General features: G+C 41.4%; 1 protein-coding gene across 2 annotated transcripts; it reads left to right on the forward strand.

Moving 5' to 3' along the window:
* Positions 1–61,483: 61,483 nt before the first annotated feature.
* Positions 61,484–120,603, forward strand: SHISAL1 (shisa like 1; the record flags this gene model as incomplete). 2 transcript variants are annotated; one of them, XM_081331380.1, is made up of 4 exons in its annotated part: positions 61,484–61,579; positions 64,385–64,598; positions 88,192–88,497; positions 120,039–120,603. In XM_081331380.1, coding segments are annotated over exons 1-4 (588 nt in total). In that variant the 5' UTR covers positions 61,484–61,512. The 2 variants fall into 2 exon arrangements, with proteins under 2 accessions (XP_081187506.1, XP_081187505.1); XM_081331379.1 differs by lacking the exon at positions 120,039–120,603 and having other exon boundaries at positions 88,192–88,501.
* Positions 120,604–142,952: the final 22,349 nt, after the last annotated feature.

The following is a 142,952-nucleotide window of genomic DNA, read 5'->3' on the forward strand; positions in this document are numbered from 1 at the left end:
CATTTTGTACTCCAAGGCCAAACTTGCCTGTTATTCCGGTTATCTTTTGGCTTCCTACTTTAGCATTCCAATCCCCCATGACGATAAGGACATCATTTTTTGGTGTTAGTTCTATAAGGTGCTGTAGGGTTTCATAGAACCGGTCAATTTCATCTTCTTCAGCACCGGTGGTTGGGACATAGACTTGGACTACTGTGATATTGAATGGTTTGCCTTGGATTCGAACTGAGATCATTCTGTCATTTTGGGGATTGTATCCCAGTATTGCTTTTCCTACTCTTTTATTGACTATGAAGGCTACTCCATTTCTTCTGAAGGATTCTTGCCCACAGTAGTATACCTGATGGTCATCTGAATTAAATTCACCCATTCCTGTCCATTTTAGTTCGCTGATACCTAAGATGTCGATGTTCAGTCTTGTCATCTCTTGTTTGACCACGTCCAGCTTTCCTTGATTCATGGATCTTACATTCCAGGTTCCTATGGAGAAAAAATCTTTACAGCATCGGACTTTCCTTTCACCACCAGATACATCCACAGCTGAGTGTCCTTTCGGCTTTGGCCCAGTCGCTTCATTCTTTCTGGCGCTACTAGTACTAGCCCTACTAGTACTAGCCCTATATGGCTTCAGCTTCGTTCTTCTGGGAGAAGTGTGTGGTAGTGGCTGTTTGTTCTTCTTTTTTAAACTGTCAGAGGGGGTGTGTTCTGAGGGTGGAGGTGTGCTCTGATTGGGTGGGGGGTTAGCTGTGTTCTGATTGGGTGGGAGTGTGTTTTGAATGGGGGCTGTGTTCTGATTGGATGTGTTTTGAGTGGATGGGCTGGTCTCAGCTGCCAGCCTTAGACCTGAACTGGTGAGTTGTGCTGCTTTTCTTCGGCTCCGTGTTTGTGGTGGTGCCATGTTTTTATAGTGGGTGTCAGTTTGCTTATTGTGTGGTTTGGAGGGGTTTAAAGTGGCTGATGTTGCAGCTGTAGTTAGGTTTCTGTTTTGTGGTTGTGTGTTGTTATCGTTGTGGGTTCGGATTTGCTTTTTGAATGGTTGTGTGGTGGTGATGTCATGTGATGTTATCATGGGTTTGGGTCTGGTATCATTCTTGGTGGTTGGGACTCGTCTGTCAATCAAGGCGGGTTTCCAAATGGCTGGTAGGCGAGAGGTATCATCTCGTTTGTTCATGCTGTGGGGGCGTTTTTCTATCTCAATGGCTTCTCTGATTATTCTGTTGTTAAAATGTTCAATTTTGGCGATAGTTTTGGTTTTCTTAAAATCAATTTCATGTCCCGTGGCTTTAAAGTGTTGGAACAGGGATGAAGTTTGTTCTCCCTTTCTGAGTGAGTTCCTGTGCTCTTCAATGCGTGCACTTATTCTTCTGTTGGTCTGTCCGATGTATGTGGTGGGGCAGGTGGGGCATGGGATTTCGTATACTCCTTGGTTTTCTAACCCAATTATGTCTTTGGGGTTTCTTAGGATGGTGGATATTTTTCTGTCTATGTAGAATGCTGTTTTGATGTTGTGTTTTTGGAGGATCTTGCTGATTCTGTCTGTGGTCCCTTTTAAGTATGGGAGGAGGGCTTTGCCATTTTCTTGTTCTATCTATCTATCTATCTATCTATCTATCATCTATCTATCTATACATCTCTCTCTCTCTCTCTCTCTCTCTCTATCTATCTATCTATCTAGAGAGAGAGAGAGAGAGAGAGACAGAGAGAGAGAGAATGTAGAGATATATATAGATATATATATAGATATATATAGTGATATGTATAGATATATATATAGATATATAGATAGATATATAGATAGATATAGATATAGATATATATGTATAGATATATATGTATAGATATATATGTATAGATGTGTGTGTGTGTGTGTGTGTGTGTGTAAACTCTTCACAGGTTACAATTTTTGGAGTAGGGAACCCCAAATGGCAGATGTTCCACACTAAACCACAGAGACAGGGATGTGTAGTTGGGTGTGTATGTGTCTGCAGGATGGAGAATGTGGCGTTGGGACCCAAGCTCCATCTCTACATGCAGGTATAAAAGGAATGGGGCTTTGACTGTAATGCTGTATGTGCCACCTTGCAGATTTTGACAGCACTTGCTTCATAAACATAAACACCCAGCGTAAAATGGACTGTACAGGTTGAGCAAGCACAGTACCAAGGCACACCATTTCAAGTAGGAAAGACAAGCACATTTTGGGGATTTTTTAATTTCCTGCCCTGAAGGGTGGAGGCTGACCTAAACGCCCAATTCTAAGCGTTTTAGCTTAGCACAAACACAGCCAAACACTCTTTATGAAAATAAAATTAGGTTCTAGGCTTCCTTGAGCCTCTTGCAGTGTAATAAATGAATGGAAAGAAAAGCAGCGAACTGGGTGTTCATAAAGTGACATAAGAATTTCTCCAATAAATTTGCTTTTATTAAGCATCATAGCTTCTTACAAGATCCTTAAACCTCTCCAAAGGAAGTCAAGTTGGAATGCTGGTTAGAATTCTCCAAAGACATATAGCTAATCTGAAGAGCAATTGTTTAAAAAACAAGCAGTGAAGGCAAAGGAGAAAAAGAATGATTATTCATCACAACTATTTTAATGATTATTATATTTAGAATGTATCCAAGTTAATATTTCACATCAAAGAATTTGAGCTGCCAGCCAGTTTTGGCAGGTATCATGTTGTTTCTTGGCCAAATGTAATCATAATGCAATCGTTCAGACTTTTACACACTCCAAAGTGGCATTTAAGATATATATATATATGCAAAGAATGAGGTTGGGTGGGCTGGGTGAAAGCGCGCATGTTTATACGTTTGTAGAGAATCAAAGCAGCATGGAGGCACTTTGGAAGAATCCGGATGCAGCCTAACCCTGAAGGGCCTTGAAAAGAAACGCTCTGATAGAAAAAAGGCAAATTGGGACTTTGGGGGCTCTTTCCTGCCCTTTAAAAAAGGTTTCCCCCCCCCCCCGCACATGTGTGCTAGTCATTTCCAACTCTAGGGGCCGGTGCTCATCTCCGTTTCAAAGCCGAAGAGCCAGCGCTTGTCCGAGGACATCTCCGTGGTCATGTGGCCGGCATGACTAGACGCCAAAGGTGCACGGAATGCTGTTACCTTCCCACCGTAGTGGTCCCTATTTTTCTACTTGCATTTTTATGTGCTTTCTGAACTGCTAGGTTGGCAGAAGCTGGGACGAGTAACAGGCGCTCACTCTGTTACACGGCACTTGGGATTCGACCCGCCAAACTGCCGACCTTCCGATAGACAAGCTCAGATCTCAATGTTTCAACCGAGCTGGCACAAAACTGTCGCTAACTAAACTTGGACGGGCCAGCGGGCACCCAAGTCTCAGGCGCGCAGGGGGTTTTTCTCTCGCTACTAATGGCAAAGCCGGGTCGAGACTGCGATGCCTGGATGAGCGCTGCCTCCCAACTGCACGGAACGGATGCGGGACGACCCTGCTCGGCGCCTTGAACCGTCCAGTTCGGCTGCGGGAGCGACCGGGCTGCTCCGCTCTTCAGACTAAATCTCCGTCCCCCAGCGGCGAGAAGCCGGCGGGACTAACTTCGGAGTAAAGCACATCTGGCGCCGGGCTCCAGAGGACGGACGGCTAAGCGCGCCTTTCTGCAAGGCTAATCGCCACGCCACAAGCCCCTCGAGAGGGCTTCCCCTCCGGCGCAGCCTCGCAACCGTCCGCTTTCGGGGACGCCGTTTCGGAAAGTAAGTCCCGCTGAGGTCCGACCCCCCCCCCCCCAGAGCTGGTGGGAGGATAGGGGAGTAACGGAAGAACGGAGCCACACTATTAGAACGCGTCACGGAATACTAAAGAGTTGGAAGGGATCCGGGAGGTCATCTAGTCCGACCCCCCCCGCCCCCCGCCTTAGGCAGGAGACCCCTAGATACCATTTCGGACAAGTGCCTCTTTCTCCAAAGCCTCCAGTGATGGGAGCAGCCCCAAACTTCTGAAGGCGAGCCGTTCCCTCGGATGATTTGTTGGCGCTGTCAGGGAAAAACAAAAAAGTCTGCTTATTTCTAGGTCGAATCTCGCCTTCCATCCATTGTTCCTTGCCCTCCTCGCAAGAGGGGCTGTGGGGGGGGGGAGAAGGGAGGAGGCACCGGCCTCCCACCAAGCGCCTGGACCGAGCATCCCTTTAACCTCTCTCGGGCGGCAGCGGAGACCGCCCGCTTCCTCGGGCTGCCGCGCCGCGCCGCTGCTCTTCCTCCTCCTCCTCCTCCTCCTCCTCCTTCTCTCCACCCCTCCGGCTCGGTCGGGCGCAAAGGGAGGGGCAGGGGGTGTCGCTCTGCCGGCGCGAGGAGGCGCCCCCCCCCCTCGATCCGCCCTCGGCCAGAGCTGGCTGAAAAGCAGGCGGGCGCGGGCGAGTCAGTCGCGCTCCTTTAGCCGGCGGTGGGGATGTCGCTGCTGGCTAGCCCCGCCGCTTCCCACAGGGGGACCCGATTGCCGTTCAGGTGGGTGAGCCTTCCTTCTTTTGGCCGCCGCCGTCGCAGCTTCTGAGCTGCCCCTTCCCTCCCTCGGCCGGGCGGGGCTTCTGGCGCGCGCCTTGAGTTAGGGAAGAGCCCCCCCCTCCACACACACACACACACACACAAACACACACTCCGCCCGCCATCTCCCGGGCTGCTGCTGCTGCGCCGAGAAGCTCACGCGGTCTCCATTGTCGAGGAGAGGGGGAAACCCGGCTTCTACGTCGGCCGCTCCCTCGGGCGAAGAAAGCGGCGGCGGGGGGGGAAAGGGCAGCTTCCCGGCGCCGCCCTTTCCCTCGCTCCCCTCCCGGCTCAGCCTACCTCGCAGGGGTGTGGTGGTTGGTGTTGTTTTTTTTTGCGAGGGGGGGGACGGGGAATCGGGGATGCCGCGAGAGGGAGGACAAATGCGCCCACACACACACACACACACACACACACACACACACACACCCGTGAACCCCCTACTGCCAAAACAAGGAGCGCCTTCCGTTAGGGAACGGAGTAAATCTTTTGCTGTTCAAGTCTTCGTTGCGTCGTCGTCCTAAAAAAAATGTTTATTTTTTTTTTTTGCCGGGGATCGTGCCTCACTTTGGGGGGGGGAGTGTTCGGGCAGCCAGTCGGACGCTTTCCCCCCCCCCCTCCCCAGAGGAGGAGCTCCGGCGCTGCCCAGAGACGCCTCGGAAATCCGCGGGACGGGCGGCGAGGGAAGGGCGGCGGCGGCGGGGGCTCCGGGCGGGCGAGCGAGGAGGGGGCGTCAGGGGCTCTGCCCCGCCCCCCCCTCCGATTCCGCGGCGCTCGCTTGCCGGGGCTCCGACTGGGAAGGGGGTTCTCTCCGGGCAGGCGGCTACGGAGAAGGAGCGGTAGGGGATGGAAACTCTACACACACACACACACACCCACACCCACACACACACACACACACACACACAGTCCCCCAGGCAGCGGCTGCAGCTTCAAGCCGTGGAAACCGGAGCCGGCGTCTCAAGAGACCAGAGTTGAAAGTCCCGCGGAGCCTCCCCTCGCTCTCCCGTTCCTTCCGGGGGAAAGTTGGGGCGGGGATCCCTCTAGAGGCTGGCAAGAAGGTTAACTGGGCGATGGGGGCGCGGTGGGGGCGGGGCGGGGTCGCTTCGACCCCAGTCGCTGTGTGTAGATCCTCCATCGGGAGGTTCAACGTGTGACAAAACACCCGATGCTAGTGCCAGTTTGTGCCTCCGGGTGGCTTTAATATCTATCTATCTGTCTGTCTGTCTGTCTGTCTGTCTATCTATCTATCTATCTATCTATCTATCTATCTATCTATCTATCTATCTATCTATCTATCTATCTATCTATCATCTATCTATCTGTCTGTCTGTCTATCTATCATCTATCTATCTATCTATCTATCTATCTCTATCTATCATCTATCTATCTGTCTGTCTGTCTGTCTATCTATCATCTATCTGTCTGTCTGTCTGTCTATCATCTATCTATCTATCTATCTCTATCTATCTATCATCTATCTATCTGTCTGTCTGTCTGTCTATCATCTATCTATCTATCTATCTATCTATCTCTATCTATCATCTGTCTGTCTGTCTATCTATCATCTATCTATCTATCTATCTATCTATCTATCTATCTATCTATCTATCTATCTCTATCTATCTATCATCTATCTGTCTGTCTGTCTGTCTATCTATCATCTATCTATCTATCTATCTATCTATCTATCTATCTATCTATCTCTATCTATCTATCATCTATCTATCTGTCTGTCTGTCTATCATCTATCTATCTATCTATCTATCTATCTATCTATCTCTATCTATCTATCATCTATCTATCTGTCTGTCTGTCTGTCTATCATCTATCTATCTATCTATCTATCTATCTATCTCTATCTATCATCTGTCTGTCTGTCTATCTATCATCTATCTATCTATCTATCTATCTATCTATCTATCTATCTATCTATCTATCTATTTATCTATCTATCTATCTATCTATCTATCTATCTATCTCTATCTATCTATCATCTATCTGTCTGTCTGTCTGTCTATCTATCATCTATCTATCTATCTATCTATCTATCTATCTATCTATCTATCTCTATCTATCATCTATCTGTCTGTCTGTCTGTCTGTCTGTCTGTCTGTCTGTCTATCATCTATTTATCTATCTAGAGAGAGAGAGATGAATTTGGTACAGGTAGTCATCGAGTTAACGACCACCAGGGAGCCCGACGTTTGTGTTGCTAAGTGAAACATTTGCTGAGTGAGTTTTGCCCCATTTTATGACTTGCCTTGCCACAGTGGTGGAGTGAATCGGTGCATTTATCGAATTAGTAGCATGGCTGTTCAGTGGGTCTGGATTTCCCCCTTGACTTCGCTTGTCAGAAAGTCACGAAAGGTGATCAAGTGACCGTGGGAACACTGCGACCGGCATAAATCTCAACCACTTGCCAAGCATCTGGATTTTGATCGTGTGACCATCAGGGGATGCTGCAATGGTCGTAGGTGTGAAAAAGGGTCATAGCTCACTTTGTTTCAGTGCCGCTCTAACTTTGAACGGTCGCTGAATGAACTGTTGTAAGTTGAGGACTACCTGTAGTTCAGTTAAGCTCACGCAGTTTAGTCTGAAAAGGTGTGGCCAGATGGCCTGTGACTACGGTACACAATAGAGCACTACTCTAACAGGTACCTTACAAAGTTGTGGTCAACTCGAAAATTTATTTATTTATTTTTATTTTAATTCCATTTATATCCCGCCCTTCTCCGAAGACTCAGGGCGGCTTACAAGCTTAGCAGTAGCCTTCATTCTATGTATATGCCTGCTTATTAGGGCTTTCACACACACCCCAGCAGCATTATTACAAAGTCAGCTTAATTGCCCCCAACAATCTGGGTCCTCATTTTACCTACCTCGGAAGGATGGAAGGCTGAGTCAACCTTGAGCCTGGTGGGATACGAACCTGCACTAATTGCAGGCAGCTGGTGTTACTTAAGGAGGCATTAGCCCACTGCTCCACCAAGGCTCTGTATAAAATAACAGTATAGCAAAATAACAAGAGTTGAAACAGACCTTGGAGGTCTTCTAGTCCAGGGGTGTCAAACTCAATTTCATTGATGACCGCATCAGCATTGCGGTTGCCCTCAAGGGGCCGGGTGGGTGTGGCCTGGGTGGGCGTGGCCTACTGGGTGGGCATGGCTAGAGTGCGTATGGCCTACTGGGTGGGCGTGGCCAGCTCTACATCGTTCGCATCAAGGGTGCCTATGGGTGCCTGGGCAGGAGTGGGACAGATCTGAGGGTCTCTGGCAGAAGGAGGGTCTCTGGGCCAGGGCCAAGGCAGTGGGGGCCGTTCCCTCACTGTTTCCAGGGTGGCTTCGCGGGCCACATGAAACCACTTCACGGGCCGGATCCGGGCCCCGGGCCTTGAGTTTGACATGTCTGTTCTAGTCCAACCCCAGGCTCAAGAAGGAAGCCTATACCATTCTGGACAAAGGGCTGTCCAATCTCTTCTTAAAAACCTCCAGTGATGAAGCACCCACAACTTCCCAAAGTAAGGTTTTCCACTGATAAATTGTTATCACAGTCAGGAAATTTTTCCTTAGTTCTTTCTAGATTGGATCTTTCCTTGATAAGTTTCCATCCCTTAACTTCTTGTCCTGCCCAATCTTTCTCAACCTTGGCAACTCCAAGATAGGTGGACTTCAACTCCCAGAATTCCCCAGCTAGAAATGGGGAAAAGAAATTGTAAATAGGACCGTCTATATTTGTGTATGTGTGTTTGAGTGAGTGAGAGAGAGAGAGAGAGAGAGAGAAAATGAGTATGTATATTAGGGTTAGGGTAATATGTAATTTATAGGGACGCGGTGGCTCAGTGGGTTAGGACGCTGAGCTTGTCGATCAGAAGGTCGGCAGTTTGGCAGGTTGAATCCCGAGTGCCGCGTAACAGAGTGAGCGCCTGTTACTCGTCCCAGCTTCTGCCAACCTAGCAGTTTGAAAGCACATAAAAAATGCAAGTAGAAAAATAGGGACCACTACGGTGGGAAGGTAACAGCGTTCTGTGTGCCTTTGCCATCTAGTCATGCCGGCCACATGACCACGGAGACGTCCTCGGACAAGCGTTGGCTCTTCGGCTTTGAAACGGAGATGAGCACCAGCTCCTAGAGTTGGAAACGACTAGCACGCACATGTGGGGGAACCTTTACCTTTACCTAATATGTAATTTGGGCAGCAGGCTTTCCTGGAGGTTGACAATTCTGCATTGAAGTTCCTAGCAGAGGGGTGGACTAGAAGTCCTCCAAGGTCCCTTCCAACTATTATTCTGTTTATTCTGTTAAGTTAGCGCAAGTATGCAGAGTCTGATTCCTTGATTTTTTTTGCAGCCCCTGTAGTGAGAGTGACTGCAGAAAGCCTCTGTAATTTCTTCTATGTAGCCAAGTACTGTAATGGGTTTTGCAGAAGTCTGTGGTTCTGCATAAACCTTGTATTACATTTTTCTGGAGATTTTTTTCCTTTGCAATCCTGGCCAGATCTAATCTGTATTTGATCTTCATTATTCATTTGGTACCTCTTTCGCCATCCTATTGACTAATGGAGAATTAGCTCTGAATTCCTTAATATATGTTTATCTCAAAGATGGACTATTCCAGAGCTTTCTTTAGTCCCTCTCCTGTTTCCCCAGAACATCTGTGGAGTCAACAGGGATAGATTTTCCCAACAGGACAATGGTAAACTGACACCCAAGGTGGGGGTTTCAATTTACTACTTCACTTATCACATATCTAAAAACACCGAAGAATACAATTAAACCCACTCCCCCAGCAACAATTCTGTGGGAATTTCCTTTGCAGACAAATCATGTTTCTTTTAGTTCAAAGATAGATGAATGATGAGGGCTGGGGGAAAAGATAAGCAATGAGGAGGCAGCCAATGACTGATGATTTCCAGGCTCAGAATCTAAATGGTACCATATCTTATTAGTATTTCCATTAGGAAATTCCCAGGGTTCATGGATATCCACAGGGTATGGTCAGAAAAGTCAAGATGACTGCAGCTGAAGCTCTCTCCGTTTTTTATGTGCATTACGCACTATACCCGTGGTGGCGAAACTATGGCACGTGTGCCATAGGTGGCACACAGAGCCCTCTGTGGGCACCCGCACCGTCGCCTCCACTGCCCTGTGCAAAAAAAAAAAGGTTCAATCAATCAATCAGTTTCAACTTCTCGCGGGGAAAAAAAAGATCTTGCAAAGTTAGAATTGATTTAATTTTTTAGTCCCACCCAGTCTGCCGTTACCACCGCAGCCACGCCAACGCAATGGGCCACACCCACCCAATGGCCCATGCCCACCCAGCACCCGACGATACATAAGTGGATTTTGGGTTGCAGTTTGGGCACTTTGTTGTGATTCAGGGTCAGCCTGTGGTTTCGGCAGTTGGGTCGGACGACTCAGAGGAGGAGGAGGGGGGTGTTGAAGAGCTTGTTGATGAGAGCCCTCAGCCAGGCCCCTCCCACCTGGTCACGACGGAGACCCAGCTGTGTGAGCCTGACAGTGTGGATGAAGATGACCCACAGCTGGCCCTGTTCAAGGACGCCCGACGCAGGAGGCAGTCAATCAGGAGTAAACAGAGGAAGGCAATGGGGCACCTCGGAAGGAGGCAGAGAGAAGCCACGCCCTAAACTGTATAAAAGGGGAATGCGTGGGAGGGCTGGTTTGCTGAAGGCAACCGCTTGAAAAGCTCCTGTTTCTTGGTTCGTGTCTTGTTTGTTTTTGTATCAATAAATTTGGCAGGCTTAATTCCAGCCTCTTGCCTTTTTGTAAAAGGGGTTGTCCCTGCCTTTTCTGCAGGGCCGGTAGCAGGCTGGTACAGAACACACTTGGTCTCTAAAAGGATCGCCATTGCTGCAGTATACCATTGTGGCCACCATTTTGACTTTTTTGACCATACAAGTTCACCCTTGCTAAGAGTTGGAGGCTGGATTAGGAAGCTGAAAAAATCCATTTTCAGTGGCAAATAACCTGTAACTGTTGCCAAGAACATACGGAGTTGCTCGATTTGGTGTAGAAATAGAGGAGACCCCCTTTAAGTCTGTCCACAATGGAATTGTCCGTTTTATTCAGTTGCCCTGAATCATTTATTATTTAAGTCACGACTATTTAAATCATTGTTTCTCAACCTTGGCGACTTTAAGATGGGTGAACTTCAACTCTCAGAATCTGGCTGGGGAATTCTGGGAGTTGATGTCCACCCATCTTAATGTTGCCAAGGTTGAGGAACAACCTCGGTAGGACAGGAAGTAACAGACGGAAAATTATCAAGGAGAGATCCAACCTAGAAACAGTGAGGAATTTCCTGTCAGTGAGGATAATTAAGCAGTGCTGCTTTTAGACGTAGTGGGTGCTCCCTCACTGGAGGTTTCTGAGAAGAGGTTGGACAGCCATTTGTCCAGAATGGTGTAGGGTCTCCAGCTTGAGCAGGGGGTTGGACTAGAAGACCTCCAAAGTTCCTTCCAACTCTGGTATTCTGTTTTAGAGGTTAACAATATTTCAGAGTTGCAGATGTCCTGTGCTAAATACATGAATTCTCCACCCTACCCTTTCGGAGAGAGCAACTCTTGTGTGGTGTTGAGGGTGGATTGTTGGAATGGCTCTGTAGTTGTTGTTTTGCCCTTTCTCAAAGCTAGAGAGAAGGAGAGTTGCTGTTATCAAAGTCCATCCATCTCCTCAGCCTAAAGAAGTCAGGAGCCCAGGCGATCTGGGCCACCCAGGCTGCTCTCCAAAATGCATGTATTAGGACAGGAATTCTTTGGCATGTGCTTCCAATAAGCTCTGCAGTTAAGCAGATGGATTTGAACTTGGTAGCCCCAGTCCAGCACAAATATTTGTTCTCCTCAGTAGGGCTTCTTAGAGCCATTGGGAGGAGCACCAACGTTTTAGCAGGAGAGGGGTTGTGGGGATATTTACCACTCTCACCTAACGCAGCCTCCCCATGGGAAAATAAGCATTAGATCAGGGCTTTTCAACCAGTGGTATGGGTACCAACTGTGGTACATTGGCACCTGCCAGGTGGTACGCGGCCATTCTAGAAAAGTAGCGGGGGACGGGAATGAGCTGAATCGGTGACAGTACCGCACAAGCCTGAGGGAGAGATGGCTGGAGCTGCAGGGCTGTCAGGGCTCAGCGGAAGCGCCAGGATCAGCACTTCTTCGGGGCTGTCAGGGCTCAGCAGGAGTGCCAGGATCAGCACCAGACTCCAGCTGGAGCTCGGCACTGATCCCAGCACTTCTGCTGAGCCCAGAAGAAGCGCCGATCAGCTGGAATGTTGCAGCATCTCCAGGGTCTTGTGATTTACATTCAGATGCTGGGCAACTGATTCACATTTATGATGGTCACAGTGTCCCAGGGTCATGTGAAGTGACCAAAACCTGCTGCAATCACTCAGCAGAGGGGGGAGGAATAAAAACCAAACAGCCCCCACCCCACCTGCGCTGCCAATCCTCAACAGAAATGCTCACAACAATGAAAACCTCAGACAGGAGGAAGAGCGTGGCCTGGCGGGCAGACAGGTGTCTTGCTAGGCTGTGGCTTGGGGGGCACTTTTTTCAGTGCCATTGTAACTTTGAACAGTCACTAAGCGAACTGTTGTAAGTCGAGGACTACCTGTACTTCATCACTTTTTTCCTTTTTTTTTTTTTTGGTCCTCAAGTTTTTGACACCTTTCTAGGCGGCTGGTGGTACTCGGATGTTACCATATCCTAAAAGTGGTACGATGGGTGAAAAGGCTGAAAAGCCCTGCATTAGATTTCTCTCTCGTTAAGGCAGGTTTAGCCAAATGCTTAGCCGTTCTAAGTAGTCCACGATGACAGGGCACCTGGGCTATCCCCCTGCTCCCGTGTGGCCTCTTGGATGGGCTGTTTCTGAACCCAGATATACAGCGTTTTTCTGAAAGATGACTAAACCCAGGCTCAGAGGTTACTGAGGAGAGAAGCCAGTCAGAGGAGGGCTGCCCCCAGCAGATTTCCCACGAGAGACTGGTAACTAAGGAGGCCAGCTCAAGCCTCAGGCTCATTAGCATCTAGAACAGGGGTGTCCAACTGCCGGCCCATGGGCCAGAAGCATCACACGGAAGCTGCGCCCACCCCAGCTCCGGCAAGGTAAAAAAAGTCACAATAGGTCGCGACACGTCACGTTTGACACCCCTGTTCTAGAAGTAGCCATTGGTCAGCCAAGAAGAGCTTGCCCACCGAAGCAGATCTTTGGAATCACGTGTGAGTAAGCCTCTGAATCTTTAATCTGCTGTAAGTACACCTTCCTAAGGCCACAGACATTGCTGCTTTTAGGACTTCATTTACAAGAAAGCATGCTGCCGGCTCCTCTTTCTCCAGGGTAGTGTCCCTCTGCAAACGTAGAGGCATCACTGCTCCTGGATTCAAGAGAAGTACACGCACACGTAACCTGTCAGCAACTCATGCTGCCAATCCCACCTTTCCTCGGTGCTGGACCACAGCTGCAGAACCATCTGTGCAATTGTAGGAAAAGATACCGCAACTTATATTGCTAACCAGGGTTACGTCGAGATCCACCTCCACCCCTCTCAAAGGCCTTGAAGTTGCAACCTAGTAATCTTAGAAGAAGAACATTGGAAGTTGTTATTTAGAGGCTTCTAGGACCGGGCCAGTTCTTCTGACAAAGAGATTGGACAACATGGAGCCTGTTCTCTGGTTGAAAGAGGAAAAGGGGGGGGCAAGAAATTAGTGAAGGTGGTTTATTCCCTCCTCCCTGAACATTTTTAAAGAGCTCTTGTTTTGTTTTTTAAAAATAATAATACATTTATACAGTCGTCCATCTTAGGCGAAGTGATTCTGGGCTGTTAAATCTTCCAAGCAGAAGAAGAGGGAAAAATAGGTAGCTCCACAAACTGAAAAGGATGGAAGCGAGCCAGTGTCTTGTTGTTTTCTACCTTCCAGAAGGCAAGGTTGGCAAAATTATTTGCTACCTCAAAACCTCTTGTCTTCTTGACTGCTCTGCGTATAGTTGACTTATGAGTCAACGTTTGCCATTCTTAATCATTGGTGTCTTGGAGAGCTCATTAGTGTTTCCATGACAATGTGACCCTAAGATTGTTCTGGTTATCACTCTGCCTGTGCTTGATATTTATAGTCACACCGATGAATGGGGTGCCATGATTATCTAGCTGAGGAGGACTTGCTTTCTCCCCTGCCCTGATTTCTTTACTGTATCTAATATGGAAAAGTGAGAGACCATCTGCCATTGACTGTTGTCTACATTAGCGTTTCTTGTGTTCTCTGGGGAATTTCTGGCAATTGAAGTCCATAGATCTTAAAAACACCAAAGCTGAGAAACAATGGTCTATATGTTTTTGGTTTTGGTGGATTGATATGCCAGGCAGGAAGAGTTCCAACGGGAACTGGAGAGATTTTAAACTTCATGGCTGAATATTTTGCATTTGTTTTAAGTCATTTAAATTTAGTCTGTACATTTACTCGGAGTATCTTAAGGCATGTACTTTCATTAATAGCTGATTGCATTAAATTGTATAAAATCTTTTGTCTGCATTTCTAAGAATTCTTTCTTTAGTTGGATGTTAAACTAAATAAGGGGGAAAGAACAGCATTTTTAGGAATTAGATACCTACCTAATCTTTGGCATACATGCAATCATATTTCAACTTTTCGTAAAAAAAATGTCAGGATGGGAGTTATGGGGTTGATCACATCTGGGGGACAGATGTTGGGGAAAGTTAATTTATGTGTCATATTTAATTATAGTTCTATCATTACATCCAGTTTGTGTTGTACAGTACCAACCAGGCATAGAACTGGAAGCAAAGTGTTACTCTGGACTGCCATACTGCCTCTTACTCATTTCTCATCGCTCTGTATTTTGTAAAGAGGGAATTTAATGTTAAATCTGCTTCTAGCAAGTTTTAAACTGTTAAATGACGAGGTAGAAGGAGTGACTTAAAATGAAAATTCAGGTTTCTTGTGCTTAGTAAATGAGTTCTGAAGAGTAACTGCGCCGATTGCATTGCCTGTCCTGATTTTTAATTTTTCTGCTTTCTTGCTCCATTGTAGATTCTCTTTCAATTGCAGTGAGCAGGGCAGATTGGATCTGACATCCAAGTGCAGTTGCTGAGCAGTAACAAAAGAGGAGGCTTTAGGATGAAGACAGAGTAACAAGACTAAACAGACATGTTGATTAGAAGGTGAAAAATCTAAGTTGGGGTGCACCTAGCGTCTGTTGGAAAACCTTGAAGTAGCTATGTCTTTTTCTGGTCTCCTGTGCCTGCTTCTATAGCTGATGCACCTGATCCCAGGAACAGATACGCATTCCCTCAGGATGTTCTCCACAGTGATCCATGAGCTCCATTACATTTGGCCTTTTGAACCCAGGGGACTGCACAGCCCTAACTGGTAAGGAAGCATCTTCTCCTTTAACTGGGAAAGAGGACAATAAAAGTGGGTAAAACAAAAAATGTAGATGGTATTAATCCACACCAGGGGGGTAAGGGCTTATCACAAGCTGGTCCCCCTTGAGTCAAGCTCCTATCCTAGAGGCTGAAAAGGAACCATTTGTGCAGTTTTCTTCAACAGCACTGAATTGGCTTGTCTCTGCCTTCTACCGGGACGTTGATATATATATTTTTTAACTTCCTACTATAGGAAAGGGTGAGATTTCTTGAGTTCTTTCATCTGAGTCAGACCTTTGTTAGCTTTTTCAAGATTGGGAGAGCATTTTGAGCTCTGCTTTTATGCCCTGTGAACTTGCTTTGATTTTAAGCGGTATAATATGCATTTTCTCTGAGCATTCTTTTGTGATAACACAAGGACGCTGGTAACAAGCTGTCCTGTGCTTGTTAGGATGAGCCCTCAGGGACTAAAAATTCTTACGTATTATATATTTTTAATGGTCTGACAGGTTTAGTGTTCAAGGTTGACTCGACTCAGTGGTCAGCGAGATAGATTTGGAATGTTACCAGTGAGGCATGAAGAGCGAGTAGTATATTTCATTCACACGCAGGAATATACACTTTGAGAGCAGTAATCTCTGGGAACAGAGATTCATTTAGCCGATTGTGTTTGATAAAATCAGTCTCCATGATTTTTTCCTCACTCTACGGAATATGATTGGTCACTTTGACAACTAAATGTTGAATGAGACAGAAATTTTGCTTATTATTTTGGGTGTTGTTTTTTTTGTGAGTGAGATTTTAAAACAGTGCTAAACAGCAGGTAATTTTTTGCCAGTCTAGCTCTTTGTCAGGAAAGCTCTAATTTGTTTTTGATATCAGGGAGGAAAGTGGATCTGTTGCAGACTCATCTTGCCTTTTAAGAATCAAAATTTCAGTGATGATATTATTGAGTAATAATTCAGTTTGTTGATTAGCATGCTGTATCTTAGCTGAATAGTAGCAACATGTGTTGATGCAACAATTTTGCTAAGATAGTTTACAGACTGAACCAGCAAGCCGCGATGATCTAAATTTAATGTGCCATTATGTACTGTCCAAACGGAAGTAATTTGCATAGGGAATAATTTGCATAGTATATGCTAATTAATTAAATTAATTTAGAACTGCTTTGGCATTCTTTTGCTGTGACCTTACACTTGAAGTAATTGGAAGACAGATGTCCATAGTAAAGCCAAATACCAACATTTGCAAATGTTGGTAACCATCTTCACAGCTTCACCCCACACAGATTTCTTTTATGATTTATCATGGGCCTGAAACATCTTCTCATCTTGTCTTCCAACCTATAAAAGCTCTGAATAGCTATTTGCAAGCCTGATTTAGGCTCTATACCAACTACAATGAATAATTTGAAAAGCAGTTTTATCTTTAGTTTTTTGTTCATCATGCAACATTCATGAAATTTTATGCATGTATTACAGAGGTTCAAAAGCAACTGGTATATCATCTGTAGAGATGTTTTTAGACAACCCCTTTGCAGCAAATGCAATGCTCACATTTTGTCTGATTAGTTGAGATCTTGCAAACAGTTCCCAAATAGTCAAAATTAGTCAATCCTGAGGTGCTAGTCTAGCTTTAGCTTTAACAGTGCTAAAGAAAGAAAATATTCCAAATTGCTAAACAGAACACATTTGCTAATAAGTTCATTAGATGAGTTTGCAAAGAACCACTTTTTAGAACATAGCTGCATTCAAATATAAAACCAATTGAAGTGTTAATTTGCATTACAAAAGATTATTGCCTGTTAGATAGAAGGAAGGGATCTTTTGACTAGATGAAAAAATGTTTTAGAAAATCAGTTTGGATTTCCCTACTACCCTCACTGCTTTCCTTCAGAGCCTAGCTCATTTGTACCTTGTCTAACCTGACCAACATTAAAGCCCAGTTGTGTTTGTGGCTAGCTGGCCAGGAGATTTCATTAGCTCACTAAGTAGCATGTGCTTCTCCTTCTTGCAGAAAAGTCTTGAGTGCTGTCTAATAAACCACCTCTTAGGATCTAGGAACATGTAACCCAACTTTTCCTTGGAAGAGAGATCCTAATGGTGGAAAGATTTATTTATAATCTACAATTGGCTTTTTTTTTAAAAAAAAAACTAATTTCCATACAAATTATTGTATTTTAAATGTTCAACAGTGCTTTATCTAATTGCACAGGAAGTAAATTGGAGTGTCCTGTCTTTGAGGTGGCTGAAATCTTGATCCCTCCCTCTCATAACACACATAACACAAAGCCCACTCTGATTGTGTGTCCTGTTGTTTTGTAACCTTCTGCCCCAAATTCTTCTTCTGTTGTTTCAGTAACAATTTCATGCACATTTAGGAGCAGATTCCATTGGACGCTGTAGGAATTATTTCTCTGTAAACACATACAGGTTGGTATGTTGGTTAGATTTCCTCACTGTGTGGGTTTATTCATATAAATCAGGGGTGCCAAGCTGCTGGCCCATGGGACGGATGCATCATAGCAAAACCACGCCCACCCCATGGCTGTCAATGGCAAAAAAGTCATGATACATTGCGACACATCACGTGACGTTGCGAGTTTGACATCCCTGATATGAATGAACGAATCCTTGTAGAAATGGTGCAGAAGGGTAGATTCTGTGCATTTGTTGTTTTCATAATACATGAGCAAGAGTTTTATCTGAAGTATCTTAGTAATTATGTATTTTAATTGTATGATTTCCAACTCTGTTCCACAGAGAACTTGATGGGATTTTGTGAGAAACTTAAAAGCAAAAAGTAAATTTTTAAAGAAAAAATCTTTGGGACAGGCAAGGGGTGTGCATAACATTTTTTTCTAAGGGAAAGCAATCACATCCTGGTCATTGAACAGGGATTGGTCAAGTTTTAATTTTATTCTATTTTATTACTAATTTTGTAGCACTAGAGCTTTGCCACCTGATCAGGGTCCCTGGAATATACCTTCTGAAATACATATATACATTATTTTAACCAGTGGGTTCTGCCCCCTAAAAAAAAGTTTGAAAATCTGATACTAGCAAAGGTAAAGGTTCCCCTGCACATGCGTGTTAGTTGTTTCCAACTCTAGGGGCCGGTGCTCATCTCCGTTTCAAAGCCGAAGAGCCAGCACTTGTCCGAGGACGTCTCCGTGGTCAGGTGGCCGGCATGACTGGACTCCAAAGGCACATGGAACGGTGTTACCTTCCCACTGTAGTGGTCCCTATTTTTCTACTTGCATTTTTACGTGCTTTCGAACTGCTAGGTTGGCAGAAGCTGGGACGAGTAACAGGCGCTTACTCTGTTACGCGGCACTCAGGATTCGACCCGCCAAACTGCCGACCTTCTGATCGACAAGCTCAACGTCCTAACCCACTGAGCCACCGCGTCCCTCTGATACTAGTACTATCAGCATAATTTAGTATGTTGCATAGAGGGCCACTAGAAGAGGCATTCTGATGCTAAATCACATTTTTAAGTTAGATTTAGATAGTAGTCAATGAAATAAATGTTGAGGATATCGTATTTGTAAACCTTTGGCTTGTTTATATCTAACCGGTATTGAATTGTCTGGAATAAATTATATGCAACTGGAGTCAGAAATGAAAATTACCCTGTATAGCTTAGCTAGGGCATGTAGAGATATAGACAACTTGCAAGAAAATGCTGGTTTCCTCACTTCAGTCTGGTCGTGATTCACATGTTAGGCCCTGCAGGAATTTGTATTCCAAGACTTCTGTTAAACACCCCCAGTGTCTTGTATGAAAGGATGAAGATTTCAAGAAACCACAATTAAACATAGCATCTCCTTGTATGCAACTATATAGAACAGAGGTGTCAAACTCGCAACGTCACGTGACGTGTCACGATGTATTGCAACTTTTTTCCCATTGCCGGCAATGGGGTGGGCACGGTTTCGCTATGATGCATCCGGCCCATGGGCCGGCAGTTTGACACCCCTGATATAGAAGCTAAGATAAAGGGTTTCTTGGGATCTGGACAGACTCGAACACTAGGCACTATCTAACAAAATGAAATTCAATGGTGAAAAAGTAAGGTTCTACATTTAGGCAGGAAAAATCAAATGCAGAGGTATAGTATAGGTGGTACCTTGCTCAATAGTAGTAACTGTGAGAGGGATCTCGGAGTCTTAGTAGACAATCACTTCAATATGAGCCAGCAGTGTGCTGCAGCTGCCAAAAAAGCCAACACAGTGCTAGGCTGCATTAACAGAGGGATAGAATCAAGAGCAAGTGAAGTACTAATACCACTTTACAATGCCTTGGTAAGGCCACACCTGGAATACTGCATCCAGTTTTGGTCACCACGATGTAAAAAAGATGTCGAGACTCTAGAAAGGGTACAGAGAAGAGCAACAAAGATGATTAGAGGACAGGAGGCTAAAACATATAGGGAACGGTTGCTGGAATTGGGTATGTGTAGTTTAACGAAGAGAAGAGTGAGGGGTGACATGATAGCAGTGTTCCAATATCTCAGGGGCTGCCACAAAGAAGAGGGAGTCAAGCTATTCTCCAAAGCGCCTGAAGGCAGGACAAGAAGCAATGGATGGAAACTAGTCAAGGAGAGAAGCAACCTAGAACTAAGGAGAAATTTAGAACAATTAACCAGTGGAACAGCCTGCCTCCAGAAGCGGTGAATGCTCCAACACTGGAAGTTTTTAAGAAGAGACTGGACAGCCATTTGTCTGAAATGGTATAGGGTTTCCTGCCTGAGCAGGGAGTTGGACTAGATGACCTCCAAGGTCCCTTCCAACTTTTTTATTATTATTATTATTATTATTATTATTATTATTATTATTATTATTATTATTATTATCATCATCATCATCATCATCATCATCATCATCATTATTATTATTATTATTATTATTATTATTATTATTATTATTATTATTATTATTATTATTATTATTAAGGGCTGGTCATGGTTTCCTCAGTTGTATTGCTGCTTGCATCCTGGAGGGAATGAAAAAGCAACAGGAGGACTGCAGATTTTTTACTGCAATGTGTGCATTTTGGTAATCTGATCAAATGAATGCAGACAATCCTTAATTGTCTGAAAATCATGGTATAATAAAAATTGATAACTAAGGAGGGGAGTTTTCTTATTAAAGGGCATTGTCATGGTTCAGATGAATGAGACAAATCAAACAAATTGCAGGCATATTATTTATCTAAAAAGTCTTAGTAATGAAATGAAACATCGGCACTCATGGAGGGATGCCAGAATCTGAAATCTCCTCCCCCCCAAACCCATCATAACACACACACAATCCCCACCCTTATCTACACGTCATAAATCACATTATCCAATTAGTTTTACATATGAGGTCTCACCTCCCATTCTGTACACTGGCTTTTCTAATCTTCTCAAAATAGTCGTTAGAAAATTCCCTCCCTTCAAGATTCAGAGGGAAGCAGTTTAAACAAAAGGCTGTCTCTTATATTGTCAGTGCAAAAACATGTCAGTGTTTGCAGCATTGACAGGCATACTTCACATGAGTTTCTGCAAGGTGTGTTAAAAATATTGAAGAAAATTAGGATGGTGCAATCAAAGCTCCATTTTTTCTAATGTGTATCACACCCCTATACGACACATATGATTGCGCTGGCACAGCCACCCTCTGAAGGCACCCTCTGCAGATCCCCTTGCTTCATAATATATTTTAGTTGTGTCATCCTTGTAACCTATTGATAAAATACTCCCCAATTCTTATTGTAAATGAGCAGGGGGCACTTATCAAAGCTCTTTGTGATGCAGTTATTTAAAGGGATGTGACATTTTATGTTTCCCTAGTGACATTTTTTGGAAGTCATCCCATTAGCAAGACAAATTTAATTCTTCCAAGGCCATTTCTAATAAGAAAGTTGCACGAATAATATGCCTCAGTAATTCACTTTATTATAACTCCTTGAACTTCATGTGCAAATTAGTATAGGCAACCAAGTAAATAATTATTTAACCACCTTTTTAAATTACATTTTGGAATAATAAAATCCAGCTATCAGTGCCTTTTTGAGTTAGTGCTAGGAAGAAATGATTATATCTTACCATGAAATAGAAGATCTGACTTATTTATTATGAAGAGAGATATTCAATAACAGATGCCAGAACTGAACGTGCCAAAAGAAAAGTTAACTTCAGCTTCATTGATTTTTTGCTCACAGATTAGCCTGACACCGAAAGAGTAGAGACATATCAAGGAAATGTTCATTGTGTCTTTCATAAATGTAGTTGTAAAGATGTGAACACAGACAATATAATTCATCAATGCTTTCTTGTCAGTTCTGGAAGAGCACTGTTAGGCATTGGCTGAGGTCATAAAATGAAACAAACCATATTTCCAATGTCCTGTTACGTGTAAATCTCATGATGGGTGTTCTTTAACCTTGAGATCTTGTTATGAAAACAGCCAGCAAGGTTGGTTTGGAAAAGTAATCCCATTTGTCCAGCTGAACCAGAACTGCCAATGCAACAAATGGAATACATTACAGAATATACTTGAAAATGCTTGAGGACCATTTTGCTGTCTCTCACAAGCATTTCCCATTCTTTCGAAGGAAATTCCAAATCGGTTAATTTCATCCAGGATTTTCAGAGGTTTCAGCCCAAAAAGTGTTAATATTTCCAGCCTTGTTTTTCACAGAGGCCAGGATCAGAAACCATGATTTGGTCTAATGCAGGGGTCTTCAAACTTGGCCCTTTTATGACTTGTGGACTTCAACTCCCAGAATTCCTCAGCCAGCGTATCTAATGATCTAATGTATCTAGATAAGCCTTTACCTTCTTCCTCATTTCACAGGAAGTGATCCAAAAGTTCTACTTCTGAAATGAATCCTTGATGACCATACCATCCAAATGCCAGGCTGTTTTTTGTTTGAACTGTAGTTAGTGAGGAAAAATCAAAATGAAACCATAGGTTTAGAGTCCATAATTTAAAATACAGGTAATCCTCGACTTACAACTATTCATTTAGCAAATGTTTGAAGTTACAACAGCACTGGGAAAAGTGATTTACAACGGGTCTTCACACTTAAGACCTTTGTAGCATCCCCAATCACATGGTCAAAATTTGGACATTAGTTGCAGTGTCAGGGATAATGTGATGGCCATTTACAACCTTCTCACGTGGCTTCTGACAAAGTAGATAACTGCCTATATATTCAGATGCTACCTTAATAGCTCTTAGGTCAGGGGTCTTCAAGCTTGGCCCTTTTTATGACTTGTGGACTTCAACTCCCAGAATTCCTCAGCCAGGCACACTGGCTGAGGAATTCTGGGAGTTGAAGGCCACAAGTCATAAAAGGGCCAAGTTTGAAGACCCCTGTCTTAGGTCCTTGGTTAGTACTCAAACTGTTAGGTTTTTACCAGTCCCAGACTGTGAATTGAATTGAATTGAATTGAATTGAAGATTAAGATGATGATGATGATGATAATCTGTCAAACATTCACATCTGCCTATCCCAGGTCCTTGGTAAGAACTCGATAGGTAGACAAAAATGGCAAACCCAGTCAGAAAATGTGGCTGCCTGACATGAATAATGATGATGATGATGATGATATTAATATTAATAATAATAATGATGATGATGATGATGATGATGATGTTAAAAGGGACCTTGGAGGTCATCTAGTCCAACCCCCTGCTCAGGCAGGAAACCTATTTCAGACAAATGGCTGTCCAGTCTCTTCTTAAAAACTTCCAGTGTTGGAGCATTCACAGCTTCTGGAGGCAGGTTGTTTCACTGGTTAATTGTTCTAACTGTCAGGAAGTTTCTCCTTAGTTCTTGTCCTGCCTTTGGGCGCTTTGGAGAATAGCTTGAGTCCCTCCTCTTTGTGGCAGCCCCTGAGATATTGGAACACTGCTATCATGTGTCCCCCCCCCCTCGTCCTTCTCTTCATTAAACTAGACATAACCAATACCAGCTGCCATTCCTTATATGTTTTAGCTTCCAGTCCCCTAATCATCTTTGTTGCTCTTCTCTGTACTCTTTCTACAGTCTCAATAATTTTGGACAATAAGTTGGTGCAATTTCCGGTCTGACTTTTAGTTCTTCTAAGCATTGAACAACAGGATCCCTTCTGCGTTGGAGGCATTTGGACCTTGGGTGCTCATTAGCCTCATGTAAGCATGGAAAAATCAGAGCCTCCACTGTGAGTGAGAATTTTGAAAGTTTCTCTAGAGACAGCTGAGCTGTTTATTTCTGATTATTTTTATTCCTTTGACAACTTACCTTCCTTTTTCCTGCCTCTCCCAGCCTTTAGGTAAAATTACCTGTTAAAGAGGAAGGTGAACAGTGGAAATAAACAACAGGTCCTACCTCTAAGGAAGTCTTTTGGATTTTCATTTACACATGGTTTTCACCTTAATCATGAATAATTTAGGGATCATTTGATCTCCTCTCTCCGTTCAGACCATTTTAATGGAAATCTGTATTTTCATAGTTGGAAATGGCTGCTATTATGCTTGTAAGTGGCATAATTTTTCCAATGTTCCCCATCTTCTATTTACCTCAACCTTGCAAAGCCCAGTCAATTTGAGAGCCTTATCACTGCTTGCATCTCATGCTCAAAATACGAACATTTCTGATTCCTGATCCTCTCCCACAGGGAGCTGCTGGCCTTCATGGTGACTTATGGATTAATTTATTGCTTTTTGGAATTTTGAATTTATGGTGCTACTCCATCATTTCAATACACCTACCTTCTTTATGGGGATTCTATCTGTCCATTTTTTTACAGCTGTAGATTATTGCTAGAAACAGGATTACCGGTACTTTTATCTGGCCTGATCCTTCTTGCCAAGAAAAAAATGTATCCCTTATGATTTGGTCCCATTTTGTCAGTACCTCCCTCCTTTGAATTAATCTCCATCAGGCTCTTTATCTGTATTCTTGAGCCCCAGAAAAGAACATTATTTTCACTTATTCATTGTCAGCTGCAAATTCACTAAGCGTGCTGATTGGCATCACCTTTGTCTTCTAACATTAATCCAGGTTTTTCACTTTCCGTTTTTATTTTGTAATGAGATCTTCTAAATCTTCTATTGTAATTTACTTTCAACTAATGAAATAAATTATTTTGAACTCTAGTTCTGGTTCCCCGTCTCCTCAGAACTTGACAATACAATATACTAGCTATACATTAACCCAGAAAAAGATCCATTCTTGGGCATTTCTGGACGGAGGGAGGCAAGCGATATTGTAAACATCACAACATCCTTTGCGGATTCCATAAATGCAGCATTCACAGCATAATAGGCTACTATGGTGACATCATGCTGTGGTTTCCCGTGTGCACCTATGTGCCTGTCTTCCTTGTTCTCTTATTCTAATTTTCAAATTCCATTCTTAGGGTACCTGTTTCACAGTAAAGATTCCCCAGAAGAATGATGGGTGGGTCTGGGTGATGGTTAGTCTTAATATATGCCACATTGAGGCATAATCTGCACAAAGGCCTTGTTGCAATCAATGAAGCAAAGACCGGCCTTCTTAACTAACAATTAAATAATATGAACATGTTCATATTGTAATCCAAAATAATAAATGCCGGCTGGGAAATTTTAGAAACTCAAGTCCACACATCTTATAGTTGCTGAGGTTGAGAAACCCTGGACTAAGCTAATTCAATGGTATGTACAAAATTTTCTTGCCAGACAAACCTACGTGTATTTATTGAGAAGTGAGTCCAGCTGTGTTCAGTGTATTTGGAAATTGAAAACTCTTGTCACTGAAGAGTAATTATCTTTATTTAAATGACTTTGACAACAGCTGTTATTGGGAATCTGTGAACTGTGTTTTGCTTTTCTAGTGTTCTGTCTTAATGAAATTCTCCGTGCCTAAGATTTTACCCAAATGTTGGGCATAAGCTGTTGTAGTGGGACTTGGACATAATTTAATTCTTTTTTAATATTTGTATTTATTGTATTTTATTGTTGTTAGCTGCCCTGAGTCCTTCGGGAGATAGGGCGGCATACAAGTCTCAGAATAAAGATTTCCGGACCAGTTGAGATATATGTGCACGTGATTTTTACACCATCCGAAGTATAGTTTTGAACAACCCATCTGAGACAAAAGTGGGATCTGGAGAACAGAAGAAAAAGGACCCACATAATTTATTTCTCATTTGCTCAGGGTTGCTGCTTGGCTCATCCAGCCACCGGCCTGTCCCTATGCCAGGGGTAGGCAACCTTGGCTCTTTTATGACTCATGGACTTCAACTCCCAGAATTCCTGAGCCAGCTATGCTTCAGAAAAACTCAGCTATGCTGGCTCAGGAATTCTGGGAGTTGAAGTCCATGAGTCATAAAAGAGCCAAGGTTGCCTACCCCTGCCCTATGCTTCCCTTCCTAAGGAAAAAGAGTCCCATTGTAAATCTTTGAGCTATCCTTAATTCTACAGATATTCATTGGCAGGAATTGCCCAGCTGTGGGAATCAGGATCACCTTCCTCCAAGCAAAAATGTGTTTCCCACTTGTAAAGTTGGGTTTGTATGGTTTGTAAGTTGCATTGTGGATTTTCCATGAATCAAAAAATTCAACCATCTTGATAAAAACCTGTAAAGATAAAAACAATCCTTAATTTGAAGCCCATATGCGGTAGCAATAAAGGAGACTATTTCAGAGTTGAAATGAGGGGTCCTTAGTGTGCTCTGAGCTTGGTTGTTTTCTTACGGATGTTTCATTACCCAAACCAGGTAATATTATCAATGCTGGTCACTGCAAGAAGTCACTGCACTTCTGCAAGCAAACAACCAAGCTTAGAGAGCACCCAAGGACTCCTCAATTCAGTAACTTAATTTTTTTGGTGACTCTTTCATACGGATTCTATTGTACGAAAGAAGAACTGTGTTAATGGACATTTAAAATGGTTAGCGTTTAGAACAAAAGCAAACTTGTTGAAGTTATCTGTGGGTTGTGTTGGTGTATGTATGTGTAATTTACATTAATCCATGGTGGCTCAGTGGCTTCAGACGCTGAGCTTGTCGATCAGAAGGTCGGCAGTTTGGCGGATTGAATCCCAAGTGCCGCATAACAGAGTGAGCGCCTGTTACTCGTCCCAGCTTCTGCCAACCTAGCAGTTCGAAAGCACGTAAAAATGCAAGTAGAAAAATAGGGACCACTACGGTGGGAAGGTAACAGCGTTCTGTGCGCCTTTGGCATCTAGTCATGCCGGCCACATGACCACAGAGACGTCCTCGGACAAGCGCTGGCTCTTCGGCTTTGAAACGGAGATGAGCACCGGCCCCTAGAGTCGGAAACGACTAGCACGCATGTGCGGGGGAACCTTTACCTTTACCTTACAGTGTAAAATGTTATGGATGTTTTTAACCTAAACATTGTGCCGCTATTGGTAACAATAGCAAATACAGGATTTAGTTATAGGATTTTGTATTCCCTATTCAACAACCTTGGAAATCAACAAAAACTGTTAAATCAGTTTAGAAGAAATATCTGAATAGGCCTCCAAACTGCCAATACTCATGAAATCTCACAGATGTACCACTTTCAGTTTTCTTTTCAGCCACTTCAGAATTTTGGGGAGGTACAAATAAAATTATTTAAGGGTTAACTTGTATTAACTCCAGCCTCAGCAAACAGGTCTCACTGTGACAGACGAGTAATAATTGGGACATTCTCTTTCCCTCCCATTGTGTTGCCTTTTCTTTTTCATTGCTGGCTTAGAATTCTGAGAGTTGTAATCCAGCATGTTCATGTTTAAGGAGATTGGCAAGTTCTGTCCATGGAGATTCTCAAGTCACCCAGGTCATGGTTGTCCCAAAGATGCTTTTTCACGAGGCAACTGGACTTGCTTGTTTTTTTTCTTTGAAGATGTTTTGTTTCTTATTCAAGAAGCTTCTTCAGCTCTGATTAGATGGTGAGGAATGGAAGTATTTATACTCCTTGCAGACAGCTGGCCATTTGCATTCTTTTGAAGAGTCGTTGATGCTGAAAGGAACTGCTGAAAGGTCTGTGCCTCCATTTTACAACACAGTCCTTTCAGCATTTCCATGAAGGCTCCACACCCATTTGCACTACTCAGGTGACCCTGAAGACACAGATAAACCTCCAGGTGGCTTCAACAATTCTCTAAAAGAATGTGAATGACCAGCTGTCTGCAAGGAGTATAAAATTCTTCCATTCCCCACCATCTAGTCAGAGCTGAAGAAGCTTCTTGGATGAGCAGTGAAACATCTTCAAGGAAAAACATTCCTGTTGCCTCTTGAAAAAGCATCTTTGGGTTGGCAAGTCCTGTTACTAGACAGCTTGTCCAGGAAGATTCCATTCATATGCTGAATGCCCTATTCCAAATATGAAATCTGGTGGCTGAGAAAACTAGAACCATTGATCAGTTGAATAGGATGCAGCTACTGCAGACGTGCAGTCAGGAACATTGGCAGGGGAATAAAAATATCAGGATGATCCTGAACTCCCGGGAACCCCTCCTCCTGCAGACACCCCTATGTGTGGTACTTGCTATCTGTGTCATCCTTGTGTTGCTTCTTAACAGCTATCACAGGAAACAACACAATTGGACTGCTTTGAGGGATCATCATATCCCTCCAGACTTTTTTATTGAAAAGTTTTATAAAAATTACAATATTATCCCCCCAACCCACCCTTGACCCCCCTCCCCCCACTTCCCACAGCTGATTACAGGGTTACAGATATATAATAATCATAATCTAACTAACATTAACCAACTATATAAATAACCAAATACATAATACACTTTAACTCCCTATAACATAAATACAAGCAAACTAAAATATCCAAATTATTAAACAATACTAATACTAAATATAATAATAATATCATATAATTAAAAATAATAATAATAATAATAATAATAATAATAATAATAATAATAATAATAATAATAATAATAATAATAATAATAATAATAGAAAAAGGAAATAAACTAACAATCTAAAATTTACTCATAAGCTAAATGGAACTTTTTAGTCCCATATTTATTCTGGATATAATCTATCCATCTTCTCCAAACCGAAATGTACCTTTCTTGTGAATGATCCTTCAAATAAGCAGAAGTCTTAGCCATTTCTGCTAAGTTTGACACTTTAAGCATCCATTCTTCTATGGAAGGCAAGCAATCCTTCTTCCAATATTGCCCTGCCAATAACCTTACAGCTGTTATCAAATTCAACATTAAATTAATTTCTTTAGTATCACAATCTGTAATAACACCCAATAAAAATAATTGTGGAGTGAACTTTATCTTTCTCTTAAAAATCTTTTGAATGTTCCACCAAATTTTAATCCAAAAAGCTTTTATATTTCTACAAGTCCACCAAATATGAAAGTATCCCTCCAGACTTTTAAACTTCTAAGTCTAATTTCATCCAGCAATGTGCCCTGGTTGCAAACTGCAATTTTAAAACTGCTAAGATACTGGTTCCCATTTCAGATTCATTTGAAACTACTCATCCTTACCCAAAGCTGCAAAAAATTTTCACAAGTAAAATGGACTTTCTTGTTTTTCTTTGAAGACATTTTGCTTCTCATCCAAGAAGCTTCTTCAGCTCTGACTGGATGGTGGGGAATGGAAGGATTTATATACTTCTTGCAGAAAGCTGGTCATTTGCATTATTTTAGAGAATTGTTGATGCCACCTGGAGGCCTATTTGTGTTATCAGGGTTACCTGAGTAGTGCAAATGGGTGTGCAGCCTTCTTGGAACTGTTGAAAGGACTGTGTTGTACACTGAGGATAGATGATGTCGTATCCCTCACCCTCTATTGAGAGGTAAAGGTAAAGGTTCCCCCGCACATGCATGCTAGTCGTTTCCGACTCTAGGGGGCGGTGCTCATCTCCGTTTCAAAGCCAAAGAGCCAGTGCTTGTCCGAGGACGTTTCCGTGGTCATGTGGCCGGCATGACTAGACGCCAAAGGCGCACGGAATGCTGTTACCTTTCCACCGTAGTGCTCCCTATTTTTCTACTTGCATTTTTACGTGCTTTCGAACTGCTAGGTTGGCAGAAGCTGGGACGAGTAACAGGCACTCACTCTGTTACGTGGCACTCGGGATTCGACCCGCCAAACTGCCGACCTTCAATTTTGAGATAGATGGCCTCTTTGACTAAACAGTCAGCCTCTTGAGATACTGTGTTTTTCAAGCGTGTGCTGATATTTCTGAAATGATTTTGTGTTAGATGATGTTCTGATAGTGCAGGAAAGAAAAGCTGTGGTTGATAATTAAAGAATAACACACCGCATGCACAAATTGCATGTGTAGACTTTTTTCTGCAAAGGGTAAAACTGACAACTCTTTTCCTTCGTTTAAAAATATAATACTGATGTGAGATTTGAGATATCAAAGGAGAATGAAAGAAACTATCGAGCAAAAGGATTATTGAAAAAAATCACAAGAGAATAAAGGGCATGATGTTCGTTAAGTGTATGAGTTGAGTGGAACGATCTTCAACTTCACTTTTTAAAAACATTTTGTGGATTCACAGCAAGCCCTCAGTCCCTCCGAGATGTGTCCGTTTAAACTCCCAGAATTCTCAGCTGTGGCCACATGAGGTAAAGAGTTCTGGGAGTTGAAGTCTTATCATTGTCCACAATGGGCAAGACTAACCCTGAAGTTTCAATTTCTGCAGTGTCCCCTGCAAGTTTTATTATAAGTCTGTTTGGGATTTGATTATTAAAGAGTTTGTGTATAAAGATGCATTTTGTGTACATGTAATCCTCAGGATTCCACAAGTTTGCCATTAAAGAAGGCCTGATGAGCTCAACTCCTGCTTCTTTCATGAATACATCCTGTTCTTTTCTTGGCTGCATTAAGAGAGCAGTTTACCACTGCCGCCTTCTAGCATGTTCTTTTGACTTAGCAAGATGGGATTTCCTAGTGGTCTCCCATCCATGTTTTGGCCAGGCCTGACCTTGCTAAGTTTCCAAGCCCAGTCAAGGTTATTGAGGCATGACTATTTGCTAATGCAACCCTTTGGGTACTTTTTCATGAACCAAATAAAATTCACAGCAAGAAAAAAATCTTTTTTGTCATTTTAATTAATTTGTAAGGACTTTTAGTTCATAGCTGTCTATGGATGAAAAAGAGATAATTTTCCTCCCGAAGGGATTCATAGCCGAAAGATTCTACAGGATTGGAAATGGTAGATAAATATTATATGTTGTCTGAATCTTATGACTAATAAATGGCAAGACTTATTTATTTTGCTCTGGTCAGATAATCAGAAACTGGAATTCAGTCTAGCTTGCAAAACCAGTTGCATTTGTTTCAGCAAACTGACCAAATTACAGGAATAAATCATTTTGATGGCAAATAATTAAACGTGTGAATAAGTAACCTGTGTGCTTTAAATGGTTTGTGGATAGTTTTGCTTCCATTTAGGAAATAGATTGATGAAACCCCCACTCTTAGCTGTGTATGGAAAGATTTGCTGCTAGATGTCCCTAAGGCTTTATTCTACCCACAGCATAAACACCATTAGTACTCCAAAAGCTCCTTAGTTCCTCCTTAGTTCCTCCTTAGTAGCATGTTACATTCAACTCATCCACCACTATATTGTCAGTCCATGTGTCCATTTCATTCCATGAGGTACAAAGGCAGGACCGGGAGTTTTCTTGGTAAAAAAAAAAATACAGGAGTGGTGTATCCTATGGGAAAGAAAATGCAAAGACAGAATTACAGTAGGAGCAAGGCACATAAGAAGCAATTATCAATGCAAAAGAATAGGAGTTTTATGATCTGTTTCGATTGGAAATTGACAGAATATGCAAACTGTTTGCAATTGGAGACTGCAGTGCCGCAGTTGGAAACCTCAAAGAGGAAAATGAAGTTGGATCGTCTGGCTTAAGAAATCAAAATGACACAGTAGGGTAATTTATCAGTTTCTGCCACTGTTTCTTCATAGCTAACACAGTCCTCAAACAACCAAAATATGCCTGCACACATGAACATCACCAGATGGACTATGTTATTGCTAAGATGAGCTGTGGGGGGGGAGGGGCTGAATGACAGCATCAAAAGATAGAGTGCTCATTGTGGAACCGATCAAGAACTGCTCACATCCAAGTTCCAAATTAAGCAAAAGAAGAAGAAAGCCAGACAGTTATGATGTTGAACATATACCCACCGGTTTTAAGGAGAGCGTCAAGAATGGCTTTGAACCCTATTGATTAGAGAACTAGAGAAATTGTGCCATGAACTCAAAGGGGCCATTAAGGATAAATATGAAAAGAAACTGCCAAAAATAAAGAAAGAGAAGAAAACAAAGTGGATATCACTAGAAATTGCCAAGAATTTAAAAAAACCCTAACCCAAACGCACTAAAGAGCCTTGGTGGAGCAGTGGGCTAATGCCTCCTTAAGTAACACCAGCTGCCTGCAATTAGTGCAGGTTCGCATCCCACCAGGCTCAAGGTTGACTTAGCCTTCCATCCTTCCGAGGTAGGTAAAATGAGGACCCAGATTGTTGGGGGCAATTAAGCTGAGTTTGTAATAATGCCGCTTGGGGGTGTGTGAAAGCCCTAATAAGCAGGCATATACATAGAATGAAGGCTACTGCTAAGCTTGTAAGCCGCCCTGAGTCTTCGGAGAAGGGCGGGATATAAATGGAATTAAAATAAAAAAAAATAAAAAATAAAGACAAAAACCTCAGAAAAGAACAAAGAGTTTCAGCGAGCGGCTAGAAGAGACAAGAGGCAGTACTACAACATCTGTAAAGACACTGAAGATGGAAACAGAGATGAAAAAAACAAGGAAAGTCCTTTCAAAAGATGTCTGAACCCAAAGAGGTTTCAACCTCGAATTGTTACGTTAAAAGGACGTCAACAGGCAGATTATAACCAATTCAAAAGAGATCTAAGGAAGGTGGAAGGAGTATGTTGAAATACTAGATAGTAGAGATGTCAACATCCAAGATATCTTAAAAAGTGTTTTTTTTAGTTATAAGAGTCTCTAGGACTAGAAGGTGATGTTTTATTAGCACTCTGGTCATTATGAAGCTGAAAGTCTACTACAGGAAAAGTTGGAATGCCTACAGAAGTATGGCAAGCCACAAGGTTCAAACCAAGGTACTGTATGTCAGTGAATCTGGAAAAATGACATACAATTAGAACGCCCAATAGATTGTTTCTTTTCATATTTATCCATAATTAAGTTCATTCCATAATTTCTCTGGTTCTCTTAGCAATACAATCTACATTCCAAAACAAAAACAACAAAAAAAGATTTGTAATACAGTGTGCAGTAAATCTATGGCAAATAAATCATGTTCCCACATTGGAGTATTTGATAGCCACACAGACCACTCCCACCTATATGTGTACATGGGACCATGTGCACTATTTCAGTCAGTAAAGATAGCGCTCAGCTTATGATTATAATTGAACCTGAAATATAGGAGATAAAATTTAATGTAATATAGATAAAACCATAATTAAATCACCATAATATGGAGCCATAGTACTGCAGTGGGATAGAAGCTAACCATCTAACTGCTGGTGTGGCAGCAATGAGATCATTCCAGGTGCCTTGAAATTTCTTCAGGAGACATTCTTGAATTATATGTGTTATAGTTTGTTCCCGGAGCACCACAGTCGCATTGTGGATTCTCAGCAATTCCCTACTTGGAGCTTTATCTTAGTTCTGGCGTAGCCTGTCCTGAGTCTGTTCAGTTGGCTCCATATTTTTCAGGGCAACTGCATTCCTGGATTTGTTTTTGTTGGATCTGCTTGATCTGTTTGGTTATGGTCAGTGCTTTTTTTGTAAAAGAAAAAGGTACCGGAATTCACACATGTCATACAACCCGCCTTGCCTACTCTACAAGGTTCCATCCAAAAAAGGTGCCAGAACTCTGTTCTGAGCGTTCTATGAGAAAAAAAAGCCCTGGTTATGGTTATTAAAGATCACCCGTGGTAGTGGGCTAGAATGCAGTATTGCAGGCTAATTCTGCCGACTGCCAGCAGTTCAATTGTGACCCGCTCAAGGTCGATTCAGCCTTCTGTCCTTCCGAGGTAGGTAAAATGTGGACTCAGATTTTGTGGGGCAATATGCTGACTCTGTAAAACGCTTAGAGAGGGCTGTAAAACATTGTGAAGCGGTATATAAGTCTAAGTGCTAGTGCTATGTTATCCCAGATTGGTTTCCTGGTGAGAGAGAGTCTAAAAATTTATATATTGGAAGATCTCTAGGAGTCGATGGGACGTTTTGGATTGTCTGTTGTTGTTGCCTGAGATTAGGAAGGGCAGTGTTAGAAAGAACATGGAGCTGTGGAGCAGTGTGCATTTAAGCGTTCCAGATACTACTCTCATTGTGTCATTAAAGTGAACATTAATCTTGCTGGTATCACAACTTCTTCCCCATATAGGTTCAAAGCATTTGGCAACAGAGTATACTGATGGTTATGCCATTATACACAATGTTTTTGCTGGTGCTCTCCCCAGCCTGTTGCTGCAAATTTGTAAATCAAGAACTACCTGTATTTCAATTAATAAAGACATTTTCTTGAAAAAGACAGGCAGTAGCTCATCAATTGCATTTAATGAACCAAAATCAGATGATGAGGCCAAGTTTTCCTTCTAGTTTCTTTTGTAAATTTGCTCTGTTTGTGTTCATAATAGACTATTTAAGAAGAGGCTAGAGTAGACAGTCAGATGCCTGAGATGGTATGGGTTCTCCTGCTTGAGTAGGGGGCTGGACTAGAAGACCTCCAAGGTCCCTTCTAGATTCTATTCTATTCTATTCTATTCTATTCTATTCTATTCTATTCTATTCTATTCTATTCTATTCTATTCTATTCTATTCTATTCTATTCTATTTTCCAATATCCTATCCTATCCTATCCTATCCTATTCTATTCTATTCTGTTCTGTTCTATTCTATTCTATTCTATTCTATTCTATTCTATTCTATTCTATTCTATTCTATTCTATTCTATTCTATTCTATTCTATTCTATTCTATTTTTGAGGCATCCAGCAGAGATAATGGCATACAAACTGTTGCCTCTTTTTTCAGACTCCTTATTAATCCAAATTTTGTGGTGGAAAAGTCTCCAACTTTGCATGTATTTTCATGCTTTCATTTGCAATGTTATGGATAACGATATGAAATGTTTCTGTTGTTGTTTAGCATAAATTCCATAAGAAACAGAGTGTTGTGTCTAATCTCATTATATGTCTTTGCTATTGCAGAAGAACACTATTTAATAGGAATTGTTTATTTCCTAGTTTTTTAGAAGAATGGTTTGCAGTTCTGTCTTGGTAATTTTGATACCTTAAATCTAACTAAATCTAAATACTTTTAATTGCAAGCATGAATTTCTAATGAAATGATGATCGATTCTGGCTTTAGCTCCAGATTAGCTTTCCTTGTTTCTGTAAGAGAGCCATTTTATCAAGCAAGTCTTCTTCCTACAAAGCTAAAAAAAATCTGTTTACCACAAAAGGAAGATTTTATCTGGTCAGATGCATTTGTCTTGCAGAATCTTGCCAATAAGAAACTTAACATTTTAAAAAGGTCAGGGAAACGCAGCTGAGCCCAAGCTCTTGTCATATATGTGCTTCAAGCTACTGGCATTTTCTTTATATATTTTTGTCACTTAAAATGTACTTTATTTTAAAATGTACTTTATTTCAAAACTGTATTCAACACTTATTTAAAATTGTAGCTTGTTGAATGTTCAAATAGTTCATCTGATTTGTTCTGGATTTTTTTTTTTTAATATAAATCCTTAATGCATTCCTCAAATAATAAGATATGAAAGCTGTCTTTTCAGATGGGAAATGCATTGGTAAAATCCTGCAGAGGATGTTGGGAAGAAAAAGGTATAGAAGTAGAGCTTTCTTTGGATCTGATATATCCAAATGGCCCATAATAGAGTTTTCCTGGAAATAGGTATTTCATGGCAACAGTAGATTGCTGCTGAATTTTTCCAGGATTTCTTTACTTCTCATTCTGAGAAGTATTAACTAGGCCCAACCCCACTTTAACTTTTTGAGATCATTTAAGGCAGACATGTCAAACTCACGACATCACGTGACGTCATGAGACGTATTGGGACTGTTTTGCCATTGCTGGGCGTGGCTTCCAGATGACGCGTCCGATCCGAAGGCCAGCAGTTTGACACCCCTGATTTAAGGCATTATGATTTTGGTCTTCTTCTGGGATTTTTTGTTTGTTGCAATACCCAATCTAGCCAATGACTCTGGTATTTCCTGGTGGTCTCTCTTCCAGATACTAACCACCTTCCAATCAGCAGGCCATAAAAAGATCCACCTGCTGAAATGGCCACCAAGAGAAGTGGCAAGAAATGGAATAACACTCAGCTAGTAAGGAATGTCTTTCTTTGAAAGAGGCACCCTTGTTGGTATTTTCTATTAATTTTGAAGGTGGAAGAATTAGCCACTAGATCAGGGGTCTTCAAACTTGGCCCTTTTGTGACTTGTGGACTTCAACTCCCAGAATTCCTCAGCCAGGCACTCTGGCTGGGGAATTCTGGGAGTTGAAGTCCACAAATCATAAAAAGGCCAACTTTGAAGACCCCTGCACTAGATTAAAGAAGAAGGGAAGGTTTGCTTCCACATGAATTTCCCCCTCTCTGTTATCAGCTGTGATGAGTTAATAGCAATGTAGATGGAGACTAATGCAGAGGTCTGGGTTTAATCAGTCTGCTTAGGTAGGGGAAGTTAAAAACTGCAAGATGGTGGATGCAATGTGTCCTTGTGTATGCCTCTGCATTAGCCACATGGGCCAAAGGAGCAGGGCTTTTATCACAAGGCCACACCCAGCGTCTTCCAGACTTCCCATTAAGCTGACAATATAAGAAGATGTGCCTTGTAGGAAATCCTCAGAGGGGAAAAAAACATGACTTTTATTTTTCTGGCCAACTGCATGTCATAGGAAGTGTTTAAAAGTTGCCACTTCAATGTCTTGCAGATTTTTATCCTCCTATGGATGCCCCTCCGAGTCTACTGTAACTATGGGATATATTTGTTTTTTTCATCAGCAACAGACGATACATAGTCCTCTGCTGTCTCTGCATTGCACATTAAGTGGTCTCTAAAAGGTTTCAGTTCGGTTTTCTAGGTACTGTGGAATGAGAATCGTGTGCTACAATCGTCCAGGGAATATGACTAGGCAGATAAAATGGGAGATGTTTCTGTTGTGTACTGGGTTCGTTGCTTGAGAGAAGAGACGAGGCGAGTGAATTTGGCCTAGTCCCGCCTGGAGGCAGCCAATGGCGGTGCTGGAAACGGGTTGTCTGAGGAGCTGGGAGCCGTTAGCCAGCTCCCTGCTTAAGCAACCTTCCAGCATTCAAACCCACGTGGTACACTCAGTAAAACAAAGCCCAATACATTACAGTTTCCTTCCTGAAGACAGTTGTTGAGCCCCCAGAAATCATCCAGGCTTGTCTGTCTGTCAGAACACACAGAACACAACTTGTAATTGTTTTCATTTGAAGTGCTCCCTCTGGTAAGATTTTACAATTGAATAGTTGTTGCAGACATGCCAACCCTTTTCATAAAGGCAAGAACAATAATACCACTGGCAAAGGGTAGCAACTTACTTGTGGCTCTCTGACGGCTTTAGGGCTGGACTCCCTCTCAGTTGATCTTCTCTGGAGTTGCTTTAGTTTCCTAGAGGTGGTTACACCTTCCATATTCCCCTGTATAGTTTAGTGAATACCGAATAAAAGGGAAATATGACTTATTCTCTTGATTGTAACACTATGATCGTGACATTATAGTGATCTGGTCTACCTACTGGGGCTAACAGCATGTGTGAATCTTTTTCCATCCTATATGAATAGAATAGAATAGAATAGAATAGAATAGATATTGGAAAGAATAGAATAGAATAGAATAGAATAGAATAGAATAGAATAGAATAGAATAGAATAGAATAGAATAGAATAGAATAGAATAGAATAGAATAGAATAGAATAGAATAGAATAGAATAGAATAGAATAGAATATAGAGGAATGGAATGGAATGGAATGGAATGGAATGGAATGGAATAGGATAGGATAGAATAGAATAGAATAGAATAGAATAGAATAGAATAGAATAGAATAGAATAGAATAGAATAGAATAGAATAGAATAGCATAGCATAGCATAGCATAGCATAGCATAGCATAGCATAGCATAGCATAGAATAGAATATAGAGGAATGGAATGGAATGGAATGGAATGGAATGAAATGGAATAGAATAGAATAGAATAGAATAGAATAGAATAGAATAGAATAGAATAGAATAGAATAGAATAGAATAGAATAGAATAGAATAGAATAGAATAGAATAGGACAGGACCTTGGAGGTCTTCTAGTCCAGCCCCCTGCTCAAGCAGGAGAACCTATACCATCTCAGACAGGTAATTGTCCAGTCTCTTCTTGAAAATTTTCAGTGATGGAAATTAATCTGCATTTTTACCAGTAGAAAATAGGACATTAACACGCTTCCTTCTTTCCTGTGGAGACACCTGTAGGCTCCAGTCTCTGATTCAGAAGCACCCCAGAGTCAGAATTCTTTGTGTTGGGAGTTTCCATTGAGACCAATGACACTCAAGACTGATTCATTGTTCTAAGGGAGAGGCCAGCTCGGCAAGCTTTTCACCATCAAGGGTTTTTGTTTTGATTTGCAATGGAATTGGGAGGAGAATAAAAAGAAGTTTATGGAAAATGGACGCATTCCCTCCAGGTTGGCTTCAGTGCATTAGCTTAAAGAAACAGGCTGAGCTGCCCCTCTTCCCAAAGTCTTTTTTCATGAACTCTTGATCCCTTAATTTCCTCTCCACTTGCCCTTTAAACTTGACCCACCAACCACATTGGGGTGGGATGGGGAATCAAAAGCTTCTGGCTTTGGGTTTTGAAGTCGGGGTTTGCCCACAAAGCAGATTGTTCAGCCCCAGCTGAGGCATACTTGGAAAGATTGATTGGCAAGCAACCTTTGAAATCAGACAGCAAATCAGAGCTGATTGCAAGAAACTCAAACAGATTGTGGTCTGAGATAGATTGCCAACAATTTTTATTTTAACTTTGTGGGACTGACCTCTTGAAGCCATAACTGTGTTCATGTAGGAGGACTGACAGAGCTAGTGGGAAGGAGTAAAAAGAGGGATCATCCTAGAACTGCTAAGTAACTACAAGTGAACTAATTCCATCTCCCTTGGACCTCAGTTGACTCTTATCTGACTATAACCAGGTGCAAACCCTTAGTTGAAAATATTCCTATGCATAGGCTTTTAGCAATAAATCAGTTAAATTAATCCAGAGTCTATCAACTTTGCTGTGAGGGTAAAGGGCATGATTCATTATCGTGCTAGTTGGGGAATTCTGGGACTTGAAGTCCACATGTCTTAAAAGTTGTTGAGGTTGAGAAACACTGGTCTTTTGCTTTGGATTGTGGCATGAGAGTTTACAGTGCAGATTCTGAGACAGGTCCTCATGAATATTCACTCATTTTTCTCTACATCCCTGCCCAGGCCTTTGTGATGCTACAGTAATCCTGTTCTTTCTCTTCAGGCATGTCTTCTTTGAAAGCATGTTCTTTTTTTCTCTCTCTCTTTCCTATGATTTTTCCCACCTATAGTTTTGGGTTCATTTAATCCAAAACTAATCTGTCACTACACAGAAGTTATAGTTTGTCTTGTATGGCAAAGAAACACAAGTTTAAATTCATGGTATCTGCTTTTCCGGTGGTGTGCAGTAATTAGTTTTGCTTTGTTTTGTTTTTTTGCTTTTTGCTTTTGGTTCTGAAGTCAGTGGGGAAAAAATAAGCCAGTTTGGAAGCTTCACATTTTAACTCTAGACATATTTTTTTCCCCTTGGTGCAGCTTGTCAAAGGCTTGCCCTCCCAATCCTATTTCATCCTTCGTGACACTTTGAGGATTTTTTGGAAGCTCTGTGCCTTGTCCACACAGATGATTTAATTTATTTTTTTTAAAAAAATGAGGAAAAGAAATGCAAATCACCAGACTTAAAGTCTGTGTATCCTAGAGATAAATTTCTTTTGATGGTGGATATTTAGGTGAATGTACAAAAAAAAAGCTGGAATCAAGGGCCTCCTGGGAAGAGGTGTCAAAAACACCAAGATGGGGGCTGTGACCACATGATTGGTACTCTCACTTTTTTCTAGGAGTTCATCATCTGTGTGGCATTAGTGAAAAGGGACTTTCATTGTACACGGGGATACCATCCAAATCTTGTGGACTCCCACCATCCGAACCTATGTGGATCACACTTTGCCATGAAAAAAAAAAACAGTCCTAAAGGCACATGTGAATTATGGTTTGTCACACCGTCAACCAGATGTTCAAACTGGATTTGGCATTTTTATCCACTATCCTATCCTAAGCACCTAGGATAGGTAGATTCTGATGTTTAATGATATTGAAAGTATGTCATAGATGTAAGACTGTTCCCAGTAAAGCTGCCTTTTGCAATTGACTGATGATTTTGTCAATGCTGATGGTGTTCAAGGGGTGCTCCAGTTGTTTTGGGATTGCACCCAGGGCACCTTATTAAATTTATTTGATGCCCATCTCGCAGTTCGAGGAGACTCTGAGTAGCTTTACGGTGAGATAAAATATACAAATCTCCAGGCAATTATAAATCTAAAAACAGGTTAAAATGACCAAAAAATTAAAACTAAAAAAACAGGCTTGGAATGGAGACATTCTGTTAGTGCACCAAACCACTTTCAGCCAACAATAACTCCATCGGGACCCAGTGCCAGCTGGCATAACCAGGTTTTAAGCCTTTTCCTGAAGGCTAAAAGGGAGGAAAAGGGTATTACCTCCTTTGACAAAATATTCCAAAGGGCAGAGGGCATAGCAGAAAAATCTCTTCTGGATCCCCCCAGCTGAAATTCCTTGGCTGATGGGATCCCAATAGGTCCCTTCGGTCAGCACAAGTGGGGCAGGCCAATCCAATGGAGGAAAGACAGTTCCACAGATATCCTGAATCCATGCCATAAATGGCTTTAAAGGTAACAGCCAGCATCTTGAATTGCACCCGGAAGCAGATCAACAACCAGTTAGCTTGTGTAACAGTGTTGTTATATGTGCCACCCTAGGGGCCTCCAAAACTACCTGTACTGCTCTGTTCTGGAACAATTACAGCTTTCGGATATTCTTCAAGGGTAGCCCCACGTCAGCATATTGCAATAATCCAAGCGGGAGCTGCTCAGGGTGTGAGGGACTGAGCGCAGGTTCTCATCATCCAGAAAAGTGTGTGCAGTTGGTGCACCACACAAAGTTGTGCAAAGGCTCTCCTAGCCATGACTGACACCTGCTTTTCAAGCAGGAATTGCAGGTCTAGGAGAACGCCCAAACTGTGCATCGTGGCTATCTGGGGTAATGCCAGCCCATTCTGCACTAAAGATGATAAGCCTCTGGATCCCAAGGTCCAAAGCCATTCCATCTTACCAGGTTTCAGCTGAAGCCTGTTGTTCCCCCATCCGGGTCCCCACAGCCTCTAGACCAGGGGTAGGCAACCTTGGCTCTTTTAGGACTCATGGACTTCAACTCCCAGAATTCCTGAGCCAGCGTGGCTCAGCTTGGAAACCTCTCCCTTTCCCCTCAGCATGGCTGGCTCAGGAATTCTGGGAGTTGAAGTCCATGAGTCATAAAAGAGCCAAGGTTGCCTGCCCCTGCTCTAGACCCTGCAAAAGGGCAGCCATAGCATCACTTGAGTCACCAGGGATGGAGATGTAAAGCTGAGTGTCATTGGCATATTTAATAATATCTTATCTCGTGGTATTGGATGATCTCCCCCAGTACTTTCATGTAGATGTTAAAAAGGAGGGGAGAGCTTAGAGGCCCTGGAGCACTCTGAAAAGGAGCAGCCATGGGCTCTTGCCCCCCCTATTAGTACCAATTGAAACCGGCTGCGGAGAAAGGAATTGAACCAGCACAACAAGGCATCACCCAGTCCCGAATCTCACAGCTAGTCCAAAAGAACACCACAGTCAGCTGCCAAGGGGTCCAGGAGAACAAGATGGATGCACTGACTATCCTCCTGTCCTCCTCTCGCTAGAGATCATCAACAAGCACAACCAATGCCATTTCTGATGCATAACCAGGCCTGAAACGTGACTGAAAGGTAGATAATTTTGTGAGCAATGTAGCCTGTTTCTCCTGCTCGTCCAAAACCATTGAAACCTAACAAGAGTGTTTCTCAACCTTGGCAACTTGAAGATGTATGGACTTAAATTCCCAGGCTGGTTGGAGAATTCTTGGGAGCTGAAGTCCACAGACCTTAAAGTTGAGAAGCCCTGATCTTAACTGATGGGAACAGGTCTGTCGGTATACTACCCAAAATGTGATTTTCGGTCAAATAATCTTAGTTCTTAAATATCATCTAGCAAAAACAATATTTGCAAAGCTCTGCTTTTTACATTTGATGTCTTATGGGATGCATTAAATCCAATCTAGCCAATGACTCTGGTATTTCCTGACAGTCAACAGAATTAGCCTGCAATACTGCATTCGCTAACCACTGCGCCCACCATAATAAGACAAGAACTAACAGACTCTCCATGGCAAATCCTTGCTTATCTGTGTATTTTATATCTTCTGCGAATGTGGTATGCTTCCAAAGTGCAACTTCAGGAGATCAGCACAGGTACAAGGATTCACACACAGGGCTGCCACCCCAGAGTGCTGGGGCTTTATGTAGAAACATGATGCTCCTGGTCAGTGGCAATAGCCCTCAGACTGATGGAGCGTAGGATAAGCAGGCCAGTCTAATTATTGATTCCAGGGTTGCCTATAAATTGAAAGGAGAACCAGGTTTTTGAAAGCTGAGGGGACAGTGGCAAAAATTTCCAGACCATTGCTGCAGCAAATAGCCATATTCCTGTTTGCAGTGGTGGGTGTTTGTTTCACAACCTTAAAGTAATTTGAGTATAATATGTGGGTCTGGGGTCCATTAGTGTGGTGCCCCAGGAGGAGGTTAATTTCTCTGGATAAACAAAAAGTGACACTAAGAGCCTTACCCTTTGCTGGCTAATGCACTGCCCAAAGTGTGTTTGTGGTATAAATAAACCAGGCTATAGATGCAAATAGGCTAGAAAATGTTTCTCTAATCCTCACTTCTTTAGCTCCCCTACAATGCACCAGCCTTTTATAATTATATTTAATAATTTGTGCTTGAAGTTAGGAGCTTAATGAGATGAGGGGTTGTTTTTTTCTCCATAAGGCTACTTCCTAAATGTATTTTACCAAAATGATATTTTGTTATACTCTTGAGAAAAAGGCAGCACACATGAGTGCCTTTACTCATAACAATCCTGCAGAGTAGAGCAGGGGGACCCAACTCCTGGTCCATGGACCAGTACCGGGCTGTGGCATGCTAGCAACCAGTCCGTGCAAACAAGGAAATCCCCATCTATGGGATGCAGGCAGTACGCAAAACCATGCCCTCTCCGGTCTGCAGAAAAACCTCTCTCCATAGAAGTGGTCCCTGGTGCCCAAAAGGTTGCCTGCCCCACTTTACATTCGGGGGGGGGGCTGTGTGGAGAGACTTTCCTTCTTTAAATTTCTGAAAGTCTACCTCTGTGAAGATCTTACCTGGAAAGTTAATACAACCCAGGTTGTAGAGAGCGTCCTTTCGCACTGTATTGTGGTTTGGTATGCTGGTCTGAGAGCCGCGGATAGGAAGGCATTACAGAGGGTGGTGAGCACAGCACAAGACATTGTGGGCTGTCCCCTGACACCACTGGATGACCTTGCCAGGGCTCGCTGCCTTGGAAGAATGAGGAAAATTCTCAGGGATGACTCACACCCTGGTCAGTACCTCTTTACTCTCCTACCATTGGGTAGGAGATACAGGAGTATAGCCAGCCACACCAACAGGCTGAAGAACAGCTTTTATCCATGGGCTGTTAGGCTCTTGAACGGGAAATAATTTTATAATTTTATGTATGACTGACTTGCAAGGCCAGTGTGTTGTGCAGTTAGCTCACATGTTGTAACAAGATGGTGGGTTTGTTGTCACTGTGAGTTGTGGTGGTGGTGGTGATGGGGCACGAAGGGAGGCTCAGCAATCTCAATGTATACATGGTTGCACTTTGACAATAAAGGTTCATTCATTCATTGGGGACCTCTGTAGTAGAGTATATAACTGACCTATAGTTCTGGGAAAAGTGTGTATAGTCAAGGCTATGGTCTTCCCAGTTGCAATGTATGGCAGTGAAAGTTGGACCATAAGAAAGGCTGAGCGCCAAAGAATTGAAGCCTTTGAACTATGGTACTGGAGAAGACTCCTGCGAGTCCCTTGGACTGCAAGGTGATCAAACTGGTCGGTCCTAGAGGAGATCAACCCTGACTACTCTTTAGAAGGCCAGATCCTGAAGTTGAAACTCAAATACTTTGGCCACCTAATGAGAAGGAAGGACTCACTGGAGAAGAGCCTAATGCTGGGAAAGGTTGAGGGCAAGAGAAGAAGGGGACGACTGAGAATGAGGTGGCTGGATGGAGTCACTGAAGCAGTAGGCGTGAGCCTAAATGGACTCCAGCAGATGGTAGAGGACAGGAAGGCCTAGAGGAACGTTGTCCATAGGGTCGCGATGGGTCAGACACGACTTTGCAGCTAACAACATAGTTCTGGGAATCAGACAGGGAGCTCTGCAGGTCCAATAGGGACTGGTCCAGCCGCTTTTTCTTAGCCCTGGAAAGGAGGCAGTGGCAGACCACTCCTAAAAGAAATCCTGCCAAGAAAACCTCAGGGACTTGTCCAAGGCAGTCGGTTGCTATGAGTCAACACTGACTCGAAAGCACCCCAAAAATAAAATAAGATACACACATCCGTAGGCTTTCTTTCTCCTTGAAACAGCAATTCATGCCGTACCATAATTGAAGAGAATAAAATTCATGCCTGGGTCATATTTACTTTATGAGTGACGGGTGATTCATTCCATGCTCCCATTTGCAAGTCCTAAGATGCTTACTGTCAGCAAAGATGAATGTAGGGAAATGTAAGTGGATTCAGGATATAAGGAGAAAAATAAAAGTCTTTTTTTAAAAAAGAATGTTTTCCTTTTTTTTTTTTTGCAACATAAACCGCTGTTGTCAGTGCAAGGGTGATTTTCACCATGACATTTGCAATTCATTAGTTTGTTGTTCCATTTCAATTACTCTCGGCTTCTCTTTATCTGGGCTTTATGGGGCACATTTTATGATGGAAAGTTCAGTGTTGAATATGAAACGCTTACATTCAAATGTTCAGATCAGGATTACATAGTTTTCAAGAGTAAAATATTCTGGTCTTTTCTTGGCTGTAACTTAACAATAGCCCCTGCCCTGATGAACAGCTTATAGCTATCCAGCCCGGAAAGCTTCAGCCAAAAGTGCAGCTTAGGTATTTCTGTAACCCCCACCCCACCCCAATTTATTTTATGTCAAAAACTATTATGATAGCAGTTATATGCCTAAGGACATCAAGGACACGTTATTTGCAAGATAGGTTTAATTTAAATCAAATTGCAAGGGTGGATAAAACACAACTGTCTGAAGGTTAAATCCAAATTATGTTTAGCTTTTTGGATGAATTTCTCATGGTGGTTAATGTCACCAAGGATAAAGCTTATGGGTGTTTTTTTTTAAGGTTGAATCAACTCAACATCTGGTAATTTCATGGGTTCATCCTTCAAATTTTATTATTTGTTTATTACATTTGTATCCTGCTGTAATTCAATGAAGGACTCTCAGCGGTTACATGCAATGTAAACATCTACAGTAAAAAAAAGTGGAAATTTAAAAGTAGAATTATGAAATAAGAATAAACAGTACCAATCTCAAAGAATTTCAAGCTGTTTGTGGAAGATGGGGAGAAAGCCAACTTAATCACAGCAGTTAAAAAAAAACAAAAAACACAGCCCTTGTCAGCAATTGTATCCTCTGGAAAGATCATGTAAATTGGGCTGATTCCAGTTCTGAATCTGACCTGCTGCTAACCATTTAAACCTTTAAAGCAGTATTTCTCGAGTTCCAAGGAAGTAGTGGTGAACTAAAGATAATTCCATGAGAAGGGGAGCGAACGACCATTGCAAAGAGGGGAGAGAATGAATCAGTTCCCGAATTCCTCTCTGGATGAAGGAGAGGACTTGGGAACATCCACAGGGCTCCACACAGGTGTTCCCTGTGACAAGACTACAAAACAGCAATCTCTGCCGACCTCTGAAAGTGAGGAGAAAAACCATGGGACACTGGGTTGATCCACTTCCTTTCTTAAATCACTTTTATCAGAAGTGGCTTGTAAATTGTGTTTTGGATATTAAGAGCTTCAGAAGGACAGGTTTTATTATACTGGATGATTTTCATTAAAAAGAAAAGCAGTAAAATTGTGATTAGAATGTTGGTCTTAGAAAGCCTTTTCTTCTAGTATCGTGTCCTGCATTGGTGACGCCCTGTTGTCGAATCAGCCTCACTATTTGCTTCTGAACGTTTTGCAGATGGAAGTTCAAACCCCATGTTACCTAGTTCTTCCTCTAAGCTAAGTCCAGCATCCAGAAAGTTTTTCAAGGTGAGCAGATAACAGGGGCAAAACGTGCTTGATGGGCAAGGAAGAGGAGATTCTATAACTGTGGTGGCGAACCTATGGCACGAGTGCCACTGGTGGCACGTAGAGCCCTCTTTGTGGGCACGCACGCCATCACCCCAGTCCTAGGCCTTCAGCTGGGTTTTATAAAACTTTTTTGCTTTAAGCCTCTGCCGCCATGTGCAAAAAAAGAGGTTCATTCAATCAATCAATTTCAACTTCTCGCGGGGGGAAAAAAGATCTCACAAAGTTGGAATTGATTGATTGAACTTTTTAATTCCCACCCAGTCTGCCGTTACCACCACAGCCACGCCCACCCAATGGGTCACACCCACTCAATGGGCCACACCCACCCAACAATACATGAGTGGGTTTTGGGTTGCAATTTGGGCACTCATTCTCTAAAAGGTTCGCCATCACTGAACTATAACCTGAGAGTTCCAGCTTTATGAAGAGTGGAGAGATCACCACCACCACCCCTCCATGAGTATTGAGAAAGAGATTGACTGCATAACTTGTAGATGAAAGCACATACTTACTTTAATTCCAGGTAGTCAACTAATCAAAAGCCTGAGTACAGATTAATTGGGGCACTGTTTCTCAATCTTAGCAATTTTAAGAAGTGTGGACTTCAACGCCCACAATTCTAGGAGTTGAAGTCTGCACATCTTAAAGTTTCTGAAGTTGGGTAGCATTAGTTTAGAGCTCGATTAATTATAATAAAAGCAGACAGACTCAACATATTTTGTTGCTGTGGCATAGATGAGTGACATTCTGCTTGTCTCTCTCAAAAAGTAGATTGATGTTTTTCCTTCTGCTAATTTGGTTTTCTGCTTATTATTAATCACAACCTTTTGCCCCGAAGGTGGTTAATCCATATGAACTGTTAATCTGAATACCTGTCATTTGCTAATACCACTGCTCCCTGAAAAAGTAGATATCAATTAGCCAACTAAGATTTAATAAAGAATGAAAATAAGACAACAATCAGTTTGAATGTGAGATCTGCAGTGGAAAGCCAGAGGGCTGTGAGATTCAAAGTGGCATTTCAGAAGCAACAAGATTCAATCCTGGGATCTAATGCAGAAACATCAAAGACATCTGCAGTTACTTCATTGTTCTGCGCAGAATGGGATGCGTTTAGGAGAGTAAGGCTGCAAATTTTCAGTTCAAACACCAAAGGGTTCATTGCAAAAAAAATAAATAAAATAAAATCCCATATGACTTCTTTTCAAGCAGAAATAGCAGGGGTGAGCACAACACAACTCAGCAGGCTCCCTGTGTTTACAGTAGAACTTCAGAGAGGTTGTGCCAAATCTTTGTAAAACGTGTCCTATCCCACTTAAAAATAAGCCCTCTTTAAACAATGGTTAAAAAGTCAGCTCTGTTTAAAGATCAAGTGGACCATTACTTTCTGAAAACTTGATTTTCTAGTCTTGTTGACAATCATGCCTCTTTGGGGAAAGATTCCAAAGTCTGCCAACAACTTCTTGCATCTTGTAACTCCCATGGTTTTCAAAATCCAGATCTTTAAATACAAATGTCTAATCTTCATCCCTTTGATCATTTCCTTTCTTGGCAGCCAAGCCTGGCATGATTTCTTTCTTCTTGGCAAGCCAACCCCTTACGGGAATAATGCAGGACATCCATTTGCAAATCCAGTGTAATATACATTCCCAGGATCTTGGATCATGATAAAAATCTGTGTACCTAAAAACCAAGAGAAGGGACGCGGTGGCTCAGTGGGTTAGGACGCTGAGCTTGTCGATCGGAAGGTCGGCAGTTTGACGGGTCGAATCCTGAGTGCCGCGTAACAGAGTGAGCGCCTGTTACTCGTCCCAGCTTCTGCCAACCTAGCAGTTCGAAAGCACGTAAAAATGCAAGTAGAAAAATAGGGACCGCTACGGTGGGAAGGTAACAGCGTTCCGTGCGCCTTTGGCGTCCAGTCATGCCGGCCACATGACCACGGAGACGTCCTCGGACAAGCGCTGGCTCTTCGGCTTTGAAACGGAGATGAGCACCGGCCCCTAGAGTCGGAAACGACTAGCACGCATGTGCGGGGGAACCTTTACCTTTACCTTTACTAAAAACCAAGAGAAGCTTTGATTGTACCATTGGGGCATCTTCACCTTTTTTTACCACATTCTGCATGTCAATTCAGAGCTCTCGAAAAATTAAAGTCTTGGAGCTGTGGCTGTGGCTCTGTTAGGAATTTGATAGAATTAAAGAGCAAAACTCAAAAGACAGAACATGTGTCCCTCCCCAAAGCAAGAAGAAGCAGTAGTCTGATAGGCAGAGTTCTTCAGAAGTGATCAAAAGGTTGATTTCCCATTGTGGAGATTCCAACTTTGGAAGAAAAACTTCAGCAGTATTTCACACTTAAAAAAACCAGAAAACCCAAAAGTGCTTTTTCAAGAAGCCACTGGACTTTCTTGTTTTTCTTTGAAGATATTTCGCTTCTCATACAAGAAGCTTCTTCAGCTCTGGCTGGATGGTGGGGAATGGAAGGATTTATACTCCTTTCAGACAGCTGGTCATTTGCATTCTTTTAGAGCAGACATGTCAAACACAAGGCCCAGGGGCCGGATCCGGCCCGCAAAGTGGTTACATGCGGCCCGCAAAGCCATCTTGGAAACAGGGAATGGCCCCCACTGCCTTGGCCCTGGCCCAGAGACCCTCAGATCTGTCCCACTCCTGCCCAGGCCTCCATAGGCACCCTTAATGCGAACGATGCAGAGCTGGCCATGCCCACCCAGTAGGCCATACGCACTCTAGCCACGCCCACCCAGTAGGCCACGCCCACCCAGGCCACACCCACCCAGCCCCCTGAGGGCAACCGCAATGCTGATGCGGCCCTCAATGAAATTGAGTTTGACACCCCTGTTTTAGAGAGTCATTGAGGCCACCTGGAGGCTTATCTGTGTCGTCAGGGTCACCTGGGTAGTGCAAATGGATGTGCAGCCTTCTTGAAACTGTTGAAAGGACTGTGTTGTAGACTGGAGATAGATGACGTCGTATCCCTCTCTGTTGAGAGAGGGCTGTTCAATTTTGACATAGACGGCCTCTTTGACGCCTCTTTCAAGCCAGCGGTCCTCTCTGTCCAAAATGTGGACTTTTGCTATCTTTAAAAGAGTGGCCTTTCTCTTTTAAATGCAAATGGACTGCTGAATTGTATCCTGATGGGTTTGTTCTCCTAGATTGTGCCATGCATTTATGAAGTGGTTGTTTTATTTCCCCAACATACTGATCTGCTCATGGTTCACTGCATTTTACTGCATATACCTTGTTGCTCAGTTTGGGTCTGGGTGTTTTATCCTTGGGGTAGACAAACTTCTGCCTTTGTGTATTCTTGGGTTTAAAGTGTGCACGTATGTTGTGTTGGCTGAAGATCCTCCTGAACTTTTCCGATATTCCTGCAACATATGAAATGACTACATTGCTTCGTTTATTGTTTTCTTCTTTGTCTGTTATGGAGGCGCTCCTACTGGGTCTTTTTGGCAATTTGAAAATCTCCATAGACATTAAAAGGCCAGAAAGTATCGAGATGTCCACCAAATCTGCATTGTGTCCTCAAGACTCTTCTTGAGATATTGGACTCAATTCAACACTTTGAATCACCTTGGAAATTTGATTTGGAGATTCATTTCAGGGTTGATAGACTCAGGTCGCTTTCAACTCAATCCCCCCTTTGAAGCTTCATAGAGCCTTAGTTGCTGAAATCAGAAGCTGAATGATCTGCAGCTACATTAATTGCTGCTGTAATGAGAGTTGTCCAAGCTTCTCTCTCAGTTCATATCAGAAGGACTCTGCCCACACCGTTTCCAGCTTAATAACTTTTATGAAAAGGCAGATACTTTCTTGAGCTGTGGCTCAATTCATCAGATGCATAGAAGTCCTACATCAGTCATCTTCTTTTTAGTTGCGAAGTTGTGTCTGACCCATCGCAACCCCATGGACAAAGTTCCTCCAGGCCTTCCTGTCCTCTACCATCTTCTGGAGTCCATTTAAGCTCACGCCTACTGCTTCAGTGACTCTATCCAGCCACCTCATTCTCTGTCATCCCGTTCTTCTCTTGCCCTCAACCTTTCCCAGCATTAGGCTCTTCTCCAGTGAGTCCTTCCTTCTCGTTAGGTGGCCAAAGTCAGTCTAGTCTCTGCCTTTTCATCAAATGTGTTAATCAGAAAAAGTGCAACCAGACCCTTCTGATCCTTTGACCAACCTAGATTTAACATGGCTCTCCTCCTCTAATGTCCCCATTCATATGAAGTTCCAAATGAAGGGAGCGCTCCCTCTTTATTTTCCCACCAAAAATGCTGCATGTTCTCTCACCATCTCCACAACGAGGACTTTCTGATTTTCCAAGGATTTGGAAGCTTGTTCCTCCTACCCTAGAATTGGATGTGAGCATTGGGGGTCTCTAATTCTAAGATGGCGGCACCTGGAATGGCTGCGGCTGCATTGGCTCTTGAAGGCGAATAGTTTTGGGAGGGATAGTAAGGGCTATAGGCCACATGATCAGGAAGATTTTAATGTGTTTGAGCAACATGGTGGAACTGGGGTAACATACGACATACGACCAACAATCTTTGCTGGCATGGCGAGTTTCTAGTTGTTTTGGAACTGTTGGTAAGACCGTTAAAAGTCGTTGGCGCTGTTTGAATTTGTTCTACCAGCAGCAAGATCTGACTGCTGGCCTAGTGATGGATTGTATTGCAAATCAGGGCTGTTTCCAGAGGAGGCAGAGGAGGAGAGGACCTGGAGCTTATGGAGCAAAGGAACTGGATGAGGCTGTTGGCAGGCCCAGAGGAAGAGAGAGAGGCTTTTGGAGGAGTTGGTGGTGGCAGCAGCGTGCTCCAGGGGCGAAAAGAAGCAAGGCCTCTTTAAGGAAAAGGTGGAAGAGTCAGGATCAGAAAGAAGACGAGGTTGTCAGAATACAAGCTAACTTGAGGGCTAATCCACATGGAGCCCCATTTCCATCTGTCCTGTTTGCCATCGTTCACTCCCTAGAGACTAAAATGGACAATGTGAAATTTGAGCGGGCCACGAACAAGGAGTATATACTGGAGGTGGTGACCCTTTGAGAGCTGTATGCAACGAAATTTCATTTTGATGTACGCCGATTGGTGTACATTCAAAGTGACAATAAAGTTATCATCATCATCTAGTCCGATCTTCGGATCAATGGAGGCATCCTCATTGAAATATCCCTGACTGGTAGCTTTTAACCCTCTGCTTGAACACCTCCAAAGAAAAGGAGCCCATAATTTCTCTGGGTTTTGGTAGCTAAAATATTCCACTGGAACCTGCTTTCCTTTGTCTTTGGTTCATTATTCCATGTCTAGAACTTGGAAATGATCAAGAAGAGGTCTGGAGTTTTCGTGTTGAAAGCCTAGGTCTCTTTAAGGCAGACATGTCAAACACAAGGCCCGGGGGCCGGATCCGGCCCACGAAGTGGTTTCATGTGGCCCGTGAAGCCATCCTGGAAACATTGAGGGAACGGCCCCCTCTGCCTCGGCCCTGGCCCAGAGACCCTCCTTCTGCCAGAGACCCTCAGATCTCTCCCACTCCTGCCCAGGCCCCCATAGGCACCCTTGATGCAAACAATGTAGAGCTGGTCATGCCCACCCAGTAGGCAACACCCACTCCAGCCACGCCCACCCAGTAAGCCACGCCCACCCTGGCCACACCCACCCGGCCCCCTGAGGGCAACCGCAATGCTGATGCGGCCCTCAATGAAATTGAGTTTGACACCCCTGCTTTAAGGTATAAGACTTAGCAACCTGATCATCCCGGCTCCTCTTTTCCAAAGCTGTTCTGGGTTCTTTGAATCCATCTTAAAGTGCAATTTCAAGTGTATGGCATTTTGGGGGAAACAAAGTGCTATTACCTTCCTCTCCCTATCGCCTTTTCTCAAACAGAACCATATCTAACCTTTCAATCTTTTGTAGTTCCTCCATCGTCCTAGTTGCTTTTCTCTAACCCTGATCCAGCTTCACCAAATCCTTAAACCAGAGTTTATAAGATGTGTGGACTTCAAGTCCAGAATTCCCCAGCCAGCACGTAGAAAGCAAAAGGGAAGGAGTATTTTCTGTAATATAGCAATTGTCTTTTTTTATTGAAAAGTTTTAACATACAGTTTTTCTTTAACAGTCCCCCCTCCTCCTCCCCTCTCCCTCCCTCCCTACCCCTCCCCCCCTCCCCCCCCGACTTCCCAGAGCTAAATACAAGGTATAGAAAAGAAAAACAATCATAAACAACCATATACTAACAACCATAAACTCTAAAATCCATCACTCTCTAGCTTATACAGGATAATACAAATCTTAATGATATTAAATATATATAGAAAAGAAAAAAGAAAGGAAAAAAGGAAATAAAGAAAGAAAAAGCGAAGGAAGACTTATTCAAATGCTACATGAAACTTCTTAACCCTATATTTGTTCTGGATGTACTCAACCCATTTTCTCCATTCCATAATATAACGTTCTTGCGAGTGATCTTTCAAGTAAGCCGAGATCTTTGCCATCTCTGCCAGGTCGAAAACCTTTAAAGTCCATTCTTCTATAGTCGGCAGTTCCTCTTTCTTCCAATACTGACCTATTAAAAGTCTTGCTGCCGTAATTAAATTCAACATCAGCTTAGTGTCCACAACCGTAGTATCTGTAATTATTCCCAACAAGAAGAATTGCGGACAAAACTTTATCCTTTGCTTGAAAATCTTCTGCATATTCCACCAAATTTTTATCCAGAAGGCCTTAACCTTTTTACAAGTCCACCATACATGAAAATATGTTGCATCTTCATCACCACACCTCCAACATTTTGGTTGATAATTCGGATACATGCTTGCAAGCTTTTTAGGATCTAAATGCCATCTATAAAGCATTTTATAAAAGTTCTCTCTTAGATTTTGAGCTTGTGTAAATTTTACATTCCTCACCCAAATCTTTTCCCACGTGTCCATTGTAATAACTTCTTGAATATTTTGGGCCCATTTTATCATACAATCCTTAACAAGTTCTGTTTCTGAGTCAATCTCTATCAATGCAAGATATATCCGTTTAATATGTGCTGGACCCTGATTTCTGATTTGCTTTATCAGATTTTCATCAGTCATTGTAAAACCATTTTTCTGATCTTCTTTCCACCTGGCCCGTAGCTGAGTATATTGAAACCAATTCTGAACAATCTTCTCATCTCGCAAGAGACTATATGGTTTCAAACACCAGACATTTCTTTCCAAGTTTAGAATCTCCTTGTACGTAGTCACATCATGTTTGAAACCAGCATGTATATTTTCTATTGCGTGTTTTGGAATTGCCCACAATGGTATCTTGCAGTCTAGCTTATGTCTGTACTTCTTCCAAACTCTCAGCAATGCCTGTCTTAGAATATGCACTCTAAACACATTGTCTACCTTCTTGTCATACAACAAATATGCATGCCAGCCAAACAACAAATCGTGGCCCTCAAGATTTAATAACCTCTCTTGTGTCAAATTAATCCAATCACTTATTCCTACTAATGCAGCAGCTTCATAGTATAGTTTAAGATTAGGCATTTTAAGACCACCTCTCTCACGAGTATCCTGCATAATCTTAAGTTTAACTCGTGGCCTTTTCCCTGCCCAAACAAATTTATTGATACCTCGCTGCCATTCCTCCAAATTAGAATCTTTCTTAAGAATCGGTATATTTGAAATAAAAATAGAAATTTAGGCAGGACGTTCATTTTCACTGCTGCGATCCGTCCCAACAAGGACAATTGCAATTTTTCCCAACTCTCCAATTCTTTTTGAATATTCCCCCATAGTTTTTCATAATTATTTTTATATAACTTCGTATTAGAGGGCGACAAAAGCACCCCCAAATATTTAACCCTTTTAACAATCTCAAATCCAGTTAATCCTTCTAAGAGAGCCTTTTGCGAAACTGTCATATTTTTGGCCAGAATTTTGGTTTTCTGTATATTAACTTTAAATCCAGAAACCTTCCCGTATTGTGTTATTATCTCCATCAGGTCCACAACAGAGTTCTCTGGCTGGGTCACTGTAACAACCAGATCATCTGCGAATGCTCTCAATCTATAATCCTGATCTCTAATTTGTATACCCTTAATTTTTTCCGAATTCCGTATTTTAACCAATAATATCTCTAATGTTAACACAAATAACAAGGGCGATAACGGACACCCTTGCCTTGTGCCCTTCTCAATATTACATACTTCTGTCAAACTATTATTAACTATAATTCGGGCAGTTTGTTTTTGATATAGTGCCCTAATCGGTTGTAAAAATTTTTCCCCAAAATCCATTTTGTCTAAAACTTTCATCAAAAATTGCCAATTCAATTGATCAAAAGCTTTTTCAGCATCTAGAAAGATTAGCGCCACAGGGATCTGGTTGTTCCTTTCCAAAAACTCTAACACATCAACTATATGCCTCACATTATTTTTCATTTGCCTACCACTAATAAACCCCGTTTGGTCCCCATGAATCACCTGTTGCAGAACCCTCATCAATCTATTAGCCAACACCTTAGCAAAAATCTTGTAATCTGTATTTAAAAGCGATATCGGTCTATAATTTTTAACTTGAGTAGCATCTTGGTCTTCCTTCGGAATCAAGGAAATAAAAGCTGTTCTCCAAGACGGTGGCACCTTTCCCCCCCCTCTGGATTGTCTGGAACAGTTCCTTTAACGGTTTCATCATCTCTAATTGTAAATTTTTATAATAAGCCGCAGACAAACCATCCGTACCTGGTGCTTTATCCATCTTCAATTCCTTAATTGCTGTAAAAATTTCTTCTTCTGTAATTAATTGATTAATCCCCTCTTTTTGTACTTGCGTAAGAACCGGGATGCTAGCATTCTCCAAATATATATCAATGTCTTTTTCATTAATCTTCTCCTTAGCATATAATTTAGAATAAAAATCCACAAAAGCATCCTTGATAAGGTCCTGTTGAAACACAACCCTTCCTTTATGCTCAATTTTGTCTATATTAGAAGCCCTTTGCTTTTTCCTCAATCTATAAGCTAACCATCTACCTGGTTTGTTGGCGTTGCAAAAGGTATTATGCCTGGCAAATCGCAAATTGGTTGCCACTTGGTCAGCCATTAATTTATCAAATTGTCCTCTTAACAGTTTAATAGCCTCCTTAATCTTCACATCCTCTGAATTCAAAATCAAAGCCTTTTCTTTTTCCTTTATTTCATTCTCCAGTTCTTTCCTCCTAGCTTCCACAGCACGTCTATGTTTATTATTCATATATATCAACACCCCTCTCATATAGGCCTTACTAGCATCCCAAACCATGTCCATAGAGGTACCCTTATTCATATTCATTTCAAAAAAATCCTTCATCCGCTGTTTGCATTCTTCCACATTTCTCTGATTTCTAAACAAATTCTCATTTACGCGCCACGAGCGCCTATCTTTATTCTCCTTACCAATCTCTAGCCAGACTGGGATGTGATCAGAAATAGTTCTTGCACAAATCTTCACCTTCTTAGTCCTTAAAAAGAAATCATTAGTCAACAAAATAAAATCGATCCTAGAAAAAGATTGATGTCTGTCAGAAAAAAAAGTATAATCCTTTTCCTGCAAATGTCTCTCGCGCCAAATATCTCGCAGTTCCAAGTCATCCTTCATTTCAAAAAAGGATTTAGGCAGTCTAGCATGACTTGGGACGCGCTTAAAAGCTCCAGCCTTGTCCATCTGTACATCCAAAACACCATTCCAGTCCCCCATAAAAATAAAAGATTTATAATCCAACTGGGTAAGCTTTGTATGAAGTAAACTAAAAAAGTCAGCTTGTTGTTGATTAGGAGCATATAATCCAACTAAAAGCGTCTTTTTACCTTCTAGCAGCAGCTCTATCATAACGTATCTTCCATGCTTATCTGCTTCAATTAAGTCTGCTGTTAAAGCACTTTTAACATAAACAACCACTCCATTTTTCTTATTCATTGCAGAAGCAACAAATTGCGTACCCAACCTTGAGTTCGATAAATACTTTTGATCCACAACCCTAATATGCGTTTCTTGCAAACATATAACATCTATCTTGAATTGTTTTAAATATTGAAAAACTTTCTTCCTCTTCTGTGGTGAATTTAGTCCATTAACGTTCCAAGTTAAAAATTTAGTTGTCATGCATATCATCCCAAAGCTCTTGAAGCACTGCTTTGATAGGACTATCTTTTTTAGGCCGTGCTCCTCCCACTGCTTGGCTGTAAGTACGTTGTGGAAGTTCCATAAACTTCTGCTGATCTTGTTCTTTTATTTTTTTTGATCGTTTTAAAGCAGCACGCGTCACCCTCTGCTCTCTAGGATCATCCAAAAAAGTTGTAGCTTGATCTCCTCCAGCACCGTTCTCCTCTGTCTGTCCATCTTCAGCCTCTTGATATTCTCCTTCTCCAGATCTCTTTGCAGCTTCCAGAAGTGATAATGAGGTTGCTTTTAAAACGTTATTGTAAAAATCACGCGCCTGCATCACAGTAACCAGACGGTACCTTTTACCTTCATGCATCACCATCAACCCGACTGGGATCTCCCATCTGAACCTTATATCTCGTTGCTTGAGCTCTTGCACAAGAAATGTAAAATCCTTCCTTCTCCTTAAAATCTTTGGAGGAATTTCTTTTAGAACCAAAACTTCTTGATCAGCAATCACAACTTTAGCATCATAGGCAGCTTGTATAACTTCATCTCTAATTTCCCTCTTTACAAAATAGACCACCACATCTCTAGGCAGCTTTCTCTGTCTAGCAATCCATGAATTCACACGAAACACTTTATCCATGCCTCCCTTTATTTCAGATGCTGGCTGATTCAATACCACTTCCAGAGCCTCAGAAATCAGCTGCTTTAGATCTTCCTTAATATTCTCTTTTAAGCCTCTGATTCTAACAGCAAACTGCATCTGATAATATTGGGCAAGACTCAATTCTCTGTCCATTTTGTCTCTTAAATCTTCATTCTCCAATACTTTTGCTTCTAATATGGCATTCTTTTGAGTCAAATCTTCCACTTTTTCATCCAGATCTTCCACACATTCAGCCACTTTATGCACTGAAGACAAAATGTCTACCTTCATCACACTGAACTTCTGTTCCATCCTCTCTTCCATTCTCTCCTCCAATTTCTCCAATTTCTCCTCCATCTGTGCAAATTTATCACCCATTGATTCCAGAATTACCTGGGCATGTTTTTCAAGAGCATCTTGTAAATCCTTCGGTGTCAATACATCAGGAGGACGCAACGCCTGCAATGATGATTGTTGCACCGGAGAAGTTCCACCACTCCGAAGAGTTTTTGGGGGAGGTTTAGCCGCCATCTTTTACTTTCACTTGTGACGCACTTTCACTTTAAGTTTAAAAAGTCCATCAAGCTCGAGAGTAAAATATAATAATCCTCTTCACCTTTTCCTCTTGTACCGCTCTGCCTGCTCCTTTTATTCCATAGTCCTTCCTTCAGGCAGGGGTGGTCGCAAACGCCTGGCTCTGCTCCAAGAAATCCGGAGCAGAGACGCTGACCAGCTGGGAGCAACCCAGGCTACGGGGGAGTTCAATCCTTCAGCCGCCCAAGCTACAAGCTCAGGCGGCCCCGGAGAACTCGACCCCTACCTGGGGCCTCACCCCCTCCTCTTCTCCCGAGGAGGGGGCTTCAAATTCACCCGAACAGCTGATCGGCGCTGTTTCGGGTGGAAATTACTCAGCTGAGCCGCGGGCAGCCCGGGAAGGCTGTCTCCGGCGCCGCGCAGCCACCGGAAGTCTCTATAGCAATTGTCTTTTGTATTGTGATTGTTTATATCAAGCAGCCTATGTTAAACAGCTTAATAAGGTTAAAGTAACACGGACGTGGTGGCTCAGTGGGTTAAGACGCTGAGCTTGTCGATCAGAAGGTCGTCGGTTTGGCGGGTGAAATCCCGAGTGCCGCGTAACAGAGTGAGCGCCTGTTACTCGTCCCAGCTTCTGCCAACTTAGCAGTTCGAAAGCACGTAAAAATGCAAGCAGAAAAATAGGGACCACTACGGTGGGAAGGTAACAGCGTTCCATGCACCTTTGGCGTCTAGTCATGCCGGCCACATGACCACGGAGACGTCCTCAGACAAGCGCTGGCTCTTCGGCTTTGAAACGGAGATGAGCACCGGCCCCTAGAGTTGGAAACGACTAGCACGCATGTGCGGGGGAACCTTTACCTTTACCTTTAACACTGATTATATTTGTATGAGCTGTGGTGGTGCAGTGGTTAGAATGCAGTAATCCAGGCTATTCCTGCTGACTCCCGGCTGTCAGCAGTTTGGCAGTTCAAGTCTCACCAGCTCAAGATTGACTCAGCCTTCCATCCTTCCGAGGTCGGTAAAATGGGGACCCAGATTGTTGGGGGCAATATGTTGACTCTGTAAACCACTTAGGGAAGGCTGTAAAGCACTGTGAAGTGGTATACAAGTCTAAGTGCTACTGCTATTCTACTCTTGCTTCTTGTTTTATAGAGGTTCTGCACAGTTATCTCTTTGATAATTCTTTTATCTTCCTAATCACCCAATGCGGTAGGGTAGCAAAGGGGAGGAAAGTTGACTGAAAGTTCCCCATGAATTTTCATGGCTGACTGAGCAGTGAATTTTCCTCTGCCTACGTAGCTCTGCCCACATGGCTGTGCCAAAAGTAACGGCTTCACCAACGTGGCACTTGATTATTTGTTGGACTGTATCCTGAGATATCAACAATTTGAAGATGTAAGCTTGGAAATGCTTGATTTCCAATTTTGTTGGCAATAAGATAGCAATTGTAGTTGGGGCACCACTGCAAGGGTTATTGAGTTAATGATGGGTGCTTACTTCTATTAATAGAAATAGATGCTTAGTACTATATTTATTTTCTATTTGTATAAATACATAATTAGGAGTGCATTTTATGGATTATTAGGAAAGCAAATTCTCCATAAAAGGAGAATCAGCTCTGTTTTCCAGTAAGCCTTCAAGGATAAATTCCCAACTCTGCAGATTTCTCATCCAGTGTTTATAGAAAATGAAGCAACTAGATCAGACTTAGGGGTGACTGAATGGACGTAGGCCTTACGTTAGGAGCTTTGTGAAATGGCCAAGAGCTCCCTTTGATATTTTCTTAAATGTTTTAAAAACCTGTTGTGCTTAATACCAGCCGGAAGCCTTTCAACATAATCATAATAGTAATGTTGGAAGGGACCTTGGAGGTCATCTAGTCCAACCCCCTGCTCAGGCAGGAAACCCTATACCATTTCAGACAAATGGCTGTCCAGTCTCTTCTTAAAACTTCCAGAGTTGGAGCATTCACAGCTTCTGGAGGCAGATTGTTCCACTGCTTAATTGTTCTAACTGTCAGGAAGTTTCTCCTTAGTTCTAGGTTGCTTCTCTCCTTGATTAGTTTCCATCAGTTGAGTGATCTTATCTGTTTCTCTGAGGGAACATAGATTGGCTTTGGAGATTGGACTTATTGTATTCAATTAATCAGCAATTGATAAGAGATGTATCCTGTAAAGAAAAAAAGGATATTTGATCCAGGATCAATTAGGATTAATATTTGGGATGATTTGGGATTGAAGCCATGGTAAATTTTCTACAAGTTGACTGTAATCACAGTTTGTTAACAGAGGGTTTTGGAATTTCAAACTTCCCTTTCTTTTATTCACAGTTTTATTACCTTTATACTTTTACATAATGTATTCATTACTATTGTTTTTTCTGTTAACTATTTTATTATAAATATAGCTTATAGATGACAGGTTAACAATTTGTAAAAAGATTTAGTGGTTTACTAATTTAAAATTCTTTTGGCCTATTTCACAAAGGATGGGAAACCAGCATTGCTGTATTATATTAATCAGTATTCAGCTAGGGAGAATGTTATTTGTATCCATGTTAGTCTTTTTTTAAGACACTTTTTCTTTTTAGTATCTTTTTTGCTGTTTTTTAATTCTTTTGTCCTTCAAAATATTTTGGTGTTTTGTATTTTAACCTTCCTTGAATAAACTAAATTTTTGAAGAGAAAAAAAAGAGGCACAATTCAATCAAATAGTCATCTCTTGATTTTTTTTGTACCTTCCCCCATCCATGGGCATTCTGTTTAATTGCAAACCACTTCCATATTTTTGCTAAGAAAACTATTTATTAAATCAGATGAGCCTTACTTGAAAGACGTATTTTGTACATTCTTTATATGAGCATCCATGGGGGCAGGACAAAAAGAAACAAATCACATAGTTATCATCAGTAAACTACACAGTTGATGCAAATTCTATAATTACATCATTTGTTTAATCCTGTTATGTCTCAAACATCTTTCGGCTGTCATTGTGACTTGTTAGAGAGGTGATTGCTTTTTTGAGTGTGTTTTAGCAATACCAATAGCAATAGCAGTTAGACTTATATACCGCTTCATAGTGCTAAGTCGTTTTACAGAGTCAGCATATTGCCCCCAACAATCTGGGTCCTCATTTTACTGATCTTGGAAGGATGGAAGGCTGAGTCAACCTTGAGCCAATCAAGATTGAACTCCTGGCAGCGGGAAGAGTTTTAAAGTAAAGAAGTTGGATGAAATAGTTAAACATACCCCCATCTCTCCCTGTATGTGTTTCATGATACATCATACGTCATACGTAATCCCAATTTTAAGGGACCTGAAAACATTTTGGGCACCAAAATGTTTAGATTTTCTTTGCTTTTTAAAGAAAGAGCAAAGGAGATAGAAAAAGGTAAAACTGCAGGATAAGTCTAAATTCCAAAAGGGAAACATAGGAGGCAGGGAGAAAAATTACTAAAGGAAAATGAAAGACACACACATACTAAGCAAAAAAAAAAGTGATTTGACCAGAATTACCATTTCCAATTCCTCAAATTTGGCCATTGTAACTTGACTTTAGAGACCTGTCAGTTGATTTATATTTACTTCTAGGAACCATCATCTGTGTTGGGACAAGATAAAAAGAAGTTATGGGGTTTTTTGAGCTAGTCTTTTCCAGTATTGCAACTGAAAGAAATTGTAGATTGAGTTTTGGGTACTAGTTAAATAATGCTCAGTAAATCCAGAAAGACTCAGAAATTCTCTTTCACACATCAGTCTAGAAACTTAATAGCTGAAGTGCAAACAATTCTGCCATATAAACATTCTGTGAAGGTTCTGACTGATGAACCCAACCAAGCAAACACCCTCAAGACATTCCAATCTCTTAATGTAAAACTTTATTGAGTACATCATTTTGGCACGTATGAAAGCAAAACCAGCTCTGACAAACCCCAGGCCAAATCCCTATAGTAAAAGCATAGAATTCCATCCCTGAATAGGTCACATTGCCCAATTATATTGTTATGAGAAAATGTCTCTGAGTCAGGTCAGACACCTGATGAATCGTCCTTGATTCTCATGGTCTTCTTTATCTTTGTAGCCCGCATTCCATTTCCCCATCTTCCCTGCAAGTTTGTTGGCAAGCTAAGAAGTAATCATTGCTGCAGCAGCAAAGCGAGCTTCACGTTTGACACATTCCCTTACCACTTATAGATTCTTTGTAGTACTTATGAACTAAGTACTACAAAAGCAAAAAAGGTTATACCGTCAGAGGTTCTGCATACTTTGGTTGAGTATACTTCAGTCTTGAAAAGCCAGAGGATGATGAGCCTTAAAGCTTCATCCCCCTTTTTCATGGCATTACAGTAGAAGTCCCCAACCTTTTGGGCACCAGGGACCGGTTCCATGGAGAAAGGTTTTTCCATGGACCAGAAAGGGTGTGGTTCTGTGTGCTGCCTGCATCCCATGGATGGGGCTTTCCTTGTTTGTAGGGACCGGTTGCTGGCATGCCATGGCCCGGTACCAGTCCATGGGTTGGGGACCCCTGCATTACAGGTTGAAGGTGAAGTTTTTAAAGCCTTTTGGTTAGTTAAATAGATCAGTGTGTGTGTGTGTGTGTGTGTGTGTGTGTGTGTGTGTGTGTGTATGTCCCCCTCTTCTAACTTCACAATTTTGTCTGGTTCATTAGGTAATTCTCAAACAGCTCAATGAAAAGAAAACAATGACAAGTTGTGGTCGGCAATCCTTACATACACTGATGATTGTATTCTGTTCGCTCTTGTCAGCAGGTAAGTCAGACTTTTTAATTTATCAGTGGCTTTTGTTTTGATTTGCCTGAAATCGGTGGCTTTTATTTTGATTTGCCTGAAATAAAATTAATGTCCTTTTTGTATGAGCTTTTCATGGGTCAGTACAGATTTAATAAAAGACCACAGAAGAAAGTGACACTTGTTTTTCTTACAAAAGCTGCTTTCACCATCTGGCTGTTTTCTTCCTGTTTGTTTTTAAATAACAATAGAGCTGATATGTCTTGGGGAAAGGCAAGTAAACCATCCTAGAAATAGTTTATTTAATATGGGTGCATATTATTTCCTGCTGTTCATTCGTTTAATAGAGCAACACCAGTAAAAAACAACCTATCGGCAGATATTTCAAGACCTCTGAATACCTTCAGGAGAAAGAACTTTAAAATGCAGAGCTTGGGGAACACAGGGTGAAAAGAGTTTTTAAGAAGAGTTTGATCTACACCTCAGATAAGGTGGTGTAGAAGAAGAATGGCATTTCCAGGTTGACATGGACTTTGTGATTATACCTAGGACTATGGGTCCAGAAAGGTCAACATGGCCATAGCAATTGTCTACCCCATGGGGGGGAAAAACTAGGTGGGGTTTTGATTATATGGCTGTGGCCATGATCGTGACTCTCTTTTCCCTCCTCCTTAAGGACACTACAACTGGGACAGATCAGGATATAATGACTGATTCTCCTGTTTCTGAAAAGGTCCTAACCTACTAATTGTCTAGAGGTGTCTCCCACCCTAGTTAAAATAAGCAACCATTTTTACCTCCACAAAGGTGGACTTCGATTTAATTGTCCCCTATGTGAACCACAGCAACTACAACCACAGGCTCCTAAAGGACTCTCACAAGGCAATATTGATCGAGGGCAGATTGCAATAGTTGTTTGGGTTTTGTATCCTTTTGTTCTCTTCAATATCACAGACACCTTCGTATTTGATGCATCATTAGCCACAGACAGTCAGGAGGATGCTTGGTCTAAGAAAACTCCTTTGTTGTATTGATTTCAACAGGGAAATTAAAGGGCTTTGTTTACCGGAAAAATCAATAGGACTTAACCATTTGAGCCTAATCATTCCGTGAAATGGAGAATCTCATTTCACATGTAAGGCTATAGCTTTGGGGGGCAAAATGAAACCATGTCTTTGGTTGGAAGAAAACGTTAAGCCTGTAGATCCATGAAATTAAGATGCCTCCGGCTGATTGGAGATAAAGGACTACACCAGTGTTTTTCAATCTCAGCGACTTGTAAGATGTGTGGCTTTTTTTAGCTTCCAGAATTCCCCATCTGGCATATTTCCCAGTGAGCAGTCAGCATAGAGCAGACATGTCAAACTCGCAGCGTCACGTGACGTCGAGAGACATATCGGGACTGTTTTGCCATTGCCGGGAATGAGCTGGGCGTGGCTTCCAGATGACACGTCTGGCCTGCGGGCCGGCAGTTTGACACCCCTGGCATAGAGGGTGGCATAGAACCCAACATACTGGCTGGGAATTCTGGGAACTGAAGTCCACACATCTTAAAGTTGCCAAGGTTGAAAAACACTGGATTATACTGTAAAGAATTAAAAAGGGTATTCAGACAATGTCAGTTCCAATGAGAAGGAAAAACTTTTTGATCGAAACTAACCTAAGCTATAATCCTGTTGCAACAGTTTGGGGAAATATAGGGGTTGTTTGGGGGGGGATTGCCCCAAGTTCACAGCTGTGGCATTAAGAAAGCCCAGGATCTACCTGAGATTACAGAAGTGTGTGTGCATATGATGAAGGGAAGAGATCTTGGAGAATGAAGGGAAGAGATGCAGTTTGGGGTAGCATCAGATAAGAGCAGGCGGAGCCCCAGTCACTTTAATGGTCAGAGAAAGAAACTTAGGAAGCAGCCACCAAGTAGTTAAAAGTGGCAATGGGAATTTTAAACTTGCAGATTTGCCAGATTGTTAGTGTGTTGTTATTATTATTATTATTATTATTATTATTATTATTATTATTATTATTATTATTATTATTATTATTATTATTATTATTATCATGATAATGATGATGATGATGCTTTGCATGTACACTGAGTGCTCCTGTCCTGGAGACAAATTCCTTGTGTGTCAAATCACAAAGAGGAGGGAGTCAAGCTATTCTCCAAAGCGCCTGAAGGCAGGACAAGAAGCAACGGATGGAAACTAATCAAGGAGAGAAGCAATCTAGAACTAAGGAGAAACTTCCTGACAGTTAGAACAATTAATCAGTGGAACAACCTGCCTCCAGAAGCTGTGAATGCTCCAACACTGGAAGTTTTTAAGAAGTTTTTAAGACAGCCATTTGTCCGAAATGATATAGGGCTTCCTGCCCGAGCAGGGGGTTGGACTAGATGACCTCCAAGGTCCCTTCCAACTTCTTCTTCTTCTTCTTCTTCTTCTTATTATTATTATTATTATTATTATTATTATTATTATTATTATTATTATTATTATTATTATTATTATTATTATTATTCCAAATAAAGTTCAATTCAATTCAGTTCAATTAAGTAGAATTAATTCATCTAATTGTGTCTCCGGCCTGGTTTACCTGGGAGGGCTGACATCCATCCTGCAAGTATCCTAAGTTTCTTTCTCTGACCATTAAGCCACTTTGTCTAATAGTTTCCCTAGGTAGCATCGCTTCTTCCTCGTCCCCTAAGGTCATCTGTATATTATGCTATTAACAAAAATGCCTATCTGCTTCGCAGTGCTGCAAAAAAGCTAACTATTATTCTTTTCTATTGCCAATGAGTTACAGAGAGATTTACACCTTGCCTTACAGCTTTCTCTGCACATTTTCGAGTCTGTGAGCCATATACCGATTACAAAGGTCGTTCCCACTTTGGATTCCATTGTCCCCGACTTTCGGACAATAAATCATACATCTTTTGCTGCCACCATAACAACACCGTGTTTAAATATTGCTGTAATGAAACAGAGTTTCAGACTGTTATGCAAATGAACTTAACAGGCAGTGCAGATGGATACATGCATAAGTAAGTAAATATCATAAACTAAAATTACCTTTTTTTTCCTGTAATCAAAATCTGATTTTTCGGTGTTCAAAGTTTTACTGAGTCATAAAAGCAGGTAGCAGAAATGTGTTTTAACTGCGTGTGTACCTAAAAATAAAAGAGGTAAATAACACTGGAAAATGAGGAGGAGAAGGAATTGCCATTTTTCTGCAGAGCAGAAATGTTATACTTGGCTAATTGCTATTTTAAACTTGTGCAGGCTTTGCATATTAATTACTTCTAATCATCTGCACTTAAACGGTAAGGTGCACTTGATTGTGTAATCCCTGGAGCATGCCCTCTTCATAAATTTTATTTTTATATTTTTACTTTAAATCCCATGGACTGTTTTTATTGCTTCCCTCCTCCCTTATATTCCATTTTATTTTTGGAAATCCCTTTTATAAACTCTGATTAAAAGACGGTGAAGAAAGCAGTTGAATTTCCCAGCAGGTCTGTATATGAAGCAGTTTTCACCACAGCCCCTGAATTTGCTTCTTAGTGCCTACACTCAGAGTTGAGAAACAGCAAAGTAGAGTCTAGTTGGATAATGGGAACTTCCCCATCAGTGTGTTATTAGTAGAGCTATGTACATGGAGTTTCAATTGTGTCTCATGGCTGCCATCTTGACATTTTTGACCCTCTCCCCTGGAGACACTTAAGTCAATTGGATGCTTCCATTTTCTCTTTCAGCCGAGAGTCATTTCTTTTATTTGCACCGATAATTGGATTACTTTGGGGGTAAATTCTGTTCAGAATCGAACATGGCAATGTGATGTTGGCGTATCTGGACAACACACACAATATTAACCAATTCTGGTCTGTGATATAATAAAAAATTGATTGAAACAAAGTTTGTTAAGAGTCGGGTGAGGGTCAGTTGAAAATCGAAGTGAATGTTTCTAGTTTCTAGTTGTGTGGAGAAGGAAGTAAAATGAAAGAAAGATGCACACCTAAAGGAGATAGATATAACATTAAACCATGGCTTATGATCTAGGTCTCTCGATTGCATCTTCTCCCAGCTCAAGTATTGATCTATATTTGCGGTGTTTGGGGGCTAAAATACATAGAATGATGATCAATTGATCACCTGATTGATCTCACACTCCAACCCTTGAGATTTCTGCTTATTTTGTTTAAATGTCAGGCGGGCTGATGTGAATCAGAATATTTGTTAGTCCCTCCCTGTAAGCACTTGCATAGATTGGAAGGTCTGTTGTTGTTACAACAAGAATGTTCTTTGGCTTCATAGGGCTAATAAAATAAAATAAAATAATACATGGGGAATCCCGATACTTTTCAAAGGAGGTCTCACATCCCAGATCAAATTCAGCCAGCTTCTACTTATGCTGGAATTGACATTCTGCTGATCTTTATGGAGATGCAGAAGAACAAGACCTCAGTGTAAGTCCTGGGCAGATATAACTTAAAGACTATCTCTCTTTGGAAGCTGGTGGGAAGCAGACAATGATTAGATCTGTGAATGCTCAGGCTGAAGGAAAAATCTTCCTCAAAGCTTCTCTCCATCTCTTACACCTCTCTGATGTTACCTTCAAAATCTAAAAGAGCTACAGTACATGTTGAGTGCTTAGCTGGAAAAGCTTTAGATCTTCATGCCATCTGATGTTGCCTTTCCGTTTTAACCCAGTTTATCTCACTTTTGCAGTGGTTGCTGGCAACTGAACAGAAAACAAAGCAGGCCTTAAGCTGTTTAAGATTCACTCTGGGTGGGGGGGGGGTGAGGTCAAAAATCAAAGATGGAGGCTGCAATTATGCAATCAGACCCCACTGCTCTTTAACATGCACTTTAAAAACAGGCAGGGGGGAAAAATGAAGGTCTGGATGTCTTTGAAGATTCTCAGTCATCCAGATCACGGTTGTCCCAAAGGTGCTTTTTCAGGAGGCAACGGGATTTTCTTGTTTTTCTTGGTCAGAGCTGAAGAAGCTTCTTGGATGAGAAGCGAAATAGACACAGAAAACCTCCAAGTGGCATCAATGACTCTAAAAGAATGCAAATGACCAGCTGTCTGCAAGGAATATAAATCCTTCCATTCCCCACCATTCAGTCAGAGCTGAAGAAGCTTCTTAGATGAGGAACAAAATGTCTTCAAAGAAAAACAAGGAAGTCCAGTTGCCTCCTGAAAAAAGCACCTTTGGGTCAAGATCTTGATTTTGCTTCCCTGCCCCCACAGATGCCCCTCCATCCAGCCTTCTAAGAGTTTGGTGGTTTCTTTTCTTACTATTTTTCTTACTAAAAGTTAGCATTACATTAGCTTAGAAGCCTTGGCTAATCTTTTGCATCTTTCCCAAACTCTCTCTCAGTGCAGCTGACCTCACAAGGTTGCTACTATGTGGGGAGAAAGGAGGAGGAGGCAGTCTATGCACCACCTTGAAACTGTTCAAAATTAAGACGAAATATACATGTAGTCCTCAACCTACGACCACAATTGCACCCAATGTTTCTGTTGCTAAGTGAGACATTTGTGGAGTGAATTTTCTCCCATTTAAAGACCTTTCTTGCCACAATTGTTAAGTAAATCACTACAATTGTTAAATTAGTAACACAGATGTTAAGTGAATCTGGCTTCTCCATTGACTTTGCTTGCCAGAAGGCCGCAAAAGGGAATCACATGTCCCTGGGTCACTGCAACTGTCGCAAATATGAATCAGTTCCCAAGTCTCTGAATTTTGATCACATGACCATGGGGGTGCTGCAACGGTCATAAGTGTGAAAAATGGTCACTATTTTCAGTGCCATTGTAACTTCAGAACTGTTGTAAGTCAAGGATTAGCTGCACCTCCATGGAGTGACATTTGAGGTCATTTCGCAAATCTTCTCCAGCAGAGAAATAAATGTGGAACAGGTTTCCTGAAGTTAGAAATAAATGGTTAAATTTTTCATTTTTAAATTTCAACTAAGTTTCGGTTGAGCTGAAACAAGAACAGGAAAGTTTACATTTTTTTTTCAAAAAATGCACTTCATTAAATTTCTGCAAAGAATAAAATATTAACAAGAATTAGGAAAAAATAGGGGTAAAGTGCAAGAGAGGGAAAGAAAATAAAAAGTAATTTTGGACGTTGTTCGATATAGTTTCAAAATACATTAACCTTTTGATCTGAAATTCAGTAATACATAGCATTTATATCATCATAAACAATTCTAATCATCAAATCCTAGAATTAATATAGTATTCTCTCTGTCTCAAGTAAAAACTCCAAAAGTGGTTTCCACATAGAAACAAAGCTAGTTGTTCTTTTCTTTCATCAAAGTATTTAGTTTCGCCAGCCAATTCCATCAATTCACCATCATACATAGCATCTGATTATTTGGATTACATGGCTGAAATAATTAGGTTTATTTTTATTTTTAAACCCCACATGATAACTGAGAAGCAAGGAACATGAAAAAAATATATTGGAGAGTCTTTTTGAAAGTAGCGTGCCATGCATAGAATGTCTTTTTGCCCCAGAAATGTCCTACGGAAATTTAACTGGGTTGTAATAAAAATTCTCTTGATTTGCTATCATTGCATGAATTGCATGCCTTATTTTCAATGTGGAATTGCATCTTTCCAAACTGGATTGAGGGAGGAGATGGGAGAGAGAGAAAAAATCCATATCATATACATTATGTATCAACTGTTCAAGTGGACGCCAGAAATATACATATAAATTATACATAATTTATATGTATATTTCTGGTGTCCACTTGAACATCTGTGATTGTTGCTGTGCACTTAAAAAGGTTTGTCCTCCTTTCAATCCTGGAGGGAAAAGCTCTAACACAAGATCTGGGATTTTTTTTTAACCTCCATTCTCTCAGGGCATGCTGGAGTTAGGATAAGTGCATGTGGCCAAGATCCATTCATCCCTGTTTAGGTTTAGATATAAGCACACACTTGCTTAAAAAGTCAAGAAGTTTTTCTATTAATCAACAGAACATCACAGTGAGAAAGATTAATCAATGGAACAGCTTGCGTCCTGGAATGTGGGTGTTCCATCACTGGAAGTTTTCAAGAGAAGATTGGACAATAAGGTGTCGGGGACGATATAAAGCAGTGATGGCGAACTTTACAGTGCCCAAACTGCAACCCAAAACCCACTTATGTATCGACAGGTGTCGGGTAGGCATGGCCCAATGGGTGGGTGTGGCCCATTGTCTGCGCGTGACCCATTGGGTGGGTATGGCCAATTGTGTGGGTGTGGCCCATTAGGTGGGCATGGCTGCAATGGTAACGGCAGACTGGGTGGGACTAAAAAGTTCAATCAATCAATTCCAACTTTGCGAGATTTTTTTCCCCGTGAGAAGTTCAAATTGATTGATTGAACCTTTTGGGGGGGCACACGGTGGCGGAGGCCTAAAGCAAAAAGGTTTTATAAAACCCAGCTGAAGGCCTAGGACTGGGGCGATGGCGCGCGTGCCCATAGAGAAGGCTCTGCATGCCACCTGTGGCACGCGTGCCATAGGTTCGCCACCACAGGAATATGGTCTCCTACCTTGGACCTTTCAGCCCTGTAATTCTATATTGCATAAAGCCAGAAGGAATCTGGTGGTACCCCTTCCTTTTTTTTTCTCTTACTCTCAGATAATTTTATTATATTTTGCAAAGAATACACATAAAAAACCGCTAGCAAGAGAAAAGATAAAGAATAAAAAGAGAATAGGGATAGAAGTGCAAAAAAATATATTTTAAAAAGAGGAAAATAAAAATATGTACAAAGAATGACCTCTAACTTCTTCCAACTTCTTACATTGAACTCATAGTTTCACATTGCAAAAAAATTCCCATTTTCCTAAAAAAAAGGGGGGAAATGAAAAAAATCCTTTTAAAATTTTAACAAACGTGGTAAAATGGTATAAAACCATGACACACGCAAATAAGTCATGGGTTTTGTTGGCTGGGAGGGGTGGGTAATTCTGGGAATTAAAGTTGCCAAGGTTGAAAAACATTGGATTAAACCTTTTCTCCACTTTGAGGAATCCTCGCTGTGAGTTCTCACCAAACTTCAAAGAGTAGGAAACTGTTTGAAAACAGTAGGAAAAGAATTGCTTTGAAAGCCTATTTGCAGAATCTCTGTAAGAAAATGATTTAAATTGAGATGCAATTTTCAAGGCTATAGTTCCTCCTACTATTATTGTGTGTGCATTTCTTAGCAAATTGGAGTTGACTTTGGTGACTTAACTTCCATTACGCATTTTATCTTCCTTGAAGGAACAAATAAGAGCAGGTGAAATGCCTGCCTTTTGAAGCAATGAAAAGTGTCAGGGATGTTCTTTTGGTCTGTTAATTTCAAGTATTAATGTTACAATAAATCATCATTAAGGACCCATGAGCAGCCACCAAGAGGTGAATTATAGAAGATTTATATGCATTTCCACGGTCATTTCTCCTGATATTTCTCCTAATAGAGTATGTGTATTTCGCAGTGCCCTTTCCTTAATATAATGCATTTTATTGAATTGAATTGTATCCTTCTTTGGGTATATTTTAAAAATAATAGCAATAAATGTTATGAACAAATACACCTTATGCATCATTATCTTTATTTATTTGGGGGGTCCGGTTATTCACATTTTAATCTCTACTTTTGTATGCTCTGTATTAGTGTTGAAACTGCACATTTTACGTTCTTTTTCTATCCTTCTCAATTTGGGAAGTAGCAAATGAGAACGTTTCTGTGAAAAGCACAAATGGAACAACCCATACCCATTTTTTCTCATTTTCACAGTATATCAGCACAGCCTCTTTCATTTACCGCCTTCCATCTTTTTGCAATACTTGTTTCACTTCATTGGTGCTAATCGATTGGAACAGCTGTGGAGCAAACTCAGAGGATATCAAAAAACTCTAGTTATAGCTATGGCCAAAAGACTGAAGGCTTTGCCAGTTTTTAGAATATGCTTCAAAGAACTTTGAAAGGAGACAGGGCTTCTGTCTCACAGTTGCAGCTACAATTCTTGAGTGTTTTATCCTCCCTCCCACAGATGTTTCTGAAGAGGTGGCATTTTTCCACAACCCCCCACCTCTCCTCAGGAAAAGAACAACATCACAATTCTGACTGGATGTTATGAGGTCACTGCAGTGGTGGGATTCAAATGTGTGAACAACTGGTTCTCTGTGTGGATGCTGCTTCTGGAAGTCCATTCTGGGCCTGGGCAACAAAAAATTAGCTACTGGTTCAGCCAAAGTGGTGTGAACCGGCTGAATCCCACCACTGGGTCACTACATGGCAAAATCTCAATCTGGACTGTGTCATCGGGGACAACTTAAGCCGAACAAGCAGACTCTTCAAATGGCATCACTGTGCTTTAAAGCAGGGGTCCTCAACCTTGGCAACTTTAAGACTTGTGGACTTCAACTCCCAGAATTCTGGGAGTTGAAGTCCACAAGTCTTAAAGTTCCCAAAGTTGAGGACCCCTGCTTTAAAGCACTTCAAGCTGGGAGTCTGGGTTGGTCATGTGAATCCAACCAGAGGCCAGTAGTCCATTCTCTGTCTCAAGGTCATCTTTTCACCATCCCATGTCTCCTTTGCCCTACTTGGTTTAGTAGCCAAAACTTCTTGCTTGCAAATTCATGCACTTATAAATGAAAGATAATCTCTTGTGATGTTGGCCATCAAAGTAGCATGACATCCACTTACATCCATCCAGGTTTTTTTTTCTGTCTGTGTCTGTGTGTGGAGAGAAAGAGAAAGAGAAATTGGTTTTAACAAATCAGAAACTTAATTAAAACGTGATGTAGCTTCCCCCAGGCTCCCTCATCAGCCCCCAGCACAGGTTTTTTGTTGTTGTTTTGTTGTTGTTTGTTTGTTTTCTTTGGTTACTGTACATAGGGAAGGTTAGAGATCCAACGAAAATACAAGAGGAAGGAAAGAAATAGGCTCAACTTCAGGGAAAAAAACTTTCTGATTATGCAAAGTGTTGGCCAGTGAAACAACTGCCAGTTGAAGTGATGACAGGTCTTCAAACAGAGGCTGAATGGCCATCTGTAGGTGGGGGGGGGTTATTTATGTATTTATTTTTTACTCAAATTGATTTGCCATCGAACTTGCAGTTCAAGGTGACTGAATGGTAGAGAGAGGGATTCCTGCAGTGGGCAGAGGTTGGGACCAGATGACCACTAAGGTCTCTTCCAATTCTGACTTGTATGCGGTATAGGATGAATAAAAAAATAGACTGGGAAATTCTTTTAATGTTCTCTGTTTTCCCAGCTAGGTCCATCTGCATCAAAATTCTTCAAGACAAAGCCACACTGTGTGGATAATAGGTGTGTTTTTTTTCTTCTTCTATTCTGGCAATTTGGTTTCTCTGCTAATGCCTCTTCTCTGCTCTCCGCTCCTATGGGCATCAGCAAAGCCAGGAATAGTTTTATGGTTGAGCTGAAACCAGAGAACAATTTCAGGCTGATCCTGAGGTTCACCTGATTTGAGTTTGTTTCTAGCTTACTGACCACCAGCTGAGATTGATTGTGTAGTTTGCTTGCATTAACCTGTTTCTTGGGTGTGAAGGAGCTAATGATAGGGTGAGAAGAATCCTCCCAATTCTGGCTTCATTGTTTTAAGCAGAGTTAAATGGCATGAAAGTACACCGGAGGGAAATGTGATTTGCACCAGAAGTAATTTGCTTAACACAACAAACATTTTATATATAAGGCAGGAGCTACTTAACCTCTAAAGCCCTAAGAAGATTTATATCTTGGGTAACAGAGGGATTCCCTGACTCATGATGAACTTGCCCAGATTTAAGATATTTTAAGCTATTCTCCTACTTGTAATATCTATCAAATAGCTAGGGTACAATTGCTCAAAGGAAGGATGTTATCTTTATACAGTCCTTCTTAAATAAGGCTTCAATTATATGTTATTAAGGGAAATGTTAATATTTAAATCATTAGTAATATAACACAAAGGTGTTCAATTATTATGAATGTGTTTTTTATTATTAATAAAAACTCTGATGTATTTTTATCTATCCAATAGTAAATATTTAAACAACCAATATTACCTTAACAAATTAAAATAGCTAACAAATCATTAATATTTTTAATAATATTCCTTATGTTTATTGGTTTAAAAGTTGTGCTCATAATTACTGGGTTCTATCCAGTGAAATTGGTTGTGTAGATTTTTATAAATGACCACCCTGAGATCCAATCTATGGCTCAAGTAGAATTCTTGGAATATAAACCCAATACAAATACTTGAATTTGGACACTTATAAATGTTCACTGCTCACATGGTCAGGAGTTGATGCCTTTTTAAAAAGAACAGGAGTTTCTGGCATGTGGCCCACTCTGGAAAGTTGACTTGTTGAATCAGATAGGGTCCTTCTGAGGTCAATTTGTCCTGTTTGATGTAATCAGCAAGTATCAAACATAAGTCAAGTGAGATTAGCTAATGAAACAAGAAACACTATAGGGCTCAATAGCAACAGCACAGGAGTTCCAATACACAGCATACCATAGGGGTCTTCAAACTTGGCCCTTTTATGACTTGTGGACTTCAACTCCCAGAATTCCTGAGCCAGCCAGTTTGAAGACACCTGGCATACAATCACAGGGTCATAGAGGAGACTTCATGAGTTTGTTGATTTTATCTGTTGAAATAATCCAAGGTGGCAAACATATCCAACACATCTTCCTCTTCCAATTTTCCCCACAACAACCCTGTGAGGTGAGTTGGCCTGAGAGAGCTTTCATGGCTAAGGTGGGACTTGAACTCACATTCTCCTGCTTCCTAGTCCAGTGCCTTAACCACTAGACCACACTTGGAGTTATACACAATGATACAAGAAGCTACCATGGTAAAGACCAGTGAAAGCTCATGTAGTTTAAATGTTAACAAATTGCATTCCTTGAAATGCAAATAGTGTTAAATGTATTCAATGGAGAAATTTAAATCAATACTTTCTGGTGGCCATTTTGGTGGAAAACAACTCTTGATCACTGTTGTCCAAGAGTTGTACTGTGGATTTGGGAGACAGCTTGGAAATTCTAAAGAGTGAAAAAGTACCTAAAAATAGCAAATAACTAAACGGAAGCAGTCAGTCCAAAATTCCATGTCATAGCATAGGGTCTTCAAACCTGGTCCTTTTATGACTTGTGGACTTCAAGTCCCTTAGAATTCCTTAGCCAGGGCCAAGTTTGAAGACCCCTGTCATAGCAAATCACAGCACTGAGGTATCCTTGGCTGATCACCAGAGAGGTAGTCAAGCTAAGTAATGTGGACCTGGGTAGAAGTACAATGGGAGACCATCAGAATGTATTAGAGTATGAGATGGTGGCTCAGTGGGTTAAATGTATCAGTGGGTTAGGGCGCTGAGCTTGTCGATCAGAAGGTCGGCAGTTTGGCGGGTCGAATCCCGAGTGCCGCGTAACAGAGTGAGCGCCTGTTACTCGTCCCAGCTTCTGCCAACCTAGCAGTTCGAAAGCACGTAAAAATGCAAGTAGAAAAATAGGGACCACTATGGTGGGAAGGTAACAGCGTTCTGTGCGCCTTTGGTGTCTAGTCATGCCGGCCACATGACCACGGAGATGTCCTCGGACAAGCGCTGGCTCTTCGGCTTTGAAACGGAGATGAGCACCGGCCCCTAGAGTCGGAAACGACTAGCACGCATGTGCGGGGGAACCTTTACCTTTACCTTTTATGAGATGGATTGGGAAATTGTCTCTTGGAGAAGACAGTGGAAAACTATTTCCATTATTGTTGTAAGAAATCCCAAACAAGCAAATCCTAAATGGATGTGGCCCAAAGGCGCTATGAATCAGACCAAATATTGTAGTCAAAAAACTAAGATGGTTGTGACAGTGTGACGGAAGCTGTTCCTGCAACATACATGTGACACAATAAAAAACATGACTTTTTTTTAACCACACCACACACAGGCTCCTTGCTCAACTCTACATAAAATTGTATTAATCATGGAGTATCTCCAGATATTTTACAGAGTGATTCCAGAACATTTCTTTGTAAACCTGGGTTGAAAGCAGCTGAAATCCAGCAGGCAGCCAAAATGACCTGTTTAAGGGAGAGTAAAAAAATCTTGGTTGCAACACAAATAAAAAAGACACAGGGTTTCAATCACATGGGTGCAGCTGCCATCTTGAGTCTTTTTTATACCCCTTCCTCATACACTCCTTTGTTTTATTGATCACACCAATGCTTAGTTCAAGAGATTAAACTTAAAGGCTGAAGGTAGCAGAGTTAACAACATCTAAAATGAAGGCATTTTGTCTTATGATCACATCCTTTTTATATATATATATAAAACGTGTTATATTTAAATTCAGATAAAATACATTTTTGTATTTAAACTTACCCAAGCAGATGTTGTTTTTGAGGAACAGATGGAGAAGCCCACATAATGGCTTCATTGAACAAATTGCTATTTTAAAATTGAGTGTTCACTTTTCAGTACATAATTTTTAATGAACCAAAGTAAGCACTTTATGGACAAGGGGTTATGTAGAGAGGCAATACAGTTATGAGAAGAGCTGATTTGCCACTCTGGATTCTTGTAAGTCTACAAGTGACTTTTAGCAAATCAGGAGTGAATACAGGTAATCTTTATTACCCCAGCTGGGATCAGAACTTCCATTTCTAAGTGAGCTATGACTGATTTTTACCATTATTCTGCCATGATCGTCAAGTGAATCGAGCTTCTTCCATTGACTGTTTGCAGAAGCCAACTGGGAAGATTGCAAATGGCGATCATGTGACCCAGGACACTGCATCTGTTGTAAATACATGCCATTGCCAGGCACCAAAATTTTTATCATATGACTGCACGGACACAGTGATGGTCATGGCTTGGTGGAGCAGTGGGCTGATGCCTCCTTAAGTAACACCAGCTGCCTGCAATTAGTGCAGGTTCGCATCCCACCAGGCTCAAGGTTGACTCAGCCTTCCATCCTTCTGAGGTAGGTAAAATGAGGACCCAGATTGTTGGGGGCAATTAAGCTGACTTTGTAATAATGCCGCTTGGGGGGGGGCGAAAGCCCTAATAAGCAGGCATATACATAGAATGAAGGCTATTGCTAAGCACATTGGTTTGTGCTTTAAATTGTAAGCCACCCTGAGTCTTCGGAGAAGGGCGAGATATAAATGGGATTAAAATAATAATAAAAAATAAAAATAAAATAATTGCAAGGACAGATAAATTTGTAGGTCTTTTTTCCCCCTCTGCTATCGTAACAGAGAGAGCGCCTGTTACTCGTCCCAGCTTCTGCCCACCTAGCAGTTCGAAAGCACGTAAAAATGCAAGTAGAAAAATAGGGACCACTATGGTGGGAAGGTAACAGCGTTCCGTGCGCCTTTGGCGTCTAGTCATGCCAGCCACATGACCACGGAGACGTCCTCGGACAAACTCTGGCTCTTCGGCTATGAAATGGAGATGAGCACCGGCCCCTAGAGTTGGAAACGACTAGCACGCATGTGCGGGGGAACCTTTACCTTTACCTTTACCTATCATAACTTTGAACAGCTCTTAAATGCATGGTCGTAAGTTGAGGATTACCTGTATTCCTTTCTGTGTATTTCAGAGTCACACAGTAGCTTGTAGGCCAAAGCAGATAATTTCATGAGCAACTCTCATCTTTTTGAGGGTTTATTTGCCCCCTTTCCATCACCTGAAATGCTCATACACAAAAGCCATTCATTTAATCATTTCCCCCAGTCTTTTTCCACCCACCAAATAAAAATACAAAGAGATTCTTGGTGTATATGATCCATTGTCATTATTTTGATTCAGGTAACAGCCCTTCTGCAGTATTGTTTTTTCCCCAAAATGTAAAACTGGGATGAGATGAAGAACAGAGACTCCCCCATTTCTCCAGGCTTTTCCACTAAAGATTAAATTTTTGTATGAGTATACGGAAAAGGTAAGGGACGCGGTGGCTCAGTGGGTTAGGACGCTGAGGTTGTCAATCAGAAGGTCAGCAGTTTGGTGGGTCGAATCCCGAGTGCCGCGTAACAGAGTGAGCGCCTGTTACTCGTCCCAGCTTCTGCCAACCTAGCAGTTCGAAAGCACGTAAAAATGCAAGTAGAAAAATAGGGACCACTACGGTGGGAAGGTCACAGCATTCCGTGCGTCTTTGGCGTCTAGTCATGCCGGCCACATGACCACGGAGACGTCCTCGGACAAGCGCTGGCTCTTTGGCTTGGAAACAGAGATAAGCACTGGCCCCTAGAGTTGGAAACGACTAGCACGCATGTGCGGGGGAACCTTTACCTTTACCTTTTATACAGAAAAGAAAAAGGAAGGCGAAAGTAGTGGAAAGGTTGCCATGCCTATAAAATTGGATAGTGAAAAGAATCACCAAACAGATCGGATGAAGAAAACTAACCAGATCCAAACTCTTTGTGACCACAAGATATTGGATATTATGGTTGAGCAGCAGCTGGAGGTGCACCCTATTGTAGTGTGGAATCTCAGTGGCTCAACTGTGAATTAGCAGGAAGGAAGAAGCATTTATTATTAACCCAGGAGACCCGTTACTTTCCTGTGTCAAAATAAATACTGGGAAGACCTACCAAATGCAGCTCCCCTTTTCTCTGTTTTCTCTTGGAAAAGAAATAAAACCGATGGGTATCTTCATAGATTTTACTGTAGCATTTCTGAACTGTTTACAAGCCAGCGTACAACACATGCAGCCCTCCTGCCTCATTTTGGAAAAAGCCAAAGTTACTTTTCTAAGAGAGCTGAAATAATGGCTTCATCATTTTGCAAGTCCTCCTTGTATGACTTTTGTTCTCTTCTCTTTTTTTTCCCGTGAGAAGAATCTTCGTTTCTACAGTTTTGCAAAATTTTTTGTTTCCAGTGCTAAATCTTCAGAGCATCAAATGTTTACCAGGATTGTGCAACACATGAAGGACATTGCTTTGGATTGTGCTAAAGTTTGATGCAAGCAAAGTATCACATTATTATTATTATGTGCAGGTAATCTACAGTTAAGGGACACGGTGGCTCAGTGGGTTAGGATGCTGAGTTTGTTGATCAGAAGGTCGGCAGTTTGGCGGGTCGAATCCCGAGTGCCACGTAGCAGAGTGAGCACCTGTTACTCGTCCCAGCTTCTGCCTGTCGGGCCCGGCACGCCCGACATTCAGGGGGGACGCGGAGCGACCCACCGGGCCCCGAGACCAGCCGCCGGTGCCCGCCGCCTCCCAGAGAACCGGGAAAACGCGCAGCCACCGTAGCAACCCAGCAGCCGCCCGCCCGACGCCTGGGGAAGCCGCGGAATCCCTTACCAGCCCCCGGGACTAGCCGCCGATGCCCGTCGCCTCCTGGAGAGCCGGGAAAGCGCGCAGCCGCCGTAGCAACCCAGCAGCCGCCCGCCCGACGCCTGGGGAAGCCGCGAAAGAGCGCAACCGCCGACGAGCTCTGCAACCACCCGCCCATCAGCCGGAGGGGCCGCGGAGTGACTCGTCGGCCCTCAGGAACAGCCGCCGGCGCCCACAGCAAGCCGGGGAAGAGAGCAGCCGCCGACGCAGCCAAGCAGCCTCCGGGGCCGTCCGGAAGGCCGGGGTGCGGCCGTACGGTGGTGCAGCCGGCGGATGCCCAGCACCCGAGCAGCAGCTTGAGCAGCAGCAGCGGCGGAACGGGAAGGGACTCAGAACAAGCACTGGCGCTGCAATCCCCTGGGAACCCAATCTCCTCGCCTGCCAGGGGACTGCATGACAGGCACCAGCGGCGGATGGTCCGAGCGGCACAACTCACGGCGGTCTGGGGACCTGAGGGGGGGAGGCGAGGGTGTATCGGGCTCTGGGGAAAGGGAGGGCAGCTTGAGCTGGGGGGTGGCTTGCCAGCTGCAATGGTGGTGGGATGGGGACAGGGAGGATACGTACCTGAGACCGGGTGCCAAAGGGCGGGAGTCATGGGGGGTGGTAGCTAAGTAGGGTGAGGGCGTAGTTAGGCAATTAAGGGTGTGGTGGTGGGCGTCGGCTTTGCCGGCTATTTAGCAGCGTTGATTGTGCTGGGGAATCAACGCTGACTTCGTCTGTCTTCGGGTGACTGTTTGTGAGGATAATAAACGTGACTCAGGAGAACCAGCTCTTGTACCGGACTCATTCCTTTTTGGTGATTCATCGGACGGGGCTGAAACTGCCAACCTAGCAGTTCGAAAGCACGTAAAAACACAAGTAGAAAAATAGGGACCACGACGGTGGGAAGGTAACAGTATTCCGTGCGCCTTTGGCGTCTTTACCTAATCTACAGTTAGATTCACAGTCTATGACTGGTGGAAACGATGTATGGACCTAACCAATTATGAAGGTAGCATCAAAGAATATAGGAAGTTCCAAGCAGAGTGGCATTTTGTAAATTAGAGCGCTCAGGTCTGATAAATTCAATTTTATTTATTTATTTATTTATTTATTTATTTATTTATTTATTTATTTATTTATTTATTTATTTATTTATTGGATTTATATACCGCCCCTCTCCCGAAGGACTCGGGGCAGTGTACAGGGCAATTAAAACACTATATACAACACATAATATACAAAAATTAAAATAAATTAAACCAAGTAGCCCTAAATAATAAAACACGTTCTAAAATTTAAAATTTAAAATCTAAAACCCCAGTCCCTCAGTCCAGGCCGGCAAGTTCAAATAGCCAAGTCTTCAGGTCGCGGCGAAAAGAGCGAAGGTCGGGAGCCATCCGGAGCTCAACAGGAAGCTGGTTCCAGAGGGCAGGCGCGCCCACAGAGAATGCTCTCCCCCTGGGGGCCGCCAGTCGACATTTCCTGACCGACAGCACCCTGAGGAGGCCCTCTCTGTGGGAGCGCACAGGACGATGGGAAGTTAACGCTGGCAAAAGGTACTTCCGTAAATAATCCAGGCCCATGCTATTTAGGGCTTTATAGGTCATCACCAGCACCTTGAATCTCACCCGGAAGACAACCGGAAGCCAATGCAGCTCGTGGAGCAGAGGTGTTACATGGGAGTATCGGAAGACCCCCCATCACAACTCGCGCGGCCGCATTCTGCACCAGTTGGAGCCTCCGAGTGGTATTCAAGGGCAGCCCCATGTAGAGAGCATTGCAGTAGTCTATCTGAGAGGTCACGAGCGCATGAGTGACTGTGCGTAGGGCATCTTGGTCCAAATAGGGCCACAACTGGCGCACCAGGCAAACCTGGGCAAAAGCCCCCCTGGTCACAGCTCCTATATGATCTTCTAAACTGAGCTGTGAGTCAAGAAGGACACCCAGGTTGCGAGCCCTATCTACGGGGGGTAACACCTCACCCCCTATAGATAAAGATGGAATAGAGTGGACAACCCGAGATGCCGGTATGCACAGCCACTTCGGGATTTAGACGAAGCCTGTTCCTCCCCATCCAGACCCTCACCGCCTCCAGGCAACGGGACATCATGGCGAGGGCATTTCCAGATATCAAGGAAGTCCTTTAACTTGCTGTGGGACAGGGATTACACTAACAGAACAGAACCATGAATGAAGGATGCAAAAAGAGGGACAAAATGAAATGTGAATGACAAAAAATAAAATATTTTAAAAATTATTTTAAATAATTAATTTGAATTGTTGAAGTGTCCTGTGGCGACTTGGCTGCAGTGAGTTGTCCTGCGGCAATTTGGCCACGGTGAATGGGCCTCACCAGTTGTCCCATTCCACCTTTAAGTATCTCTTTGAGAGCCCCAATCACAATCAGTATAAGAATGGATTTCTTTTTCCGTAAGTGCTCAACTTCGATCTGCAAGTTCCAGTATGTCATATTTTTTCCCAATTGTTTTTCCTCAACCCTACCATTCCCTAGGATAGCAAAATCAATGAACCAGATTTTCTTCTTTTCAATACCTGTTCTATCTGGCGTGTTATGAACAAGAGGCCTGTGTGTTTGGATCTGTAAATCCCATAAGACCTTAACTCACTTAGTTTCCCAAACCTTCTCAACTTGATGGTCCTAGTAGTTTTTACTACATTCTGATCCAAACCTCTGGCAAAGTTTCTGATGAATAATTCTGGCAACTCACTCAGGATGCTGCTCATAGTTTGTGAAATTTTGCTGCAACGACGGATCAAATATATTGTTTCACCCTTTCTACCACAAAGGCTATATTTGCTGTTGTTTGTTATATTTTGTTATTATGGTTCGTCAAGCAGTCAGCCAGATATTTATACTGGATTTTATCCACCAACAAGTCCTTCTGAAGGAAATGTGTTAGGCAGATGGTGTTTGATGGTGTTAAAGATACCACAGGATGTAAGCTGTTCCAAGTAAAGCAGCCTTTTGCAATTGACTGGTACTTATTTTCTCAATGTCGATGATGTTTAAGTAGTGCTCCAGATGTTTTGGGATTACATCCAAGGCATCCATTATTATTGGTACTATCCTTGCTTTGTTTTGCAAAGATAGTACTAATAGTGATAGGCATCTTGGGTGCAAATCTATGATGATGAATGATGATGATGATGATGATAGAGGAGGAGGAGGAAGAGGAAGAGGAAGAAGAAGAAGAAGAAGAAGAAGAAGAAGAAGAAGAAGAAGAAGAAGAAGAAGAAGAAGAAGAAGAAGAAGAAGAAGAAGAAGAAGAAGAAGATGATGATGATGATGATGATGATAGCTGCCAGTTCTTTAGCTGGTGTTAGTCTTCATGTGAATCAGGTTCTTCCCCAGAACTTACGATGTTATAATGTTTAAGTGTAGTATATGTGCAGATTCCAGCAGTGTAGTGCTTTCACACAGCTTCAGATTTTTAGTTGTTTCGGAAAATAGATTGATACACATGCGCACGCGCGCGCACACACACACACACACACACACACACACACCTCTTCTTTGTGAGTCAAGCTATTCTCCAAAGCAGATGATAGCAGGACAAGAAGCAATGAATGGAAATTAATCAAGGAGAGATCCAACCTACAAATAAGGAGAAATTTCCTGACAGTGAGAACAATCAACCAGTGGAATAGCTTGCCTTCAGAAGTTGTGGGTGCCGTATCACTAGAGATTTTTAAGAAGAGGTTGGACAGCCATTTGTCCGAGATAATATAGGGTCTCCTGCTTGAGCAGGGGGTTAGACTAGAAGACCTCCAAGGTCCCTTCCAACTCTGTTATTTTTTTTCCTGGTCTTTTGTAATTGACAGATGGAAATTTTGTCAATGCACAGATTTTCTAAGTGTCATCCAAGTTTTTCAGTTTGGCACCCGAAAATGTGCTGATAACGATTGGGTTCACCATGACTTGTTTATGCCATAATCTTTCAGTTCCAGTTTTTAGATCTTGATGGTATGTCCTCTTGTCTAAATCTTTGTGTCCTATTCTACTATTTTCTGGTATTGTATTATCAACCTTTTATTTAGTGTGTTTGTGTATTTCCTATTACCAATACACACCTTTTTTTCCTTAAGGAAATCTGGCTTACTTTTTTTTCTGATTGTTCAGCTCCAGTGGGCTGGGCTAGACTGGACTGGGTTTGAGTTTTCTTCTTCCATCTATGAGTGACATGTTGGCCTTATAAAGTAGGTCAGATCCTTCAGCCATATCCTCCATTAATGTTATTCCTTGCTCGATGGTCTCCTTGCTCCATCTTTTAATTCGTTTTTGTTCTTGTGTATCCTCGAGAACGTTTGTTCTCGCCCTAAAGCCTTCCTGATTATCCCAAAATATAGAGAAAGCCACTTAACTATTTGGGCAAGATTCCCAAAAGCTGCTTTAGTAATATGCAGCATGATGTGTAAATTTCATAGTAATGCTGTTCTTCCACACCTTTTAAAGATACAGTTCTTAGATCTGCCAGCACGCCATTTTGCTTCAGATTGCATTGCTGGCATCCTGCCATAAAAGGGGGAAGGGAGGGATGAGGGGGAATAAGGGAACACCAGGAGGGGGATGACAGGAACCAGAGATGCCAATCAAAGACAAGGACATGAGTGTGAGAACGGAATGCAATCACCCACCAAAGAAGCACCAAACTATAGAACTGTTACCAAAACACCTAATTTGAATACTATTGGACACTGACCAGATGACCAAGGGGGGAGGGCCTGGGAGGTTACCGGGTTTTACGCAGGAATACTCAGATCTGGCTTTGCTTATACTGTAATCACTTGTCTTTACCAAAAGCGTACCTCTTCTCTACAAATGGAGTCAAGTGTCTTTTTTTCCCTAAACGCCCAAGCTAGAACAAGGCTGACATTAAGCCAGATCATCAATAACACTCCACCTGGAGACTCACATCTACCATGAGGAACCTGCATGGAATGTCCATCCATGAGAGTGAGCAGGAGGAAATAGAGAACTGGGAAGAAGCTGCCTCAAAACCCAGGAGCAGGGAAGACTACCCTGGGTTGGAAGAGGGAGGCAGAGGTCCCAGGGGACCAGCCAAAACCCCGGTCATGCATAGGCATCAGGAAGATGGAAGAATGGGTACAGAAGCCCTCCGGGGTGACTTTTTCCTGGAGAATCTGAGGAAGCCAACCACAGGCCCCACTCTTAGAGTGCAGAACAATAGGAAGGTGCGGGGCAATGGGAGGTGAACCCGACCTTCATGATGTCATTTTTGAGCAAGCCATTGACTTCCTGAGGGATGCTTTTGACTGGCTCTGGACCTGTGAAGGCCAAGAATGGCCGGCACTACCACCAGCCCAGCTGGCTGATATAGCAAACGCAGCAGTCGCATGCTTCTGGCTCCAGCACAACAGTCAAGATTGGCCTAGTGGTGCAGACATTTTCCCCAGCCTGGGCAGCCCTCTCGTGGAAGAGAGAACATAGACCTCCAGCCCTAGGGGTGAAATTCAACAGCGACCCAAAACATCTGGCGTTCATCCTAACCCAGTTGTGGACCTACATGGAGGAGTATGGGGCCAACCTGCCAACCCACCTAAAGTGAAGATTGTCATCATGGCATTAGAAGGCGAGACAGCAGATATTTTTGATTTACACTGAAACCACGAAGGAACACGTGAAACTACAGAGAGCAATACTGAAAAAAAAATCCATACTGCCCAGTTGTACAAAAAACTCTCTAAGTAAGAGTTCCAGAAGGAAAAGATTGACTATCTGGGCTATGACTTTTCCCATGAGGGGGTTGAAATGGACTCTAAGGAGATGCGAACCATGCTAGAATAGGGGACCCCAGGCACCTGAAAACAGTTACAAAACTTTCTGGGGTTTGCGAATTTTTATCAACAATTCATCCCTTCATTTGCCGAAATAGCACTACCTATCACTAACCTTCTAAGGACTAAGAGGCAGGGGAAACCCAAGCCAAGCCAAGCCCTGAAATGGACAATGGAATGCCAAACAATGTTAGAAAAACTTAGGTGCCTATTCACAGCCAAGCCATTGCTGAAGCACCCAGACCCAAACACCCCATTTGTCATTCAAGCCAACACTAGCAATATGCCAGTCAGAGCGTCCTACTCCAGAAAAATCAGTAGAGGTTTCTACAGCCATGCACCTATACCCAATGGTGGAATTCAAGTACCTGAACAACCGGTTCTCTTATTCAATGCAGGGCTGGGCCTTCGAGGCCTAGAACAGACTTCCAGAAGTGGCATCCATGCACTTCTGGTGGTCTGTTCTAGCCCTGGGAGGCCTCCAAGGCCTAGAACAAACTTCTGGAAGTGGCATCCATGCACTTCCAGCAGGCCGTTCTAGGCTTGAGAGGCTTCCTCCAGGCTTCCAAGGCATAGACTGGACTTCTGGAAGCCAGCCGGTTCTCCAAATGCAGCAAAATTTAGATACCGGTTTTGCCAAACTGGTGTGAACCAGCTGAATCCCACCACTGCATATATCTCTACAAAACCAGTAACTGTGCAAATAGATTTGCCAAAAACCCTTTGATGCATCCACCCAGTCTTCCACTGCAGCTTGTTGAAGCCAGCAAGCATGAGACAAGAATTATTAAGCTAAATAGTTTCAGAAAGATTGATATGTGTCTGCAAATGTTCTTGCTGTAATGAAAGTTAAAGTTGTTTAACTTCTTGGTTGTCTGTGCTGGCGACACTAAAGAAGTGGTTTGCTATTGGTTTCTTTCAGATTTTTTTCTAAACTTCCCTCTATTCCAGTGTTTCTGAACCTGGGCAAACTTCAGTTGTATGAATAGAGTCATGGTGGCACAGATCTTAGAATGCAACATTGCAGGCTAATTCTGCTGACTGCTGGCTGCCAGCAATTCGGCAGTTCGAGTCTCACCAGCTCAAGGTTGACTCAGCCTTCCATCTTTCCGAAGTTGGTAAAATGAGGACCCAGATTTTGAGGGGCAATATGCTGACTCTATAAACCACTGAGAGAGGACTGTAAAGCACTATGAAGCAGTATATAAGTCCAAGTGCTGTTGGTATTTCAATTCCCAATTCATTAGCCAGCATAAAGTTCACAAATCTTAAAGTTGCCGAGGTTGAAAAACTCTAGCCTAGCCTATCTCACTGGGATTGCCTGCTTGTCTCAAGGATAAGCAGCAGTTGCAGATGGGACAAAAGCAGTAATACTTAATTTCAAATACTGAAATTAAGAGAAGTATAGCGTAGGCATCTCCCTTTTTAGCTTTGCCATACCCTCTTCTTTTAAGACATTTTAATTTGTTTTTTTTTAAATATACATAAGTTGTATATGTCGTGTACATAGATAAGTTTAAAGTCAGTACAGGAACACTGGTAAAAAGAATATCCTAACAAACTTTAGAAGTCAAAAGATTGACTATTACAGTAATAGCAAGTGGGACAGAGCTAGATATGATATTCCACAGTTATGGCCCTTTACAAAAAGAGCCTTGGTGGAGCAGTGGGCTAATGCCTCCTTAAGTAACACCAGCTGCCTGCAATTAGTGCAGGTTCGAGTCCCACCAGGCTCAAGGTTGACTCAGCCTTCCATCCTTCCGAGGTAGGTAAAATGAGGACCCAGATTGTTGGGGGCAATTAAGCTGACTTTGTAATAATGCCGCTTGGGGCCCCCCGAAAACCCTAATAAGCAGGTATATACATAGAATGAAGGCTATTGCTAAGCACATTGTGCTTTAGATTGTAAGCCGCCCTGAGTCTTCGGAGAAGGGCGGGATATAAATGGGAATAAAAAAAAATCTTGAAGGGTGGAAACAGGATGGAAATATAAGCTTGTGAACAAAGAAAGGTGGGTCTTGGTTGAGTGCCTGCCTGAGAAACTTAATTTCTTAAGGGGGAAGGGAGAGATCCAATAATACCGAGGATGTACTATAACAACAGTGGAAAAGAAGGGAAGTAAAGATAGAAGAAGAAGAAGAATATGGAAGTCAACTTGTCATTTCTAAAATGCTTTATGGCTGTAAGTAAAATACGAAGAAATTAGCTTCAGTAACATAAAATGTCAGTTAAAAGGCAGAACATAAAAGCGTCAGTAACATAAAATGTAACAGAATATATCAGAAAAAATATACCAGGATAAAATCTCTCCTCCAAATAGTAAACAAGATTCCTTAATCTAGATCACTTCAGGTTTCTTAAAGTGCTGATTATCTGCTGAGACCCACATTAAGATCCATGGGACCTTTTTCATTGTTTTAGTTTGATTTTGCACCCAACCAGCAGATACTGCAAATTCATATGGAGAATGCCATTCATCAGTCTGAATACCGCATCTTTGTTGCATTGATGTTTCTTCTGTTTGACCACAAACTTGGTAGACTTGGAACCTTTCTGATTCTCTTCCTCTTCTCTAACTCAGCTTGATAAAAGAGTTAACTGTAGTTCAATTGGAAAATGTTTTCCTTGGCTGCATTGTACCTAGGCAGTATAAAACTTTTACAGCAAGCCCTTCCACAGTGGAAGTGAAAAGATCCCTGTAAATAGAAATGCATTTGACTTTAAAACTGAATAAATGATAGGCAACTTTTGAAAAGAAAATCGATCCTATCTGAAAGAGGAAATCGCTTAAAAGCTCCATTTAAAGTAAACTATTTGATCCGAGAGGTTTTTTTGCTTCTACATTTCTCTGTTCATTGAACTAATAATACTATGTATGTAAAAAATGCTTTCAATCCCACCTTTTGCATCAACTCTTATCTGATTGTAAATGACTTTCTAGACAGCATATACAGAAGAAATGTAGGACAGAAATGAAGTAGGCTGTGAATCTAATTAGTAGCATAATGTAATACATTTTACAAAGCATTGCTAGAAGCAGAACTCTGGATCAAAAAGGCACATATTGGAATGCAAAAATAGGGAGCTACTTGGCAGACCTCTGTTTTTCATAGGCCAAACTCTGCAATTGGCAAAATCATATTGAGTAATTTTTACTCAGGCTGAACTGTCACAGCTTGAAGGTCTCAAAACAAAAAAATAAAGGGAGGAAGTTTCCTTTCGTGTTTTGTAGCTTCTTTAGTCTTTTCCCCAGCAAATTATTATTTTTAATGGATGGCGTTGTTGAAACATAGGATTCCTGAACTGCACTCTTTAGGCTGTGTGATGCAAAATAAGTTCTCTGATCAAGATTATTTGCCTTTTCAAAGAAGCCATGGGACAGAAAAAAACTTCCAGACTTCATCTACACCAATGTTTTTCAACCTCAGCATCTTTAAGAAGTATGAACTTCAACTTCCAAAATTCCTCATGTTGGCTGCAGAATTGTGGGAGTTGCAGTCCACACATCTTAAATTTGCTGACATTGAGAAACACTGGTTTAGACCATCCCATTTAAAAGGTTTCCAGGTGTCATAGAGTCCAGATTTCCCCTGACCTGGCCATAGCAGTGAGTTAGTCTATCCATTCAAGATTTTGCAGGTGTGTGTGTTGGTTTCCCTTGCTGATGGGCATCAAGATGTACCGCCTGTCATAGGCAGATGTCCCATCGTCTTGTTGAAGCTAGGCAAGGTGTGTACAATGTTACAGGAGGCTGCAAAATAGTCTGAGCACACTGGTTTCACTTTGGGGAAGAAGAGAAGCAGAAGCAGAGATAGAAACATGGCGTCAAGTTTCCAACGGCATTGACACATGGAATATAACAGGGGTGCCAAACTCGCTGCATCACGTGACGTGTTGCAATGTATCATGACGTTTTTTTTTTGCATTGCCAGAACTGTGGTGGGCATGGCCTCTGCATGATGCAACAGGCCCGCAGGCCGGGAATTTGACACCCCTGGAATATAATAACTATATACAGGTAGTCCTCAACGTACGACCACAATTAAACCCAAAATTTTTGTGGCTAACTGAGACACTTGTTAAGCAAGTCTTGCCCCATTTCTTGCCACAGTTGCTAAGTGAATCACTGCAATTGTTAAATTAGTAGCATGGTTGTTAAGTGAATCTGGCTTTCCCATTGATGTTGCTTGTCAGAAGGTCGCAAAAAGGGGCTCACATCCTGGGACACTGCAACCATCGTAAATAGGAGTCAGTTGCCAAGTGGTTGAATTTTGATCATGTGACCATGGGGATGCTACAACGGACGTAAGTGTGGGGAAAAAAAGTTCATAAGTCAATTTTTTCCAGTGCCATTGTAACTTCGAATGGTCACTAAGTGAACTGTTGTAAGTCGAGGACTACCTGTAGTTCATAGCTTTAAGTGCCTAATTAGAGAAGCAGAAAGCAAAGCGCGTTAACAGTCCCTTTCTAACACCAGCTTTCTCTTCTCTTTCTACAGCAATTACAGTGCATTGTTAGGAGTTTGGGTCTATGGGTTTTTCGTTGTAGTCTTGCTGGTTCTGGACCTTTTATATTACTCCTCCATGAACTACGACATTTGCAAAGTTTACATGGCAAGATGGGGAATCCAGGGGAAATGGATGAAACCAGAAACAAGCCGGTGGATTAAACCAACTCAGGACTCAAGGCAAGTAGAGACTCAGACTCATTCTCAGCCTGTCACTCAACCATCCCAGGCTGTCCACACCTTAAAAGGAGAAGCTTTAACTCCACCACTGATGTCTTTCCCGAGCTCAACTGCCTGGTAAGTTTGTCAAGGCTTCTTCTCTTTTTTTTCCATATCCTAATCTTTTATATGGCAGAAACTAGATAGTTCTTATCAGATGGTTTCAGAGCAATGTGATCGTCTTTAAATAATTCTGGTGTCTCTCCGGAACTGAAGCCTCCAGAAATAACCATGCCCATTTGGTACCTGTTTCCTTAGTACTAGAACAGGGGTAGGCAACCTCGGCTCTTTTATGATTCATGGACTTCAACTCCCAGAATTCCTGAGTCAGCTATGCTGACTCAGGAATTCTGGGAGTTGAAGTCCATGAGTCATAAAAGAGCCGAGGTTGCCTACCCCTGTGGTAGAAGATAAGCTCCATATTTGGATGGAGCAAGCACAGGGCATATCAGGATGGCAAGGCAGGCTGGGAAACCAAACAACGTTCCAGAAGAAAGTGGTAGCTAATAGTTTCCTGCATCTGCCAGGAAAAAACAACAAAGCAGGTTTTTAACAAAGAACTGGTAGACTTGACTAGAAGAAATGTAGGAATTTAAAGCTACCTGGCTTCAAGCATCTTAAGAGAATAAATAGAGTCGCATTTCTGCTCTCCAGGGCACCCCCAAGGTCCGTCATTGTTCTAAGGACAAACGGCCAGAGACAGTTTCAGGAGACCCCACCCACCCACCCAAATCTCAGCAGGAGGGAAGCTAGTTGATCACTAAAGGCAAGCAAGCAGCATGGCCCAAACGAAAAGTGTGCAGAGATCCAAGGTCAGGAATCAAGGTCATTGGGGGATCCATATCTTACTCCAGCGTGGTTCTGCCCATAAGGGGTAAATGTCCTGCTGCCTCTGGAGCCTCCATCCAACATGAGCTGTTGCTTTTCAAGCGTGGTTTGGTCAGAAGATGAATGCAAGGCCAAGGGGCTTGCCCTGCAATGGGCAGGCCTCAGGCAGAAGAATCCCAGGTAGCCACATGAGAGTAATGCCAGCAGCCATTACTCGAGTTCTTCTTCAGGCTCTGCACATCCATCAAGTTGGACAACATTCACACACACCCTCCTCAAATCCCATGGTTTGGGGGGGGAAATTCTCTGCATTTCAAAATTCATCCAGTAGTCAGCATTAATGAAGCTGAGGGCATCAGAGCCATCTATCCTAGGTGGCCTTTGGGATTAAAATGGGGGCGGGGTGGAGTGTAAAAAACAAAATCAAACTAGTAGGCATAACTGTGTAATTGGAACTCTGCCCCAAGAGCCATGGATTTAACTCAGGAGCTTAAACTGGAAGAGCCATAAACTGGCCCTGGAGATCTAGAATTAAACCTCTGTTCCTTCAGTTTAAAGGGAGACACAACTTCCATAGAACATTCATGGCCTTCATCTTGACAGTGATGATGATACATTTTAAAAGAATATAGAAAACAGTAGACATACAAGAAAATGTGGATCCCTGCTTTGGTTCCTTTTTTTTAAAAAAGGACAACTCTTGATCACTGCATGAAGAAGGGATCAATCCATGGGCTGGAGTTTGAGGTGTCTTCAGGGATGTCCGAAGAGTAGGGTTCAGAAAAGTAAGATGGCAGCCACGATGCCCATAAAAACTGGCTGGAGCTTCTGTCACAACATCACAATGACTTTCTGCACACCCCTGTAGGCCTGAATTTTCCTGTCGCAACAAAAAAGGGAGATGGAAGACATCTGGGTTTGAGGAGAATTGAGTGAGAGAAGACAAAAGGAATCAAATTTGGGGTCTTCTCAGTTTTGTAAGGTTCTAATTACTCTTATACATACCGTAGCAGCATTTATCAGTTGGAAAGGCAGATTCTCAGATGTAAATGAAAATAAAAGCCAAAAACATTCATTGTTTTACAAATGAAATATTTTGTGGCATCTTGCATAGCTACAATGCAGTTTTTCACCTCTTTCATCCTTGCCTGAAGAGAACAATGAAAGAATATAGAAGGAGAACAAAGAACAAATATAGAGCTTTGTTTGAAGAGACAAATAGGTTTAGTTTTGAGTTCTAATCAAGATGACTGTGGGCAGCAGCTGAAAAGGTCTTTTGGCAGCCTTACAGAAGTCATTTTGCCACTGCTTGCTTTGGTTTTTAACCTAACAATTTGGGATTTTCTTGTGGTCTCCCATCCCTCAAGGATTAGCTTTTGGCAGAGAGCCAAGTCAGCTAGATGCTGATAAGTAGCTGGGACTTCAGAAATTAATAAGATTACAAAAGAAGGGGAACATGTCTGATGTTCTGTTTTCAAAGAAAAAATCATATTTTTGGCACTGAGTGGAAGGTCACAAGTATGCAAATATTTTCTTTGGACCAGTTAGAGGAAGCAGAAAGGGCAGTTGAACTGTACACTAACAATCTAGATAATAGTTTTTAGCTCTGTATTTTGCATTTGATTGGAATACATGATTAAGTGTATTGAAATGACAAACAGACAGAAAATTTGAATTCTAGTTACTTAATCTATTGCATATGTATCCATCCCAAAGAAACACCATGGTAGGCAGCAAAGGTATGCTAAGTAATTCAATCTCCCTTGCAAGTGTGTATATTTGATTTTGTAGAAAAGTGTTCAGGGCTCGCAGTATGAAGGTGGGAGAAGATAAAATATATCCACACACACTAAAGGGCAGGTTTAATCTAGCCCTTACAGTATCTGTTTGAATAGCAGTAAGGCAGTAAGTCTCTACCCAAAACTTTTGCAAAACAGCCACACGGAGCACCCTAAGGGCCAGATTTTTCCAGTCATTCTCCTCAGATACAAAATGGAAAGAGCCTTGCATGACTATTAGCTGGTGCTCCAAGCCTTTTTTTTAAAGCTGTATCATGAATTCTGCAGGGCCATTACTGATCAGAAGCGCAGTGATAAAGATGGCATGATTAGTTTCCTAAAAATTACAATGACGAAGCGTTTTCCCCAGAGAAAGGAGAACGTGGCCTCTATAAAGTTACTGAAGGAAACAATTTACCAATGAGCTCTATCCAGTGTTCATTAATAATTAATCCACGTGCCAAGTGAATAACCTCTAATTGAAGAAAGCTTGTTGACATGGGTAGCCAACCATCCATTCCCCAGGTTAAAAAGGACCCATAAATTCTAAGTGCCCGTTGTGGTAATGTAGAAAAGGGAGCACCTTCAGGCCTTCAAGCAGCCTATGTAGTCCTTGTGATGGGAGAAGTCATAAACAAAAAAAGTGTGATGTCTTTTAGCTAAACAAGCTCTGCTCCCTGCAATTTAATGGCCTAGATTCTTGCAGGAAAAAAAAGTCAGATATTTTGTGCGTAGTGTCAAGTTACGAATGGCACTTGTTTTGAAATTTCCCAAGCTTCCTTTTAAATAGAGGACTGATAATATTTAGGTGAGTGTGCTAGACGTATTTCTTTTGCTAGAGAATTGTATTAAGAAATAGCTGCTACAGCACAGTTATTTCTGTTTCTCTTCAAACTTCCACCTTCCATTTCCTTCCAGCCTGCATTTGCACATTTCTACGTATGCACACTTATTGTATTTCAGTATATGCCTTACATATATACTGGTAGGTGCATCAGTCCGTGTACCTTGTTCATTAAAAATATCCTCACAGTTAATACCACTACACTTTGGGTTGATTTTTTTGCTACATGTGATATACTCAGGACTATAATGGGGCGACAATATTTTCCTTCTTTTTTTCTTAATTACTCTTAATTCTTTAGAACTTCTTGACCTTATTATTTATCATTGTTATGTGGAGGTCTTAGCTGATTTTCCCAGCCTTATTTTAAAATTACTTTTTCATTGCTACTCTCTCATTTTCTCCCCAAGGTCCTTTCCTACTGAATGGGCCCAGCCAAGGGACAAAATGTTTTTGTTACCAGTATCTCTGCCAAAGGAGATGAGTGGATCCTCAAAATGTTTACTTCTATCTTTGTAATCGGGCTGGTTTATTTCTGCAACTTTCCTTGGAAAATAGGAAATGTATTAACAGCTCATTAATGCCTAATGACTGTGTTTCTCATTGTGCTGAAGGTTGGTTTGCAAAAAGTGAGAGGGTACAGTTTCTTCCCCAGGGGAGTCAAAAGTAGTTTGCAGGTGGGAAAAGAATGACAGTGATTAGGAGGCAGATTGTGGAAAAAAGACGAAAAACCAAGATAGAGTTGTGAAGGGAAGGAGACTGGTCACGGGGATAAGGGCAGAAGGAGCTGGTAGGAATAGATGAGGAAACCAGATGAGATAATGAAACACCAGTCAGTAGACAATCCTCTTCCTCTTCTTCCTATTTCCTCTCTTCTTTTTCTTCTCTTCTTCCATGTTCATAAGTTCTGGGTCGTTCATTAATGCCTCTTCATAAATTTGTGTGTGTGTGTGTGTGTGTTTGTGTACGTGCGCAATGGCAGCCTCAAGTATATGTTTTTGTGTTCATTTTTATGACCACACACACTATCAATATCCATCCTTGGTTTCATACCGGTAGTCCCTGACTTACCGCCACAATGGAGGCCAAAATCTCTGTTGCTAAGTGAGACATTTGTTAAGTGAGTCTTCCCCATTTTACAACCTTCCTTGTCACGGTTGTCAAGTGAATCACTGCAGTTGTTAAGTTAGTAACACGGTGGTTAAGTGAATCTGGTTTCCCCATTGACTTTGCTTGTAAGACAGTTACAAAAGGCGATCACATGACCCCGGGACACAGCAACCGTTATAAATGTGAGTCAGCTGTCAAGCGTTTGAATTATGATCACGTGGCCATGAGGATGCCCCAAGGGTCATAAGTGTGAAAAACTGTCATAAGTCATTTTTCTCAGTGCCACTGTAACTTTGAAGGTCACTAAGTGAACTGATGTAATTCGAGGACTACCTGTACAGCTCTTCACGTATGAGGGACCATCTGGCCATAGTGTATTATTTCTAATAAAATTGTTCATGCATTGAAGCTAAGTATTGGAAAAGATCTTCAAGATAACAGAAGGAATAAGCCATAAATGAAGTCTATATTGGAACCCAGTGGGATTTTACCTGGGGTTAGGGTTACAGTTAGGCTAAGAAGACAGCAGCAAATGGTATTTTTATCTGGTGTGCAGTTCTTTCTAAATGAAGGAGAAGATCTGTTTCCCCTCACAATGCTTGTGAGGTAGATTCGGCTAAGTGACCAGTGAGCTTCTGTGACAAAAGTTAGACTAGAATCTTCCAGCTTTTTTCAACATTAGCTATCACATCACACTCGATATTTCTGTATGATTGCCATCCAAAATATGAGTTACACAGTAGATAGCGGAACCTAACCCAGTGTGACTCAACCTCAGCAATTTTAACAGTGTCAGACCTGGTTAACAGTTGAAGGTCAAGACAAAGTTCTTCCATTCTTCCAAGAAAACTACCTGTGTGTATCCATGAAATCACCACAAGTTGAGCTGAACTCAACTAAGAAGATGTTACCTTTTCCCCATTCACACAGGGATCTGCTCTGATGAGCTGTTGAAATTAATAGTTATGTGAATCCCCTAGAGAAAAAAAATCTGGAGGAGGTTGACCAATGAAATCAAGCAGAGAGTCACCTGGATGAAGAGGACTTATATTTGCATGAGAATAGGAAGCATACATAAGCCGTTAGAAAAGCCAAGATGGCAGATCAAGAGGGCAATCATAACACACACACAAAAAGGCTTTAATCACCTGGTTCTGGATGCCATCTTGACTGTTTTGACTCTTATATACACTCCCTATAAGAGTGTCTAAGCAGGGAAATAAAGGAAGAGGAGGCTGAGTTTCGGTGTGAAGCTTTCTTCAAATTAGAAGGTTTTACAGCAGAAGCTTTACAAGAGTGGAGGAGTTTTGCCTCGTTAGAAAGAAGCAACAGAAACTGTGGGTCTTACAGACTTCACATTGACTGTTGTCCACTCCAAATCACCCAGGAGAAAAAAGTGGCATTGGAAAGTGCATCCTGTGTTGGTATTTGATATAGGTTTCCATCCTCAATTACTGCGTAATTAATCCTCAATTACTGCGTAAAACCTTTTGGTTTTTGATAAAAGTGAACCATAACCTCCTTTCACGTTCTCTTTTTCAGGCTTACAAAGATGGGGAACGGGGTAGTTATATTTGCATACATGGAGTTAAAAGAATAATAATTATGTCAAAAATGTATATATTTAATTAGAATTCTTGAGTGCAATCAGTGCCTGCTCTCTGACTGAGTTGCCTTCCTTTCATTGTTTTCTCATGAATGCTGTGATAGCTTCCAGAGGTCAGTCCCAAAAATATAGAATACAGAATAACAGAGTTGGAAGGGACCTTAGAGGTCTTCTAGTCCAAACCCCTGCTGAGGCAAGGAAAATGATATCATTTCAGACAAATGGTGGTCCAATCTCTTCTTAAAAACTTCCAGTGTTGGAGAATTCACAGCTTCTGGAGGCAGGTTGTTCCACTGATTAATTGTTCTAACTGTCAGGAAATTTCTCCTTAGTTCTAGGTTGCTTCTCTCCTTGATTAGTTTCCATCCATTGCCTCTTGTCCTGCTTTCAGGTGCTTTGGAGACTAGGTTGACTTCCTCTTCTTTGTGGCAGCCCCTGAGATATTGGAATGTTGCTATCATGTCACCCATAGTCCTTCTTTTCCTTAAACTAGACGTACTCAATTCCTGCAACCGTTCTTTATACATTTTAGCTTCCAGTCCCCTAATCATCTTTGTTGCTCTTCTGTGCACTGTTTCCAGAGTCTCAACATCTTTCTTATAATATGGTGACTAGAACTGGATGCAGTATTCCAAGAGTAGTTTTACCAAGGCATTGTGAAGTTAAAATGAAAGTTGGTTGTAATCCATCTCAGACCATCATCTGATTGCATTTCTTGCAATCAGCCCTGAATCAATGTCTGAGGTCATTTTTAGGGTTACAAGAACGCACCATATAGGGACTCACAGGATTGGTGGAAGAATCCAGCTGGATTTGAGGAGTGGAAATTCTCCAGGGTATCTCCAAGCTTAGGAAAAGCCTCCGGAGGCTGCAATTACTTGGGTTGGGGCTATGCAGGAAGAAAAAGCGCCCTATGCTGAAAGCTCTGTGTATGGCCCCGGTGCTGTTATCAAACCATAGACAGTAACCTTTCTGATGGAGGGAAAGTTTCCTGTGTGATGTCTAGACCATGGGTCCCCAACTTCCAGTCCATGGACTGACATTGGGCCGCAGCATGCCAGAAACCAGGCCGCACAAACAAATGAAACTCCATCCGAGGGATCCAGGAAGCATGTGAAACCAAGCTCCCTCTGATCCACAGATAAACCTCTCTCCATGGAATCAGTCCATGGTGCCCAAAAGGTGGGGGGGGGGGCGCTGGTCTAGACTACCTTATTCATTATTTGCAGCAAAATGTGTTTTACTTCCATTCTGTACTGATGATGCTCACCAATTAATCTTTCCAAGTATGTATGAGAAATTCTGTTTTATGATATAGAAATGGTAGCAGAGGATAATTACGTAGCCATACAAATCAAATAAAGTGTACAGTGTACAGTCACCATGGGCCTTGCTGCTTAACAGTTTCAACTGTCGCAGGAAACTCTCCTCAGAACATAAAGGAACATAACCATAGATGCAAACTAAACACTACCATCTACTGACTGAATAATTCTGGAGTTGTTGCAATACAAAATCATTCCAACATGTATTCCAACAGTGTGCTTGGGCTGGGGCTGGACAATCTGCTTTGTGGGTAAACCTTGACTTTAAAAACTGAAGCTAGAAGCTTTTGATATCCCCTTCTCATCTTGATGTGAAATATTTTAACTCCAGAAGAATGTAAGGATATTTGCCAACAATGTATTCAGAACATTCTCTTACAATTGTCTGTTATTATAAAATGGGTTTAAAAGAGGAGATGGAAGAGGATACAACTGAGAGTCAGGCTGTTTGGGATATAGATTTTAAAATGACAGGCTATATGGACAAAGATGTTACAAAGATGTGGCTGAAGTTTTAATAGCTAAAAGAGACACACAAATAATGTCAGAAGAGTGACTTGGATGTGTGGCTTTCAACTCAGAAGAGAGACTTGGAGAACTTTCTTATCTTGGACTTACCAAGTAGATGTGTTGTATTATGAAGAAAATCCTAATAAATCATATAGAGAAAATGAAAAGAAATAAACTTTTGGGACACTACTTAAAAGGAGTTTTAAAAGCAAAAAGAAGGAACATAAAGTTGGTTTATTCAATCAAAATTAAAATATATGTTTTTTTCTAGTAGCTTTTAAAGAAAATTTCTTGACTAGAATTGAATGACAAGCCTTTAAAGATTTGTTTATAGATAGGGGATGGGAAGAAGATATGTTTTGTTCCATTTTTAGAGAAAGTGATAAGATATGGTGTTACAATTGAAGGAAAGTGTTAAATTTGCTAAGGAGTTTATGCAAGGAAATGAAGAGAAAATGATAAAAAATTAACTTGTGGAACACTATTTGAAGAGATTAAAGATCAAGATTTTTAATATGTTGTTTCTGGTAGCTATAAAATGGATTATTTTTTTATTAAGTTTCAGTGATGTATTTTTATATACCGGTATATAAATCATGGGAAGAAGAGGTATTTTTCTCATAAAGAAATAAATTGATTTGTTTTAATATAGATGGATGGATGGATGGATAGATAGATAGATAGATAGATAGATAGATAGATAGATAGATAGATAGATAGATAGATGATAGATAGATAGATAGATAGATAGATAGATAGATAGATAGATACTGTAGATAGATAGATAGATAGATACTGTAGATAGATAGATAGATAGATAGATAGATAGATAGATAGATAGATAGATAGATAGATAGATAGATAGATAGATAGATAGATAGATAGATAGATACTGTAGATAGATAGATAGATAGACAGACAGACAGACAGACAGACAGACAGACAGACAGACAGATATGGATTGAAGATCTTTATTTGAAATGTTAGAGAACGTAATAAATTACTGAAAGTGCTGTAGTTATTTTGATCAAAGTGGAAACCATTTCTTTATACATCTTTTTTCCTTATATTTTTCCTCCCCCCCACTTTTTTCTATTTGCATGATTTATTTTTATATTTATATTTATAATTTGTGTTAATTTTGTAGCTTTATATTTTTAAGCTTTAATAGGAATTACTATATTTTAAGAAAATGTGGTTGCTGTATTGAACGTTATTTCAACTTAATACTGTAATACTAGTCTGATTTTACACAGTCAAAAAAGGTTTCTTTGGTGATGCCAAAACCAGAATATTTACAGTAAAATACTACATGTCCATGCAGTTTTCCATTTTACGCTTTTCTATCCAGGAAAATAGCACTTATATACCGCTTCACAGTGCTTTACAGCCCACTCTAAGCGGTTTACAGAGTCAGCATATTGCCCTGAACAATTGGAGTCCTCATTTTACCATCCTCAGAAGGATGGAAGGCTGAGTCAACCTTGAATCAGCTGAGTAAGATAACTAAATCAAAGAAAATCTATATAGGTTTACTTTTCAGCTTCTGGAATTACCTTGGAACTTCTAGCCTAAGGTTTTTCTTCTATATCTGTGGTCATCTCTGGAGTGAGGGCTAGCGTTTGATTTAACTCTGTGTTAAGGTTAGGATTAGGGTCAAGAAGTGTGTATGAGGCAAAGTTATTATGTTATTAACTTTATGTTTGTGTTTTGTTTTTAATTTGCTTTCTGAAGCATTAAACGAGGAACATATGTTAGGATCAGGTGAGCATAACCCACACAGATTATATACTTCCAGTTATATCTGTGGTGGGACCCTCATCTCCTCTGATTTCCTTCCCCAGTTGCCCTCCTTTTTTGTACAAGAAAAGTTTGTGTATGTGTATTTCCTGTGTGTGTGTGTGTGTGTGTGTGTGTATGTATGGGTGTGTTTGTATGTACAGTATATGCATATGCATATGTGTGTATGTATATTTGTACACGCACACGCACATACATACATATTCCTTCTATTCATCCTTTCTCTACTAATTTTGGTCAAAAGAGGCATCACAAATTCTAATACTGCTAAGCTTGTAAGCCGCCCTGAGTCTTCGGAGAAGGGCGGGATATAAATGGAATTAAAATAAAAAAATAAAAATAATAAATAAATAATACCTTTTAAAACAAAATTTGGGCAAATATTTCTATTTATTTCCTCTTTCCCGCTGAAGCAGTATCATGCACATCAGTAGAAGCCCATTTTATCCCAGATTATCACATTCTATACAACAAGAAAGGATTCTAGCTTTTTTTTCTTGTATTATGACAAGCTTTGGCCTCACTGAGTCGTTCCACTGTATGCTTTCAGCTCCATGATGTCATACTGATTTCAGTGATAAAAACTGAAGTCTGCATTGTTCTTCCATAAAAAAAAAACGGTGCGTGCTACACTCTACAATACTGTCTTCATTTTTTGCCTGCATCAGTGGATGCCTCCATTGGTTGGTCAGAACAATCAATATTGTAGCCCGGCCCATGGAAAACCCTCTCCCATATTTGTTGTGATTCAGGGTCAGCCTGTGGGTTCGGCAGTTGGGTCGGACGACTCAGAGGAGGAGGAGGGGGTGTTGAAGAGCTTGCTGAGGGGATTGGACAGCTTGATGAGAGCCCCCAGCAAGGCCCCTCTCATCTGGTCACGATGCAGACCCAGCTGTGTGAGCCTGACAGCGTGGATGAAGATGACCCACAGCTGGCCCTGTTCAAGGACGCCCGACGCAGGAGGCAGTCAGTCAGGAGTAAACAGAGGAAGGCAATGGGGCACCTCGGAAGGAGGCACAGAGAGGCCACACCCTGAACTGTATTTAAGGGGAATGTGTGGGAGGGCTGGTTTGCTGAAGGCAACCACTTGGATTGTTCCTGCTTCTTAGCTCATGTTTTATGGTTGGTGTCTTGTCTTGCTCTGTTTTATGTGAATAAATTTGGCAGGCGTAATTCCAGCCTCTTGCCGTTTGTAAAGGGGTTGTCCCTGCCTTTTCTGCAGGGCCGGTAGCAGGCTGGTACAGAACAATATTTTTAATGTGCATTGTGGTAGACAATGCACATTAAATAAAAGGGAAAGGGCTTCAGTCATATGGTTGTGGTCACCATTTGGGCTGTTTTAACCATTCCCGCCCCCCCTTGTGCATCTCCTCTGATATTTTGGAACTGAAACAGGCTGAAGAAGCAGCAAATGGACCAGCTGTGGCACAAGAACAGTTAAGAAAGATGTAGAAGGACTTCTAAGAAAGAATTTCAGGTGTTACATGCTCAGAATGTCATGTTTGAAGCTCAAAACCATTGTTTTTCAATTTGGTGCTGGTGCTTCCTACCTACCTGGAAATGTTCCAATCATTCTACAAAGTTCAAAACAGCCATTCCAGGCTTCTGAAGTGGTAGACTTGACAGCAGAACCCAGGGACTCTGTACTCTGTAACAAAATAAGGGCAGAACATTTTGAGCTTAAAATCTTTTGCACACTCCTTAAAACAGCTTACTTCTTGTGGATATGATTTATACCACAACAGACCAAAAACTGGGACAGGACTTCAATTGCATGGTGGTGGTCACCACCTTGCCTTTTCTGTAATAAAGATGCAAATACTCCTGACCCAGAAGCTATACATTGGGACCTACTAGGATTACACTATTTAAGCCTACTCTAATGAAATCTGTAAAGGTAAATCCAGTCAGCTGTTAGTTTGCAAATGGCTTTTAATTACCATATAGAACATCGGCCTGTAATTTTAATATTAAATGGCTTTAAAGATACACGAGGCCATTTATCAAATTTCTATAAAGTGATTGAGATCTGGAGGGGAGCTGGTTCTGATCCCCATATTCATTTTGTGCACTTCGGCAACTGGAACCAGCCAGTATTGAATGGAGATAGTGAGGTTTGCCCTCGCTAATGAAGACATGGGTTATAAAGCCTTTTCAACAGCTGATTCTGTGAAGTAAGGAAAGAACATCATTTTGTTGTTGTTGTTGAAACAAAGTTCTTCTTTAGCACCCCTGGCACAGAACAGAGCTGTGCCTGCTTCAAAAATGATTTGGAAGAAGCATTTGGATCTCCCCTGAAGGCCATCTCTGCCCTTTAAGCTTCTTTCTTCTAATCAGAAGAAAGCCACCAATGCTTGAGGAGCTGTTTTAAAGATTGCTTAAAGCAGCAGGGTCTCTTATTCAGGTTTGGTAGAAAGTTGGAAAAAGTGGGGCTGCTGTAATTAGGAATAGAGGCACACTGTGTCCCTGCAGGTAGACGGTCCAGGGGGCTCCTAATCACACGCACACACACCCTTAATCAACCGCAACCCAATACAAAATGTTCTGGAAATCCATATTTCAATCAAGATATTACCAGTTTTTGAATAAACAAATTATACTCTCAATATTAAAGGCTTTGTTGTTGTTGTTTGTTGCGAAGTTATGTCCGACCCATCGCAACCCTATGGACAACATTCCTCCAGGCCTTCCTGTCCTCTACCATCTTCTGGAGTCCATTTAAGCTCACACCTACTGCTTCAGTGACTCCATCCAGCCACCTCATTCTCTGTCGTCCCCTTCTTCTCTTGCCCTCAACCTTTGCCAGCATTAGGCTCTTCTCCAGTGAGTCCTTCCTTCTCATTAGGTGGCCAAAGTATTTTGAGTTTCAACTTCAGGATCTGGCCTTCTAAAGAGTAGTCAGGGTTGATCTCCTCTAGGACTGACCAGTTTGATCGCTTTGCAGTCTAAGGGACTCGCAGAAGTCTTCTCCAGCACCAGAGTTCAAAGGCTTCAATTCTTTGGCGCTCAGCCTTTCTTATGGTCCAGGTTTCACTGCCATACATTGCAACTGGGAAGACCATAGCCTTGACTATACACACTTTTGTTGACAGGGTGATGTCTCTGCTTTTTAGTGTGCTGTCTAGATTTGCCATGGCTTTCCTCCCAAGGAGCAAGCGTCTTTTAATTTCTTGGCTACAGTCCCCATCTGCAGTGATCTTGGAGCCCAGGAAAATAAAATCTGTCACTACCTCCATTTCTTCCCCATCTATTTGCCAGGAATTGAGAGGGCCAGATGCCATGATCTTGTCTTAAAGGCTACTGATGCTTTAACTACAGTATCTTCATCAGCAACCCTCTCTTATGGCACAACATTGTTTCTGATTCTTATTTGCTCTAGCTCCTCTCCGCAGTAATAAAATGTCCTATGCAAATTTTAGAAACAGTTTCTTCTTTCCAGACAAGGATTCAGTGCCCAATATACTGTAGCAATCCTCTTTTTCCAAATCCATATAAGAGCATTGAAACTGTAAAAGGATTTTAAGCCAGCACCCCAAAGATTTCAAAACATGCCTAAACAAAATCCATGTTTTAATGAGCTTTGCAGACCCTTAGAAAATGTAAAATGTGTGCATTCTCTCAATATCGTCTTCCAAAAGGAAGAAGACATTGCTTTTGAAATTGCTCTGAATATTTTTCTTTTTTTGAGCTTTTTTTTAGTTTTAGTTTTAGCTTGGTTGTGCCTCAACCTGGAAAACATTGGCTAATTTCCATGACAATAACTTTGGGAGAATTCATAGAACAAACAATAATAGAGTTGGAGGGGACCTTGAAGGTCTTCTAATTCAACTCCCAGACCCTATAACATTTCGGACAAATGGTTTTCCAACCTCTTTTTGAGAGCCTCCAGTGATGGAGCACCCACAACTTCTGAAGGCAAGTTATTCCATTGGTTGATTGCTCTCACCGTTAGAAATTTTCCCCTTAGTTCTAGGTTGCTTCTCTCCTTGGTTAGTTTCCATCCATTGTTTCTTGTCTTGCCTTCTGATGCTTTGGAGAATAGGTTGACTCCCTCTTCTTTGTGGAAGCCCCTGAGATATTGAAGCACTGCTATCATGTCTCCCCTAGGTCTTCTTTTCATTAGGCTCACTAGACATATCAATACTTGTAACCATTCTTCGTATGGTTTAGCCTCTAGCCCCCTAATCATTCTTGTTACACTTCTCTGCATTTTTTCCAGTTGACCAGAACTGGATGCAGTATTCATGAAAAATTTTGCTGGTCCTCAAAATGCTTGGGAGAATCATGTATGATTTATTCCCACCACCACCACCCCACTTACTTTTAGAGTCTCAGTTTATCCCAGCACAATGGCAAAAAATTATGTACTATAGCCAGTGCTTTTTTTGTAAAAGAAAAAGGTGCCGGAACTCACACATGTCATACAACCCGCCTTGCCTACCCTACAAGGTTCCATCCAAAAAAGGTGCCGGAACTCCGTTCTGAGCGTTCTATGAGAAAAAAAGTCCTGGCTATAGCTACCCAGAGTTCATTTTAAAAAATAAGCTACTATTTTATATTTATTTTTATCCACAGAAAATGAGACTTGGAATAAAGCAGCCCCCTTCCCCTCAGGATGTTTCATTGGATGTTCAGGATGGGCTGCATTTAGAGAACATAACTCAAGATACCTTTTGAGTTCCGGCCATAGGGAAACACTAGAAATTAAACATAAGCCCTTTTTTCAATCCTGAACCACAATAATAGGTTGCTGACTGCGACCTACCATCCAATTTACAAAAAAATCTTTTGTCAGGAAATGACTTTTTAATTTAAAAAATATATTCATATCCCTCATAGGAAACACTCTTACTCAAAATATCCCCAGTTCCCTTGACCATTTTTCCATGGATTAGATGAAAATAATAGGCAGCATGAATTTTCATCTATCTACTAGGTACATTTAAAGAATGGGGAGTGGGGGTTATAGGTTTGAAGTCTGTCTATTTTGCAATCTTTTTGTCAAGTTTAGACAAAAATCTCTTAGAACACATCTGAAGTGGCCATTTTGCCCAGCCCTACAAAGGTCTTGACTATATGTAATGCCAGTAGCTTTACTTGCCCTATAATTATTTTAGTGGTCACTGCCTGCAATTGATGTATATTCCCCTTTCCACATAGATCTGAGTAAACAAGCAGAACAAAATTACATAATAGCTCCAAATACTTGGTACCTCTGGTTGGCTGGTTGGTTGGTTGGTTGATTGATTGATTGATTGATTGATTGATTGATTGATTGATTGAAAATATATATAGGCCACTTGCTGTCCAGAGGATATCATATACAGGTAGTCTTTGACTTGCAACATTTCACTTAGTGACCATTTGAAGTTACAACAGCACTGAACAAAGTGACTTATGACCATTTTTCACAGTTATGACCATTCAGCATCCCCATGGACACATGATTTACATTCGGATGCTTAACAGCTGACTCACATTTATGACAGTTGCAATGTCCCGGGGTCATGTGATCACCTTTTGCAACCTTCTGACAAGCAAAATCAATGGGAAAACCAGATTCACTTAACAACTATGTGACTAATTTAACACCTCTGCAGTAATTCACTTAACAAATGTGGCAAGAAAAATTGTAAAAAGGGACAAAACTCATTTCTCAAATTTCTGACTTACAGTAGCAACAGAAATGTTGGGCTCAGTTGTGGTCGTAAGTTGAGGGCTACCTCTACAATATTCACATTTTACTTCCTATTTCTATGTGTGTTGTGTATGTATTCACTTTTGAGAGCAAGCAACAAAATTTCATTTTTAATGTGTGTCAGTGTGTCTACAGTAATGACAATAAAGATTATTTATGTGTGTGTGTGTCTGTCTGTCTGTCTGTCTATTCCAGACTAAATATTTTGTAAGCCTAAGTTTGTTTTTGAATATATGAAATTACCTTTGAGATTCTTTTGGCCTAGGCCTGTTTACATTTATTGCAATGAAGATGAAAAGCATATCTAAATGTAATTGAATTTCTGTGAATGCGGGTTTTAGATTCACAGTGGAAACTCAGTTGAAGCAGGAAGTCCTTTGCAATTCATGTTTGCAAATAGTTTTCATCTTTCATTTCATCTGCAAACACTGCTCTTCTCCAAAAACAAAGGTGTCTGGAATTACTAGGATGTTTAACGTTGGAGCAGGCCATTGTATTTATTTGCAGGGAAAATATCTATAATCAAAATATTATTCTAGCTGGGGACTCTGGCATGTATCATATGTTCCTGGTTGCTTGGTACTAAAGTTTTACAGAGGAAGAAGGAACAATAGGTAAAGGTAAAGGTAAAGGTTCCCCCGCACATGTGTGCTAGTCGTTTCCGACTCTAGGGGCCGGTGCTCATCTCCGTTTCAAAGCCAAAGAGCCAGCGCTTGTCCGAGGACGTCTCCGTGGTCATGTGGCTGGCATGACTAGACGCCAAAGGCGCACGGAACGCTGTTACCTTCCCACCGGAGTGGTCCCTATTTTTCTACTTGCATTTTTACGTGCTTTCGAACTGCTAGGTTGGCAGAAGCTGGGATGAGTAACAGGTGCTCACTCTGTTACACGGCACGCAGGATTCGACCTGCCAAACTGCCGACCATCTGATCAACAAGCTCAGCGTCCTAACCCACTGAGCCACCGCGTCCCTATAGGAACAATAATTAAGGTCAAAAAGCATAATTTTGTCTTTGAAGCTGTAGCATAATTCTAGCAGCAAATAGAGTTACAGACTAATTGTAGCATTTCTTTCTGTCCGGTCTGGAAACCATTTGAGAGCTCTGTGCTCTTAAACAAGATTCTGTTAGGTACCTTTCCACAACATAAACCAAATATCAACATACTTAGCTTCTAGTCTCAGATGAAAGCATCCATGTCATGGTCTGCGGTGATTTCTCCTAAACATTTGCAAGATCTTGAGTTCACCAAATTCCACCAATGGCTGAAACATAAAGTGAGCAAATTTCTGAAAGAAAGTTAACTTCAGTTTTTGTACAATTGTAAATAACTAGCAGAGCAGGTCGTAAGTGTGAAAAACAGTCGTAAGTGCTCTTGTAACCTTGAATGGTCACTAAATGAATTGTTGTAAGTCAAGGACTACCTGTGCATGTGGGCTATCCTCAGTGCTTTTTTTGTAAAAGAAAAAGGTGCCGGAACTCACACATGTCATACAACCTGCCTTGCCTACCCTACAAGGCTCCATCCAAAAAAGGTGCCGGAACTCCGTTCTGAGCGTTCTATGAGAAAAAAGCCCTGGCTATCCTTAAGAGAATTGACAGCTGCCTTTTCTCTTGCTAAGAGGTGTTTCAAGCCGTATTCTTCTTCAGATGGCTTCAAACCCTCTGCCAGTGTGAGGGAGATCTCACCAATTGCTTAACTTGTCCATTCCCACACGAGTGTTTGACAAGGTGGGCTGGTAACAAGGTCTCCTATTTTAGGAAGCTTTTTATGCTTCCTTCATCTCAGCCCTGGAGGAATAGATTCTGTAAGGGAAACAGTCTAGTTAAAAACCAGCACTAAAAAAAATATCAAAAAAGAGATTTCTGCAGTAGTAGCCATCTGCTGGTACACATTCCCCTGGCCAGTCAAGACACGTGAAAGATTATTTTTGCTTTCTTTGTAGATTGCAAAATGAAAGTCGGCTTTTGTGGAGAAGCCTCATTAAATGCTGGCAAAATCACTGGGGTAGAAGATGAACTTTTAAGAGATTCTCAGATGCCAACTTGCAGCGATTAAATTGCAAAGCAACAAAATACACCTTTAGGATAGGCCTCCAGAGTGTATTTTCCTCAGCTGACAATTTTGGTCAGAATGAGAACATTCTTTTTTAATAGTTTGTACTCCCATATAGAGACACACTTCTGGAGTGTGTCAAGAATAAAACAGGAGATGTAGGAAACAAAGCCAGGGTCATCCATAAAGAACTCAGATGCCTAAACGCTAAGGCTCAAAGTTTGAGGAACAAACAAGGGTGAACTTGAACTACCAGTTTACGAGGGCAGGTATGATATAATTGCCATTACCGAAACTTGGTGGGATGAAACTCATGACTGGAATGTACTGCTGGAAGGATATATACTGTTCAAAATAAACAGACCTAACAAAAAAAGAGGAGGTGAAGTTGCATTATATGTAAGAAATCACTGTACCTCCACAGAAAAGTATAAAACCAAGGAGGAAAGCCTCCTTGAATGCATATACATTAATATAAAAGGGGGGGAAAGAATGACATTGCCGTAGAATGACATTGCCGACATTGCTACACGACTTCTAATCAAACAGAGGAAATAGATGAACTGATTTTTGCTAATCAGTCAGTTAAAGTATGCGGGGAAACATCCGGCAGTAGTAATGGGGGATTTTAAATATCCTGATATCAATTGGGAGACAAACTCTGAACCAGGTGGGAGATCCAACAGGTTCTTGATGAACCTAAGCTGACAACCTTGTCATAAAAAAGAGGGTCAGCTATACTAGACTTAATTCTTACTGACAGAGATGAAATGACAGAGGGGGTTGAAATTGTGGGAAGTTTGGGAAGACTGACCTTGTTATTCTGGAATTCACCATAATACAGGCAGAAGTAACTGAACAAGCTACTTTCTTAGGTTTAAGAGAGCTGACTTCAACAAACTAAGGAAGAGTTTAGGAAGGATTACATGGATGAAAATCCTAAAGGGGAAAACAACTCAAGATGCTTGGGAAACTCTGAAAATTGAGTGTCTGTGGAGATTCTCAGTCATCCAGGTTATAGTTATCCCAAAGATGCTTTTTCATGAGGCAACTGGGCTGGTCCAGTTGCTTTGTGAAAAAGCATCTTTGGGATCTGAAAATTGAGATTATAAAAACACAATTTAATACAATACTACAGAGAAAGAAAAGCAAGGGACCCCTGACAAAGCCAGCATGGCTGCATAAGCAACTCTGACAAAGTGAGAGAGAGAAATATATAAAAGTGGAATGTATACAAATCTCCATATAAAAAATAGAAAGAGGGACATACTACTAAAAGAGAAAACTAGCAAAACTGCAAGGACAAAGTCAAGAAAGCTAAGGCTCAGAATGAACTAAGACTTGCAACAAATGCCAAAAATAATTTTAAATGTTTCTTTCAACATATAAGAAACAAGACAAATGTCAAGGAAACAATTGGTCCATTAATGGGAAAAGATGGTAAGGAGATAATGGCTAGCAGGGAGAAAACAGAACTACTTCATTCATTGCATCCGTTTTCACGCAAAAAAAAGGAGCACCTTAGGAGACAGAATAGAAATGCATGCCAAAATAGTCAAGAAATTGCTGCCATCGTGAAAGTCACAGAGCTGGTTAACCAGGGCTAATTCATTATTTAACAGCCTCTAAATGGCTTTCATACTCATATTTCACCCTTTCCAACACCCATGATATTGACATCTGCATCTGCTAGTCATCAAATCTTGAGAAGTTTAAGGACGTAGAGGAGCCCACTTGAAATCTTCTCTTCAAAAACGCTTAAAGGTTGAAGTTGACTTTGCAATGAGATGCAACAATTCCAGGGCTCATCCTATGGAGAGGCGGCAAATATATTGTTGAATATTTAATGTCCTGTATTGCAATTCTAAAGTCACTTTAAGAGTGTTTGCAGGGTGTGGTCAAAACAGATGCCAGCCACAATGGTGTTTCCTGTTGTGTGCTATGTGTCTTAATCTCGCTGTTACATCCACTGTCTTGGCTTTTTTGGCCATACCCCACAGAAGATCTTGGCCACTTTTGAAGGAGAAGATAAGTAACAGGAGGTATCCTCACACAGATAGGTTGTGCCATAGCAGTGAAGTGATACTTTTTACTGAAGCAAAGAGGAACATGCTTGGTTTTGTAAAAACTCATCGTATTGTCCTGGAGCTTCTCAGTGGAGAAGTTTCTTCTTGATTTGGCAAGGTCACACTGTAGAAGGCAGAGAGGCTGGTTCTCTGAAACATCTTGCCAAAGTGTCAGCTAAGCATGTGTTGAAGGAGGTGAGCAGAGCATCTTCTTCAGCCTTGTTTTGGTAGGCAGGCCAGAAGAAGAGAGCGGGACTTTCTAAGACCTCATTTGCCGAAGCTTGGCTAGAAATTATCAGGGCTGTGGAGCAGAGCCAAACAAAATGATGTTTTGTCGTTAAAAACAAGATGGCAGGCAGCTTGGAGTGTGTGCTTGCTCAGACCTTCAAAGTGGAGTGCCCTTCAAAAAATTTGCAGAACCTGAATAGTTATTTATTAGTTTATTGAACTTACCTTTCCTCCAAGACCTCAAGGTGGTTCCCATGGGGATCTTCCTACATTTTTGGTCCACAACAATACGCCTGCAAGGTGTGTTGGGCAGAGAAAGTGACTCAGTCACCAAGTGAACCTCCACAGCTGATGGTAAACTGGACTCTGGGATCCCCAATCCTTCAAGATTTTCACCATTACATCTCACAGGATAATTTTGTCCTACTGGATAACCTAGCCTCAGTCATCTAGATGTGTTGTTGTTAGTTGCGAAGTCATGTCCGACCCATCGCGACCTCATGGACAACGTTCCTCCAAGCCTTCTTGTCCTCTACCATCTTCTGGAGTCCCTTTAAGCTCACGCCTACTGCTTCAGTGACTCCATCCAGCCACCTCATTCTCTGTCGTCCCATTCTTCTTTTGCCCTCAATCTTTCCCAGCATTAGGCTCTTCTCCAGTGAGTCCTTCCTTCTCATTAGGTGGCCAATGTATTTGAGTTTCAACTTCAGGATCTGGCCTTCTAAAGAGCAGTCAGGGTTGATCTCCTCTAGGATGACCGGTTTGATCGCCTTGCAGTCCAAGGAACTCGCAGGAGTCTTCTCCAGCAACATAGTTCAAAGGCCTCAATTCTTTGGCGCTCAGCCTTTCTGAGTGAACTAAGCCTCCTGGTGAAGCCACTTCAAACATTTATAACCCAGAAGATGGATGCTCACAGTTGTGACTGAAAGGCTGTACTCTCCATTGTGGGTGAAGACAAATGTGATTTATTTCAAGGCCACAACAGAGTGGAAAGTGAAATGTTTGGTGCTGAGAGAGGAGAAGAGTGAATAAAGAAACCTGCAGCCTGGGATCATGGGAACTGATCATATCATCCCTGGAGGAAAGAGGACAGTATGTTTTCTGCCGAGAGTTTTATAGCTGTACTCCCACCATAAGAGAAGTCACAGCTCGGATACCTGCTTATTGAAAAGAGACAGAAAATGAAAAGCATCCTGCTAGCTGACTTTCTCTATCATAAAACATCTTGACAATCCAGATTAGGCTCAAGAGGGGCCATAAAGCACATCAGTTAATAGCATTACCAAAACTAGTTATTAAACCTAGGCTAAACTTTTCTGTGATTTTGATTATAGGTTCCTGTTTTCCATGACAATATTTCGCTTTTATCTCAGTCATCCAGGTAGAGTTGTTTGGAAGTTGAGTCATGCCAACTGGACTACTTTTCTTTTTTTGGTTTGAAACATTTTGCTGCTTATCCAAGTAGCTTCTTCAGCCTGAGCAAGTTGATTGGGGGACCCCACCATATATGTGCTCCAGGGAGATTTCATTTCTCACCTAATCTGAATAGGCTCTAGCCCAGGGGTCAGGAACCTTAAACACTCAGCGAGCCACTTGGACCCATTTCCCACAGAAAAGAAAACACTGGGAGCTGTAAAACTCGCCCGCATGCAGGAGGGGGGGCCCTTAAGAGTTTAATTAAAAAGAAATAGAGGCTGCTGTGCATGAGTTCTCTCTCTCTCTCTCCCTCTCCCCCCCTCTCTCTGATCTTCGGCTCACCTGGCAAGATGGCTTCACGCTGTTCTCTGACAAGATGACACACATTCTTATTGGGCTGGCTCTCCTGCCCTTGGTCTGCCAGTCCTCTTCCCCCACTCAGTGTGAGTGAGTGTGTGTGTGTGTGTGTGTGTGTGTGTGAGAGAGAGAGAGAGAGAGAGAGCTGCTGCTTTCTACTTTCTGCTGCTTCCTGCAGAGACGCAGCAAAGGGAGGAGCTCCACCCAATAAGCTTGTCAGCTTGTCCAAGAACAGCGTGAGGCAGAAGATCAGAGAGAGAGAGAGAGAGAGAGAGAGAGAGAGAGAGAGAGAGAGAGAGAGAAGGGAAGCACATATGCCTCTCTCTGTCTCTGTCTCTCTCTCTGCAAATGGCGGAGGAGGACTGGGAGCCGCAGTAGAAGGCTCAAACAGCCACATGCAGCTCCAGAGCCGCAGGTTGCCGACCTGTGCTCTAGGCCGAGAGTTGTTAAGGGTCATTGTTAAGTGTGGGGAGAGGTAGTTTTCCCTCTACTGAGGGAAAGATTTTCCACTTCAGCATAAATGGTTTCCTTAATTCCTCTCTCAAACCATCTGTGTTCCCTGTCCAAAAGGTGAACGTTATTGTCCTGAAAAGGGTTTCCTTTTTCTTTTAAGTGAAGATTTGCTGCTGACTCTGGTCCACTGGTGTTGTTTCTTCTGGGCTAGGCCATCCTCTTGGGCAAAGGCTGCTTGCTTTCTCCAAGGTAGGACTCTGAAGACTCCTCATTGCACTGGACGGCATATGCTACATTACATGTAGTCCTCGACGTAACGACCACAACAACCGAGCCCCAAATTTCTGTTGTTGTTGTTAAGTGAGACATTTTGTTGTTGTTAAGTGAGACATTTGTTAAGTGAGTCTTGCCCCATTTCACGACCTGTCTTGCCATAGTTGTTAAGTGAATTGCTGCAGCTGATAAATTAGTAACCCAGTTGTTAACTGAATCTGGCTTCCCTGTTGACTTTGCTTGTCAGAAGGTCGCAAAAGAGAATCACGCGACCCCCCAGGATAAATATGAGTCAGTTGCTAAGCATCTGAACTTTGATCACACAATCATGGGGATGCTAGCAAAGGTCGTCACTGTGAAAAACGGTCATAGGTCACATTTTTCAGTGCCATTGTAACTTTGAACAGTCACCCGTTGTAAATCGAGGACTACCTGTACTCTTAGAGCGAGGAGTCTGGTTCCCCCCAGTTTTTTGCTGCTCCTGCATCAAGAGCACTTCATGGGTTCACTAGAAAAGTCGCAGTTAAGGATGTAGGAGCAACTACATTTAACAATCCACCTAAAAAGCCTATTCAGATTAGGTGAGAAATGAGACATTTCAAAAAAAAAAAAGTCCACTTGCCATGACTAAACTTCCAGACGTTTTAATTTATTTATTTTTTTTGCTATCCTTTTTGAGGTTCATTTAATCTAGTGATCTTACTCCAAAGCACTCTGGGCAGTCTTAATAAAGGATGTGTTTCACTCCTCTCTCCCCACCACGTAAGAAACACATTTCCTATTTTATGGAAGAGAAGAGTGGTTGAAGCCTCTTTTTTAAAACAAACAAAGAAACAAACAACATGCCAAGCCTTAGAAAAATCACTGCATAAACACATCAGTGACTACTTATCTTGTCTTCCCCCCGAAAGCATTACTTATTTTGAAATGAACAAGCACTTCGTATTTCTGCATCAGTGGGGTATTGAACCTGAGATTTCCCATTTTGAGTCTCCATTTCTGTTCCAAAATTGGCTCTTAGTTCAATGCAGAGTTTTGCATTTTTAAGTTAACACCTGTGGCACTTACAAATGCATAACGTGGGTGGGAGCACCAACAGACATGATAATCCTTATTTGATCATGGAACTGCTTGTATGGGAAGCTTTTATGCACATCCAACATGAATTGATAAGGGGGAATGGGTCACTTTCTAGTGCTATAAAGCCAAAATTGTGACTCACATCAAGAGAGAGGGTCTTCCCCTGCAGGAATCCCCCCTTCCTTCTTGCTTTCGACCCACTTGAGAGCAGCAGAAGAAGAAGGGTCTTAACTCAAGCCAAGCTTGGCCCCTGTTGACTGCAAAGCCCCTGCATTTTCCTGGCAAAGCCAAGGTTACGTATTGCTGCAGCCGCATTGGATGATATCCTTGGAACCGGCCAGTTCAGCCTATATGTTCTTCCTTCCAAACCCAGACCTTTCAAACTGCCCCTTGCTGAATTGTTCCATTGATGACACAGCCGTTATGCCTGGGAAGAACATTTATAACACTTTCCATTCAGTAAGTTTTTAAGCAAATGCAACTGCTCTTATTTTGTAAGTTTTAAGTTTTCAGGATATTTTGTGTGTGTCAATCATTATGCATTAATGCATGTTGTAAGTGTGTCTGTTTGTGTGTGTGTGTGTGTGTGTGTGTGTGTGTGTGTGTAGGATTCAATTTCTTTTGTTACTAGGCAAGGTAAAAATTGCCAGTCATCTCTCTGTTTTACCTTCAAGTAGTTTGCTATTGTCTTCTTCCCAGTGTAGCCTACAATGCTGGCCATCTTCCATTCAAATACTAATCAGGACTACGCATTCCAACTTAGCCTTCCAAATCAATCCAGGCAAGGAGATGCTGCCACCAGCTGGGGCCCATCTAGAAAGAAGAAGCAGGGGGGCAGAAATCTTGCTAGGGATTTGTCTACAGATGATGGAGACTTCTTTGCTCCAGGAAAGTTTATGCGGACATGTTCCTCTTCAAGTCCTGAACTCCCTCACCATCCCTATAGAAACAACCTACAGGAAGAATTTCTACTGTGAAATCAGCTTTGAAAAATAAATAAATAAATAAATAAATAATTAATAATAATAATAATAATAATAATAATAATAATAATAATAATAATAATAATAATAATAATAATAATAATAATAATAATAATAGGAGGAGGAGGAGGAGGAGGACATGACCGAGTTGCTAAACTAATCCACTGGGCATTGTGTAAAAAATACGACTTGCCTGTGTCCGAAAAGTCATGGGAACATAGGGTGGAAAAAGTTGAGAACAAGAGGGTGAAGATTTTGTGGGACTTCCGAATACAGACAGATCCCTATTTGGAACACAACTCGCCAGATATCGCTCTCACAGAGAACCAAGGCGTACAGTTGATTGATATTGCTGTACCAGGAGATGCCAGAGTCGAAGAAAAAGAACTGGAAAAAATTACAACATACCGCGACCTGGCCATCAAAACTGTGCGATTATGGATGAAACGCGTAACAGTGATACTCATTGTCATCGGGGCACTGGGAACTATGTCCAAAAACTTTGCAAAATACATCAAGAAATTGCAGCTTCCTGCAATAACTCTAGCAAAACTACAAAAAACCTGCGCTATTTGGAACATCTTACATTTTAAGGAGATACCTGGTTGATACCTAGGATGCTGGCAGCAACCCGTGTCAACCATTAGTGCCAGTCAATTTGAGTGTTCAGTTGACTGAGTTTCATGATTTATGAATAAATATTTTTATAATAAAGTTGGAAGGGACCTTGGAAGTCATCTAGTCCAACCCCCTGCTCAGGCAGGAAACCCTATACCATTTCAGACAAATGGCTGTCCAGTCTCTTCTTAAAAACTTCCAATGTTGGAGCATTCACCAATTCTGAAGGCAAGTTATTCCACTGGTTAATTGTTCTAACTGTCAGTAAGTTTCTCCTTAGTTCTAGGTTGCTTCCCTCCTTGATTAGTTTCCATCTGTTGCTTCTTGTCTTGTCTTCAGGTGCTTTGGAGAATAGCTTGACTCCCTCTTCTTTGTGGCAGCCCCTGAGATATATTATATCAAACTCCATGCTCTGTTGTGTATTAAAAATGATGCCTTGAAGCAAAACTAACCCAAGAATGTGGTGATTCCTTCATATAATGTAGCCTGGTGAATGAAATGAGTCATCTCTGGAGCTTTGCTATTCTTTTGTTCCAAAGTAGAAATATCAACATTCTGATGGAAAACGTAAAAAAAAAAATCTCATCAACGGCCACCCATTAGCAGAGCCATTGAAAGTTGCCATTTTTTTCCTGGAGAACTGTCACCTAATCTCTCCTAGACACATTTTCCTCTCCCCCCACCCTCATTTTATAACAGCATGTTCCAGTGCCAGTTATGGCAGATGGGAGTTAGCACTGGACTCAATAAAAGGTTGGCTCTCTCTGTAAGGGAGCTGTCAAGCATCAGCTTCTGGAAAATGCACAAGACATGAGATGCGTCTTTCTTAATTCCTGCCAATCAAAACATTTGGCAGCTTCAGGCAAGGCTCTTATGCCTTGCTAAAGAATTGGGCATGGTCAGTTGTGATGATTACATTGTAGATAATTTTGTCTTTCCTGCTACTGGTCCAATCACATCTCTGTTGAGTTCAGTTGATTGCCGGTGGCTTCGTGGATGTGTCGGTTAGGGTTTTTTGTCAATGGTAAAGTGGTTTGCTGGCAAATGGTAAAATGGCTTGCTATTACCTTCTCCTGAGATATTTTTTTTTTCATTTTCCAATCTAGCCTCAGTCTGAAATATTCTTGAGGAAATTTTCTCCTGTCCAAGTTGTAGTTTTTTGAAGTTAATGCCACTCCAGTCCAGCCAGTATAATAGTCCTGTGGTTGACATCAAAATGTAACGTCCGAAAATGATGTTATTAGTTCATTGGTCCCCTTCAAACTCAGACAGATAACTTAGTCACCAAAAGAGGAGGAGGCTGTGTTTCCAATTTATTAAAATAAATGTATTTAGTGAATTGTATGTTTGGGGGGTTATTCTTACTGCTGGTGTTGGGATGGAATTGTCACTGTCACTGCAACAATTTTGAAACAAAGCAGAGACGATGGCATTCATAACAAGTGACTGCATTATCCGTGTGTTGAAATGTGGACATTGACATTATCTCACAAATTTTCCAATTATGAATTCACGGCATGATAACCTGATACAAAGCCATATGTTATATTTGAGTTGATGCTGTCATGCCTGTGGTTTCATGGTTCGATCTTGCTCCCTCTACCTTTAGCTTTCCCTATCTCTGGATAAGTAAGATTATCATGGAAACAGAGTTTTATCAAATAGATGACTTAGTTGAGAAGTGCTAAAAGATTAGCTTTGTATCCAACAGTCCACATCCAGATTTGACTCCAAGGTCATGCAGATTGTCTTGGTTTAATTAATACCAACAGTAAGTATAAAGCAAGTGTTTCTCTTTTTTAATAGCTATTAATTTTCAAAACAGAAAATTTAAAAATTAGACAAGAAAAAGATTTTTAAAAAGTAAAAAAAATCAAGAAAGAACAGGTGCACAACGAAAAGGAAAAACTACAAAAATAGAAAAAAGAATGACTTCTGACTTTCTTTGGTACAGATATGAAGAAAAAAATAACACAAACTCTTATGCTAAGATTAACATTTGTCTACATTATTTCTATAATCCCAGATAATTCCAATAATTAAATCTCAAACTCAACATTTAATTTCTTTCAGTTTCTTGCAAAAAAAACCAAAAGTGGTTTCCAGGTAGAAATAAAATTGGTCAATTTTTTTTAATCAAGCTGTCAATTTTACCATCTATTCCAGACGTGTCAAACTCACGACATCACGTGACATTGTGCAACGTATTGGGAGAATTTTGCCATTGCCGGCAATGGGTTGGCTGCGGCTTCCGGATGATGCATCCACCCGCGGGCCGGCAGTTTGACACCCCTTTTCTATTCCAATGCTGGTTCAGGATTTCTGGGAGTTAGTCTACATATACAGTATCTTAAAGTTGCCAAATATTGAGATACACCATATATCTCAATATGACTAAAAATATCTTATCTTATCCTGAGGAGACTTACATGAAGTTGGGGCCTGAAGTTAGAGTTACCATATCTACCAAATCTAGAGGTCTTTGGATTACTAGAGGTTAATTAGAGGTAGAAAGCTCTAAAAAAACCACCTATCTTACTTCAGGATGTTGAATAGGATAAGTCCAGAGTCACCTTGTACAGGAGATGGGCAGCATAAAAAAATGAATAAATAAATAAGTCACATATCTGTGATTGTGTGCATTTAAAAGATTGTCAAAAGTTATTGTAAAAGGAGAGTTGTGTCTGTGGTGATTAAAAACTGTGTTTGGAGCACTAACATTTCCTTATAAGCTGCGTAGGTTTCATGAGATGCAGCTTTTTAATAAAAGCTAATCTCTTAATTACATTTCTTAGTTGGGAAAGGAGCATTTCAGAACACACAGTTGGCATATTTTATTTAATGACTCTGTAGTGGACAGAAAACCTACAGCTTCTAAAGAGACACTTTGCAAAAGCTCTCAACTACTTTTAATGTGTTTTTAAGTTGTATAATTGGAATCTCCTCTTTGTTTAAACATGTAAATCTAAAGCCGTCATACCAAAAAATAGAATCATTTTAACACCAGAAGCTTCCCATCTCAAAATTATCTTTGCAGCAAATGCCTTTTGCAAACCCTCTGGCACCACAGATTTAGTGCACAAATGTGCATTTTGGGGGGGGGTGGGGAACAGCCTCTGGCAATAGCAAATTTCATGAAGCCTAATTAAAACATCATCTCCCATTCTGCCAAACCAATGAGCAGAATCTTTTCCATGGGATCAAAGGCGCTTTCAGCACCATGTAGCCCATACGTCGATTTTTATTATATTTTTGAGGCATCTAAACATCTGATGTTCAATTATAATAAATTGGGAGTTGTTTAAAAACTGTTGCTTTGCTCTATTTTGTTTTGTTTTAATTTGATAGTAAACCTGGAAACCAGCCCAGCCATCTTCAGAGACACCCAACAACCACTGAATTTCAAAAGGAGAACATTAGTCATTTGCTTTCAAAAGCTCTTCAGAGACAGCTGAACTGGTTAATTTCATTTTCACTTTGCATATGAAAAGAGGAAGCAGTCGGTGATGGTCATCCTTAATGTAAATGTATAAATGCAAATGAAATCAGCAGATCAGCCTGGTCATTTTTTTAATACACTTTTGGGCGTAAGCTTCCTCCTGCTTCAGATTGTGAAAATGATTGCTTTCTAAAGTCAGTCCTTTGGATATGAGTGTAGAATGATACATGTGGGAGAAAAATCTGTTTTGTTGATTTATCTATCTGAAGTTGCTGGGGCAGCCAAGTTCAGGTTGTGGTGCCCTGTACTTTCCATAGGATGTCCTCCAGAAAACCTGAAGAACATCAACTGATTAGCTGATGAGGAAAGAGCTGTAGGATCCCAGCTCCCTGTCTGTAATTATTGAGTGCCTGCAATTCTCCCTTTTGGTGGTGTCATAGCCGGACAAACTGTTTGTCATTCAGGCAGACACCAGCAAAGTGGCAGTGGGGGCTGCGCTCCTCCAAACAAAGTTACAACCCTGTGCATTCACCTCGGGCAAACTTTCCAAGGTGGAAGTGTGTTGGGCAATCTGGGAGATGAAAGCTTACGCAGTTTGCTTGGAAACAATTCCTAGAGGGCAGCAACATCCCTTTTGCAGTCTGGACTGACCATAGCAATCTGGAAACACAAAAATATGCCAGTTTTTGTGGCCATATATGAAAAAGGACATTGAAAAATATGTGACCAGCTGCCTGATCTGTGCCTCAGCCAAAAGATGCCCCCCAAAAGACCCCAGGACTGCTACAACCTGTCACCAGGCTTACCGCCCCATGTAAAGAAATATCTATAGATTTTATTGTGGAATTATCAGAAAGTGCAGGAAACACCATGATTACGAACCTATTCTCTAAGCAAGCCTACTTTGTGGTTTGCCCCAAGATTCCATCCACATGAACTCAGGGCAAAACTATTTGTAAAACACGTGTATTGGTTGCACAGAGCACCTGAATGCATAATTTCATATCACAGCGTTCAATTTACATCTCTCTTTCTCTCTCTCTCTCTCTCTCTCTCTCTCTCTCTCTCTCTCTCTCTCTCTCTCTCTCTCTCTCTCTCTCTCTCTCTCTCTCTCTCTCTCTCTCTCTCTCTCTCTCTCTTCTGTTTCCATGTCATGTGTCACCTTAAAGAGGTGGGGCATCATTCACACAGTTGTGGCTACCATCTTGATTTTTTTGACTTCCCAAGATGCCCTGTGAAGTACTTCTCTAGAATGGATTTTCACATCAAAGATTGTACTTTTTTTCCACTAGGGAACTGTTATGTCCCACTCTTTAAAATGTTATGCTTGAAAAAAGATTTTCAAATTGATATAAGGAATTATCATCTTCTGTAAACAAAATACACTATTTTAAACCCTCTTCCTTGCTCTCTTTTGTTATTTTTCTTCCTTTCCCTTTCTCTTAACCTAGTTTGGTACTATGTTCCTAGTTGTAGCTTGTTTGCTTAAGCCAGTGTTTCTCAACCTCAACAACTTTTAAGATGTATGGACCTCAGCTCCTTCTTGCTGTTCTCTGTTATGGAGCTGGTATGAGCTGTTTCACTTCAGATTGTAGTGGGATGGAGCTCAGCTATGATATAGCACCATGGTGGCGAACCCATGGCACATGTGCCACATGTGGCATGCAGAGCCCTCTCTGTGGGCACGCGTGCCGTCGCCCAGTCCTAGGCCTTCAGCTGGGTTTTATAAAACCTTTTCGCTATAGGCCTTCGCCGTGTGCAAAAAAAAAGGTTCAATCAATCAATTTCAACTTCTCACAGGGAAAAGAAACATCTCACAAAGTTGGAATTGATTGATTGAACTTTTTAGTCCCATCCAGTCTGCAGTTATCACCGCAGCCATGCCCACCCAATGGGCCACGCCCACCCAATTGGCCACACCCACCCAATGGGCCCCACCCACCCAGCACCCGACGATACATAAGTGGGTTTTGGGTTGCAGTGTGGGCACTCGGTCTTTGAAAGGTTCACCATCACTGATATAGCACCTTAATCTCCTCTAGGAAGGTGTTCTCAAGAAATGTTCCATTGGATAAGTCTACACACCATACTTATTCAGAACATAATTCAGTTCCTCCATGAGATCCAAATTCCCTTGTCTGGTAGTCATCACTATCCTTCTGCAGTTTGCATGTTTTTACCTTAAAGTAGCCATTCAGAGAAGAACAGAGGGGCACATGAAATAGTTAACTGGTTGGTTGGTTACTTCTGGTAACTTCAAGGATACATTTATGCAGGGCTTTTTTTCTCATAGAACGCTCAGAACGGAGTTCCGGCACCTTTTTTGGATGGAACCTTGTAGGGTATGACATCTGTGAGTTCCGGCACCTTTTTATTTTACAAAAAAAGCACTGCATTTATGTAGCTTTGGAAAATTATAATGAAATAGTTTTGCTGGATGAATGGATGGATGGATTTTAACTTTCCAGTCTAACCTTACGCACACACACACACAAAGAGAGAGAGAGAGAGAGAGAGAGGGAGGGAGGGAGGGAGGGAGAGAGAGAGAGAGAGAGAGAGAGAGACTGACTTACCCTCATGGTTTCCAGATTACAGACCTTGGGCTGAATCAATTGGTCCTTACTGGTAACTGGTGGGAGCTGTGTTTGTTAGCTACCTTTCCCTAATGGGCACCATGTCCTTGATTGTGAATTTTGTCTCTTTATTTTAATCTCATGTTTTAAATCTATTCTGGAAGCCTTCTAGAGTCACTTCATGTCTAAGGCAACAAAGCAGGTAGGCAGATAATTTTAATTTTGCTCTACCTTCCATGCATGATATCTAGCTGTTTTTAATACTGTTAGGAAGCTAGGGAAGGGATAAAATAGGTTAAGGTAGATAAAAAAGAACAGTTCATACTTAAATTCTGTCATATCCAATCCACTCAGAAGAATTACAAACTGGGGCTTGTTCCCAAGTGAACACAGGAAGCAAATAAAATATGCAACTGTGACGTGTTATTGGGGATGAGCAAACAAGGAATATTCACATCTGTAGTTACATTTTGTCGGTGGCAAATCAGAACCACAAGTCTAGGGGGAAAAAATGAGAATTTTTTTTAAGCACCCAGGACACAAATGATTACTTAAAGTATGTTCTCTTTTTTTTTCTAGAAAAGATAATATTTTGACATGCCTCGAGATGGAAGAGGTAACATTACAGCCCAGAAAAAGCAGCTTTATCTGAAAAGCACAATGGAAAGTTCGTGAACGATTAGGAAAATGAGTCCAAGGAGATGGGTTATTTGAATCTCCCCTATGGCAAGTGATGGTATCCAGAGATCAAGGTGAGGCAATATTACTGAAATGATATCTTGGAAACCCAGGACATCCATCCTGAAAGAAGAAAGAATCTGAAGGAAGACCATGCCCATGGAAATCCAACCTAGGATGAAAAATATACTCCAGCACCAACTGTTGGCCGATACACTTATTTTTCTCCCCCATTCGTTAAATCTCACTTAAGCCAGCAAGTAAGGATCAAAATAAGAACGTGACTTTTCCCCCAAAAGTTCTCTAGTGAATATTGTCACAATAGGCCAGATGTGGGTTGGCTTAATCTCTTTGTCCTCATGGATTTCCTCCTTTGGGAGACAGATGAGAGAAAAGCTACAATTCGAAATGGGAAAGAGTATCATTTTAATGGGCAAAAAAGTAGCAACCTCACATTTCAGTTTCTGAGCACACCAAAGTGGCCTCTCCTACTTGTGTAGATGGGGAATGGGGAAAAGAGCATCTCTTTATCCTGGCCCCAATTGGAAAAAATCAAAGAAAAAATGGAAACACTTGTAATAAGTGAAAGCAATAAAACAGCTGCTACCTGTCCAATCATTATCTCATTTGTTCATGTAAGCTAGCCTTTGCCTAATGGCTAATCTTATTACTAATAATCCCTCAGGAACCCTGCTGATGTCCTTATTAAGAGTACCATGAGGATTCCTCGGTTAACGTTCAGGATTGAGGGCAAGCCTTGTGCATTCTGAAATAAGTTGATTAAGAAAAGGAATATCATCTGAAGAAAGAGCATAGCTGATGGTTTGTGGTTACAAAATCCCATTAGGCTCCACCATTTCTACAGAGCAATTTAATAACTATTGGAAGAGCAGTTCAGTTTAGCAGATTATTGTTAGTTTTTTACTGGAAATATTTTTTTTTTCTATTGGTATAAGCCTCTTGTCCTTTGGCATTTGTGCTGAAAACATTGACCAATTTTCTGCAGAATAGCTGACGGAAAAGGAATGCAAACTAGAATTACACACATTGTATATATACTTTGGGTAGATCCAAGAAAGAATGTAAAGTAATGTAAAAAGAATGTAAAATTTCTTCCATGGAGACATCTTGCCTTGCACACAAAGATTGGGCAGTTCCTCCTCACAAAGTGAACATCACAATGTTATATTGCCCCTTCTCATGCAGCAGTCCTGCCTTCAGACTGAAACAGCTCTTGGTTCTCCATTCCTTGCAAGGATCCTGAAATAACTAGAGGAGAGTTATTTCTGTCCTCAAGGTACTGCGTATTTCCCAACTCTTGTAGCAGCAAGGCTTGAGCAGTGCTCCTGCATATTCCATCTCTCCATAAAGGGACTTGGTAGGTTCCTAGGATAGTCCCTGCCCCTGGATGCTTTATTTACCCCATTGTCAATATTTTCTGAGAAATGCAGTAGTCACATTTTCAGGCCAGTGCAAAGAAATGCCCTGAAACTAAGGATCTGCAGCAAAAGGAAAGACAAGTGGAGATTACATCAGCTTCCATATGGTTGATGGATTATGCAGTCTGATGATCTGACCTGCATGTGTGGTTGCATTACTAGGATTTTCCCCTCAATATTTCTTTAGAATTCAAATAGATTTAAAGTTATACATGAGTTGAGCCTCTTTAATTAATTTAAGTGATGCAAATCATTTTAAACAACTTGGCTTGCTTGGAGTTGCAAATATTTCCCACCATTTGACTTAGTGTTAAAAATTAAACAACTTATAGATGTAAGAACAAATACCATCACAGATTTCTAAACCAACTCCTGCACTTCAGAGTTGACAGCCTGAAATGTTGTTGTTGTTGTTCAGTCCCTAAGTCATGTCTGACTCTTTGCAACCCCATGGGTGATAGCATGCCAGATCTCCCTGTCCTCCACTGTCTCCTGGAGTTTGCCCAAATTCATGTTCATTGTGTTGATGACACTATCTAACCATCTCATCCTCTGTTGTCTCCTTGCCTTCAATCTTTCCCAGCATCAGGGTCTTCTCCGGTGAGTCCAATCCTCTCATTTGGTGGCCAAAGTATTTGAGCTTCAGTTTCAGGATCTGTTCTTCCAAAGAATAATCAGGTTTGACGTCCTTTAGAATTGATTTGATATTCTTGCAGTCCAATGGACTCTCAAAAGTCTTCTCCAACACCACAATTCAAAAGCATCAGTTCTTTGGCTCTCAGCTTTGCTTATGACCCAACTCTCAAAGCCCTACATTGCTACTGGGAAAACCATAGCTTTGGCTGTACAGAACTTTGTCAGCAAGGTGATGCCTCTGCTTTTTCATATGCTATCTAGGCTTGCCATAGCTTTCCTCCCAAGAAGCAAGTGTCTTTTAATTTCATGGCTGCAGTTGCTGTCCACAGTGATCTTGGAGCCCAACGAAATAAAATCTGTCACTGTTTCCATTTCTTTGTCTTCTATTTGCCAGGAAGTGATGGAAGCAGATGCCATGATCTTATTTTTTTTTAATGTCGAGTTTCAAGCGAACTTTAGCATTCTCCGCTTTCACTGTCCTCAAAAAGCTCTCTAGTCCCTCTTCATTTTCTTCCATTAGAGCAGGGCTTTTTTTCTCATAGAACGCTCAGAACGGAGTTCCGGCACCTTTTTTGGATGGAACCTTGTAGGGTAGGCAAGGCAGGTTGTATGACATGTGTGAGTTCCGGCACCTTTTTCTTTTACAAAAAAAGCACTGCATTAGAGTGCTATTGCCTGCATACCTAAGGTTGTTGATATTTCTCCCAACTATCTTAATTCCGGCTTCTGATCCATCCAGTCTAGCATTTTGTGTGATGTACTCTGCATATAAGTTAAATAAGGAGGGAGACAATAGCAGCCTTTCCCTGTTTTGAACCTATCAGTTGTTCCATATCCAGCTCTAACTGTTGCTTCTTGAACCTCATACAGGTTTCTCGGGTGACAGGTAAGATAATCTTGTATGCCCACCTCTTTAAGAACTTGCCACAATTTGTCATGATCTACACAATCAAAGGCTTTAACATAGTCCATGAAGCAGAAGTAGATCATTTTTTCTGAAACTCCCTTGCTTTATCCATAATCTGGCAATTGTTAGCAACTTTGATCTCCTCTGCCTCTTCGAAACCCAGCTTGTACTTCTAGTAGTTCTTCTTCACATACTAGCTTGTAGGATTTTGAGCACGACCTTGCTGGTGTATGACAGGAGCTCAATTTTATGGTTGTTTGAACGTTCTTTGGAATTGCCCTTCTTTGGGATTGGAACGTAAATTGACCTCTTCAATCTGATGGCCATTGTTTTCCAAATTTCTGGCATCTAGAGTCAGAATCTTTAGGATTTTAAATAGCTCGAATACCGGCACCTTTGCTAGCTTTGTTGTTGGTTAATGATTCCTAAGGCCCACTTGACTTCACACAGCAGGATATCTGGCTTGAAGTCAGTGATCTCACCATTGTGGTTATCAAGGACATTAAGATCTTTCTTATCTAGTTCTTTTGTGTATTTTTGCCACCTCTGCTTAATCTCGTCTTTTAGGTCCCTGTCATTTTTGTCCTTTATTCTTTTGTTCTTTGCATGAAACTTTCCCTCCAATTTTCTGGAAGAGCTCTCTAGTCTTCCCCGTTCTGTTCATTTAAGAAGGCCTTATTATGTACCCTTGCTATTCTCTGGAAATCTGCATTCAGTCATATCTTTGCCTTTTGCCTTTTGCCTTTCCCTTTCCTTCTTTCCCCAGCCATTTGTAAGGCCTTATCAGACAGCCGCTTCACTATCTTGCATTTCTTTTTTGGAGGGATGGTTTTGCTTGCTGTCTCCTGTACAGTGTTGTGAACCTCCATCCATAGTTCTTCAGGCACTCAGTCTGCCAGATCTGATCCCTTAAATCTAACCATCACCTCCACTGTATATTCGTAACGCATATGATTAGGTCATATCTGAATGGCCTAGTGGTTTTTCCCTACTTTCCTCAATTTAAGCCTGAATTTTGCAATAAGAAGTTCATAATCTGAGCCACAGTCAGCTGCAGGTCTTGTTTTAGTGACTGTATACAGCTTCTCCATCTTAGGAACCGTGGTGGCGCAATGGTTAGAATGCAGTATTGCAGGCTAACTCACTGTTCACTGTGAGGAGTTTGATTTGGACCAGCTCAAGGTTGACTCAGCCTTCCATCCTTCTGAGGTCAGTAAAATGAAGATCAGGTTGTTGGGGGCAATTTGCTGACTCTGTAAATTGCTCAGAGAGGGCTGTAAAGCACTGTGAAGCGGTATATAAGTGCTATTGCTATTTGGCTGCAAAGTACATAATCAATTTGATTTTGTATTGGCCATCTGATGGTGTCCACGTGTAGAGTTGCCTCTTGGGTGTTGGAAAAGAGTATTTGCTACGATCAGCATATTGACTTGACAAAACTCCATTAACCTTTGCCATACTTCATTTTGTACTCCAAGGCCAAACTGTTCTGTTATTCCATTTACCTCTTAACTTCCTACTTTAGCATTCCAATCCCCTATGATGAAAAAGACGTCTCTTTTTTGGTGTTAGTTTTAGAAGGTGTCTAGGTCATCAAAGAACAGGTCATCTTCACCTCTTCTGCATCAGTGATTGTGCCACAGATTTGGATTATACTGTGATATTAAATGGTTTGCCTGGGATTCAAACTGAGATCATTCTGTCATTTTTGAGATTGTATCCCAGGACTGCTTTTCCAACTCTTTTACTGACTATGAGGTTTACTCCCATTTCTTCTAAGGGTTTCTTGCCCACAATAGTAGATATACTATAATGCTCATCTGAATTAAATTTGCCCATTCTTGTCCACTGATTTCCAAGATGTCGATGTTCAATCTTACCATCTCATGTCTGACCACATTCAATTTACCTTGATTCATATATCTTACATTGCAGGTTCCTATGCAATATTATATTTTACAGCATTGGATTTTGCTTTCACCACAAAACATATCCATAGCTAAACATCCTTTCGGCATTGGTCCAGCTGCTTCAATCTTTCTGTAGTTATTTGTAAGTGCCCTCTGCTCTTCCCCACGAGCATATTGGATACCTTCCAACCTGAGGGGCTCATCTTCTGGCGTCTTATCTTTTAGCCTTTTGGTACTGTCCATGGGGTTTTCTTGGCAAGGGATACTGGAGTGGGTTGCCATTTTTTTCTCCAATGGACCAGGTTTTGTCAGAACTCTCCCCTATGACTTATCTGTCTTGGGTGGCCCTGCATAGCTTGGCTCGTATCTTTGAGCTGCGCAAGCCCCTTCACCAAAACAAGGCGGTGATCCATGAAGGGGGACAGCCTGAATACTCTGTGCCAAATCTTGCATAGCCTTTCTCCCGTTCAGCAGCATAAGTAGGATGTTTCCTTCCATTTCATTGGTAGTTTTTGCAGAAGGCAGAAATTTAAGAATGTGAGAAATGGGTATTTTGCCTAGAACCCCTAGGCATTGCGAGGGCTGGGCATGTTATGACAATATCACACAAATGACATGAGTGATATAATGTCCAATGGTGCGCATGACATCAAGAGACCTGTGTTAGAGGAATGTATAGAGTGTAGGTCATAGACATATCCCACAACCAGGAATATCGGCATAAATTGGGTAAAACAATTAATAACAAATGAGAGAGTTTGTTTAAATTGTGCTAATCACAGAATTGAAATTGCCTGGAATATATTCTGATTTATTTTAGTATGAGGAATAGAGACCTGACCGTTAAGTTTAACCATGTTACAGAGACAGATTTTGTGGGGCAATAGACAATTCAATCTAAGTAACATTTTCAGCAAATAAAATTTATCTAGCAAATGTTCATTGAAACAAGTTGTTTTCTGTACATATCCACTGGGTTTACTTCCAAATTAACATTTTAGAAACTATAGGTTTAAAACAAACCAACAATCTACTTTAATTGTGAACATTGTCAGAGACCTTTGTGAAAAGCTTGTGTTTATGAAGGAATTTGTATTAGATCATGATTTGTATGATTCACTGTACTTTGTAAGGGTTTATTTCCCTTTGGGAATTGTGTGTTTTTAATGAGCAGTTTTATGCTTCTAGTTTGTGTATGTTGTAACTGATGTGTTGTTGTTTTTTTTGACTATCTGCAAGGAATAGATTGATATTTGATAGATAATAACTGTCTAAATTTTTCATATTGCCTACAATAATTGCATATGTTAATAAAACCCATACTGTATTAGAACAGTTTGCCTATGGTGATAATAAAATAAAATTAATTTGCTCTTTATAAGCTGAAAGTTGACCTTACGTTTAGTGTTGCGTTTCAAACATGGATCTTCATCCTTGCTCTCTGTCCTTTTTTGCATAGTATAATCATCAACCAAACCATTAAAAGCACCACCAGAAGGTCAGAATCCGAATCCAAAGTTCAGGAAGTTTTACACACATTCCATGGATGTTTTCCAATTTCGGGGCAAGGTGCCACAGTGGTGAACAATCCATTAAGCTTCAAGAGGATATGTAATAAAATAGCAAGTAAGAAGGGAATCTTATCACTCTACAAAACTGAAATCTTTCATCAGCTTGTGCTGAAGCCCTTCTCTTCTAAAATGCATTGCAAGCTTTATTCACTTCAGTTTAACACCTGCAATTACCCAGCTTCCAAACAGGAGATGATTTATTGCATATATTTGTCAGTTGATGATCGGCATCCAACCAAAACATGACACACAAAAGAGGAATGCAAGGGACAAGAAAAGTAAAAATTTGCAAAAGTAGCTTGTATAATTGTAACATTATACTCTTACTGAAATCCATGTTTATTTCTAGCATTTAGGTTCACGAGTTTCTATATTCTGGAAGCATATGGGCATCATTCACACAAGCGGAAAACCAGTGAAGTAGGTTGGCTGTGAAGTCCACTTCCTAAACAACTGGCACTTTATTGATTTACTTTTTGCTTCTGTTTCCAATAGTTTTGATTGGTTTACGGCAAGGGTCTTCAAACTCGGCCCTTTTATGACTCATGGACTTCAACTCCCAGAATTTCTCAGCCAGTCATGTGTGCCTGGCTGAGGAATTGTAGCAGTTGAAGTCCATGAGTCATAAAAGGGTCGAGTTTGAAGACCCCTGGTTTACTGTTATTAAGATAAATCTCTATACTTGGAAGAGGAGAACTGAATGGGACATCACCATCTTTATTCAAAAGCCTAGATTGTGCAGTAGCAAAGGAGCTAGTAATGGAAGCTTTGGGTTTCAGTCAATTATTTTCAGCTTAACCTAGCTCACGGCATCCTTGTAGGGATAAAATGAAGAAAGACTATGGATAAACCTTGCATACCTTGCAGAGTAGATGGAAGAGGAGGAGAAGTACTTGATGTGGTAAAAAGAAGGAAAAACAGCATTTCTAAATCCCAAAGGAGAAGGGCTGGGAACTTCTTAGTGGAGAAAGCATAGGCAATGTAATGACCCATCTTCTGCTCTTACCCACCTTTAGTCAATGGATGCAATTTTATGACCTTTTTCGCAGCAGCAGTCGTTAAGTAAGATGGAGCCAATTTATTCTTTAAAGCATCTGAGGGCAGGATGAAAGCTCGTCAGGAATATCCAAACTGGAACTAAGGGGAAATTTCCTGACTGTGAGAACTAATAAACTTGTGGGTGCTCCATCTCTGGAGATTTTCAAGAAAAGAGTGGACAACTATTTAATATAAGGATTCCTACCTTCAGCAGAGGGTTGGACAAGGAGACCTGTAAGCCCTATGATTCTATGATGTGCCCATCAATCACAATTCATTATGATCATCCAAACTGAAGATAAGGGAACCATTACTTCAGCCTGGGCTTTAAACATTCAAATGAACTACTCTGCCCCTTACTAAAGGCAGAGATAATAAGTGCAGAGATTATATGGGAGAGAGGTAAAATTCTACCTCTTCATCATTAACCTGCTTTGTTGTTGTTGTTAGCTGCGAAGTCGTGTCCGACCCATCGCGACCCTATGGACAATGTTCCTCCAGGCCTTCCTGTCTTCTACCATCTTCTGGAGTCCATTTAAGCTCAACGCCTCCTGCTTCAGAGACTCCATCCAGCCACCTCATTCTCTGTCGTCCCCTTTAACCTGCATTCCCCCTTAAAAATCCAGCTGAATCTAAGAAAAATCACCTTATTCATTGAGTTGATCTGTTCTTTGCACTGCTTGCCAAAATAAGCAAATACTTCTTTACTTGAAGAATCATATAATCAAATATGTTCCTTTAAAAAAGTAGTTTTGGAAAACAAAAATTAAGCAAATGCCAAACAGTTTTAAAATGTCCCAAATAGTAAAGCAGCTGTGGGAAGTCAGCCCCCACCTCCCAAGAAAGAAATATTTTGGGGACTATTAAAAAGGCAGAATATTATATTTCCCCAAATGAATAATGAAAAAGATCTTAAAAGGCAGAAGCCACCCCTACCCCCAAGTCTCTCTGCCCCAAGCAGAAACCGGATCTGCAGAAATGTAGATTTGATCATCCTTTCAGAAAGACAGGAGCCAGGAAGCTTGGAGCTAATGGGATTAGAAAGACAAAGATCCCTAGAACCAACAACCCCTCACCCATCTAACACAGGACATAGCCATCAGCCACAGCCCCAAGGAAGCAGGACATGACCTTTAGGATATAATAGGATTAACCCAGCACCATCAGAATACAAAAAGAGCATACCCGTACTCAGGTCAAAGTACATGACATAGGAAATAGAAAACCACAGGAACAACTCCAAACACAAAAGCCCAAGAAGGTATAAAAACCCACCACTCCCAGCTACATGTGGTCAGCTTTCCCAAAGCCACATTCTGTCTGGCTCCGCTCTTCAATAAACTACAACCTTCTTTCTAAAGCAGTCTCCATTTTGCTTATTCCCAGCTTGGATTGGACCCTGATGAAAATTTTTCTTTCAACACAGCTTTGAATCAAGGACTCACAAATTAATCTTCAGATTGCTGCCATCACTAAAAACAAAATTAGATTACACTCTGAAGGTCTCACAAGTGGGGGAAAAAATCTAACATTAATCCTGAACTGGAGACTAAGTTAGAGAATTAATTACAACAACCTTTGCCTTCAAAGATCAAAATTTCATATTGCCAGGAAAAATATAAAGATGACTGGGCACCATTGTAACTTTTTTAACTCCCACCCCAATGGCAATGGTGGAAGCTCATGCAGCTTTTACAAATCAGTTCTGCTAAGCTCACATCAATGATCCTAGTTAATTTCAGCAATTTCATCTCTTATAATTTACGTGCAACTGGACTGGTTGGGGAAAACCTTCACCCAGAGGAAGATGACAAAATGATAGTTTTCTTCCTGTTGTGCTTACAAAGTAAATTCAGGGAAACTTGCTGTAGAACCACATGAAAAGTGCAGCCCTCAACCTTCATGGGGGGGGGGAAGGAAGGAGGAGGGGATTGCTGATCAGAAACAGGTCTTGTGTAACCTGGAGAAACTTCCATCCATAGCAGAGTTGAGACCTGGCCAACAGAACTGTCAAATAATAACAGATCTCTCTTCCCAGCAGAACCAGGAAGAGGAGACTGCCTTTTGTACTGAAACCTGACCCAGTTACATGCTTCTGGATTGCGAAAACCAAAGGGAGAAAGAAATCTATTTTATGTTTTCCAGAGATCCAAAAGTTTAACAACACAGCATCTGTAAAACAGAATTAGCACAGTCCAAACAAAGTGGAGCATTTGGCAGAGAAATCACACCCACAAATGGAGACAAACAAAAAGCAGGCCCTCTTTAAGTTGGCGTGGGTAAGAAGTACAGCACAGAAAACCACAACAACAATTAGATATTTTCAAACACAATGAAGAAAAGTTTCTTTCTTTTTGGTGCGGATGACTTCCAATCTTAAAAGCAGGAACCAGTATAAACAGCAATGTGTCTCTCCCAGGGCTTTTCTTCTCATAGAACGCTCAGAACGGAATTCTGGCACCTTTTTTGTATGGAACCTTGTAGGGTAGGCAAGGTGGTTTGTATGACATGTGTGAGTTCCGGCACCTTTTTCTTTTACAAAAAAGCACTGGTCTCTTCTCCCCTTAGGGCATACTTATAAAAACCAAGGAGCCCTGATTTTAAGTTAAGGAAAAGATACAGTGCAAACTGAGATAAATTATGAAGGTGACAGCGAGAGCAAGGAGAGTCAGAGCGTTCAGCTGGAAACTCTTATTGCCACCAGTTTGCAAATTAATGATGTTAAAAAGCCAGTCTAACATCACCAAGTAATTACCTCAGAGTCATCGTTGAACAGTCACAGCAATTGACTTTTTTAATTACTCATTTTCTGATGTTCCATTGCAGTACACGTATTGCGGAATAAGAAGGAAAATAACAATTGTCCTTGAAACTTTTACAAGGTGCACATTCCTCCATCACTGGAGGCACCAGTTTCCCAAGCCTAGGAACACCTTGGAATTTCAGTAGGACCTCTCCATTCTTGCCCCAAGGCCTAGCCCAGGAGTAGGCAACCTTGGCTCTTTTATGACTCATGGACTTCGACTCCCAGAATTCCTGAGCCAGCATAGCTCAGCTTGGAAACCTCTCCCTTTTCCCTCAGCATGGCTGGCTCAGGAATTCTGGGAGTTGAAGTCCACGAGTCATAAAAGAGCCAAGGTTGCCTACCCCTGGCCTAGCCCAATCTTGTCACCATGATGGTGGTTCCTCTTCTTTGCTAGGAGAAACCAGTCAAAGATAGTTGTCCTGCTTCCAATTGATAGATTGCCAGTACTTAGGGAGTTGGCAAAAGTCAAGCTGGGACTGTAATTTGGTTTAGGGATTGAGCTGAAGCACAGAGAGTTGATGTGCCCAGGTTCCTGCATCCGTACCAGGAAGCCATTTGTTAAACCATTCTAAGGTCATAATCATAATAGTAAAGTTGGAAGGGACCTTGGAGGTCATCTAGTCCAACCCCCTGCTCAGGCAGGAAACCCTATACCATTTCAGACAAATGGCTGTCCAGTCTCTTCTTAAAAGCTTCCAGTGTTGGAGCATTCACAGCTTCTGGAGGCAGGTTGTTCCACTGGTTAATTGTACTGTCAGGAAGTTTCTCCTTAGTTCTAGGTTGCTTCTCTCCTTGATTAGTTTCCATCCATTGCTTCTTGTCTTGTCTTCAGGTGCTTTGGAGAATAGCTTGACTCCCTCTTCTTTGTGGCAGCCCCTGAGATATTGGAACACTGCTATCATGTCACCCCTACTCCTTCTCTTCATTAAACTAGACATACCCAATTCCAGCAGCCGTTCCCTATATGTTTTAGCCTCCAGTCCCCTAATCATCTTTGTTGCTTCTTTCTGCACTCTTTCTAGAGTCTCAACATCTTTTTTACATCGTGGTGACCAAAACTGGATGCAGTATTCCAAGTGTGGCCTTACCAAGGCATTGTAAAGTGGTATTAATACTTCACATGATCTTGATTCTATCCCTCTGTTAATGCTTTTTTGGCAGCTGCAGCACACTGCTGGCTCATATTTAAGTGATTGTCCGCTAGGACTCCAAGATCCCTCTCACAGTTACTACTATTGAGCAAGGTACCCCCTATACTATACCTGTACATTTGGTTTTTCTTGCCTAAATGTGGAACCTTACTTTTTTCACCATTGAATTTCATTTTGTTAGATAGCACCCAGTGTTCGAGTCTGTCCAGATCCTCCTGTATCTTTAGCCTGTCTTCTGGAGTGTTGGCTATTCCTGCCAGCTTAGTGTTGTCTGCAAATTTGATGAATTCCCCATCTATCCCTTCGTCCAAATCGTTGATGAAGATGTTGAAGAGCAGTGGGTCCAGAACCAAGCCCTGGGGCACCCCACTACACACTTCCCTCCATGTAGATGCTGACCTCCATGTAGGTCAAGGATGTTGACCTCCATGTAGGTCAAGGATGTAGTACAGAGGTCTTCAAACTCGGCCCTTTTATGACTCATGGACTTCAACTCCCAGAATTTCTCAGCCAGGCATGCTGGCTGAGGAATTCTGGGAGTTGAAGTCCATGAGTCATAAAAGGGCCGAGTTTGAAGACCCCTGATGTAGTATTTCAGAAACATAATTGCAAAAGTTAGAGTAGACACAAATCCAAGACAAGCTCATTGAAGGATCTAGAGCATATTATCCAGTAAGAACAGGTCCCCACAATTAAACCATGTCATCTGTTGGGATCAAGAAAGAGTGCCTTCTCTATTGCAGCACCTTCTCTCTAGAATAGTATCATTGCAGAAGATTCAAAGGGCTCCCACCAGTCTTTCTAAACTCCCCAAAATCTAGCTATTGTCCCAGACCTTATGGTTGTTCAACCCCTGTAAGTTGTTCTTTTATTCTTTTATTTCCTTTTTTTATTTATAAATATTTAATAACAACAACATATCTACAGAGGTCATGATTCAATGATACACAATTCTAATATAGTGCGTTATGCACACAAATAAAAATATAAGTTTAAGTAGAATATCAGCATATAAATATATTCTATCTATCTATCTATCTATCTATCTATCTATCTATCTATCTATCTATCTATCTACATGTCATATATATGAACATTTTTCATTTTTTATTATTATTATTATTTTAACAACTACATATTCAATTTTATTTTCCCATTTCTTCCACAAACAAGTCAACAAATATATCGCCATACATAAATACATACACGTAAGTTTGGGTGCTGCTCGTCCATTTCCCCTTTCACTGTATCCACCCTCCTTCTCTCTCTTCCCTCTTCTCTACTTTCTTTCTCCCTTTCTCCTTTCTTTCCTACTTCCCTCTTCTTCCTCTCCTCTCCTCTTTCCCTCACCACTCCCCTCCCGTTTCTCCCCACTTCTCCTCCTCTTTCCCTCCAACCTTCCTACTTCCTTCCCCCTCCTCTACTCTCTTCCCTCTCTCCTCTCCTTTCTTCCCTCCCATTCCTCTTCCGATACAATTCAGGGATAATGTCCGAGCAGCTCCTCTCCTTGGATTTTCAATGTCTATATTGGGTATGATAATATCCTTATCTCCTCATTTTTCTTCCATCTAAATTAGTGTCAGCTGTCTTTTAAGCATATTCTCTTTTTCACCCACTCATAAAATTTTCCCCAAATTTCATAATACTCCGACTCTGTCTTATCTTTAATTATCATTGTTAATCTATTCATTTCTGCACATTCCATTATTTTCCTGATCACCTCTTCTTCTGGAGGAGCTTTCAGGGCCTTCCAGTTTTGTGCAAACACAATCCTAGCTGCAGTGGTTATATGAGTAATCAATTATGTGTTCTCTTTGCTATATTTCTCTGGTAAAATACCCAACAAGAATATTTCTGGTCTTAATTCTATCCGTTGTTGTATCATCTTTTCTATCCATGATTTGTTTATGTTCCAATAGGTTTTAGCTTCTGCACACGTCCACCACATATGATAGAAAGAGCCTGGTATTTGATGGCATTTCCAACATTTCATAGATCTGTCCTTAAACATTTTAGCTAGTTTTTCTGGAGACATATGTCATCTGTAGAACATCTTGTACATATTTTCTTTATACGCTGTCGCCATTGTCAGTTTATAGTTTCTTTCCCACAATTACTGCCATCTATCTAATTCAATCGTATATCCAAAATTTCTTGAACATTTTATCATTGACTCCTTGACTTGTTCCTCCTCTAATTCCCTATATAATAAGTAGCTATACATTTTTTTAATTTATTTTTCTTCAGTTCCCGTAAGTATTTCATCTAACTCTATTCTCCCCAAATTAAAACCATCTATTTTAGCATCTTTTTCATATCTAGATTGTATTTGCATTCTTATGTACCAATCCATCTTTATTCCTTGTTCCTCTAATTGTTGTTTGGTTTTCAGCTTCCCCGTATCTGTTAGTAGGTCTTTATATCTTATAATGTTTCCCATGTTAAACATATTGGGGTGTATTAACACTTCCATCATTGAGAGCCAATCTGGAATCCTCAAGTAATGCTTCCTCTTTATTTTCTCCCAAACTATCAATAAAGAATTCCTGATATAATGTCTCTAGAAATAGCTGTGTATTCTATTTTTCCCCATACCATATGAACAAATGCCATCCCAACTGTAAATCATGTCCCTCTAATGTCAGTAATCTAATATTCCTCAGTAAAATCCATTCTCTCATCCATGACATTACTGCAGCCTGGTAATATAATTCCCAATTAGGTAAGCTAAACCCACCTCTGAGTCTTGCATCCTGTAACATTTTTAAATTAATCCTTGCCTTTTTCCCCTGCCAAATATATTTCAAAATTATTTTATTTAGCCCCTCAAAATATTTCTTTTCCAGTCTTATTGGTATTGTTGAAAACAAAAACAACAATCGTGGTAATATATTCATTTTGATTATTGCAATCCTGCCCATTAATGATAGTTGTACTTTTTTCCATTTATCCAAATCTACTTCAATTTGTCTTTTCAATTTGTAATAGTTATCTTCTTTAATTGTTGTACATCTTGCTGTCAGGTGAATTCCCAGATATTTTACCTTTACAATCTGTATCTCCCATCAATTCTTTTTTTTCAGTCATATTTTTCACTAACATTTTTGTTTTATCTTTATTAATCTTCAAACCTGCTACCTCACCATATTTTTCTCTTTGTTCTATTAATACAGGTGCTGTCTCTAGTGGCTCCTCCAAGATAAATACTAAATCATCTGCGAAAGCTTGTAGCTTATATTCTTCTCTCTTAACTTTCATACCTTTTATATCCTTATTCTGTCTTATAGTTCTAAGTTGTTCTTTTATTCTTTTTTTATTGAAAAGTTTTACAATACATTTTTAAAAAGGAAAACTCCCTCCCTCCTCCTCCCCTCCCCCTTACCCTCCCTTACCCTCCCCTCCCCACCCCCCTGACTTCCCAGAGCTGAATACAGGGTATAAACTTTACAAACTTAAGCTAAAATATGCTAACGAGCTAAAAAAAACATTAAATTCTATCGCACTTTAACTCCCCTTAAACATAACTAAATTACTAACAAATAATAAATAACTAATACATCATATAAAACTAATACTTATTCAAATGCTAAAAGAAACTTTTTAGTCCCATATTTATTCTGAATATATTCGATCCATCTTCTCCATTCCACAATATATCTCTGTTGCGATTGTTCTTTCAAATATGCTGAAATCTTTGCCATTTCCGCCAAGTTGGAAACTTTCAAAGTCCACTCTTCTATAGTAGGCAGTTCCTCCTTCTTCCAATATTGCGCTACTAAAAGTCTTGCTGCCGTAATTAAATTCAACATTAATTTAGTATATGACAGTACAATCTGTAATAATACCCAACAGAAATAACTGTGGAGAAAACCTTATCTTTTTCTTAAATATCTTTTGCATATTCCACCAAACTTTAATCCAAAAAGCTTTAACTTTTTTACAAGTCCACCATATATGACAATACATTGCATCCTCACAATCACACCTCCAACATTTGTTCTTTTATTCTTGTGTATGTGTTCTCTTCTGGATGTGCATATCTGTGCCTCCATGTTTTTTTGTTCCTATTTCTTGCTTTTAAAAGATAAGCCACTCAGAGTTATTTGGAGTCTGGCAGTCTCTTAAATAAATAAGCAAGCAAGCTACAGACCCAGGAGAGCAGTTCCGTTGGTGAGATATTCCCAAGAAAATGGGGATCTGTTAAATATTCTTTAAGGGCTGTCAAGAGAGCTTGAGAAATTGCTTAATTGATCTCATCTCTTTCTAAAAGTACAAAAATCATCCTCCCCCCTCCCATTCTTCTCATGATAAACTTTCTTTAAGGGTCTGGGGACATGATCACAATCTCTATTATGCCCTTACTTAGCTTATGGAGCGAAGGAACTGGATGAGGCTGTCGGCAGGCCCAGAGGAAGAGAGAGAGGCTTTGGGAGGAGTTGGTGGTGGCGGCGGCAGCAGCGTGCTCCAGGGGCAAAAAGAAGCAAGGCCTCTTTAAGGAAAGGGTGGAAGAGTCAGCATCAGAAAAAGGAAAGAAGGCGAGGTTGTCAGAATACAAGCTAACTTGAGGGCTAATCCACATGGAGCCCCATTTCCATCTGTCCTGTTTGCCATCGTTCACTCCCTAGAGACTAAAATGGACCATGTGAAATTTGAGCGGGCCCCGAACAAGGAGTATATATCGGAGGTGGTGACCCTTTGAGAGCTGTATGCAACGAAATTTCATTTTGATGTATGCCGATTGGTGTACATTCAAAGTGACAATAAAGTTATCATCATAAACTTATCATCACTGCCCAGGCGTATTGGACCGCTATGTGAAATTGGCTCATTAGCTGACTTACTTATTCACTAAGTGAAACCAGACAGATTTCTTCCATTAGGTGAAGAGCCCATTCAATTCCTCTGTTCCCAAGAGTCCATGACCTTTGAAATAAAGCCTCAGAGATAAAAAAAAAAACATTCAACTTTTTTCAAGTTAAGCTCAGCTTTTGAGGATTTCATGGATCTATCCATGCCATTTGGGAGGCAGTCTTCCAGAAATGGTTTGCTGTTGCTTTATCCCAGGATTTGTTTTCAGTTTCACATGCTTTCCTGTATCATGGAAATGCCCAGGGAAGTAGGCCATTCATGGCTGTGTCCAAGTAACCAGTTTGAATGAAAAAGCAGAACAGATTTTATTTAAAAAAAATTATTATTATTATTTGGTGTCCTTAGTGCTCTCTGAGCTTTGGCTGTTTGGTTGCAGATGTTTCATTACCTGGCTAGGTAACATCATCACTGCTAGTGAGTGTGGGGTTTGCTCTCTATTTATGTACAGTACCTTGAAGGATTCTTATACAAAGGATTCTTTTACAAAAATGGTGCCTCTATTCAAAGCCAACAAAATGGACCCAAATGAATCATATTTTACAGCAGGGGTGTCAAACTCAATTTCACTGAGGGCCGCATCAGCATTGCGGTTGCCCTCAGGGGGCCGGGTGGGTATGGCCAGGGTGGGCGTGGCCTACTGGGTGGGCGTGGCTAGAGTGCAAATGGCCTACTGGGTGGGCATGGCCAGCTATACATCGTTTGCATCAAGGGTGCCTATGGGGGCCTGGGCAGGAGTGGGACAGATCTGAGGGTCTCTGGAAGAAGGAAGGTCTCTGGGCCAGGGCCAAGGCAGTGGGGGCCGTTCCCTCACTGTTTCCAGGATGGTTTTGTGGGCCACATGAAACCACTTCACGGGCCGGATCCGGCCCCCGGGCCTTGTGTTTGACATGTCTGTTTTACAGGGTTTTTATAGGGTTCGACAATTTTCTAACAAGCAATGTTTCACCTATTGCAAATCAGGATATTAGCACATTTCAAGTTGCCTATTGATCAGTTTCAGAATTTCTAGTTTCTAATGATACACTCTGTTAGACAAAGGTGTTGCCCTCATTAGCTACTTCCACATTCCACTGGCTATGTGCTTAATGCCTAACTATAGAAAATTCCACAATACCTGGGATTATCACATGGCCTCCAATAAACAGTACCAAGAAACTCAACATTTTAGGGCTTGGACAAGATCATCTAGGACAGGGGTGTCAAATTTGCCACGTGTTGCGACATATTGTGACTTTTTTCCCATGGCCGACAATGGGGTGGGCACGGCTTCTGTATGATGAAACTGGCCCACGGGCCGGCAGTTTGACACCCCTGAGATAGGACAAGATCACCTCTTGCGATAGAGTTAAGAAAGATCTCCCCAAATGAAGAAGAAGAAAAAAAAAGTCTGATATCAGGAGATGAGACCATCTGGTGCACCAAACCAGCCACTTCAACAACAGCAAAAAAAAAAAGCTTGGCTACAGGATGTTTTCCGCCCTGTGTTGCTTCACTGTTGAAAACAGGCACAGGCTATTGAGGATGAGTCCTGCAACCAAGAAGGGTCCACACACATTTGCACTTCTCAGGTGACCCTGAGGACGTAGAGTAGGTAAGCCTCCAAAATGGTTTCAATACCTGAATGACTGAGAATCTCCGTAGACGCCTTTCCTTATGTCTGGAGAGGCATCAGGTAAATTCTCAATTTTCCCATCAGAATTTGGCCAGACAATCCTCTTTCTCGGCCATGTGTTCTGTTTTTAAAATACCATTCGCTCCCTAAAGAGACCTAAAAAGAAAAACATAAAATTCTTGGTAGGGGGGCGGCGGCGTTGTGAGGTATATCGGTTCTTTCACTAAGCATAAATGAAACGGTCAGTCCGCGCTTTGCATGTGGGGAAAATCTCTACAGACTGAAAACTGAAAGTATTTGCCAAAAGCTCAGCTAAATCAGCGGAAAAGCTGGCAAGTGCAATATTGTGATGGCTTTTCCAGGAATATATGTTCACATTGGAAAAGCTTCTTTGATTCAAGCTGGACTATTTTCAAAAAATCCGGTTTGTCTCTGCGCATAGTAGGTGGGCTTCTTCCTACTATCTTGCTGACCTCAGTGGGATCAGATCACTGCAGTTCAGTGCCAAGAGCTCTCGTGCTGTATATCAGCCATAATTTTAAAAAATGACTTTCAAGTTTCTTATTTCAGGGGGGGAAAAAAAGCAACAATAAAATAATGAGATAAATGACTTCCGGTGGCGACGCGACATCGAAAGACAGCCGTTTTCGGGCTGCCCGCTCCGCAGCTGTGTTTTTCCATCGTAAACAGCGCCGATCAGCTGTTTAGATGGATTTGAAGCCCCCTCCTCGGGAGAAGAGGAGGGGGTGAGGCCCCAGGTAGGGGTTGAGCTCTCCGGGGCCGCCTGAGCTGAGAGCTTGGGCGGCTGAAGGATGAGCCCCCCCGAAGCCTGGGTTGCTCCGAGCTGCGCAGCGCCTCTGCTCTGGGATTCTTGGAGCAGAGCCAGGCGTTAGCAACCACCCCTGCCAAAAGGAAATACTTTTGATTATCAAGATGCAGGCAGAGCGGTACAGGAGGTCAAGGTGAAGTGGACTCTTCATTTTTACTCTCTAGCTCAATGGATTTTATAGCTTTAAAGTGAAAGTGCGTAATAAGTGAAAGTGGGGGAAGATGGCGGCTAAAACGTCTAAAGCTCTTCGGAATGCGGGGTCTTCCCTGGTGCAAGAGACCTCACTGCAAGCTTTGCTTCCTCCTGCATCTCCCTCGGTATTGACGCTTAAGGATTTACAAGACGCTCTTGGAAAGCATGCACAACTGATGTCTGATATGATGGATGAAAAGTTGAAAAAGCTGGAGGAGAAATTGGAGGAGAAAATGGAGAAATTGGAGAAGAAGATGGAAGAGAAGCTGAGAGCAATGAGGGTGGACATCTTGTCTAAGGTTGAATCCGTAGCTGAATGTGTGCTACAGCTGGATATAAAAGTGGAGGATCTCAGTCAAAAGAACTCTATATTAGAAGCAAAGATATTAGAAAATGAAAATATAAGGGATAAAATGGACGAAGAATTGAGCCTTGTTCAGTATAATCAGATGCAGTATGCTATTAGAATTAGGGGTTTAAAGGAGAATGGTAAAGAAGATTTAAAGCAGCTGATTTCTGAGGCTCTGGAAGGGGTACTGGGCCAGTCAGCATCTGAAATTGAGGGAAATATGGACAAAGTTTTTCGTGTAAATTCATGGATTGCAAGACAGAGGAAGTTACCCAGAGATATGGTGGTCTATTTTACAAAGAGAGTAATTAGAGATGAAGTCATTCAAGCTGCTTATGATACTAATTTGGTAGTGGCTGAGCAAGAAGTTTTGGTTTTAAAAGAGATCCCTCCGAAGATCCTAAGGAGAAGGAAAGATTTTGCATTTCTAGTACAGGAACTTAAGAAACGTGATATTAAGTTCAGATGGGAGATTCCAGTTGGGTTGGTGGCGACGCACGAAGGTAAAAGACATCGTTTGGTTACTGTGGCTCAGGCACGTGATTTTTATAGTAATGTGTTAAAAGCAACCCCCCTATCATTTTTGGAAGCTGCAAAAGGATACGGTGTGGGAAAGTTTCAAGATGTTGCAGATAGACAGACAGAGGACAATGGTGTTGGAGGGGATCAAGCCACAGTCTCATCGGTTGCTGCAGGAGGCCAGAAGATGACGCGTGCCGCCCTAAGAAGAGCGAGACGAGAGCAAGAGCAAGACCAGCAGAAAGTTATGGAATCTTCAAAGTGTGCTTACAGTGAAGATGTAGGAGGAGAGCGGTCTAAAGAAGTTTTGGGGGTCATGACAGAGGTGCTCCAAAAGTTTTGGGGCGTTAAGATTGCTGATTAAATTTTTAGATTAGAATGTCAATGGAGTAAAATTATTATAGAGGAGAAAGAAAGATTTTTTTTCCTCTTTTTTAATATTTTACACAATTTAAGATTGATGTTATTTGCTTGCTAGAAAAGTATATTAGGGTTATGGACTTAAACTATGTGTTGAACTAAGAGTGGGTATGTAAGCTCCTAATTAACAACAAGTTGTCTTAGAGATTGCCTAAATTTTTTTTTATATACTCTTTTTATTTGAACTTTTATTTGAACTTAAGGATGATTTGGAACTGTGAGACATTTGGCGTGATACATGCAAGAACTATTTTTGATTATAGTTTAGTTTGGTCGGAGATTATTAAGATTAACAGAGATAAGCGCTTTTGGTGCGTAACTGAGAATTTGTTTGGAAATTAGAGAAAGGTGGGAGAATGCAAATAGCAGGTGAAAGTTTTTTTTTCTTTTCCTTTTTTTTTTGAAATTAATATGAATATGAACTGGGATTAAGAAAATTTATTTTGAGTAAAGATCTTTTTCTGTTTTCCTCTTTTTCTTTTCTACTTTATTTGTAATATTAATATTGTTTGTACTCATTTTATATGAGCTAGAGAGAGATAGAATTTATAGTTTATTGTTGATAACATAGGGGTGTTTATGTTTGTTTTTTGATTTTATGCCCTGTATTTAGCTCTGGGAAGTCGGGGGGGGGGAGGAGGGAGTGGGGGAGAGGGATAGGGGTGGGGGAGGGGGGGATTAAAGTCAAAATGTATTGTAAAACTTTTTAAATAAAAAAATAATAATGAGATAAATGAAAAGTGACTAGGTGAACTCTTCAAGCTCCAAGACTCAGGAAAACAGAATAGCAAAACACATTAATTAGCAGTCGAGCGGCATTCAGTAATTACATTTTTGACATTTTATATTTTATCATGGCTCAGTGGGTTAGGACGCTGAGCTTGTCGATCAGAAGGTCGGCAGTTTGGCGGGTCGAATCCCGAGTGCCGCATAGCAGAGTGAGCGCCTGTTACTCGTCCCAGCTTCTGCCAACCTAGCAGTTCGAAAGCACGTAAAAATGCAAGTAGAAAAATAGGGACCACTACGGTGGGAAGGTAACAGCGTTCCGTGCGCCTTTGGCGTCTAGTCATGCCGGCCACATGACCATGGAGATGTCCTCGGACAAGCGCTGGCTCTTCGGCTTTGAAACGGAGATGAGCACCGGCCCCTAGAGTTGGAAACGACTAGCACGCATGTGCGGGGGAACCTTTACCTTTAGGTTTGAAAAAAGATGTTTCAGAGTAAGAAAGAGGACATATAAAGCTTAAATAAAGGTAGAGGCAATAAAATCTCCAGGCAAGACCAACCGCCAGTGCCTGCAGGGACAGCCACAATGGCAAGCGTGACATCTGAGTGTAAAAAAGGGATGTGGCTGCAATCACAATACCGCAACCACTACCAGGCAGATTATGACCCTCTTTGCTGCTAAAGCTTAACTACAGGACAAGATTAACTAAATCATACTTAACTTCTTTTTTAAGATCATTAAAAGGGAGGAGTTTCCAGATTTTGAATTGAAAGTATACAGGTGTGCTCACTAAAATTTCTTTTTAAAAAAAACTCCTCCAAATTGGGAGAAGAAATGGATCCAACTACAGTAAATAAAAAGAGATGTTTTTTCATTATAAAGATGTCTAGCTTCCTTTCAATATTCCTTTCATTATAAAAAGGTCTGTCTTCTTTTCAGTCATCTCCAAGGTCATCTAGAACAGACTTAAATTCATATCAGACATACATCATCATCACGTCCTGTGTTAAGCACAATTGGGCTACAAACATACTGTACTCCACAATTTTCAATCTGCAGCTACAGTCTCCACATCCTTCCATTTAAGGTTGATGTTTTTGTAAAGTAAAGTAAGGTTTTACATTTAGGCAAGAAAAACCAAATGCACAATTATAGAATAGGTGGTACATGGCTCAACAGTGGTAAATGCAAGAGGGATCTTGGAGTCTCCAGTGGACAATCACTTAAATATGAGCCAGCAGTGTGCTGCAGATGCCAAGAAAGCCAATACAGTCCTAGGCTGCATTAATAGAGGGACAGAATCAAGATTACATGAAGTGTTAATACCATTTTATAATGCCTTGGTAAGACCACACTTGGAGTATTGCATCCAGTCTTGGTTGACACACGATATAAAAAAGATGTTGAGACTCTAGAAAGAGTGCAGAAAGAAGCAACAAAGATGATTGGGGTATTGAAGACTAAAACATATGAAGAATGATTGCAGGAACTGGCTATGACTAGTCTAGAGAAAAGAAGGTCTAGGGGTGACATGATAACAGTATTCCAGTATTTGAGGGGCTCCTGAGAAGGAGTTGGTCAATCTATTCTCCAAAGCACCTGAAGGCAGGACATGAAGCAGTGGATGGAAACTTATCAATGAGAGAAGCAACCTAGAACTAAGGAGAAATTTCCTGGCAGAACAATCAGTGAAAGAAGTTGCCTCCAGAAACTGTAGGTGCTCAAGCACTGGAGGTTTTTAAGAAGAGATTGGACAGCTATCTGTCTGGAAGGATATAGAGTTTCCAGCTTGATTTGGGGGTTGGACTAAAAGACCTCCAAGGTCCCTTCCAACTCTGTT

Source organism: Vipera berus (genome assembly GCF_964194415.1).
Source record: "Vipera berus genome assembly, chromosome: 6".
Lineage (NCBI taxonomy): Eukaryota > Metazoa > Chordata > Lepidosauria > Squamata > Viperidae > Vipera > Vipera berus.